The sequence below is a fragment of the Solanum verrucosum genome, unplaced genomic scaffold (genome assembly GCF_900185275.1).
Source record: "Solanum verrucosum unplaced genomic scaffold, falcon-dt-bn FXZP01000238.1, whole genome shotgun sequence".
Lineage (NCBI taxonomy): Eukaryota > Viridiplantae > Streptophyta > Magnoliopsida > Solanales > Solanaceae > Solanum > Solanum verrucosum.
In genome coordinates this window covers 163543-307721 of record NW_026020630.1, presented here as the reverse complement: position 1 = coordinate 307721, position 144179 = coordinate 163543, and the positions used below count along the sequence as shown (strand labels likewise).

Here is a 144179-nt window from a genome sequence, read left to right as displayed (position 1 = left end):
ATAAATATGAAATGTGAGTACCAGTTGAGGAGTGCCACTGCCTGTGGGTAATTCGGATTCATCCGTACTGTGGAATTGTACCTAGTCTGCAGTGACAACCCTGTATAACACATAAGTTGTTTATTGTTTTGTTATTATATAAAATTATGTTGGTAAGAAGTTGAGCGCATACGTACCTTGATAAGTAGAGATTCCTATACTTCTTCCGAGGATTACAAGCAGATCTGTCTCTGTTGCCATTTTTGAGGAAATTTCGTGTCCTTCTATTTCTCCAAAATCCTCCCATAGAGTGAAGAGGAACTGATTTTTCCTGAGAGTGTCAGAACATAAGGACAAAAGAGTAAGGACTATGATAATGCCTAGACGATAATTGATGATGTGAGTAGAGAAATGCAAAAAGTGGTTACTTATTCAAAATATTTGTAGAAAATGGGAAAGCAGAATGTCAAATGTTATACTTACTGATTGTCACAAAGGGTAATTTCTCGACACCTATGATGACTGCGACCGGCGTTTTTTTGAGGACCACAACGAAGAACGACTGCCAGTACATCTGCGTATATAATACATAATGAGATGTTGCAAGTCTTGTGCAGCAGTAAAGATGTGTATTTCAGTCTGATAACAACTAGTACGATCGATGTACCTATTTCAGCAGCAGAATCAACCACCAGATGAGAAATGCGGTCAAAGCTGGTGATATTCAGCTTGGTTGGCGGTGGAAGCGGCTTTTCAACTTCATTAGATGGTTTGATTTGTTCAATTACTGTTTCTTTGTCAAGAATCCAGTAAAATTGATGTATTGGCTTGCTGTATGAGGTTGGTGAGACATTTACTCTTGCAGTAGAGATGAGGTACGTATTGAAGAGTTTAAGTGTAGCTACATACTGCTCGATTTCATCAGTGTACATAACGACCCTAATTTGGCATTCCTGAAAGTAAGAGTTATAGAAAGTTGAGATTAACTAAGTTGAGAGGAGAAGAGCAATAGTGATAACATAAATTATACTAATGAGGTGACCTGTTCATCTTCCAAAATTAAATTTTGGAATGTACATTTCTTGTCAAGGCTTTCTCGGGGGCGTCCTATTTCGACAATTTGAACTTTGCAAATCCAATCTCGTGTTGCTGGTTCTATTTGGTCGATGTTCACTCTTAGTACCATGGTTGTAGGAAATATAGGTAACCAAATAGTAGTATTTGCAGGATAACATGAATATTAAGTCAAAGTAGTTGTGTTGTTGTGTTTTTATGAACAGGGCTGATTAAATTAGGGACATGCAACATTGTTTCATTTGTTTAGACAAAACGGAAAAATGAGTTGAATGAAAGCAACAGTGTGGAGTAAAATGGACCTTGTAGCTGCATAAATGAGCTTTTGATGTAGTAACAAAGCACTAACAAACTCTTGTAAAAGCAAGTTAGGACAAACACTGAAGCTAAAGTACAAACTCATAAAGGATGACATAGGATGTATCATACTATTTACTCTTGTTGCCATGTTGATCTGGTAACCATTTATGTGTTATTAGTTTTTTGTCAATGATGAGGTACAACTGTACAATTGTAGAATGTGAAAGTAGGAGATTGATAATTAGATACAAACAAAGCACCTACAACCAAAATGACCAAACAAAGTATACTACTTAAGAGTTGTACCTCTTACTATTGGGTCGTATGAGATATAAACTGTGGAAACATAATAAAGTTTGTATGTTCCAAAAAAAAAAAAACTGAAGAACAAATGAAAAGGAAAACAACTGTGTTGTCATAGTAGAAGTATAGTCATGTGTAAATCTGTTAGGGCCCTTTAGTGGAGCTCAATGAAGACATAAAATCATTTAGCAGACATTATTAATGTGCAAAGTACAATTGGACAAATCTTTTTTCACAGAAGATCTGTTACAGCGACAGAAAATGTTGCAGAATATGAAAAACTTTACTGAACCGAGTATGTGATGGCTTATGTATGACTTAGTATCATGGAAGATACAGTTTGTAGAAGAGACCTAATCTGTCACATTTATATACAAAGGCACCATTTAGTCTTACCAAAAATGTTTCCTATTTTTCATAGAAACTCAATTTTCATGTGACTATTTAAAATTTCAATAAAAAGAAACCAAAAAAAAATACAAAAGAAAATAGCTATGCTGTAGATATTTTGATCATGTTGGGCATGAAGTTAAAAGCAAACTGTTGGACCCATGGTATATCTATGAAAGATTGAATAGTATTGAAAGCATTAAATATGAGCCATCAAAGAATAAACTCATAAGGGAGGCTATTACTTTGGCTTTTACATTTGCAATATCAGTACAAATGTAATACCATAGTAATTGACGTGTAGCTAATAACTGTAATTTTTATTTTCTGTTTTGGTGAGAAGCAGAATCTGCAAGAAAAAATGAAAATGGGAAGAGGGAAAAGATGAAAAGGGAAGAAATAATACCTGAGAAAGGGAGCAAAAATTTATCTTGAGTGAAAGGCTAGTAAATTTATGTTGTATGAGTAATATATATATAAGGGTAATATTATATATTATTGTATATATATATATATATAAAAATATGTATTACCTTACCCTTATCCAATTTGTTATTTTTATTTATTTTAGAAATATAGAAAGTATAAAGGACAAAAAATTACATGTGTCTTGTTAGAAATTCATGGGGTTTTGGTTGCCAATGAAATGGTGCCAAAAAAGACAGAAAATCAGTACATTTGGTAGTAAAAAAAGAGACAAAATCATTACCTTTGACTACCTAATGTAATGATTTTGTTTGTTTTTTGGCATTATTTCATTGGCAACCAAAGTTGCATGAATTTTGAAGAAGACAGTTGTAGTTTAATCGTTCTTTCTAAATAACAAAAAAAATTATTTATCTATCTATCTATCTATTTATCTATCTATCTGTGTGTATATATATACTTTCTCTCTCTCTCTCTCTCTCTCTCTATATATATATATATAGACACTGTCACACACACATCAAACCATGTGTCATCTGGTTAGTATCGTAGCAAAAATAGTATAGGATTAGCATTTTGTTTCTACTGTAAAATTGAATGAAGGAACTGTTAGGCTAAAGGTAGATAATGCATTTCCCTAAAAGTAAAATACATTTGAATGCCTAATAAGTTGACAAGCACACAGAGATTACTACTGCCTTTGCTTTTTCTTTTACTACATGCGAAAGTTCAATGGTACTCCTTGTAGCTTTCTCCTAAAGTAAGGGAAATTCATTAATGTGTATTTCACATTATTAGGGACTTTAAATGTGAATGATTTGACCCTATATGATTACGGGCAGAATTAAGTATACTAAGTGGAACAAGCTCTGCCATTGAGATGTTGACGTAATAGGTAATGGTTTATTCTGAAGCAACAGAGTAGATGGCGGTGGAGTTATACTTTGACGGCCAGAGTTAGTCTTTGTAAAGTGGAGAGCAGCAAGATTTTGGGGAAGAGCATGTGTTTGAGCAGAGTATTCTAGCTGGCGTAGTGCCAAAAGAGCTACCCTTTTTCCAGTTGGTATTTAATGGTAAGAAATTGGGTTTCTCAGATTTTTGGCATTGTTTTTGGTAGTAGCTGTTTGTTCAGGTAGGATTGCATTCATTTTTCGTTTAGTGGTAGACAGCTGAGGGCAAGTATTTAGCGAAGTTCTTTTATTGAAGGTAATATCTTGGTGTTCAATTAGGGTCAGTCAAGACAGAATAACATAGTACAATGTAGACTGAAGAATACAGCAGAACAGTAACAAAGCAAAAAAAAATATAGAGCAGGAAAATGCAGAAACTTACGTTTGTCAGTCAGAAGTTTGTTCTCTATTTCACCAGCTGAAGAAGTGTGAGTTAGAAAATCCTACATAAGCAGTAGCAAGTATGCAGTGTATTAGTTAAAACTATGCAAAAGCGAAGATTCAAATGAAGACTGCATTCTTGAGACCACTCTAATTAACTACAAGGTCAAATGACAGGCTAGCAAGAGTAGAGCATATATTAAAAGGCACATATGTGGTGAAGGCGCAAATAGCAGCCGTGTGTGAGGGTGAAGCATATATGTGGTTAATACATTGGGTAAAGTTGTTGGATCTTCGGATAATTCCCAAAGTTAACTGTCTCTTTAGTGTAGAGCACTTGGAGAAAAAAGAGCGTCTTGTTCTTTCAGCTAAACTACTGTAGTTTATTCTGCAAATGAAAAAGTTGTTGTTTCCTGTTGAATTATCTTTCATTGACCTATTGAGTACATATTTGTTGTGGACATCAGCAATGTAGAAATCCCAGAAGGAGTAAGACATAGACTGGAGTTTTCCTCTAGTTTAACACGACATATATACTGCAAATCAGTACTAACTAAGGCAACTAACGAAAAAATTGACTGACATTTGCACATTAGTACAGGGAACTCCTACAGTATATTACATTGATTTGTTTAGAGGGCATTACCTTTATATCATATAACCCATTTAGGTATAATTACATTTGATAAGAGCCCTTTTGTTCCCACTGAAATGAATATAGAGTAGAAGAGAATGACTAAATATATAGTAAGATTTGCTTATGTAAAAGGACATGAACTTAGTAGGCAATTTTTTCACTTGTCAAAGAGAAACAAGTTGAGCTATGAGTTGAATGCCATAAATAAGAACAGAAATGTAAGAATAAGCGTCAGCAATCATCTGTACCTGCTTGCTCTGAATAGTGTCTTTTATTTTCTATGTTGGAAACATTGGTATTCAGTTGAGCAGAACCACCAGTAGAAGGCATGGGATGCAATGTCCGGACATCAGGAGAATTAAGTAGATTCATTTTTGTAGGAATGAAGTCTGTGCTACTACTGCCTGCAGCTACAGTGATGTCACCATGTTAATCGTAGACTTTGAAATGAAAAACAAAGGAATACAAACCACATCCACTGCGTGCAATTACCATATCAGTGTCTACCACATTCCTAGTTCGATAGAAATACTTAAGAGTTAGCTTTAGGTCTAAAGCGAAGCATGATTTTGCATTTTTTTTGGCATTATTTGATTGGCAACTAAAACAGCATGAATTTTGAAGAAGATAGTTGTAGTTTAATTGTTGTTTCTAAATAAGGAATTTTTTTTTTATCTATTTATCTATGTATGTATGTATATATATATGTATATATACTATATATATATATATATATATATATATATATATATATATATGTATATATATATACAGACACACACACACATATCAAATGGTGTGTCATCTGGTTAGTATGGTAGGAAAAATAGTATAGGATTAGCGTTTTCTTTTGACTGTAAAATTTAATGTAGGAACTGTTAGACTAAAGGTAGATAATGCATTTCCCTAAAAGTCAAATACATTTGAATGCCTAATAAGTTGACCAAAACACAAAGGTCAGTACTGCTGTATTGGTAAAATAAAAATAATGTAATTTAGATTCTTCATTTGCAATATATGTTCAGCAATGGATCTAAAAACATTTAGAAATTGCTGAAAGTATAAGTTGACTGAGTATTTACATTAGTGAATTCACTTTATTAAATATGTATATGTCTTATGCAGTGCTCCTTTAGTCGGAAGAAAGTTTGTAATATTAGTTGACAAATGTTTACAAGAAATAAAGCGTGAAAGGGAATTAGAAAAAAAATATAAAATTGTGATACCTGCTGCAGTATTGGTACTTCAACATCTACATTAGCGATGATGTGGCAGTTGATTGAAACAGTGCGTACAATGTCATTGTTGCAGTAGTTTGCTGATGTTGCTATAGCTTGTTATTATCTTGATGGTAAGAAGTTCAGTAAGCACATTGATCTTTGCTCCAAATTGAAAACGGCTGAAGTACAATGGAAGACAAAGTATGTGCTTTAGGATATATATATGTTTGTTTTGTCAAATTTAGGAAGAAGAAGAAGTTAAAAGCTACAATGAAAATAGGACAATGTATGGTCTAATTGACTGTGTTCTTTAAATATATATATGAACTCTCTCTTTTAACTGATGACATATGAAATACAGAAGAGTAGAGAAAGCTAGTGTTTACAATGAACATGTGTGCTATAGTCTTAAATTATAAGCAAAGTAAAAACTTCAAATATATAATATGACACTGTGCAAAAACTGAATGTAAGATTAGATATTATATACCTTTGAGTAAAGAATATTTTCAGTGTCTTTGCCTTTTTCTTTACTATATTCGAAACTTGAATGATAGTCCTTCTAGCTTTCTCCTATAGTAAGGGAAATTCATAAACGTGTATTTCACATTATTATGGACTTTAAATGTGAATGATTTGAGCTTATATGATTATGGGCAGAATTATGTATACTAAGTGGAACAAAAATGCTAAAGCTTTATATATATTTGAAAAGTAAATAAATTAAGTTGCAAGCAAATATAGAAGATTAATTTTTCACCAAAGTTGAACTATAAATTTAGACAGAATATGCCTAAGAGAAAAAAAGTATGTACCTTTGATGGAACTGACAGAGTTACTTAAGTTAGTGTTCAGACTCTAACTGCCCTGGTGGGACCATGTAGTCTATTAGTTAATTCATGACATTGTTGATATAAATAGTGGATCTTTCTGTGGCCTTGTTCTGCAGTAGAGCAGATCAGTAGGACTGCACGATGACATGTGCTTTGCTTCTGAATTTACAGTCATATGGATGGACAATGAACTGAGACAAAATGAAGGGCATTTATTCTGTACGTAGCAAGTTAGCATGAGAACTAAGGTTGTGACCAAACCACATGGAGCTAAAATGTACTTTCTACTAAGAAATTGACAATTCTAATCCCCAAATGTGTGAAGTTGGTACAATAATTTTAACAGGTTGAGAGAGCAATTGAAAAGGGTAGTTTGCATTTACTTTTCAATTAATGTTATGTGATACAAGCCAAACACTCTATGCTCTTCCACTAAGGTGAAGCTGCAATGAAGTATGGTTGATAAAGTTTGTTAAATGAACAATAATAAATTCTATAGAGAATGAAGACGTTTGGACTCTTCTGTTGATATAGTATGCAACATATACAAGCAAAATTTATCTTGGTCAAGTGACAAAAAAAGGATTGATATTGTGAAGACAGAACCAAAAGGATTGATATTCTCACTTGTCAAAGAGAAAGAAGTTGAGATATGGGTTGAATGGCACAATTAAGAACAGAAATGTAAGAATAAGCGTGAGAAATCATATGTACCTGGTTGTTCTGAATGACGTCTTTTATTTTGTAGGTTGGAAACATTGATATTTAGTTGAGCAGAACCACCAGCAGAAGGCATGGGATGTGATGTCTGGACATGAGGACAATTAACCAGATTAATTTTTGTAGAAATGAAGTCCGCGTTACCATTGGCTGCAGCTACAGTCATGTGAGCATGTTAACCGCAGACTTTAAAATGAAAAACAAAGGAATACAAACCGCATCCATTGCATGCAATTACGATATCAGTGTCTACCACATTCCCAATTCCACATAAATACTTAAAGAGTTAGGTTTAGGTCCAAAGCCAAGCAAAAATTACAACATGCATGCATAGATAAGTAAAGCTTAAGCATAGTAGAAAAACCATGAGTCGATAACTGTAACTCCCTAATTGAAATTTAAAATCATACAGAAATTGAGCACATAACTGTAAAAAAAAAGGTGAACAAGACAGATATAAGCATAATAATACCTTGATCTCTTCATTTACCACTGGCATTTGCATTTGCATTTGCAGTTGAATGAACTGATGGAGGCGCAGGTGGTGACAACTCCTTTTGTTGAAGATGTTCATTGGGAGCAGAAGCTTTAGTATTGACTTCTACAACATCATCATCCTTGGCTTCCAAATCTTCTAGCATTTTTTGGATCAGTGAGACATGCACAACACGATTTTTAGCAGCTTCTTTCTCCTAAAGTAATACTGTACTTTCAAACTGTTTGAACTTTTCCAAATACATGTTTAGTTTTGCCTCAACTTCAGCTTCTTCATTTTTTAGCTCCTGATTTTTCCTTTGCATATCCTTTAATCAATGGAGAATCGATTGAAGGATATGTAGAGGAAAAATGAGAAGGAAAAAAATGGAAAAGCTAAAGTTGAGGCAAAACTGAAGTTATATTTGGAAAAGTTGAAAGAGTTGGAAAGCAGAGTATCACTTCAGGAGGAAGAAGCTGCTAAAAATCGTGCTGTGGATGTCTGACTGATCCAAAAAATGGTAGAAGATTTGGAAGCAAAGGATGATGATGTTGTAGAAGTGAACAGTAAAGCTTTTGGTGCTGATGGAGATTTTTATTAAAGGGATCTCTGCTAAATGTGACTCAGTTTTTACAGATTCAAAATCTGTGTTAAGATTTTGAATTTTTGTCCACAGGTGTTTTTCGTGGTGTGTTAAAATTCCTTTAACCAGAGAGAACTCCTTATGATGAAAAGCTGATTTTAAATATGAAATCAGTTCCGGTATAGACGAAGGTTGCGAAATAGAGGATGAAACTATTGCTTTCAAATCATACGCCTTTCTTGACTTTCATGTGCTTGTGGTAAGCAAGTTAATCACCGGTTTTGTCTCAGTAGTCATGGTGTGAAGAGAGAAGAGAGTTGTTACTGTTTCGCAAGATGAACCGTGAGAGTGAACCTCTGGTGTTGTTAAAGAAGGCGTTTGCCAAACGGCTTAACCCTAAAAGCCCAAATTGAGTTAGGTGAAATACAAAAACATACCAAAGATGCAAAAAAGGGAAAAAATTCAAATTAAAGCAAGAGAGAAGATTAAGCAATGTCAAATATATTAATATTGGAAATGACCATATTAACAAAAATACCCTCCATCACAATGTCAGCTCATATGGTGAGAGATAAAGGTTGATTGACCAGGACATGGGCCATGTGATAGGGCAATAAAAGACACTTCATTTGAACATGATTATGTTAACACTTTAAGAGTGAATCAATTTTGTAGCTCAATTACTGTTTTCTATGTCTTGATATTGAAGAATTCAATGGTAAAAAATTGATTGGATTTGGAGAAAATACTGATCCATAAATCATATTGACATAGGTTAAAATAATTGTACCTTGTGGTTATTTAGAAGTGCCACTTCTAAAGGACTAACATAGCTTAAAATAATTGTACCTTGTGCTGAAAATGTGATGACACAAATAAGGACATTTTTGGTATTGTGAAGATTACTTTTGGTGAATTCATTGTAATAGAGACATATGTACTCTATTTGGTCAGACAACAAAATGACCACGGAATTTCTGTACCAGCTGATCATTTTCATTGTAGTTAAAGTCAATAATTAATGCGATGAAATATCCCCTATGTTTCATGGATAATATATTGATCCTATCCTACCATGCTAGCTGCTACTTCATTTTGTATTTAATATGGTTTACCTAAAATGATGTAAAAGTATTAAGGTACTATGTTTATTTTGCAGACATTTATTAGTTCATTCATACTTACTATTGTATGAAAGCTGGTACAGCTGTGCAGGCATGAGGAAAAAGCATCAAAATGAATGTATTGCAGCGAAAGTAAGTAAAATTTGCAGTACTATTATTAGCTGTCCTTTCTCGTTTTTGTCCTTGTCATCATTATAATCATGACGCCAAAAATGCCTGTCAGAATCTCTGTCTATATAATCCACTTTGCTGCCAGTTTAATGGAAGAGGAGAGAAAAATGAATGGTCCTTTTATAACTTAGTATGGACCTTGACTTACTGACTATAGTAGTGCTATAATGTCATACGAAAGTTAGAATCAACATTTTGGTAAAGAAAGCAGCTTTAACAACTTAGGGAAGAATATATTTTAATATAAAGTCAAGGAAGGTTCAGCTTGTTTGGTAGAATACAAAAATAATACAATTTTTTGTCGTAGTGAGATACTACAAGACATTTATAAAGTAGTTGTTACTATTAGGCATTTGATTCGAAAAGAAGATTACGTTATTTGTAGAAAGCTCCATTACTTGCAAGTCATCAAGACTGTGTGCATATTTTAGATTGAAAGAAGTAAATTAGTGAATAACAGACTATTTGTCATAACTTGAAGAAGTTCCACCGAATGTAGAAATAGAATTAATTGAAAAGAAAACTGTAACTCCGACTTTTTATAGAGAAAAGTTAATACATCAAATTGACCTATTGGATTCACATATCCAATAAAAATTAGTAGTTTGGAGCAAAAGTACGCAGCTGAAAAATCCTTAGTACTATAGAAGAGAAACAACAACTTGTTTTATTGCATAGTAAAAGCAGAAAGAAATGATTCAACAATTGTTCAATTGAGAAGCAGATGGGAAAAAAGAGTCTTTCAACAGATTTACACGCACAAATAGATAAGCTGAAAGAGAAGCAAGATGTGATGCATGTCCAAACTAAATATAGGCAATAACTGATATTTTGGCAGATGCAATGAAGAACAAAAAATAAGAAGAACAAAGACAAAAGAGAAAGAATAAAATTAAATGATGATGTGGGGGTACCTGTCCTCATCAACAATGTTGTGTTTTAAAGCTTAATGTTCAGATATAGATGAACTGAATGTAGTGTTCCTCCAATAGCAAAATTGTTCTTCAATTGCACGGTCACTTCTATGCCCAGCAGATCGTTGGAAGTATGAAAAAAAACCTACAGGAAAACACAATGGACCAAGGGCAAAACAAAGTTAGAGCATAGATGAAATAAACTCATGATAAAAATACATAAAGCGCAGAGAAATGTATAGTTCTAAAATTAGTCAAACGTCGAAATCATCAGATGTAAATAGAGGTGAAATTGAGAGCAAAGTAATATAAAGTATTAATTGTTACTTATCCTTAAAAAAACCAGCTAAAGTAAAATGATCTGAAGTTTAAGAATGTGTAGCATGAGGGTGGTTAGTTGTTACATTTGTTGCCTTTAAAAGTATCATGAGAATGCTTTTCGAATAATTTCGTCATAAACTACATTATATGTAGAATGATTATTTGTGTCCTCTACTGTAGGGGGGCGTATTAATATTTTTACGTTGTCTGAACATTTTGCTCGAGATAAAGCAACATAAAGTTATCCATGTGAAAAAACTGGTTCACGCAAATATATTCCAACAAAATCTAATGTTTGACCTTGAGCTTTGTTTATAGTCATAGCAAAACATAACCTTATTGGAAATTGTGTTCTTTTGAAGGGAACTGGTAGCTTTTCATCTTGTGATGCCAGTAATGGTATCTTTGGAATAAAAACATGTTTATTTTTAAAATCACCACTGGAAATAGTAGCACTGATAACATGTGACTTAAAATCATGACATATCAATCGTGTACCATTGCATAAACCTTCAGTAGGATTTAAGTTTCTTAATAATATAACTGGACAATTTTTTTTCAAAGTTATTCTATAAGGTGGTAAGTTAGCAGGATGTAAAGTGTGCAAGAAATCTTCAAATTGGCACTGATCATTTGGTTCTATTGTTTCATCAATAGCTATATAGACTGTAGCATCATCGGGAAATCTATGTATAAGCATGTCATTTATTTCATGAACAAAATCATTTTTTGTTGTCAAAATAATACGGGAAGTTATAAAAGATGGATTAGAATAGAATGTACGGAAATCAGGATAAGTTACATTAAACAAAAGATTCAAAGATTCTATTTCATGTGTAAAGGGAATGACAAAATTATTGGGAATTTCAATTTTGTTGCAGCTGTTAGTTTTTTCTTGTCCATTTCCAATTCTCATTAAATATGCACAAAATGCTGGATCTTTTTTTGCACGCATGTTTTCAGATAAGCACAATTTTTTGAGATGATTCCAAATATGGGAGTATAATAAACTTTGACCAATAAAGTCTTCTTTTTTCCCATTACGAACAACAGGAGGTGTTTGTCTAAAGTCTCCCCCAAAAACTACAACTTTTCCACCAAAAAGTGTTTTTGTATTCATAAGATCTTTTAAAAGTGTATCAAGAGCTTCAATGGTGTTTTTTTTGCCATTGAGACCTCATCCCAAACAATTAACTTTGAATCTTGAATTAGAGTCGCTAATGAACTTTGTTTACTAATATTGCAAGTGAAATTTTCATCGATGTCAATAGGAATTTTGAAACGTGAATGAGCTGTTCGTCCTCCTGGAAGTATTAAAGCTGCGACACCAGAACTTGCAGTTGCTAAAGCTATGCATCTTTTTGTTCTTATAGCAGCCAACAAAGCTCGATAAAGGAAAGTTTTTCCCGTTCCACCAGGACCATTAATGAAAAAAGCTCCTGATTTATTGGAATATACTCTTTCAAGAATTATGTCATATGCCCTTTTTTGTTCAACATTTAATTTGGCTTGTAGATGTATATCTTTTTCAGCGACTATTATATTTCTTTCGAAATATATTTCTTTTGCCTCATTAGTTGTTTTAGAAAAGCTAACATTTCCAAATATATCTTTAAATTCATTTATGTTATGTCCCATTGAAAGTAGAACTTCATTGATATGATTTAAAACTAACTGGTGGATATCTTTTTTTGTAATAGTTGAAATTATTTTAAAATCTTCTGACATAGAGTCTTCATATTCAGCATGCAAAAAGAAGGAAAATGTAAGTTTAAATATCCAAAACAACTTACTGAACAAACAAGCAAAGGAAAGAATTCATATCCTCTTTACAAAAGACCAAAAATGATCACACCAATCAAAGTTAGAGGACACAACATTGATAATTCTTGGATTGTCCCGTACAATCCATTTTTACTAAAGAAATTTGGTTGTCATATTAATGTTGAAATATGTTCTGACATTAAGGTTATCAAATACATTTACAAATATATTTGCAAAGGACATGACAAAATTGCATTCTTTGTACATAATAATGATACTAATGTAGAAATAGATGAAATCAAAGAATACCAATCTGCTAGATGGGTTTCTCCTTCGGAAGCCGCGTGGCGTCTGTTTGCTTTTTCAATAAGGACCATGGATCATGTGCTTGGTCACAAGTTTGTGTAGATGATGATCAATATGAGGATTAGGTAATTCAGCACATACAATTTTATCATATGATTGTGGTGTTAGCAATTTATATCCATCCATAAGTATAATGAGAAAATGGGCATGTGGAAGACCTCGTTTTTGAAACTCAATTGTATACATAAAAGCTGCAATCTTTCCAAATATGTTGGTTTTTTGAATATCTGTTTTAAGTTCTTCTACTTTTGCTCTGAATACTCTACTAACTAAATCAGGTATATTTTGAACTTCTTCCATTGGCTGTAAATGTTCTTGTATTTCAGGCCAACAAGGATTACAAGTCATCGTTAAAAATATGTCTGGTTTTCCAAAATGTTGTACCAAAGTAATGGCATCCATATATCTTCGATGCATATCTCGTGGGCCTCCTATGAAACTACCAGGAAGGAATTTTTGTCTACCAATATTGGAAGCATTTCTTTCTCCTTGCCTCAATAAATCAATAATTCCTTGAAAGGCTTCAACTCTAAATAGATCCTGATTAAATGAAACAAAATCTAATCTTTGTGTCTCAAGTTTGATATATTGGTCAACTATGTATTGTTGAAATACCCTTCCAGAATGTAAAGTTTCATTTGGTTCTTCATCTCTTATTTGAATTTTATAACAATAATATTCACGACAAGAAACAGTCTCTCTTTTTCTTAATCCTTTTGATAAAACTGTAGATTCAATGTGAAGGAGTGTATCAATAGAAGTCATGTTTTTTATACTTGGTAGTTGCTCAGATTCAAAAGAAATTTGGTTTTTGGAATAATTATATGTCTTGTTGAATTTTTTAATACCACAATGCCAACCATTTTGACCATGAGGAAACAAAAATGGATATTGTAATGGGTCATAACATCCATAATAGTAATTGACCAATTGGGTTTTGTTACTATGAGTGTAAATTCGAATATGTGGTGTGGGAATTTTATCATTTAATTGATCTTCAATCCAAATTGCGCCAACTTCAGATGCAGTTGGTAAGTTATATGTTCTTTGGTCTAAATTGGAACTTGAGTTTAGAGCAATGTAAAATTCAGATAAATTTGGAACAACTGTTAACGATCTAAGAAAAGTAGAATAAGGGTTAAGTTTGAGCATATCCATGAGTTTTGTAACAATTAGCTCATTAAGGTTATCTGATAATGTCATTCGATTTGTTAGCTCATTTTCATTATCATAGAAATATAATTGTAAATTTTTTGCTTTTCCTGTCGAGGGTATCAAATCATCACTGAAGTGATACATTTGTCCTTGGACCTTAAATGTATAGATGCCACGATTTCTCTTTGCTAATTCTCTATCATAACGTACTCCAAGTGAAGTGAAGGCAAACATATTATTGTAGGCTCTACTGTAAGTGCGAAAATGTTGAGATTCTTTGGAGTCACCCAAGAACAGATTTCGCAACTCAGTAGGCATCCTATGAGAAGTTAGTCTAATTGATCCATTATCACAACAAAAACCTGGTGATTCATATTGAAACCTTTTTGCTACGCAAAATTTGCAATTTGGAACTTTTTTTAAAAGGAAGTAATCTGTTAGCACTAAATTATCATTTTGTAGATTGATTTCTAACTTATTTCTACCTGTGCAAGGAAAAAAGAAATTATTTGTTATATATAAAGTGAAAAGAAGACATTGTTTTTAATGATTTTGGTAGAAAGAAGCATACCTTTATTTGCAGAATGTGTTGAAGGTAATTTGCTTGCGACATGACATGTAGCTGATGTTGATCCTAGTATGAGGAATAGAAATATTTAGAGATAGCTAGCTAATTATGAAAAATGAGCATAGTCAAAATAGTTGAGGTAATATTTTTGAACTGACCTAGTTCGAAGCTAGATAAGCAACTGACCATATGTTCTCCTCTAGTTGAAGTACCTGGTACGTTTGTAGTTAGTTGAAGTGTGTAACTATAGCTCTAGATATTTACACAAGAGATTTAACAGAAGGAAGAAAAGAATATGCTTAGCTAACCTTGTTGAGGAGATAATGAAGAAGAGGTAATTGTAAGAGCAGCAGCACTATTTGATTCATGAAGGATTTTTTGTCTTTTTGATTTAGCCCTTTTTTCTCGTAGCTGGGATAGAAGTAATTCTTTTCTCTCCGGTGACATTTGTGCATATCTAGTACGTCGAGATAAATTTCTATCAGAAGTTTGTGCCTGGGTAGGCACATTATCTCTTTTTTCTTCTATTCCTGTTTGAAGTAATTCATCATTTGATTAAATCATTTATAACCTAATCTAATGTGGGAAAAATACATAGAATTGAAGAAAAAAAAGGTTTGTGTTAGCATGAGCCCAATATGGACTAATGAGAAACATTATATAAGTATTACAACATTTGGATGGAAGTATGCGTAGAAAACCTGTTCAATTGATTTAATGAGTACTTGTTCTTACAATTAGTACAACATATGTTGTCTTTTAAGACATAAGATTGTACTTTACAACAAATGAAAAATAAGTTATGTAATAGAAGAGGTTTTGACAGTTTCAAGCTATCCATATAAACAACTTTATGTTGGTGCGACGGATGAATCTATTGTTATTATTGTGTTGGACAGTTTCGATCATTCAAAGAATGTAAAGGAAAAACATAACTTCATTAGGTTGTCTCCCACTATCACTAAAGCGACATAATTTTTGCAAATATTTTGCGGAAGTAAAAACTCTATATATTAGAAAATTCTCTGCAGAATAAAGAATATTCGCATGACGATTTACTATTAGTACTATAATAGACTGAAGATACCATATGGGAAATAAAGCAGACATATTGTATGCATTTGCAAATGACTTGTCACAATTTGAAAGCACCCAACTTTTATGCATATGTGCAAAGTCATTCTGTTTTTAAAATCCAGATAATCTTTGGCTGTTGCTATTGTCAAAGTTCCATCTATTTGACCGAGTGGAAATATGTACAGATAGCTAGGTAATTATGAAAAATGAATATAGACAAAATAGTTGAAGTAATATCTGTGAACTGACCTAGTTTGAAGGTAGATAAGCAAGTAACTATATGTTCTCTTCTAGTTGAAGTAGATGGTACATTTGTAGGTTTGGAAGCTGCAACTACAAAATAAGGAAAATAAATCTATTAAGAGTAGGTCAGTTGAAGTGTGTAACTATAGCTATAGATATTTAGTAGATAGTTTTGGTAGAAGGAAGATAAGAATATGCATAGCTAACCTTGTTGAGGAGATAATGAAGAAGTAGTAATTGTAAGAGCAGCAACACTATTTGATTGGTGAAGGGTTTTTTGTCTTTTTGATTCAACCCTTTTTGCTCTTAGTTGGGATAAAAATAATTGTTTTCTGTCCGGTGACATTTGTGCATATCTAGTACGTCGACGCAAATTTTTGTCTGAAGTTGTTTGTTGGGTAGGCACATTATCTGGATTTTCTTCCATTCCTGTTTGAAGTAATTCATGATTTGTAAAAAAAAATTAGAAGGTAACGTAATGTAGCAAATATACATAGAATTGACCAAAAAAAAACCCATGTGCCAGCATGAGCGTAATATGGACTAATGACAAACATCATATAAGCATTACAATATTTTGATGGAAGTATGCGTAGAAAACCTCTTCAGTTGATTTAATGAGTACTACTTCCTACAATGAATACATGATATATTGTCTTTGAAGACATAACATTGTATTTTACAATAAATGTAAGATAAGTTATTTAACAGAAGATGTTTTGACAGTTTGAATTGCGTTTGGTAGTTCAACAGGCATATGAAGAACTTTATGTTGCTGCGAAGGATGAATCTATTGGTAATATTGTGTTGGACAATTTTGATCATTGGAAGAATGGGAAGGGAAAACAGAACTTTGTTAGCTTGTCTTGCACCATGATTAAAGCAAGATAATTATTGCAAATATTTAATCATGTTTACATTTGGGAAAACAGAAGAAATTAGTTGATCACATGAGTTAAGTTAAACAGAAAGTAATATTGTATACCTAAGGAAATTGCTGAAAGCATATTTGCTATGTAATTATACATACATAGCACCATGATGTCAACACAAAATATAAGCTAGAGGACATTTTTCCCGAAGTAAAAACACCATGTACTGGAAAATTCAGTGTGAAATAAACAAGATTCTGAGCATGATTTAGTATTACCGCGAAAATAGACGGAAGAGACTATATGGCAAATAAGTCAAACATATTGTATGCATTTGCAAATCACTGGTGACCATTTGAAAGTACCCAACTTTTATTGATATGTGTAAAGTGATTGTGGGGGAAAAAAATAGGGATAACTTTAGGTGTTTGTACTGTCAAAGTTCCATCTTATCTCCATTTTCACGAAATAAAATCTAAATAAGAGGAGTTGCTAAAAGATTGGACGCACTTCGTACGGTGAAAGGTTGTTATAATATCACTTTGAGGTACAACAATATAAAGAGGTTTCATGAATGGTGGTTTCCTGAGGGAGCAGAAGCAAGTATTAAGATTATGAGTTTGGGGCAATATTTTTTACCAACAATTGCAGTAAATGTACAGAAAACATGTGGCTGTAAATCAAATCCATTGCTACAGCAATTTAAGAAGTTAAAATCTTAATGCATTCTTTCTCATAGCTACTTAAAACTAACTGAAAATAGGAGAGGGGAAATAAAGTACAGCTGATAGTACTGGCAAAGGCATTTCCTTTGCATTCTTAAGATGCAAAATTTTAACCAAACCTATAGTAATTGTAATAAGAAAAATAAAATGATATTTTGAAGAGAAAATGGTTCAAAAAAATCTGAGCAGAGGAAAGTGAAAAAGTGATGTAGTTAAGGGAAAAAAAGTGATATGTACAACTGATAAACTCATCAATATATGATCATCAGTTGACAGTATAGGATTAAAACTCATACTATCCAGCACAACCAATATGGAGTTGTTCTCACAGAAATACACATATTACTGTATAGGTTGCCTCTTTAAGTGAAAGCTTTTTACATGTTATAGCTCTTATCAAATAGAATGTAAGGAATGGTGTCTAATGATGTACTCTAAATTTTTGTCACCTCCATTTTCATTAGCCCTGTTGCAAGCAAGGCAAAAAAAAATCCATGTGCACTGAACCATATAAATTTAGAACAAAGTACTTTCATGTAGGGTTTCAAAGAGAATGCTAATTATGTCAATTTTGGCAAAGTTAAATGTAATGAGTTAAATATTGGGACGAAAGCTGACATTACGTACAGCTGGGAGAAACAGAGGTCCTAAACCTGTTGTATTCATTTGTAGAGGAAGGCAGGAAAAGTGGACACTGAAGTTACAACCAATTAACAAATAAAACTGTGTGTTCCCTTTAAAAGTGTGTTTTCATTTGCAGATGCATATATATACACATGACTATTTCACTACTATAAGTGTTCAATGTACAAAATTGTTTATCAAAGCTGTGAAAATGAAGCTACATCAGCAGAGTCAAAGTGATTCAACTACTGCGGAAATAAAAGAAAGCGAAACTATTATCAAAGAAATCTCCTTAGCTGCAGTGGTTCTTTTTGTTATTTAATTTTTTCGTTGTTATGTAAGTATAATATGTGAATGGATTTTAAAATTTGAAGATATTTAATTGTGAAAGAAGAAATGATAAGCGAATTATTGAATAACAAATAAATATCTGACTAACAAAAAAGAACAATAATTTTTTCGCTGTTATGTAAGTCCAAATTGTTTCTGACTATCCTGGAAAACAGAAAGTCGGACAAACTTTAAACAATAATTAACACACTCGAATGAAAAGTGATGTGCAAAGAGTGGAAACTAAATCAGTAAGAGAAGTAGTAAATTAGCAGAAGGGAAAAAGTACTATAATTTGGTGCTAGTACCATTAGGAGAGACTTTCCTACTGGAGTGAATACTACCAATGGGTGAGATAGCAATTCTGGCTGTATTTGAAATATTTTTGTTACAAGGAAAGTAAAATATGAGAGAATAGCTCGTGGGTGTATCAAATTGTATAGATCATGGAAGAAGACATATAAGATACCTGTGATCACGTGTGGGATGTCTGTGAATGTTGTGGAGTGGCTAGCCTGTATATAGAGGTTGCGTCAGTAGTTGAAGCAATCCCTGTAAGCTGGTGATAATGAAGAGGCTCCTGCAGACTCTGCAGGCTGTTGTGTATGAGTGGTATTTTTTTGTTTCAGTTGCAGGGAATCTACTGTGAAAGAGATTTAGTATTTAGGAATATTCAATTTGAGGGAATTCAACATGAATTAAGTTACAAGTACAGATGGAACAACTGAAATGAATAGTTAAATATATTGCCTGAAATATTTGCAGCAGGTAATGATTTGTAATAGCCACTGACAATTTGGAGTATGCTGAAAACCGGACAAGTGGCAAACACCAGTAACTAAATTAATAAGAGAAGTACTAAATTAGGAGTACAATTGAAGTACCAAAAATTAATCCTACTACCGTTATGCAAGAGTTTCCTACTGCAGTCAATAGTACAAATGTTGTTGTTACAGGTGAAGTAGAATATGAGAGAATACCTCCTGGGTGTATAAAGTCGCATAGATGATGGGAGAAAACATATAAGGTACCTGCGATCACGTCTGGGATGTCTCTGAATCTGGTGGAGTGGCTAGCCTGTATATACAGCTTGGGTCAGCATTAGAACCAATCCCTCTAAGGTGGTGATAATGAACAGGCTGCTGCAAACCCAGCAGGCTGTTCTGTATCACTGGTATTTCTATCGTTGAGTTGCAGCCAATTTCATGTGAAATAAAGTGAGTATTTAGGAATATTGAATTTCAGGAAATTCAATATGAAAGAAGTTACAAATACATATGGGACCAATGAAAAGAATCACTGAATATATTAGATGAAATATTGTCTTTCCTTTTGCTAATGAATGTGTTTGGACAAGTATTTAGGCAAAAGAAACCAAAGACATATACAAGCTATGAATACCGAACATGTGGGGATACAACATATGTGACAAATGACAGTATGTTTAACTAGGAAAATTGAGGTGGTATTGTTGCTATAATGTGAATGAACGAAGAGAAATATTCCATCCGAATAGTCTAACCTATCGATGGAATCAATTGAAGCGGCTAACATGAGAAGAACAATATAGACCAGGTAATACATTCCCATCCTGTTAAGCACAGCGAATATTGACACACAGTAAGTACAAAATATGTCACAATTTCATCTTCTATAATAGATTTTTGCAACAAACAATGTATGTACTTGTCCCAAATATTTCTCAAACATTTTATTTTCACATGCATCTCTCTGTCGACTTTATCTGTAAATATGCAGGTCGACTTTATCAACACAAATGTACCTTAATTAACAGAGGCTTTAACAATTATCAGCAGTGTGAACTACATATTGACAAATTTAATGTAAAATTGTTATGACCAAGTAGGGACTGTGGTGGTTCGATGGTGAAGACAGTGCAACAGACAAATCCATGCAATTATTGAGCAGAAGTTTGCAGGACATACATAGAGCATAATATGGCTTAATATGCTCCACAAAAGAGAAATTACGAATCGGAGAAAGAGGAAAACAGAAGACAAATTAAGAATGGGAAAAAGAGCAAATGATGGAGCAAACATGTAGATTTCACTTAAACCAAGAAGAAATACCTGCGCAGGTCGTCCGAAACAAAGAAAATCTTCACGAAAGCTTGACAGACAGATTTTAACTCTGTAGACAAACAGAAAACGCTAAGCAGCAGATGGATTCGCCATTGAAGAGGTGAGAAGTAGAAGGAAGAGTTGACAGAATACAGCGACTTTACCAAGGAGGACAGAAACTTAAAGCATGAAGAAGTAGCTGCGCAGCTCATCGGAAACAAACAGAGATCTTCACGAAAGCTTCAGAGAGATATTTAAAGTGTGTAGACAAACAGGAAAAAGTAAGGAGCAGACGGATTCGCCATTGAAGAGATCAAAAGTAGAAGGAAGAGTTGAGAGAATAGTGCGACTTTAGGAAGGAGGCGAGAAATTAGGGTTAGAATTTGGTGAAATATAGGAAGAAAGTTCTAGAGGAAGTGCCTTTATTTATTGATGTACAATTAGTACTACTATTAGTACAATGCAAAGATGCAGTGTTGGTCCTTTCTAAAATGTACAATTAGTACTGCAATTAGTACAATCAAATAATGCAGTGTTGGTCCTTTTTAAGTCTCATTTCTACATAAGGGTAATATATATATATATATATATTCATTTTTATCTACATATAAAAAAATAGTTTAAGTCATAAACATATATATTAGGGTACACTCAAAAAATTAAATATATGCATGAAGACTGAAGTAGACATTGAGTATACATAAAGTATACACTAATTATTCAACTTTGACCAACTCAAAATCTCTTCTAAACAATCTCAAATTTTAAATATCAAATCCTATTGATATTTTAAGTTTTTTAATATATAATTTGTCCAAAATGATTGAGGACAATCTTGACATTTTAATGTTTATTTCAAATATATATGTACTGCTTTAGTAGCAAACACGTGTCCAATAGGTGTCGTGACCATCTTTCTTCCTTCATTTTTCATTTTCACTAAAAATAATGTTTGAATTTTAAAAAAAAAAATATTTTAGTCAATCAAACAGGAGAAATTGGACTTCTCCGATCCATAAAGGTCGAGAGAGCGCATAGAGCAATGATCAATCTAAATCCTTCCAATTAGAACACTTACAATAGTATTCACATATTTGTTCGACAAAATTAATGGATCGATGTTCTTATATCATTTAAGATAGTTATCATCTTATGAGCTAACTTTTGAAACAGAAAGTAAAACACGATAATCACCTTATGAGCTAATCCAATGTTGGCTACTAGGTTATAGAGTTCACCCTTCAAATGTCTAGATCCATGCATTGGACGATGTTGCAGACTCAAATTGATTGAGGGAATGAATTATCGTTTATTCATATGATCTTAGAAAAAATTCACAATATGAACTAGCTTAGTTGTGAGCCCAAGGTCCATTTTCTTAAACACTAACAATATAGTTAGGTAAACACAACCTAATTTGTTTATTCATTTTTGTCATTTTATTTTCAACTGTAATTTATTATATTTGTGGTATATTACACCAACAGTTCTGTATTCTCATGATTTTTTCCATCTTATTTTCTAATAATCATGCTTCAAATTCTTCTTTTTCTTTCGAGACGAGTGTCTATCTGGAATAACCTCTCTATCCCATTAAGTATGTAGGGATAAGTGTCTGCGTACTTTCTGCACTCTCATACCCAATCTGCATCCTGTAGAGCCTCATTGATGTTCCTTGGTTCAATGGATGACATAAGGTTGAATATGCAACTAGATTTCTTGTCCTGGATCTAGTTTGAATTCCAGAGTCAAGTGGAGAGATGAGATTGTCTAATGGATGTGCGAATTGATGTTTCCATCCGGACTTTCTGATCAACTCTTCTTTGATTTCAGCATCATCAACTTCATGATTTTGAGATGGAACCTTCTGGGTAGTATCAGAGGGACCAGGTGCTCCTGTGAGATCTACAGCAATTTCCTTTGCAACCTGTTTGTTTCCAGGATTTAGGATATCCTTGTCTTCCCTTTCCTTGATTAGCTCCTCCATCTCATGGTCTTCCTTCATCACTCCTCCTTTGCGTTGAATTCGACAGGTTCACATAGATCCTTGTTGAGAACTTCCAAAGGTCTGGTAGTGCTTACACCTTTCTTTGCCTTGAAAGAGGATCTTGTTTGTTTGCCTTTTGCACAGGCGTCACAGACTTTGTCATTTGAGAACTTCAGCTTTGGTAGTCTGCGGACCAGGTCCCCTGCAACAAGCTTGTTAAGTAAAGAGGTACTTACATGACCCAGTCGTCTATGCCAAAGATTTGCATCATCAGTTTGAGCACTCAGACATGACAAGTTGTCTTCTTCAGTAGAATCAAGATCAACAACATACACATTCTTGACTCTTTTTGCAGACATTACAACTTTCTTAATTGCACAGTTTGTAACCACACACCCTTCAGATATGAACTTGACTTCATTTTTCCTTGTCGCAAATTTGATACACACTTTAGAGATTAAACTTCAGACCATCCACATAGTGTACACTGTCTATGGAATGATCTGGAGTTCTTCCTATCTTGCCAATACCAAGAATAAAACCTTTCTTTCCACCGCCAAATGACACACCACCACCTTGGTGTGCTTCCAAAGAGAGGAAGTTTAGAGTATTTCCAGTCATATGCCTTGAGCATCCACTATCCATGTACCAACATTGACTACTCCCTCTCTTCTGCACAAGAATCACTTATTAGACTTGGGAACCCACTTCAGACGGAGTTCTCAATAACTATCAAAAGGCTTAATAAGAAACCTTCATGTCCAGGGGGGCAAAGTGTTCTTACTGAAGCGATAACGAGGACCAGGTCCCTTGAGTTCCCTTTTATCATTGTTTTCAAATCTGACAAATTTCTCATGCTTTTCTTTTCCTTTTCTCAAAGTCTCACACTTTTCTTTTAGATGACCATTACGCCCACAGTGAGTGCACAACAGATTGTCAGATACAAACACATATTTGCTATGAGGATTATAAGGAGGTTCTATTGGTCTGCGTCCCAACCCTTTCTTTCCATTGAAACTATGATTAGACAGATTAGAGAGTATCTTAGAAGAGTTAGTCCATTTTAGAGAGTGACTTAACTCCTCCTTGACCTTACTCAGATCCTTTCTCAGTTGAGAATTTGTTTCAAGAGAAGCAACTAACTTGGACTCAAGGATTTTAAGCTTTTCTTCCAGTTCTTCCTCAAAGATGCTAAGCTTTCTCTTTCCACCTACTGAGGTACCAGGGTCCTCTTCAGGTATAATGTTGTACGTTTCTAGAGTCCCTATTCTTACACTCATTTCCACCTACTGAGGTACCTATTCTTCTAATGTCACAAATGGAAAAGTCTCAATCAAGGAAGCAACATCTATCATTTACAAATGACTTAAAAAGCATTAAAAATTACAATAATTATCAATTTAAAATATTTAAAAGCTATATAATAAAATAGGTTGACTCTCAGAATTGTATCAGACTCACATATATTGGGACAGAAAAAATAACACATATCATTTTAAAATTACCAAAAAAGTATTATAAATAATAATAATCAACAACTTAAAATATAGATATTTTAAAAGGGTTAATTTTGTAATTTTATCCATATCACATAAATTAGGACAATGCTACCAGTAATGTACGTTATTTCAAAGTTACATAAAAATATTATAAATCACAATAATTAATAACTTAAATTTTTTTAAAAAAACATATGAAAATTTGGATGACTCTCCAAATTTCATTTGTGTCACATAAATTGAGACAACAAAAATAATATCTATTGGGTCCATTTTAATTTATTTGTCTTGTTTTTTTTGTTTTTTTATATTTAAAATTGCGTAAAAATACTATAAATCATGATAATTGACAACATAAAATATGTTTTGAAAAAAATACAAAAAATTCCACTGATTCTTGAAGTGAATCTATCGTAAAAATACCATAAATCATGGTAATTGACAACATAAAACATTTCAAAAATGTTGTATGTGGTAGTCTTATTATGCCTTAAATAGCGTCAAAGAAAGTACAGGTTTGTGATAAAAAAAACTTATTCCTTTATCCACGCAAACAATCGCTTCAAAAGCTTGGTTATTAGCCCCAAAACATACAATTTATATTATTGGGCCTGTGCATAGCACGGGCAACATTATCTAGTACTAAAAATAAGAAGGTGTATAGTCAAACTTTGAAAGACAAAAATATTTCATACAAAGTTGTTAGGAATTTTTTATTTTTTTCTTTATAAAAACGCTTTATCTAATTCTTTTAAGAACGATTATGATTAAATGGATTAAATTTGTTAATTAGATAAAGTATTTTTATAAAATAAAAATTAGATAATTAAAGCGTTTATCATTTTTTTCCTTATTCTTTCTCTATAATTAGTGTGGTTAAATGTATTAAATTTGTTATCCTTTCTCTATAATTAGTGTAATTAAATGTATTGAACCTTTCCTCTCCCCCATGTCTGAGATCACTGACTTCTGAAAATTAACTTAAACAACTTTTCACCTTTTCATCTTATCCTCTATATATATATATTTCTTTACCAATTGCCTCTTGTTGATGTGAATCATTAGGCAATTTTCAGGTACTTTTTTTTCGTTTTAAAATATTAATATTTGTTTTGATCCTAATTATAATGATATTACTATTTTTTGTTTTGAAATATTAATATTTGTTTTGATCCTAATTAGAATGTTTTGAAATATTAATATTTGTTTTTATCCAAATTAGAATGATATTACTTTTTTTTGTTTTGATCCTAATTAGAATGATATTTTGTATCATAATTTTATCTTTACCATTTAGATGACTTTTTTTTTCAACTGTTTATAAATATCTGAATTTATGTGGAACAATTATTATACTCTTATTTTGTCATATTCTCCGCATTCTTGTGTTTACTTCTCTTTTTCTATGTCATTTTAATTTTCAATTTTTAATTGATAAGCTAAATTTATTTTCAGGTTATTCTTACATTAACAGTATGGAATAACATTTTTTTTATCCGCTTTATATTCTGTTGCGAACTATCACAATAATTTATATATATATATGTGTGTGTAATGACCCGGTATATTATTTTTGGAAATTTTGAATTATTCGTTTAACTTTAGTTAATTAGTTGATGGATAGTTGTAGATATTTGACTTAATCGATAGGTAATGGGCTAAAGTGATCATTTATTTAAGAACCTATACCACTTGATATATAGATATTAAAATAATTTAATAGAGTTTGTCTCTTTAAATTTATAATAATTATTATTCTTTAAAGAAATAAAAACTACCCTAAAAGATGTGTGGTCGCCGCGTCTGCAACGAAGAGGACGATCTCCAGGTAAGATACTTTGAGTAAATTTATTCCTAAAGTTATAACGATATCAATAGGAGGGCGAGTAGAATTCATGCGGTGGTCATATACTTAAGTAATGCTTCTGGTGTTTTCTTGATTTGGTCGTATGAATTTGCATAACAATTATGTCATGTATAATGACTATAATTATAATTAAAAATTGACCAATAATGGTGTTTGAATAATTAACCACATGAGAAATATTGTTCAGGTAACTAGTAGCTAAATCTTTAATATCCTATAACTAGGTATGTAATGAAATAGAAATTATTTTGTAGTTTGTTAATCGGGCGGAAAACAAAGGTGTGAATGATGATGTTGTACGTGTTTGGAAGAAGGATTTTATCTTTGCAACAAAAGAAAATATATTATTATTATAAGAGGTTAATGTATTGTTTCTCCTTATCCTTTTCAAATGAGTTATAATTCCTATCATTATATAATTATCATAGCTTTGATACAATATTATATGTAGTTAATTAGTCGGTGTATTGTGATATATAAAGATCATTACAATTATGTTATCTGGAGATATTGAGACTAAACCCCAGACTTGAAATTTGGAAAATATGAGAGTTGACATGTTAGCAAGATAATGAAATTGATTATAAATTTGAGTGAATTTTTGGGTCTAAGCTAGACATATACTAGTATGGATGTTGTTAGTTTTGAAATCCTTATTGTGACTATTTATTTGAATAGATTGTATTGATTTGGAAGCCCAAAGAAAGGGGAAGGCTCAAGTCCCGAAGTGATCGTTCTATTTTTTTGAGGCAAGTGGATTTCTAAACCCTTGTTAAGTGTATGGAATTCGTGTATTTCCTTGTAATATATGTTTGGGAATAATGAGACTTGGTGATGGGTTGACTTGTCCACATTGATTAATTCTAATGATGAAAAAGGGGTAATAAAAGGCAATGTGATTAATTGTTTATGTGTGATTGTGTTCTTTATTGAACCCGTATACTTGTGATAGCTGAGGTGATTACATTTCATATTGATATCTGATTGAGATCATCATCCCCTTTATTTGAAATTATATTGTGCACATGCATTGACATGAGATTGAGTATAAGTTGGGCACGTGGAGATCGTCCGTACTGGGGATGGTGAGATGTTAAGATTATAATTTGGGCACATGGAGATCGTCCGTGCGGAATTTGTTTGATTTATGATAGTGCGTTGAGATCGTCAGCACAGACACGTGGAGATCGTCCGTGTCAGTATATGGACCTCGCGAGTCCCCCATGGGTCATGAACTCTCGATGTATTTCCGAGGAGTATCATGTATATACGGTTGAGAGAGTACTTGGATTCTGAGGCATATCATTTCATGGTGTCATATTGCATTGCATCTCATGACATCCTTCATTCTTGATGATTATGTGTTTTATTGGTGGTTGGAAAGTACTTGATATTTGATTACCTCTTTTTGATGAACTTGATCTTGTGTGTTGCTGATATTTGTGTGTTTTTTTTTGTGGAAGTTGTGATTGATGAATATTGAGTTTGTTGTTGAGGATATGTAATTTGTTAAAGTGATTGTTGTTGAGCTGGGTGCTATGTAAACTATGAACTGTTAGGTTGGGTTGGTTTTATGCAGGTTGTAGTTGTGGAGGTTCGGTTGGGATGTAAGGAGTACCCGTATTCTATCCCCTTAGCTTGTGTTTAGAGGTTTACTTGATGAGTACCGTGTGGTTTGGTACTCACCCCTTGCTTCTACAATTTTTTTTGTAGGTTACGAGCCTGGATTTTGTGGTACTTTCCATTCTCTTATTTCCCGAGGCTTCTTGGAGATTTGTGAGGTAGCTGTTTGTGATCTCAGCAGACCTTCTTACTCCTATTTATGATCTCGTTCTATTCTAGGAACAAGGTCATTTGAGACTTGTGTTTTTCTTTTGAATCAATTGTGATACTTTAGAGGTTTGTATACGTGACAACCAGATTTTTGGGGTATTTTTGAATAAATTATGAAATTTCCGCATTTTATTGTAATAGGTGAGTGTTAGGCTGACTTGTTTTGGTGGATAAGATGAGTGTCATCGCGTCCATTTTTGGTCGTGACAATATATAGGTTGAATAGTCATTTAAATATTTAATTAAACACTAATCCTTTAATTGTTAGTATTAAAAAGTAAATTTGCCTATCTATTAATAATATTTCATTAAAATGAAACAAGAGAAAACAAATACAGTCTCACTCATTAGTTCATTCAATTCAATGTGGTGGAATTGCTTTTATATTCCACAATTATTCAACCTTTAGAATTTCTTTTAGTATTTTAGATTTGTAAAAAATTTCGATAATAAATATAAACTTTAAACTAATAGTATTTAGGAAGTCCAAGTGACTGGCATATCTATGTGATAAAAAAATCATTTACTTTTTCTTGCTCTTTTTGGATTTTCAATTATTTTAAAATTTATATGCTATGTACCATTCATATATATATATATATAAAGTTGAATCATCATTTAATTACCCCTATGTTAATTCAAAATATTATAAAATATTTAACTAATTAAATTGTAAATAATAATCATATTACTATATTACTATTATGATGATAAATACTACAAGTGAAAAGGTGTAAAATAAAAAAAAATAAAAGATTAAAATATCCATAAAGTATGTGTATTTATTTAGTACGTGAAAACTTGTATCTGATACTCTAACTAAACATTTTCCCCTTCTCTAAATTAATTTAAATAACTTAATTAATGTAGTAGTATTTGACTTTATGAAAATTTATGTGCATTTTGTATTTTATGCCGTTCATAAAAGTAATTATTACTTTCATGTATAGGAAAAATCAAAGAATTATATTTGAAGTCTTATTGCTATGATGTGGTTATTTTTTTTGTTCACTATAAATAATATGATAACACTATTTATTTAAATATCATTTGCCGTAATATTTTTCTCCCTTTTATTTACTTATTTATTATTTTTCTTTTTTTTCTTTGCTTTAAATATTCACCTTCATAATTCATATCTAATTACCTATTCAATTGATACTCTTAATATTCATAACTCTCATGTTTTTCATATTCATAACTTCAAATATTTAATTTAAAACTTTAAGATGTCTTTGATATTCCTCTACTTTTATCTATATAAATCATTCTTTTTATTTCATGAGAAGAATCCCTACCAAAGGTTATCCAATTTTTGTAAAGTTAAAGTAGTGAAGCACTTGAATCATTATTAAGGCTTTTGAATTTTGATTGGTTACGGGAGAAGGTATCATCAAGAACTTTACTCCTTATGTATTTCTTTTTACTAGATGTATTGTTATAATTAAAGTCTTAAGAAGGATATGAATGTTGTATTTGTTCTTATCAATTTAATTTTTTTGTATTCTTTATTGATTTATACTTCTTTAATTTAATCTTCTATGAAATTATGAGTTATAAGTCTATTTTTATTAGTGCTAAAATTACTAATTTATGACTTTTATATTCGTTTTTAAATGTACTTTTATAATATTTTCTTTCTTTTATTCTTTAATGATATGGTTTCTTTAAGTAGCTACATATATGTGTACTTATTGATATGGGAGCATAATAAGAGATTATTGAGGATAAATCATATAGATATATTCATATTATTTGAGGTGTATCTTAATTAGTTTTCCATATTTCTTGCTTGATGGTCAATGTACTATTCGATTATTATGAATTTTATTTAATGAATAAAATATAAATAGATAAAACTAATATTTTTAATTTCAACATTTTCTATATAATATTTCAACTTTATAATAACTGTATGAGACAAACGTGCAACGCACGTTTCCAAAAACTAGTATCTTAAAAGGTCACTCAACTATGAGAAATTATGAAAGAATTAAAGTCATCGAATTTTGTTTTGTATCAATAAGATCACCCAACTTAAAAATTTTATCTTCAAAAATCACTCAACTAAATTTATCATTAAAACAAATTTAGCATGACAATTATTTTTTTCTTATGCCATTTAATCATGAACCTACCAAAAAATATATTGTGACATAATATATATTTGAAATAACCACAAAAAATTACAAAAATAATATTTATACTTTGCTATGATTTCTAATCTTCTTCTTCTGAACCTCAACAACCTCTCTTAGAAGTACAAGATTGTCCAGCAGTTTTAATACCTTCAATTACAGCTTCGTCAACACCTTGAGCAGCCAGTACATTAGTTTTAATGCTATTACTGGTTCTGCATTTGGTTCCTTGTGAACAAAAAAAATAAAAAAAATAAAGAGCTTGGCAGAGAAAACGTTCAAATTGTGTTACTTTTAAAGTAAAATCATTGGTTGAGTTATGGTCGATTGATATGCCAAATTTAAATTTTGGTGATTATCATTTCACGTATCCAGGTAATAATCTCAGTCATTCGAAGGTTCATCAGTTGTAATATAATTTATTTTTTCATATCAAATTTATTTTAATGATTAATATAATTGAGTGATTTTTGAAAATGAAAGCCTTAAATTGAGTGTTTTTATTGATACATAACATAGTTCAATGACTTTTCTAGATAATTTCATATAATTGATTGACCTTTTAAGATATTAACTCTTAAACAAATAGATGAATAGAAACAAATCAAAAAAGGAAAAACCTTTAGAAAAAAATTAAAGAACAGGAACAAAACAAAAACACTCAATTTCTATAATTTAGCAGTTTGACATGGAGTAGTGTGTGGATTTTTAAGCCACAAAGATAATATGTCACAAATTAAAACAAAATGAGTGGCTTATTTAGTTTAACTCCATTCAAATGGCAGAAATATGATGGGTGTGTTTGGTATGAAGGAAAATGTTTTCCATGGAAAATATTTTCGTGGAAAACAAGTAGATTTTTTACTTAATTTTTCATGTTTGGTTGGTGAGTAGAAAATATTTTCCGAAAAATATTTTAGTATTTGATTTATGAATTAATTTTTTTTTGAAAAATATCTTTTATTTTTACTAGAGTAGAAAATAATTTTTGAAATTGAAAATATTTTTTAAAAACAAACTTAAAATATTTTTTTTTGGGGGGGGGGGGGGGGGGGGGGGCTGGCGGGGAGGGTGGGTCGAGGGTAAGGGTGAAAAAAAAATATTTGAAGTTGAAAATATTTTTTAAAAACAAACTCAAAAAAAATAAAAATTGGGGGATGGGGGGATCGAGGATCGGGGTGAAAAATAAAATTTTAAGGTTGAAAATATTTTTTAAAAATAAATTTAAATTATTATTTTTTGAAAGGGGTGGTAGGGGGGTTGATGGGGGCGAGGGTAGGGGGTGGGGGTAAAAAAATAAAAAAATTGAAATAAAAAATATTTTTTAAAAACAACTTTTAATATTTTTTTGGGGGGTTGTAGGGGTGAGGGTGGGATAAAAAAATTGAAGTTAAAAACATTTTTTAGAAACAAGCTTTAAATTATTATTTTTGGGAGGGTGGGTGGGGGGTCGAGGATAGGGGTGAAAAAATGAAATTTTGAAGTTGAAAATAATTTTTAAAAAACAAACTCAAATTTTTTTTGGGGGGGTGGGGTAGGGGGGATCGAGGATCGGGATGAAAAATAAAATTTTAAGGTTGAAAATATTTTTTAAATAAATTATTATTTTTTGAAAGGGGTGGTAGGGGGGTTGATGGGGGCGAGGGTAGGGGGTGGGGTAAAAAAATAAAAAATTGAAATTAAAAATATCTTTTAAAAACAACTTTTAATATTTTCTTGGGGGGTGGTAGGGGTGAGGGTGGGATAAAAAAATTGAAGTTAAAAACATTTTTTAGAAACAAGCTTTAAATTATTATTTTTTGGGGGTAGGTGGGGGGTCGAGGCTAGGGGTGAAAAAATGAAATTTTGAAGTTGAAAATAATTTTTAAAATAAACTCAAAAAAAAAATTTTGGGGTGGGGGGGATCGAGGATCGGGGTGAAAAAATAAAATTTTAAGGTTGAAAATATTTTTAAAAAATAAATTTAAATTATTATTTTTTGAAAGGGGTGGGGGAGATGGTAGGGGGGCTGATGGGGGCGAGGGTAGGGGGTGGGGGTAAAAAAATAAAAAATTGAAATTAAAAATATTTTTTAAAAACAACTTTTAATATTTTTTTGGGGGTGGTAGGGGTGCGGGTGGGGTAAAAAAATTGTAGTTAAAAACATTTTTTTTAGAAACAAGCTTTAAATTATTATTTTTGAGAGGGTGGTAGGGGGGTTGGTTTGAGAATAGGGACAAAATAAATTGATGTTTTTAAAAAAATTGTAATTTGAAGTTGAAAGAGAGTTTAAGAAAATATTTTCCTTAAGTTTGAAAGGAAAGTCATTTTCTTTAAATTTGAGGAAAATTGAAAAAATATTTCACACCCAATATGTATACTTTTCTTGAATAGGAATAGCGTGCATGATATATTGATATCAAGAATCAGAACATCATGAGATGACAAAGAGCAAGCTCTTACTCAATGCAACATCATGGCCATTCAAGGTTTTCTCCACGGAGTTTGTGAAGTGAGATTGAGATTTCTCAAAGTCGGTGTATTGTGAATCCTGCAAGCTTTGGCGAATGTAGACATGAGGTCACGAATTCTCTCGATCTGTATGTATAGTTGACTAAGCAAAAACTTGTAAGAATTTTCTTTTCTCTATTTGATTTTCATTCTCGAGTTCTCTTTTTAAAATTTGTAATAATTCACTTAAAAGTTCTCATTACAAGAATTGTAGAGAAAGACAAAGAAAATAAGAAACAAAAAATCTGGGCAATAAATAGAAGGAGCATATATACCTGAAGAGACGAAGATAAGTGAGAGAGTAATTTCTACAATGAATATAGTGTGAGAGAGTAATTTTGTGCAATTAATTGAAGTAGATAATTCTGGGTCGAGCTTGTCGCACTGGGCTTGCCTAGTGCGGGTTACTTCTCCTATGTGGTTTGCGAGCTATTGCATAGGAGTGGGGGTTTTACCCTGTGCACACCTAAAGGATAGCAACTGCGATTTCCCTTGTCATCAAAAAAAAATAATTCTGGACAATTTCTAGAATAAAGATCGTTGGAAGATACTTACAGAATTACCTATGCTGGTGTGTGGTACCCACTTGGAGTTAGCAATCAGATTCCAATTGACACGTGTACAACACTTTAAAGTTCAACTAAAATAGCTTGTTGTACAACTTTTACTGCAGTGGTCGTCCATGTGATGGCTTTTCTATATGAAAACTAGATAATTTAAGGCCCGTAATACAGGCCCAATAAAATTTCACATATTTTATTAGAAAATTACAAAATTTACAATTTAAGATATCATAATCCCCTCTCGGATACATCCTTATTTCCTATCAGATACATTTATCCCCTTTCGGATACATACATATCTCCTCTCGGATACATCCCTCCCATAGAGTAATATATCATTTGCAATGTATTGGAAAATGAAGGAATGTATTCGAAAACAATGAAAAATTTGAGATTTTTGTAATTGAGAAAACTTCCGAAATAGGATTTAATTAGCCTCCAAAGATATGAAATTTTTGTACTTTATACTATTTTTTTTCTTCAGTAAACAACTTCAATATATCACTTAATAATCTATTTCAAATGTTCATACGACATAAATGCGTCGTTTACAACCCAAATTGAGAAAGTTGAATTCTGAAAAATTCTATGCAGCAAGGAAATAGAGAATTGTGTTAGATTATGAGTTAAAACATATCGTGTTCGAGGAATATATAAAATGTTGATGTCTTTGAAAAAGTTCATCGATCTACATATATTTCACAAGTGGTATCTATTTTTCACTATGTTATTATCTTCTTCTTTTTTGTAATATTTGCACCATAAGCTTTGCATATGATAAAATACTAATCATTGATCAACCAATTCGTAAAGATCAATTCAAAGTATTTAAAATCTCTATTGGTTCAACTTTAGTATACTGTGTTTGTAGTTTGCTTTGTCGATGAATTTTGTGATACATTTTATTATTGTCTTCGATAAATAGAAATACTTCTATTTATTTTGATTTTAATATTGAAAGTACTAATCAAAATTGATTTCTAATTCCACAACAATAAAAACAAGCAGGAAAGTAACTTTATTTCTATATACAATAACAATTATCGTAATGTTATATTCTAAATATTGAAATTATTTCTAACTCCACACCAATAAAAATAATCATGAAAGCAATTTTTTTCTATATGCAATAACAATTATCATAATGTTATATTCTAAATTACATTAATTATTTTTTTTTGATACTACACTCTTAATATCATGCCGTAAAAGAAAACTTTAAATCTTACCCCCACAAAATAACCAATATACTTGTTTTTCTTTTTCAGGTTGTTTTTCCCTAATTTATTTATTTATTTAGTTTTTTTGTTCCTCTATATTTCTCAACAAAGTCCTTTTCTATTGACTTTGTATTTTGTCGTTCTTCTTTATTTTTTAACTACTCATTTTTCTTTAGTTTGTATTTTAATATTCCTTAGAATTTGAATGTTAAACTTTCTCCTTGTCAAATTTTCTCTGTTAAATAGTTTATTATATTATATTAAGAAAATATCCTTTATAGAAATGAAAAAATTATATTTTTTAATCTTTCGATGAATACATTATCAAATCATTAATTTCTTGACAGTCAAACATTGTTCATTCTTTTAGTCACGAAATTTGATATTTTCTTCAAATTAATTAAAAAATATTGATACGTCATTTTAAAGACTATTTCAATGATCAAGATATGAATTTAGTGGTCATATTATGTAACATAATATTAAAAATATGTTTACACAATATCCTTTAAAGTATTTTTAGGAACAAAATATTAACTATTCAAACACATTTTATTCTAAATTAGTTCAAAATTTTCTTTCTAAAATATGTCAAAACAAGCTTAGCATTTATTATTGTTTGTAAGAAGTTAACTAATAGAAATTCTTCATTTTAACAAAATTACAAAAATATCTTTATGGGCCCATAACAAAAGTAAAGACATACAATATAGAGCAACTTTCACATATAGCAAACACAAAATTCATATTTGTATGCTATAACAAAATTTGCATAATTGCGCTCCATAGCAAACATAAATATGTATATTTCGCTATACATATACAAAAGAAAGCAATTGTATAATCTGCTTTGGTATACATATACAAAAAGATCAATCGTATAAAGTGAGAGAGGCGAGTGAGCGAACGAGATCTGGGAGAGTGGCGAGCGAGATCTGGGAGAGGGGGGAGAGGGGAGAGAGGGGAACGAAAATATATGTATATATACAATTTTCAAGCATTTTATACATTTGCGTTTTTGTATAAAGTGAGAGAGGCAAGTGAGAGAGTGAGATCTGGGAGAGGAGAACGAAAATATATGTATATATACAATTTTCTCTCGCTTTATACAAACACAAACGCATTTTATACAATTTGTGTTTTTTGTATAAAGTGAGAGAGACGAGTAAGAGAGCGAGATCTGGAAGAGTGGCAAGCGAGATCTGAGAGAGGGGAGAGAGGGGAATGAAAATATATGTATATATACAATTTTCTCGCGCTTTATACAAACACAAACACACTTTATACACTTGTGTTTGTATAAAAAATGAGAGAGGCGAGGGAGAGAACGAGAGTGGCGAGCGAGATTCACCAGGAGAGAGGTGAAATAACAATAGTTTGCAATGAGGTACAATTAAATCAAACTATATTTATAGCATTTAATTTGAATTAATAGTTTGCTATTATATACAATTTTTCCTACAATATATGAATTCTTCTAGATTTTTATTTTGACCACTAATTACACAATTATTATTTTACCCTTAAATGATGTTAAAATTATTAAAATGCCATTGATCGGCCTTCTCATGGCACTTCTATATAATAGAAATGTTAATTGTCATAATAAAACAAAAATTATAAGATATAATTTACTTATAGTTGAAAATTACTTATGAAAAAATGGAGTACAAACTATACATTTAAATAAGTTATGTCATATACGTATTAGTGTAAAGAAATTTCACTCTATAAATTTATTTACTTATTATAATATGTAATTTATTTTATTATGAAAATTTACAAATTTGATGTTTTATGAAAAATTGGTATGAATATTTTTATGTGACCTCATAGTATGAAATTCTTTACTTTATGATATAGAAGAATATATATTACTTAAAATAAATTATAATATCCTAATATAAAAATGTGACTGAAAATATGGGTCCATATTAAATGTCATATCAGTAGGATACACATGGCATTTAGAAAAATATATTTGGTTGTACTTTCATTATAAATCTATTACCACTTTTTTGATGCCATAACATAGAAACAAACATTCTAGAATTTTTATGAAATGACAAATTTGCCCTTGGTCATCCTCAACTTGGCTCTTCTATATAATAGAAAAATTAGCAATTAAGTCATAATACTTAACATAATTAGTCAAAATAACAACACTTTAAAATATTATTTAAAATATCAGAATGACAATACTTTTATAAAATAATATGTATTCAGATTTTAGTATTTAAAATTAATTTTATTTATGGAAACAGTTCTATATTGGACCAAATTCTATACCTTAAAAAGAAAAAAAAATTAACCAATACCCAATAACCTTCTTTTAAAAAAAAAATAACCAAACTTATGAAATATACTAATTAATTAATAAGAAATATATTGGTAAATATGTAAATACGAAAATGATATTTTAGACTTGAGAAAAATAATTTTTTGTTTCTCCTTCTGTTTTTTTTTTAAAAATAGAATTTTTTAGCTTTTTCACAACAGAAAAACTGTTTCTGCTTCCATTTAAAAACATTTTTACTGATTTATCAAATACTTAATTTTTCAACAAAATAAGTGTTTTTATCCTCCCAACAGCAATGTCAAACAGGCTATAATTTAAAGTGCAGACTGAGGAGGTGAGGCTTATGTTAAATTATAATAATTAACATATTTACGGCAAAACAAGTTGAATTAAAATGTGAAAAGACTACAATTTTGCACAGTTACAGTTGCTTACCATAAATAGGAAAAAATAAAACAATCCTCCTCTTATCTAATTGAATACACAACTTAAACTACCATTTAACAGATTATTGTTTTATTTTTATGATGATTATTGAAATTGTATTATTTACTACTGAATATTGTAAATTAATTAGTTATTTTTAAAATATTTTGATTCAATGTAAGTTAAAAATGATAATCCAACTTTGCACTTAAAAGATTTTCGCTTTTAATAATACTAATCCTCGAACGTGTACTTGTGTTTGTACATGTGTACCATGTTAAATAGTATACATACTTTAAAGTTAAAAAATTATTGAATAAATTTTTAGCCCAAATAAAAATATATTTTTTAGTCTTCAAAAAATAACAACTCTTCAATGTGAAAAGATGGGTGTTTTTAATATAATATAAAATATAAATAAATATAGAGAATATACTAAATTGGCCATCGTATACTTTTAGTTGGGGCTATTATAATAATTTAGCATTCAAGTTAGAAAGTTGATGCCTCTAGAATAAAGTGAAGTATATATATATATACTAGATAGGGGTCCCGTGCCAGCACGGGGCCCAATATATGTTACTGTTTCTGTTTCAATTTATGTGGTACATATGAAATTTGAAGTTAATCAATTTTTTAGTATGTTTTTATATATTTTAAGTTGCTAATTATTTTTATTTAGAGTATGTTTTACGTAAATATATTATAAATCACAATAATTAACAAGTTAATATAAAAAAAACTTATAAAAAATTCATTGACTTTTGAAATTTTATTTGTATCACATAAATCAGGACAAAGCGAGTAATATATATGAAAATTACATAAAACGTACTATAACTCAAAATAATTAGCAACTTAAATTATCTATATATCTATATTTCTCCCAATTTATGCGCTATAGATGAAATTTTGAAAGTTAACAAAAACTTTTTATATGTTTTCAAATATTTTAAGCTATTAATTAAAGTATAAAAGAAAAAAAATTTAAAAAGGAAACATAAATGTCAGCAGGAGTTCAATCTATGTAATTTTTATGTTTTAATTATTGTAATACCGATTGAATTTGGAGAGGCAACTAAAATTTTTTAAAGAATTTTTTTTATAAATTTTAAGTTGTTAATTATTATAATTTATAATATTTTTATTAATTTTAAACCAATATATGTTTTTCTCTGTCTCAATTACATGCGACATATGGAATTTGGAGAGTCAACTAAAATTTTAAAATATGTTAAGTTGTTAATTATTATACCTTATAGTACTATTACGTGATTTTCAAATAAAATATGTAATTTTTTTATTTCAATTTATATGTCATTGATATAATTACATATATTAAGTAATGAAGAATTAATGTGTAAATTATGTGACACCTATGAATTTTGGAGTGTAAATCAAATTAGTTATATGATTTTAAAAAAATAAAGCGGTTAATTATTACAATTTATAATACTTTTTATATATTTTTTAAATGATATATATATATTTATGATATTGATATTAGTATTATAATAGATTAAATTTTATTATTTTTAAATTTATGATCTCAATTGTCAGCCTATGCCACATTATAAAATGTTCCAAAGTAGATATCAGATTTACAAAAATGTTGATGCCAGCTAAAGTAATAAAATAACATCTAAGGGCATGAACCTATATATGTATATATAAAGCTGAATATAGACAATTTGATGTGGCATCTCTCTATGACCAGTATTTCTATTCATCTTTTTTCTCCTTTTTTTGACATTTTATCTTTGTTTTGTATTTTTTATTTGTATTTTGTAAAAAAAATATTTATGTCATACCCGATTAATTATGCCCTTTATAACATCCATTACACTAATATAGATTTAAGTAAATGAAAATGGAAGATGAAAAGATAAAAACTATTCATTGTTTATAACTGTTTATAATTATTTAGCCTATATAAAAAATATATATATAGCTGAGCATTTGTACCAAATAAGAACAAATTTCTTCACTTTGGCTCTTCTTCTTCTGACGATGATGATCAATATATGGTATCAACTTCTGTCGCTAAGATGTCCATCAAATTTCTAGGTCATGCGACTTTTTTAACAAAGGAGAAAGAGAGAATATCTCATGATTCTTGTGAAGACATTGATGTAAAGAAAGAGATTATGTAACAAAAAATTCTTTTCAAAATAAAAGACTTTATGAAAAAATGTTTATTCCTCCTACAAGGAAAGAAAATTCATTGTGGTTGAGAAATTTATAAGAAGGTTGATTAGTGTTTCAAAGGGTAAGAAAAATTATTTGGAGAAAAAATAATTCTATTTATGGAATTCGTATCAAATTAGGAGGAGAACAAGCAAAAATTTATTTTGTGATTTGAAAAGAGAGAAAATTAGATATTATTTCTTTCAACCTCATTATTCTTCTAATTTCTTTCTTCTTTTATTTTGTTTTGATTTTTTGTATCTTTAATTAAATATTTCTTTCTTATTTATCTTTAATTAAAGTTTATATATATTTTCTTAAAAAAGAATTTAAAAAGATGATCATATTTAGTTCCTTTCCTCATCAATGCTATTAATCTCATAATTAGTGTTATTTCTATTATTTTCTTAATTACTTTTTTTTTCTTTCATTTAATTATTTATTTGAAGAAATTAGTTAATGTAACTTTATAAGAATTACACATGAATTTTTACATAATTGATTTGTTATTTTTAAAATTTTTGGATCATTCTTCATCTTAAAGTTTCTATCTATACGTAATAATAAAGCTAAAATAGAAAATGTGGGGGTGACACCTTCTTAGCAATAGATACTTATTTATTCTTATCAATGCTTCTGACATTTTTTGTTATTTTTTCCTTAAAATAATTGTTGCCTCGATTTTTAGTTTTAGTTTTATTTTTTTAGCATTTTGTAATTTTAAAAGACTGAAAAATTTATATTGAAAATTTACAAAATATAAAAAATGATTTATTTAACTCCTATCATCATCAATATTATTATTAATTTGTTTTACTTCTTTTCTTAATCTTCATTTCATCATTAATGTAATTGATATCATTTTCTTAGATATATATATATATATATATTTGTGACATTTCTTAGAAGTTAGGATTACTATTTATTTAATTTTTAAAAATTTTGAATTCTTTTGTCATACTAAATACAACATGTTTTATTATAATTACATTTAATATATTAATCAATATGTTGTACGAATGAAAAGAAAATTATCATTTCACAAAAACAAAGGTTAAAATATAATTTATTATGATTAAGGAAAGATAAAATTATTATTCCAATATCCATAACCATATATAATACATTAAAAATTAATTGAAAAGCTGTAAATGGAAAAGGAATCACCATTTAAGGAATCATTATTTTTAAATTTTTGGATCATTTCTTCTTCTAAAAGTTTCTATCCATATGTAACAATAAAGTTAAAATATAAAATGTAGTGACACCATTCTTAGTAATAGATACTTATTTATTTTTATCAATTTTTTCTGACAATTTTGGTTATATTTTTCTTTAAAATAATTATTACCTCGATTTATTTTTTTTAACATTTATTTTTAATTTTAAAAGATTGGAAATTTTATGTTAAAAATTTTAATAATAGAAAAAATGATTTATTTAACTTTTATCATCATCAATACTACTAATTTATTTGACGTTTTTTCTTAATCTTCATCTCATCATTAATGTTATTTATACAATTTTCTTAAATCACTTATTTTTTAACTCTTTTATATATATAAAGTTGGATATGTAAATGATGATGTGACATTTCTTAGAAGCTAAGATTACTATTTATCTAATTTCTCCAATTTTTGAGTTCTTTTGTCATACTAAATACAATATGTTTTATTATAATTACATTCAATATAGTAAACAATATGTTCTAGGAATTAAAACAAAATTATCATTTCAGAAAAATAAATGTTAAATTATAATTTTATTATGATTAAGGAAAGATAAAGATATTATTTCAATATCCCATAACCACATTCAATACATTAGAAATTAATTGGATATAACTGTAAATGGAAAATGAATCACCATTTAAGGAAAATAAATGTTTGCAATACCATAATAATTAAGGAGAGAGTAAGATATTATTTTAATATCCTAATTCGGAACTTTTAATCTACTACTCAATTAAAAAGAAAATGCATTTAATAACATTAAAAAGTTATTAGTTTATATTTTTTCTCATTGTACTAATTCAATTCAATCAAACTTAATTTTAAAGATAAAATAACAGCTTCATTTTAATTGTTATCAATATATTTCAAAAAATTATCGTGAAAAGGCTTTTCTTGCACCTTATTTTAATTTTCATATACTATTATTATTTTTTCTGTCATTTTTCAATGATTTTTTATTTGGATTTAAAATTTAATGTTTATTCTTAAAACTCTGATGGTACAAATTAAGGTGGAGTAGAATATAATAAATGATGATTCTTCTACTAAATAAGAAGATATAATGAAATTGAAAGGGTGAAACTTTTTTTTTTTTAAATGGATAGGAAATTCTATTAAGATATCATTACGTCATTATTCAATATATTTTGAATATAAATTTCATTTGCTGATGCATTTGTTTAGTACTCCTTCTGTCCCTAATTACTTGTTCACTTTTCTTTTTATAGTTGTCTCTAATTACTTGTCCATTTTGACAAATCAAGAAAGAACATTTTTTATGTTCATAGAAATCGAACTTGAAAAATTATGTTAAAAATGGAAAATAAAAAGTGAAATAAATTTAATTGAGAGTTATCCTTCGTCTGTCCCATTTTATGTGACACTTTTTATTTCTCGAGAATCAAATAGTTTAAGTTTGACCGTAAATTTGCGTATGATATCTTCAATTTTAAAAAAAAAATTGGAAAAATTAGATAAATAGTAATCTTAGCTTCTAAGAAATGTCACATCATTATTTACATATCCAACTTTTATATATATAAAAGAGTTAAAAAAGAAAAAATAAGTGATTTAAGAAAATTATATAAATAACATTAATGATGAGATGAAGATTATGAAAAACGTCAAATAAATTAGTAGTATTGATGATGATAAAAGTTAAATAAATCATTTTTTCTATTATTTAAATTTTTAACATAAAATTTCCAATCTTTTAAAATTAAAAATAAATATTAAAAATAAAAAGAGTAACAATAAAGTAGGCCGAACAAATGTTGGTACACCTCAACTCTCACTTCTAATAAGTAGTAATATAAAACTCCTTCCAATATTATTCACCACATATATTATTCATACATTACAATTCTGACATAAGTAGAGGTAGAAACAATAATGCACTTGATGACAACTGAAAAAGACAAACCACACACATACACTGTAAAGATAATTAAGGTTCTGGTTGAGCTATCTTTGTCGATTAATTGACGTCTAACATTGCATTCGCATGGTTACAAATGACTTCCCACGCCATGTCAATATGTTTATACTCAGTGAGAGGTGCAGCAATGGCGAAACGGATCATATAAACACCTCCAACCAAAGCATGAGTCATGTGTATATTACCACATGAATTAATTGACTCTAAAAGCTCCATGTTGAACTTGTTCACTTGTTTGTTTCCCAATGCTAATGGTGAAACCCTAAAACACACCATAGAGAAATTTCTAGGAGCCACAATTTCAAATCTTTCATCAATGGATACAAGTTGTTCAAAATGCTTAGCCATTTTGACATGACTTCTTATGAAATTTCTGAGATTGTCAATCCCATAGCTTCGTAACACAAGCCATAACTTTAACGCTCTGAATCTACGACTTAAAGAAAGTTGCCAGTCTTTGTAATCAACCACTTGTTCAGTATCAGTGGCTTTGTTTCTTAAGTATTCAGGCCTTGTTGACAAGGCATTTGTAAGAGCACTTGGATCTTTCACCCAAAGGCAACAACAATCCAAATTGGAGAATAACCATTTGTGCGCATTAAAGCTGAAAATTATAAAACATATATATATGTAACCTGCAGATTTTTAAACTTTTGTGAATACAGACATATAGCATTACGTACCTGAAAGAGTTTGCATTTTCAATACCGTCAAGAAAATGTTGAAATTCCGGGCAAATGCATGCACCTCCTGCATAGGCTGCATCGACATGTACCCAAATTCCATAGTCTTTTGTAATTTCACAAAGTAGCTTCAATGGATCAACGACAGTTGTTGAAGTAGTTCCGATAGTTGCACACATGAATAAGGGTATAAATCCAGATTTTATATCTTGTTCAATTGTTCTACTTAGTGATTTTGGGTCTAGAGCAAATTCAGTATCCTTTGTTGTTGGAATAATTCGAAAATTTTCAAGTTTAATCCCAGAAATCTTAACAGCCTTTTCGAAAGAAGAATGAGTTTGATCAGATGCATAAACTACTAGCTTCTCAATGTTCTCTCTTCCAACTTTTTCTAACATTTGCTCTCTTGCAGCAACAATAGTGCACAACATAGCTTCACAAGTTGTACCTGGCCGGTAGTAATTAAAATAAAATGTTAAAATTAAATATTTATATATATCGTTAAACAATTAATACTATACGTATGTATGTATGTACGTACCTTGTATAACACCTCCACCACCATGCCCACCAGAGAAAAGGTATGTCTTGGGAAGATTCATCATTTTCCCAAGCCAATCCATGACAATACTTTCTAGTTCAGTAGCAGCTGGTGATGCTATCCAACTAAAGCCAACTACATTAAGACCAGCACTTAACATTTCACCTACAATCCCAGCAGTGCTTGAAGTACAAGGGAAGTAAGCAAAGAAATTTGGACTTTGCCAATGTGTCAACCCAGGAAAAATATCCCTTTCCACATCTTCCAGTATCTTTTCTATTGGTTCAGGTTTATATGGCGCGGAGTCTGGTAATATTTTTTTAAGATAACCTGGTTCAACTTGACTACGAACAGGATATTTTTCGATATTTTGGAAGTAATCAGCAAGGAAATCAACCATCATATGGCCTTGCCTTCTAAACTCCTCTGGGTCTAAAAGTCTACTACTACTTGGGTTGATGGATAATTGACCATCAAATTCATGTTCTGGGTTGATTTTCATAGTACCCATGGTACAATAATTTGAGGAATATTTTTTGTATAATTGGAGATCTTAAACTTGGAATGAGTCTGAGAAAAATAATATGGCCTATATCTATAAATATATTTATGGAAATATGACGTGCATAACTCCAAAAAGATTTTATTAATATCTATCTTCACCTAATGAAATTTGTGATGGATGAGTGATCGGGTAGGTTGATTTAAAATACAAATATTTCAACACGTGATTTAAAGTTTAAGATAAGAAAGGAATGGTTGTTGACACTCAACTTTGACCCTCCACAATATAAATTAATCATTTGAGCTTCTCCAATTTTCAAATGATTTAAAAAATTTAGTTTTATAAAATTTTCAAGAAAATAAAATAAATATAGTTTGCAAGTTATCTTAAATAGTTTCGTCATTTTTTTTTATATAATTTTTAAATAATATGTATGTTTTATATAATTATATATATAATTAATGTATTTCATGAATATAAAAAATTGTCTCAAAAATATTGTATATTTTATTAGTGATGGTTATAATTTTGAGTCATTTAAATTTAATTGAGTTTATTATTTTATTTCGTTGAAATTAAGAGGCTCGATAGTTGGCCTATAGCTATAAATATATTTATGGAAATATGACGTGCATGTCTCCAAAAAGATTTTATTAATATCTATCTTCACCTAATGAAATTTGTGATGGATGAGTGATCGGGTAGGTTGATTTACAATACAAATATTTGCAACACGTGATTTAAAGCTTAAGATAAGAAAGGAATAGTGAAATAGGCCAACAACCACTGGAAAATTGGAGGTATTGTCTAATTATTAGAGCCGTCAATATGGGCTAGGCCTGTTGGACCGGCCTGGCCTAACTTGGGATTTAATAAGGTTGGGCTAAAAATTTTGGAGGCCCATTTAAGAAAAAAACTTTTTAGCCCGGCCTGAATAAGCCTGCTGATTGATGGGGCTTGAGAAATATAGGTAGGGCAGGCCCATGGGACGATAAAAATTAATTAAAAATATAATATAATATTAAAATTTAAAATTAAAGAGATCCAAACTCAAAATCTATTTAAAGTTTTTTAGAAAATCACTAAGTATAGAAGTTGCATCCACCATGAAAATGTCCAAACACTTGTTGCTACTCGAAACTGGTTACATGGTTTTTCTCAAACTGATAATATATTTTTGTGTACATTTAAATATTATAATTCTCAATTTAGTTATGTTTTAATATTTAACTAATTGAAACCGCATATAAATTACAGATGAAAATGAAGATGTTCAGACAATCTTCTCACAAGTTGATTCAGATATGCTTGATGAGGATGATCATGAAGTATTAGATACGCCATAGGTTTCATGAAGTGTTAGATATGCCATAAGTTTCATGATTTTGTAAGGAGCTTATTTTTTACTTTTTTATGGTTGGAATATTGTCATATTTTTTGTGTTTTATTGTGATCATTGCAAAACAATTAGATTAATATTTCTATTTAGATATTTATACTTTTACTTCATGAAAAAAAACTTAATAAATATTATAAAGATAATTTTATTTGTAGATTTAATTAACAAGTAGTAACATTAACATCATGTAATATTGTTTTGTCGATATTTATGATAATATTTTTAAATTATAATTTATAATTTAATTTAATAATTATAAAAAAATATATAACTTTTTAAAAAGTGGGCTGGCCCGACAAGCCTGTAGCCCACGTACTTATGGGTTGGGCCAATCATTTTCTAGCCCACACCAAAAATGGGCTAGCTTGGCCTGACCCGTAAAATGTCAAAGCCTGTATAGGTTAGTTAGCTCGGATGGGATGGGCTAGCCCATATTGACAGCTCTACTAATTATAATACATTGATCACGCTCCTCTCTATTTCTGTTTAATTTTCACACTACTAAAAAAACTGTCAAAAACGATGGATTGCGTTGCTTTTTTGGTCAAAATCGATGGGAAAGCAACGCAGTCAAGTTCGTCGCTTTTTGGGTCGACGCTTTTCAAAAAGTGACGGACAACGTAGCTAAAAAGCGACGGACTGCGTCGCTTCTTTTATAATTTCATTTATTTTTTATTTCCAATAAGCGACGCAGTCCGTCACTTTCTGGAAATTAATATTTTTAAAATCCCAGAAAAGCGACGGACTAAAGGACACTGTCCGTCGCTTTTCTGGAAATTTATATTTTAAAAATCCCAGAAAAACGACGAACTAAAGGACACTGTCCGTCGCTTTTCTGGAATTTAATTTTTTAAAATACCCAGAAAAGCATCGGACTAAAGGATATTTTCTGTCGCTTTTCTGAGTTTATTTGAAAAAAAAATAATGCAAAAAAGTGACGGACAAAACCACCCTGTCCGTCGCTTTTTTCTATAACTTTTTGACAGCAGAAACAGGCAGTTTCTGCTGCCCACCTGCAAATATAAACCAATCAATTCAATTCAATTCAATTCATATACAAACAGTCCAACAAACAATATAATGTAAACACACAACATATACAACATCAAACTTAAATCAATCTTCAAAAGTAAAGAAATCACAATACAAAAACTTATAAAGTGTTTCAAAATGTGTTTAAAAAAAGACCTAAACTAGGGAGTGGCATCTACAAAATCGTCCTCCTCCTCCTCAATGTCGTCGTCGGTGTCTTCGAGCGCCAAAGTAGTAGGTTGACGAGTGAGGTTCATCACCTGTTCTTTAATTTGCTAAATTGTCTCACTCATGCTTTGTTGTTCAGCTACTCTTCTCTGCTCCAACTCTACCAGTGTCGATGTAAGATGTGCTATTTGAACCGACATAGCAGCAATCTGAACACCGTCAAGTGCCTCGGCTTGACGTGACGATCCAATGCCTTCTAAGCCCGATTGGAGTCTTCTTACATTGCTTTGAGAGCCTCGACCATAGACTCTACCCTTGTGTGTCCCATCTACCACTTTCTCTGTCCAAATTTGGGTGGACAATTTAAGTGTCATTTCGACCGAACTATCCAGATTCTCAGCAACGTACTAATGAAACTCATTCTGCATATTAAATATAAAAATTGACATCAATATATATACATATCATAAATATATTCACTATTAATATATATTATTCATATTAAATAACTTACAAAAGTTCGTTCGGCCCTTTCCTTGATCCACACATCTGGATCCGATTCATTTTCTTTCTTCTTCACATGAGTCTTCTTGAAAACCTCCAGTTCAATGGGAGTGCGCCCCAATTCTTTTTCCTATAAATAAAAACTGAATTTATAACGATATATATATATATATGAATAAACTAATTATTTATTTAAAAGTTTGAATTAGAACTTACCATCTCTCTTGTAATTGTTCCAACTGTCTTTGCACCTCCGGTGTACAACGAGTCACCCTTAAGATTGCCTCTAGCCTTTTTGGTTTGTTCGGAAATTGCCTTAAACTTTTATGTGTTCCAATATATATGCACGCAAATCATCAAAAACATGAGGCAACATCCAACCCGAACGTTGATCAGAGTCCCAAACTTTCTTTAGCCAGCTAGCAGTCTCGTGGATGCCCTCCTCTCAAATGTGGTCGCAATGACCAAAGTGTACCTCGACTTCCAAGTACACATAGTCTGGAAAAAAATTGAATATCGTTAATTAGATCGATAGTAAAACATAAGTAAAGTATACTAAAATTATTAAACTTAACTAAAAAATATATACTTTAAATTCATTAAACATCGTCTGGAGTATATTGTTTGGAATCTCGCTCCAGGAGTGATAAGCATGTGTGTAAAGTCTTCTAACACAATCTTTTAAGGGAAAATTGTATATAATAACAAACTATTAATTCAAATTAAATGCTATAAATATAGTTTGATTTAATTGTACCTCATAGCAAACTGTTACTACTTCACCTCTCTCCTGGTGAATCTCGCTCGCCACTCTCATTCTCTCCCTCGCCTCTCTCATTTTTTATACAAACGCAAGTGTATAAAGTACGTTTGTGTTTGTATAAAGCGAGAGAAAATTATATATATACATATATTTTCGTTTCCCTCTCCCAGATCTAGCTCGCCACCTTCCCAGATCTCGCTCTCTCACTCGCCTCTCTCACTTTATACAAAAAATGAAAATTGTATAAAATGCGTTTGTGTTTGTATAAAGCGAGAAAAAATTGTATATGTACATATATTTTCGTTTCCCTCTCTCCCCTCTCCCAGATCTCGCTCGCCACTCTCCCAGATCTCGCTCTCTCACTCGCCTCTCTCACTTATCATTTTCTATGTTAAATCATTTTCCCAAAGAATTAGTCAAAAATTATTTTAGTCAAGTGGTAGGACAACCGCATGTTAGCGGCTACTTTAAGTGTTAATACCTTTTAGAGTAGAAATAAGAACTTCTTACCCATTTTCTCTAAATTTCTAAAGGTTTATCTGTTAAACCCTTTTTAAATTAAGTTTTATTAATTTCTTTAAAAAATTAAGTGGCGACTCTTTTCTAAGTATTCTTCTCAAATTATTTTATACTTAGAACATTTCAAAAAGTGATTTTTTAAAAGATAGGAAAATTACGGCATAACATATGTATCAAGTACATTTATATTGAACATGATAAACACTAATAGAAGATTCAATAACATATTAAAGTTATGTATCAATACCTTAAATATGAACATTATACATTACATAAAACAAAGGTTATTGTAGCAGTGATGTATCATATCAATGATAACACCAACAAAGACTAATGATAAATGCTATGATCATTTTATTATTGCACAAAATGCTAAACAAGTGTATTACGCTCCATATCCATTGCGTAGAGACAAAGTTGATTAGTGGGTTGTTATAAAAAGTAAGCCTGTGGGAATAATTGAAATTGATAATGTCTTAGATGTGGCGTATCAAAATGATGTTGCAATTGTTCAACAACAAGTTGATGTTGAATTGGAAACCACGATACAACATCCTCAACACATATTAGAAGAAGTATCTGATGATGAGATAATGAATGTTGAGGAAGAAATATCCGAGAATGAGGAAAATGAATCATTTTATGACGAAGAATGGGACGATAATGAAAATGAAACAACTGAGGAGGAAGAATGGGAGAATGATGGAATTGAAACAAGCGATGAGGAATAGTGTAGAATGTATATATAATATATGTAAGTTAATGTATTTTCCTAATTTTATTTAATTTATGATTTATATATATTATACATGTAAATTTGCATATAGATGTCATCAAGCGGTGACGGTGATATACATTGCGAGGATCTTGGAGTTAGCTAGACTAATAGGCTACCAAGAAGAAGTTAACTAGGAGACCCATAGATCCTGAGGATATTCCAGGATCTATTTCTTCTGCGCTAGAGCACATCAGTCATGATACTCATTTATTTGTTATTCTGTTTGGTACGGCAGATCCTCGACAATATTATCTTAATTACCGTTGATCAATCGGTGCTTTTTCTACTTCACAGGCATTGACTCCACTGCGCTACGAGGACCTACCTTTACAGGCTATTCATCGACCACGACCCTTATCGGCAGGTAGGATATCGGATGGTACTCCATCTACCACATGTACATCTCCTCAGTTATCTGCCATGAGGATTTGAGACTCTAGTAGCGAGCAGTCGGATGCTATGGTGGTACGCCTCCATTGACTCAGCGTTTTGTGCATCCTAGTGTATCACCTTCATCTATAGTTGCACCTAGTGCCACACCAGATGCTGCGATTCCTGCTCTAGCTCCTGGCCAGAAGGATAGACTTGGTAGAGTCATGATTGAGCTGGATGGATCATCGTAAGTTTGTTTTGTTATCTATTTTTTATTTTATTTTATTTATTTCTTATACTTGATTAACTTTGAGAAAATAATTAAATAAATGACATATTTTATATTATTTTATTCTTTAGAGAAAGGGATCCAAAATGGAACATTTGACTCGAAATACAAGTGATTAGAATATTAATAAAACTAGATTAATTAGAATTTATTTAATTTATTTTGAAATAATAATTAAACCAATTTAATAAATTAAAGCATGAAAATTATTTTAAATTAATTGACTAACCTTTTCGAGAAAATGACTAAGTAAGTATATTTTAAATTGATTGAAAAAGTTGACTAACATTTTCCAAGTTTATTTGAGAAAAATACTTAAACATAAAACATTTTAAAATGAGTAAAAACGTGATTTGAGTGAAAAGCGTTAAATAACAAATCTTTTTAAGAACAACGATTTAACTTAATTAAAGATATAAAATTTTATCGGTACTTGATTAATAAAATAAATGACCACAACACAAAAAGAATATTTAAAGCAAACCAACACTGAGAAAATAACTCATCTTTTGGGGAATCTAATTAAGTTAAATAAAATATATTATGGTTAGAGTTAAATTAAATAAGTCAAAGCATAATCAAAGCAATTAAAGAAGTAAAAGAGATGATGAAATTGGGCTCCTTCTTGGGCCAATTTCGCTGCAAATTTTAGTCTTAACCAAATTCCAGTTTTTGTATACATCAGTTGTATATCACTGTATATCGGCGTGTCTATCAGCTCTTTCCATGTATCTCCTGCTTCCGAACACCTGTATTTTACCTCATCTCTGTATTTTCGCATTTTTGGCCTGTGTTTGCTGCACCGAACTGGTATATCAGCGTATATTGCCGTACACAACATGTATACAACCCCTTTTTTGGGCTTTTTGAACATTTATGAACTAATTTCCAGCACTGTGCTTCGGTTTTATTTTCCCGGCTGACTCGAACAATGAAGAAAAAAGAATAAATTGAGCCTTTATGGCTCGACTCGAGAGTGCTAGGAGGAGAAGTCCACCATGGACTCGGAAGGGGTTTACTTACATGCACACAAAGAGAGGGAAAAGAATTAGAAAGAAAAAAAAGGTAAAACTTCTAATAAATATATGATCAAATAATTAACTCACAATGAAGATAAACACATAAATTATTTTAACAGATGAGAACACTAAGGGTGGTGATATTGTATTCAAAATGAGAGATAATTGTGGAAACTAATTAAGAATGGGATAAGCCATTAGAGAAAACTTCCTAACTAAACAAAAATACATAATCTCAATTAAAGAGATAAAACGAGATCAAAGGTGAACTAAACAAATTGATTATTATGCACAACTGCATAAGGTAAGAAGGCCACGGAGGAAAATTATCATTTTAAACACATCTAGATATAACTCTTACTATTAAACTTTAAGAACTTAACAACTATAAGGAACATTTCTAAGTTAATGGGCAAAATAAATAAATAAAATAATCCAACTCACTGCAAAACTAAACCAACTACACATTTTAAAAGCTCATGGCATCAGGTAGCATTCCAAAACAGTGAACGAAAGTATATGACAACTAACTTAAAGGACACGTGAAAGGATATAGAACACATTAAGGGAAGCAATAACGACTAATCTAATTTGAACTTGAGAGCCTATTTATTTATTGATTATTAGCAACATATCAAGACTACATTGACGTTAATAAACAAATCAACAAATTTGGGGCACTCACTAAACATGATCAATGCTACAAAATTGAAGTTGGATAACTTTAAAGGCTAGTAATCATCTACTCTTGCACAATAATAAAACCATCAAAATCTGGAAGTACAATACTTAACAGAGAAAACCAAGTGTTGAAGAAGAAGAAGCTGACGATTGGAACATGTCAAAGGAACAGGTCCAACGCAGCTGACTGACGTGTCTACAACAAGTGTTGATGAAGAAGGAAGTTGACGATTGGAACATGTCAAAGGAACAGGTCCAACGAAGTTGACTGATGTGTCTGCAGCAAGTGTTGATGAAGAAGGAAGTTGAAGATTGGAACATGTCAAAGGAACAGGTCCAACGAAGCTGACTGACGAGTTTACAACACTGTTGTAGAATTAGAGTCGCACTAGGATTAGACTACGTATATTAATTAGGATTATATTATGACTAGACTTATATTATGATTAGGATTATATTATGACTAGGATTAGATTATTTATAATTACATTATTATTATTATTATTATTATTATAGTAGTAATAGGTATTGTAGTAGGACTCTAAGTATAGTTAGCTTAGGACTCTACAATTCTCTCCCTATATAAGGAGGTTGTAACTCAACATTATTTTTATCAATACGATCATTGATTTCTCTAATCCTAGACGTGAGATTTCTACCTTTGACATGTTTCAATCGTCAACTTCATTCTTCATCAACACTTGTTGTAGACACGTCGGTCAGCTGCGTTGGACCTGTTCCTTTGACATGTTCCAATCGTCAGTTTCTTTTCTTCTTCAACACCAAGGTGGTAAAATCTTACACTTCAACTATTGAGCCTGTTTAATCACATCAAACAGATAGTCAAGACTTATCATGAAAGTAGACTTTATTTAACATGATCGAATAGAATGTAGATACTTGCTACGCTCACACGGTTAGGAAACAAAGTTTTCACGAAAAGGATTAGAGGCTTTAGCATCGAGGCTGTGGATCGTGGAAACAAACAGGTTATAATAACACTACGCCTTGAAGCCAAAAAAGAACAAAACAATAGCAAGACATGGACAACATTCTAGTATGTAAAAGCAGCAATTGGATTTAAATAGCATGAGATTGAGCTAATATTAATAAGAGTTTATTATAATGAATAAAAAGCGACAGAGGGGACAACCAAGGCTACGATTAAGCAGTGAAGAAATAGAACTTATACATTTAACACACTCAAAGTTGAAACCAATCGAACAGTGGATCGTCTCGAGCAAACTAAACAAGTTGAGCTAGCTTTATAGATACAAAATCGAGCCAACAAATATAATTTAAGGACTAACATACAATACTAAAGTGACTTCATTGATGCTTGAATCATGCTTACTGCTCAAAAACTCACAGGAAAACGGTACTAAAGCAAAGACTTAAAAGCGAAGGAACCTAACGTTCTTAATAACAAACTTCATACCAAGTATCGAACACATAGCACACCATATCGAACACAGAACGTAAGAGGAGGCGAAGTTACCTTCTTTGAAACAGCAAACTAAAAACAAAACGAGCCAAAAAGAGCAACGACTTCCTACTCCGGTTTAGACTCGAGCAATAGATAAGGAAATTTGAACCAACCTTTAATCAAAGCTTTTCTTGGAACTTAGAATAAGAAAATCGTTTCAAAATTTCTTAAGTATAAAACGACTATTGCCAAAGAACCAAACTCTAAAATCCGTTTTTAAGCTATTTTCGTATATGACCTCAAAATCCAATCATTTTCCCCATTTTTCTTTTTTTTTAATCACTGAGGGTAGAGGGTTATTTATAGGGAAAGTTGGGGTGATATAGGGGGGAAATCCGTTGAAAAATTCAAGCAAAAATTTGAATTTTTTCTTCTCTTTTCGAAGAAACAACGAGGGTTGTTGTGCAGGCCTGCGACTTCCACGGATAGGGGGGAGGGAAGGGGACGTGAGGTGATCGATTAGGCTACCAGGGTTATGGATTTTGCAGAGTAGTTGGACGAGATTTCTGGGTTCTCCGCGATTTTCACTGAGGAAGAAGACGCATGAAGATGACGAATGCAGGGGAGGTCGGGTTTGCTGCATTGTATTGTTACTGGTTTTGTTGGAAAAGGAATTGGGTTTTTTGGTGTTGTTATTGGATGGGCTGATTGTATTGAACGGTTTTGGGCTTGGTATTAAAAAGAATTGGGCTCAGATTTGGTCTGGAAATTGGATGGAAATGGGTTTTGAAAAGTAATTCAAGAATGTGGTCTATTTAACTTAAGAAATTAACCACGTGAATTGCAAATTCGATCAAATTGAGACTATTGGTTGAAATCGGCCAAAATTAAAATAAAATGAATTAATATAATTAATTAACAAACTTCTTAATTTTAATGAAAAATAAAATAATTAATGTAATTGTAAACTAAAACTCAAAAATATAAACTATAAATTAGCTAAACTAATTAACAAGTATTTAAGTAAAACTAAAATCTTTTTGAGACAATTTTTAAATATTAATAAAATATACTAAATATATACGAAATTATATAGGCTTTACAAAAATGACAAAATTACTTAAAATGACTTGGAAAATATTTTGAATTTTATAAAGTCAATTATTTCAAATCGTTTGGAATTTAAGAAGCTCAATGATTAACATATATTATGGAGGGTCAAAATTGGGTGTCAACAACATAAACTTTGTGTTATGTATCACACACACAAAAAAGAAGCTAATTTGGAACAATTACATGTATAATGTATTTTATAATTTTTAATTATATTATTTCTCAAACAAAATAAGATACATAAATAATAATGTATCATGTACTAATGTTTTAGTTATGATACGTAAATTCGAATTTATACTAAATGTATCTGATACATAACAATTACTAAACAATGATGTATCGATCTCAAACCTAAAATCTAATGGGCAACACTTTCTTATTTAAAATAGTATAAATACAACACTTATTAATTTAAATTGAAAGGATCTTCATGATGTATCTTCTCAAATTTTTGATAATTTTGAATCAAAATTGAAAGGATCTTCAATGAACTAGGAGAATAATTTTGAAACTCAAAATTTTCAATAATTTTGAATCAAAATTGAAAGGATTTTCAATGAACTGGGAGAAGAATTTTGAATCTCAAAATTTTCGACAATCTTGAATCAAAATCGAAAGGATATTCGATGAACTTGAAGATTCACCAAAGAAATTGTTTGCCTAAGAACAATTCCATCACTTTTGTATCATTCATAACTCACCTCGCTTATCCAAAATTTCGACAAAAGTTTTTATGAAACAGAGAGAACGACGAACAAGAAAAAGAAATTTATTTTTTGGTTAGTTACACTATATGATTGATTTGGAATGGAATAGCGCAATTTATGGGATCTTAATTTGATTTTTAGCTTTTTTTTTCCTTAATTAGTATAACAGATGGATACTACGAAATCTTAATTTTTGATTTTTCAGCTTTTTTTTTCCTTAACAAGTTCAACATATTGATACATAACGTATCAATAATAATGTATCCGGATCCTTAATTATATATTCGAAATGCCTAAAAACATGGAATTTGTATAATTAGAAAAATAATAGGAATAGAAAATAATTTAGATTTTACACTATGAAATTTATGTAAGATATACATTTAAATGGGGCTTAGTAATTCTTGATCATAACACAATAGAAGCCGCTTGACACTAAATTGCTCGACGATAGTATGAGGACAACCCAATTTGCATCAGGTAAAAACCCTTAACCTCGTTTGAACATTTGTACTCATGAATATATAAGGTTATATTATCATCATAAGGCTGCCTGAATTGTGAAAAAAAGGATAAATATATTAATATTATATTATTGATTTGAAAGAGGATAAAATTGATTGCAGGGTTCTTGTCTTGAGAATAATTAAGGTATAATGATTAGCTAATGATAGTGTAATGATGAGTAGAGAATTGTGAGGTGATAGAATATTGAATTATTGGCTTGCAAATTGATTTCTCGGTATGCATTAGTTCGAAACCTACTTTCTGTTTTAAATTTTATTCTTTTAATTATCACAGCGTAATCTAAGGTTTAATAAATTGGTATAGGTAATTAAATATTAGGTGTATTGTATTTTATAAATGCCATTAGGTTTATGATATTTGGAGGAATTAAAACTTAACCCTAGGTTTGAATTTGGAAAATATGAGAGTTAACAAATTAATTGGCCTCAAAATTTAGGAACTTAATTATAGATTTGGGTGAGTTTTTGGGTCTAGGTTAGACATATAGTAACATGAGTGTCTACAAACTCGTTTACTTACAAAGTATGCATACTTGATAGATTGGAAACGTTCGGAGGCATTAAAGAAAGGAAAAACATTGGTGAATTAGCTTGTTGACTTCAGTTCTTCAGTGGGGGTAAGTTATGGTTTATTCTATGTGATAGAGAGACTCTTAATAGTGATTAATATTCATCGAGTGATACTGTGAAATTTTCTATGTACTTGATTGTTGTGGTTTGAATAATTCATGTGTTGTTTGTGATTGGTCTAAAATCTCAAGACCGCGAAATCTATAATCTTGAATTTATGATGCCTTGAATAAAGAAGACTTGATGAAATATTGTTAATGAAGTGTAAAGTGATGATAAAGAATAAGAAATTAACGGTATTATTGGATCGAGTGTCACGTTCTGATACGATATATTTGGATCGAGTGCCACGAGTCGCCACGATATATTTGGACCGGGTGTCACGTTCCGACACGATATTATTGGATCGGGTGTCACGTTCCGGCACGATAACATTAAAGGAAAACATATTAAATTAAGTTAATGTACTCAATCTCAAAGAACTCATTTTTCAAAAGATCATGGTATGGAGGCATGAGTCCTTGTGTATGTTCTTGATATTGTGGATTGCTTATATACTTGTTTCCGTATTGTTGTGACTTGTTCGCGTTGTTTGTTGTTTGTTGTTTGCCACTTGCTAAGTGCTATAGTTGATTTTATGCTATTAGTTATTGCATATTAGTTTCTATTTTGGGTTGGCCGATGATATCTACTCAGTACATGCATGTTGACATGCACCCCTACTTGTGTTTCTCTTTGTTTTCTCTTGCGGAGTGTAGCAAGTGTACCGATAGCTCTGACCCGCCTTCAGCTCTAGCCAGTCTCCAGAACATCAGATTTCAGGGTGAGCTATTCCTTCTAGCTCGTGTTAGATTCTCTCGGTCATGTCATGATGTCCTTAGTTTCCGGACATAAACTATTTTATATATTTATTCTGGTGTCGTTAATACTCTTAGACTTGATGTTTTGAGAGTAAATGTCCTTGATGTGATGACTTTTAAAATTTGAGAAACGATATTTAATAAACTTTAGTGGATTTGTGTTTCTTATATTAATAAGATTTGATGATGGTTTGTATTTCGTAAGTTGAACAAAAAATATAAGTTGGGGTTGAATTTGTTAGTTCGTCCACCTAGAAGGTTAGTCTGTGAGCCACTCACGACTCGTTCTGGATCGTGACAAAATAAAAACGATACGTTAAGAAAATAAATACTTAGCATGGTTCAATCACCTTGACCAACATCATCGATCTCCATAAACCACACAACTAGGCATAAGTAAATCCGCCACCTCCCAAACCCCACCTTGAAGAAATCAAGTAAAATAAAATAAAAAAGAACAGTTGTAAACTCTTAAAGATATTCACAATTTAAAAGCACATGCAAGTGTGCATGTTCTCTATATGTAGACAAGCACAAGGTGGCAAGTATTATTAGTGGTTCGGCATATAGATTTATTAGTTTACCCTTCAGGTGGAGTTGATATTACTTTAATTACCTATCGCCCCAAGGAAAGAGCATCCAACCTCCGTGCAAATCCTCCGGCGTCCATTCTCCACACAATATCGCAAGGCAGAATCAACGAGTTTTTCTCCTTCCCGCATCTGACAACCCGAACCCGGCAAGTGAACGCCGCCGTGGATTTGCTCTCCGGAAGCCGTACATCATCTTTCATCACGAGCCAAACAACCACTTATTCCCCTGCCTTATACGCCTTGTTGGCCCACCTAACTCTGTTTAAACCGTCTGATATGAAACCTGGACAGCTCCAGGTTTATCAGTTTCTCCTCATCCGTTAACCCATACCTTTACCCATGACCCCACTACTCGTACTGGCTGAGGAAACATCACTCCTCCTCCGTACCCCTGCAACTGACCATTATTATTATGGTTATCATTATTATTCCCTTGGTTACCACCAAAACTTCAATACATTGAATATACACTCTAATCATGTTTCATTAGTTTCCAGTAATATACTCGATGGTCTCAGCTTTGATTGTTGGTCTCCACAATATCATCACAAAACAATGTATGAGAAGCTTTACATCACCTTCAAAATGCAAATACACACCGATCAACTTCAAGTTACACATCAATAATAACATAATTCCACAAGGATAAATAAAACATTTTTATAAACTCGAGTAATGATCTAATTTGGGAGAGAAGGGGTCAGCTATTTTGCTAGAATAATACAAAATTTTGTCATAATCAAGTATTGCAAGGCATAAACTACTTATTACTATTAGGCATTTTGATTTGAAAGTAAGATCAAGTTGTTTCCTGAATGCTTCTTTACCTGCAAATCATCAAAACTTTGAATTAAAATAAGTAAATTACTGAATAACGATAATTCCATAAGTGCTCAACTATTTTACTATCATTATAACACCACCAGCTACCCATATGAAGGTTGTGGTAGCATGATGTACTACAACCTTTGCAAGGTCTTCCCAATGCCTGGTGGACCATATATAGAGCAACACACCATGGGAAGAATTTAAAACAAAAATTAGAAAAAAATGACAGAGAATAAGAGATCGAGCAAGAGGAATTCATATATCATGTATGGACATACCCAATGCAAGCATAATCTTAAGGTTTAAAGGTTGACTTGTCTTAACCAAACCATCTTGGAAATTGGGGACTTAAATGAAAATAAGGCTATTAATAGGATAATCATGTATGATGCTAGAATTACAATAATTATGCTTTAATCTGATCAATACGATTAGAAAAAGTAAGTCTTAGCGACATGCATTAGGCCATGCTAACCATTAAATCATAGAGTTCACAGGCAAGATGCATCACCATCACTGGTAGAGAGAGTTGCATAAGAACAGCGGCATATGTTCGGAAATAACTCCAACTCCTTTTACGAAGGAACAATTAATAGTAATATAGTCCCAAAGTAAGAATATCCTTAAGTGAATGAAACTTTTTTGCTATAAAAATAAATCCCAGTATCATAGACAAGATGTTCACACTCCCAACAAATTTTACCTAGCACAAGCAACTATACTTCATAAACTTCATGTTGTTTACACTTCCATCTTTGCAATATTTAACTCTCACAATGTACAAATCTAGAATCTTATTGTTTACATGCATTTGACAACAAAGTTCTTTAAGTTGTGCAAAATTTAATGATGTCACTTGGTTACAAAATGACACATTCTTTACATTTATAAGAGCTTCATACTGTTTACATGACATTATTGTTGTAAAGACAATTTTTCATATCTCATCTATTTATGAGCTACTTTCAAAATAAAAATAAAAATAGTAATCTATGTATTAAATAGATATTATTGCATATTTTCAAATGTAACGCAACTACAGTCTTGTGATTAGTTTCTCTATCTTATTCTTTTCTAAAGAAGTACGACAGAAGTATTGGAGATCGTTTCTTCATTTAGCTCACCTCATTCTTCCTTGTCACAGTGTATCTAGAATAGGAAATTATCTACAATTCATCGATATGAAATCTCACAAAATACAAACACACACTATACATTTATTTTTTAAGAATGGGTGAATTTGTTAAATATAAGAAATGGAAAAATTGAATGTCAACTTAAAAGCATGAAAAAATATGGACAAATTTGACATTCAATTTTTCCATTTCTTATACTATGCTTTTAAGTTGACATTCAATTGTCTAGTAATAGTGTACGCAACTCATTGTTGTTCAACATGTACTCTTTGTCTATATACAATAATACTAAAGCCCTACTATAGTACCAAGAATACTTTTAGATGCTCCGCTTTCATGATACATAGGCAAAATGTTCAGGTTTCATCGGAATAAAAAATATGATACTTGGTTTAGTAATTATCTTCTGAAGATCTAATCACCCACCTTCTGATAAAAAGTATCCTATCATGTCATATATCATATGAACTATCTCTAGCTTGCACCTTTATTTTCGTCAAGTCAACCACTATTAAATTCGACAATTTAATCATGATAACTTTAATGACTAAAGATCCAAAGTACGATGAAGACTAAAGTTTGAGGGAAGGCGCAAGGAAATAGGGGAAAACTTAAAAAGGGATGCCGACACTGGCTCGTTGCTTATAAAATCAATTAGATTTTAGTCCTGTGGTTTGTGAAAAATTTGTTTCGCTTGGCATTTAAATATTAGATCCATTGGAGCAGTTCAACCTGGAGGAAAGTTACTGTCTATCAAAGTATTAAAGCAATAACTGACGTAATATTATTCTTGGGAGAAATCTGAATGTCTGGGGAGTTGGAAGATATGAAAGAATATTCATAGCGTTGTCCAATTGCAGTGTTCGAGCCACCTTACACTAACCTAGACAATGAACCAGCATAAGTATCTGGTAGCTCTACTCACCAACTTTAAGCAAATAAGGGAAAAAATACCTATAGTGTTTTGATCTAGCTCCACTGGAATTTGAACCTTCCAAAAGCACTTTAATCAAAAGTGCAGAGTCCGAGCATTTTAGGATAAAAATGCTGCCAAAGACATGCCAATAGAATTGTAAAATACCTTTTATTCATCCACTTCAAAGAAAAATTGGATATTTCTATAAAAAAAAAATATACAACACAAACGTTTCAATGAGATATATCCATAATTGAATATGCAGTGTCAAATCGTCAACCTAAACACAAGTCAATCAAATTTTGAGTTATACCTGTAAATCAACAACACTTAAAACTCAATTTCCACTAAAATCACAAATTTAACTTCACACTTTCAGGCTTCAGCTATCAGACTACAATATTGTCATTGGTGAAAGAAAAACAATTCTTGACAAAAACTAAAATCATATGTAAGTAGTCATTAACACTAACAAGTCTAAAAACAATAAATTGATGGATCCAAAGTAAAAAGGATTGTACCTTTTGAGGAATGAATTCGATTAGAGAAAGTAAAAGTCAGAAGTGGTCGAGCCAGTCCCTATATATTCAAAACTCAAGAGGTATAGAAACTATATTTTCTTAACCATTTGGAATTGGTGTTACTCAAGCAGTAATAAAGATTTCGCATCTCAAAAAATAGGACAAACAAGTTTGGTTTGCGAATCTTTATAGTTGGCCAAGAGGGTACAAAAACAACATAAACAAATCAAATTGCCTTTCAATATAAACCTAAAAATCGTTAAAAAGGTTGTCTTTGTAAAAGTTTTGTCAAATTCGTTAATAATATCTTCAAGAAAGTTTCGATCTTTGTTTTTTTTCACCAAGATTTATTGTAGTAGAAATAGAGTAGTGGTAGAAGGGTAGTAAGCTAAAGCGGGGAAAAAGAATAAATAATGACTAAAGAAAAAAGGAATTTTAAAGATTAAAATGGAATAGCAAAGAGACAAAGAAGACAAAAAGGGAACAACTAAGCTTGACCCTTTCAGATTCTAAATGGATCCCAATTGTGTCCCTCAAATTATACTATTTTCCATTAGTCCAACTTCATAGTGATTTAGTTCTAAGCTAAAATTCCTTATTTTTATGAGTTTGGGAGAAGTCAATTGAGTTAATAAAGTACAGTCTTTGATCATGATGACTGCAAAACTATAGAAGGTAAAGGTACAACCTTTAACCAAACATTAATTGTGTACACAACTTGCTTTTTCTATTTCTTATTTTTTGGCCGTGAATTCCACGTCGCCTTGAGCTTGAGATCTCTAGGTTTGATTCATCAATGTCGGTATCTCAGTCACAAATTAATGTTGTCCTCAAAATACCTCATAGTTTTTACTCAACTATATCCGTAGTATCAAGATTTTGATCACTCAATTGTTCTTATGGATCTCAATATGTTTGGCTAACTACGACGGAGTAGAGTCATTCTAAGTAGAATCCCTTCTTACGATATGTCAAATAGAGGGGATCAGTCATGTAATAGAATCCCTTTGCTGTGGTTACCACGTTCTATCATGGAATTTAGGGTCTCGGGGAGGAACAATGAGCCTATTGTGATGATTAATACGGGTACCATGGTACCTCCTAAGCTCAATCTTCATTCCCCATGAATCTTGGCAAAGAAATAGTTCAAGACATCGGCTCCAAGTATACCAATTATGGTGGACAGTTGAAAACCAATGTTGAGTGGTCCTATGTACTTCTATGGAGCCATTTCAGATAGGTATAGTGGAACAAACTCCAATTCAATGAAAAAAAACAATGTTAATCACCATGCAACAAAAATATCTAGCTTAACTGAAACTAAATGAAGAAAAAGACAAATAGTTAGTCCTCTATTTCAATTTTTTTAGTGTCTTATTGTCATTGTTTTTGCTCTAATTAAAAGAGAATGTATCTTTCTTTCTACATAGGATAACTCTCTAATTTTAACATTCTACCTAACATGTTTAATATGTCAAGATTAAGATAGTATTTTGATACATTATACACATCTTTAATTTAAAATGTATGTTCAACTGCAACAGTTTGTTGGACTTGTAGTATGCAGATCAGAAATTTGTCAAATCAGTAGATCTCAAACTTGGCCAAATGAAACAATTGAGGCAGTTGAACAATATGTTGAACCAAAATTCAGATTTTTTGTTGCTTAAATAAAAATAAGCACAGAATGCTCTGAAGTTAATCGAGCTAGCATCTTTCTTCTAAACTCTTCATCTGACATCCAAGATTGCTTCTCCTTTATGAAATAGCATCTTACTATTTCAGAAAAAATGCACACAAAGAAATAATTACAGAAAGGGGTCTAGCCAAAGTTAATTACCTCTAACACGAGTGGCGTTGGATACTTGAGAAAATCTGGATCTTCTTGTCCATAAACTCCCTACACATCTTCAAAGTTGTAGAACTATTTGAATGAGATTTACTAAAGCAGAAAACTAAGGAGCAAAGATTTTGCGCATTACCGGTGGAATATATCAACTTTAAGTGGAAAAAAATTTCATCCCTGAGACTTAAATTGCAGCAGACTTTCACTAAAAAATATTAGTAATAACTTGATAGAAGCATATCTCATTCAGCAGAATGAAGTTTTGGCTAAGAAATAATAAAATAAAATAAAAGAGTACCTAAATGGCGATACCCACCTGAGAAGAAGATGAAAAAGCATTCTTCCAGAACTATTTGTCTTCTTCTCTTTAACTTTCTACTATGATCGTTCCATTCTTCAGAGAGTAATAAAAGAGAAAATGGATTTTACAAGTTGAATGTATGTACCACCTAGTAAAGAAAACTTGAATCTTCGATACAGGGATGAAAATTTTGCTGATTAATTCGAGTGGGTGTTTCAAAGTATGGTTGATAAGCTATTTGAGAAACTTCTCCTGAATTTTGAAAGCTTATCAAATCATTTGGTTTGGAGATCGAAGTAGGAGAGACAGAAAGGGAGAGTTAAAGAAAAGTGAAGAATCATCGAGAAACAGAGTAATTGAAGAAAGAACATGTGGAAAATACGAAAATAGCCTTGGTTTTGTTCTAAATAACAAAAATAGACCTATGTCCAACTTTGGCTACACAATGTACCATCAAACTATGTTGTGGTCGTCATGCTTTTTTTTTTTTTTTGGTTGTCGTCATGTTCTTCATGTTTCTATATAATAGAAATATATATATATATATATATATATATATATATATTACTAATTACTAGTTATTAATAAATGCAAACAACCCTAGGTGGGGACGAGATTATTAACGTGTCTACTTCGGCTAACAAGGTTATTTTTGACATTTTAGGCCTAGGTATGGTCTTGGTTGATTTTTTGGAGGTTTCGAGCTTAATTAGCCTTTTAGGTATTGTGTTAGTTTCTTGTGACTTTCATGGATGTCAGATCAAGGAGACCTCGGATTCGTGTTTTGACGGTTCCATTAAATTCAGAATGTCGAGTGTAGTCGATTTTCACATGTGGTTTATGTCTACGAAGCTCTAAACGAATCTTGAGGGTCCTTTTGCTGATTATTATGTAATTGTGTTGGTTGGTTTTTTGGTACCTGGTGTGCCTTGTGATCGTGAGAGGTTGATCACTTTCGTGAAGGACAAGTCCAGGAGGCCTAACCTTCGAGATCGTGACCTTCGCGAATGTAACACTTCGAAAATTTCTAAGCTAAGATCTGAATCATTCTATAATACCTCGCAACTCTACTCTTAAGATTTGAATCGTTCGTGTAATACCTCGAACTTTGAAAAGGTCTAAAGAGGGCAAACAAACAAGTCCACGAACTAAAATGGACCATGGACCCTTCACGGAACCCTAAGCGGTCCGTTTAAGGGTCCATGACCCGTTTATGGCAAGGTGGCCAACTGTCCAAAGGCTGCCAAGGTGGGGGTCACCTGGACGGGCGGCACGTGGTGGCTTGTTCAGTCTGTTTAGGGGTCCATACAAGTCACCTATCAACTTTAAAGTTTTGTGTCAACTTCAGACAATCATATCTCTTAGCATATAATATATTAGATAGCACATAACCTATAAAATTAAAGGTCCTTAGGTCCTTTTTCCAAGGCCATTAAGTTTTCTCCATTTCGAGTTCGGAGTAAAAAGTTATGCTTGTTTTAGTAAGGCACTATCAGTCAGATGAATGTTTAGCGAAGGTGATATATGAGTGTATTTAGGTAGTGTTTTTCCATATTGTAGGCTAATATATTTAGGAAAGAGGTTAGAAGAGGAAGTGAAAAGTTGGGAATGAAATGTGTATTTGTTTTAACTAGCGGGTAAATGTAATTTAGGGTGGGTATAGTTAATTTGAATCGGCTATAGTTAATTTGTGTCGAGTGTAGTTAATTTGGGTTGGGTATAATTAAAAATGGGTGGGTTTGTAAATTAATTTAAGTAATTAAATTGTAAACAATAGATGGACACCACTCAGCACGTATTTTAAAAAAATTAATTGAATTATTTAAATTACAATTCGCTATAAAAGTTATCAATATTGGACCTAAATGTGGATGACAGAGGTATTTGGGAGCCAATAGGTGGATGACAAGGGTATTTTGAGAGTCAATAGGTGGATGGAGGGTAGTTTTATACTATTTCCAATAGTTCGATGGTATTTTAGGCCTTATTCCGCTAATATATTAAGTAATAATTTAACTTCAAACTATCAATTTAACCTTTAAAGGCTTGTTATTCAACATTATAACATGACTCATATACAAGGTGTATGTGAATCTATTTGTGAGATTATTTACACCCAACACATATATATGACTTATTTTAGACCATGAATTTTAAAAGTTTTTTTTAATTTCTTAAACTCCACACATAGTCAAACACTTTTATATAAATTATTGTAATAAGGCATAAGTATCTCTTGAACTATACCAAAAATCTCAACAACACATGTAAATTTAACTAGGGTCCTATTATCCTCTCCCTCCCCAAAAAAAATCTATTTTAAAATGAAATAAATACACCTTAAATGATGATGTGACATAAAAGGTGTGCACACCACAAATTATAATTATAACTATGCCTCAATCCCAAACTATTCCCTATGAAAAGAACAAACACAACCTAAAATATTATTTGTTTTGTGAGAACTGTGCCTACCACAAACTTTCTGCTAGCCATGGCTGTAGACTGCAGTAATGAAATGCAAGCATTGAGTAAACATTAAAAAAAATGCCTTAATTTTAGTGAAATTTCACATCTTTCATTGCGGTTATAATCTTCTCAATTTTTGCACAAAATTGCATGCTATAAATAAAAACTTATTGTAGTTTACGAGATGGGAGTGACTTTCATGCCAGACAAGATGAGAGACGCGAGACTAAATAGTTAGGACCTTATGAAAAGGAGGTGTGTGGATGTGTCAATAAAAAAATGACTATTAAGATTAGTACAACTTCAACTTATTGAGGATATGATCGGGTGTTGTGACTCTTCATGTGTGAGAAGGCATGGGGGCTAACCTCTTCTCTGTTTCTCCTTATTAGTAATATTATTTAGGAATCACATAGTTTCTTTGTCCTTCAGAATTTATTACTATTTGTTGCTCATTTGTTTCATATCCCAATGATTTTCTCCTTCTTATTTTCTATTAATCATGCTTTGAATTCTTTTTCTTTTGAGACAAGTGTCTATCTGGAAAGAACAATAGAAATACAGATCACTTTTCGGAGAGAATTCTAATAATTTTAGATCAAGTTACATCACTTACATTAACACAACAAACAATAAGCTACATTATTTCTTAAGGACCAAATTGCATTCTATATATTTATGAAGTCAGATAAAAGCAATATTTTGATAAAACTGGTTTTAGTGATCTCTGTTCCTTTGGATATTGTTTTGCCAGTTTGAAAGAGTTTATTTCTTTATATTATTAATCAATATCAATCAAATACAACTAGATTGTTTGAGTCGACTATATGAATAATCATCCACGCCCATGCAATTTGAACCCATGCAATAAGGTACAGAAAAGTAGGAAATTTCATCAAATACAAAAGTAGATTTCGTTTTACTAACAATCATAACTAAAATTCAATGAAACATCAGCTTCACATAATGCATAATGCGTGATTCATAAAGTTTAACTAAATTCCTAATTTAATCACTATTTACTGATACTAAATTCAAACCAAAATCAAACATATCAAAAAAAGATTTTTTTTGAAATTCATCAAAACATCAGCTTCGCAATTCATAATTCAATTGTTTAACTAAATTCCTAAATTAATTACTATTTACTGATACTAAATTCTACTCAAAATCAAACAGCTCAAACAAAGTTTTTTTTTTTTTTTTTATCAATAAAAACAGTTACTAGTAATCATAACTGAAATTCAATGAAACATCAGCTTCACAATTCGTAATGCGTAATCCATAAAGTTTAGCTAAATTCCTAAATTAATCACTATTTACTGATACTAAATTCAAACAAAAATCAAACAGATCAAATAAAGAATTTATCTTTTTATCAAAAAAAAAAAAATTACTACCAATTGTAACTGAAATTCATCGAAACATCAGCTTCGCAATTCGTAATTCAAAATGTTTAACTAAATTCCAAAATTAATCGCTATTTACTGATATTAAATTCTATCCAAAATCAAACAGCTCAAACAAAAATTTCTTTTTGAAAAAAAAGACAGTTAATAGCAATCATAACTGAAATTCATTCATACATCAGCTCCGCAAAGCGCAATTCAGAAAGCTTAACTAAACTCCTAAATTAATCACTACTTACTGATACTAAATTACATCCAAGATCAAACAAAAATTTCATTTAAACAAAAAAAACAATTACTAGCAATTAGGGGTGTCAAAAATGAACCCAAACATAGATAACCCGCCCAACCCGTCCAGAATTTTAAGGGTTGGGCTCAAGAAAATTTGAATTGAGTTCAATCTCAACCCATTTTAAGAGAATCCTCAATTGAGCTCAATTCAATCTCTAATTTCAACCCGTTTTAAAACTCTTTACTAAGATATGTTCCTATATTAAAGGTATGAATTATTATCTATTTAACATCTTTTAGGATTTATCTATCCATTTGTTACTTTTTTTAAAAAAAATCTTGAACTGAAATTCGAATTGTGATTATAAAAATTAAATATCACTATGTTAAAATTATTGAGATTAATAGGATCAAATTGGGCAGGTCAAGACCCAACCCGTTTTTTAGCCCATTTGAACCAACCAATTTAAGCCCAAAGTAAACTTGGGCGGGTCAAGACCCAACCCGATTTCTATTTCAACTCATTTTAATATGAGCAACTTTCACATATAGCAAATATAAAAATCAAATTTATGTTTGCTATGGAGCATCAAATTGTATAATTCGTTGGCTCCTCTTCAGATTTGTATAATTTCGCTGGCAGACAATTTGTATAAATTGTTGTCAGCCTCTTGTTTGTATAAATCGTTGGCAGCCTCTTAATTCAATTTTATGCGTTTATATATCTGCATAAAATTTGAATTTGTATGCAATTGAATCGAAATAAAACGTTTGTATATCAAATCTCTCTCTCACTTTATACAAACATAAATTATACATTGTATTTTGTATAATTTGTGTTTGTATAAAGCGAGAAAGAGAGAAAGGCAAAAGAGAACTGGGTAGGAGAATATTTGTATTGTATATAAGTGTATAAGACGAAGATATATGTATTCACATGTGTATATATAATTTTCTCTCGCTTTATACAAACAGAAACACAATTTATACATTTCTGTTTTTATAAAGCGAGAGAGGCGAGGGAGAGACTGGCGGGCGAGAGAGGGAGAGTGGCGAGCGAGAATTTCAAGGAGAGAGGCGACTGGTAACAGTTTGTTACGGGGTACAATTAAATCAAATTGTAGTTATAGTATTTAATTTGAATTAATAGTTTGTCATTATATATAATTTTCCCTTTTAATATCTCCAATTTCAACTCAATCCACCTTTTTGACACCCCCTACTAGCAATCATAACAAAAAAATTCATCGAAATATCAGCTCCGCAAATCGCAATTCAGAAAGTTTAACCAAATTCCTAAATCGATTAGTATTTACTGATAGCACCAAATCCTATCCAAAATCAAACAGATCAAAATAAAAAAAATTAATTATTTAAAAATAAAAAAAAAACAGTAAGACGAAGAAATAAACCAAAATAGAAGAAGAATAAAGGAAGATCAAGAGGTTTACCAGTCAGAACAATAGCTTTGACATTATTTCTCATGAGCTGCCTCATTCCATTTCTCCTTTAACCCAGCGAAAACTACAACCAAATTAAAACTCAAAATCAAAATTCCGCTTCAACAAAACAAATCAAAATTCCGTTTCGATGAATTTTAAGCTTGCTCTGAATAGCAAGAGCATTCACCGGCGGATTGACAAATGTGATAACCGCAACGCCGTCGTTCCCAACCTCCATCGTCACTTTTGCTTTCGCCATTTTCAACGAAAATTATTAATCTTAGCTCAAAAATTTGGGAATTGAATGAAGAAAATTGAATTTATATAGGAATTCGATTGAATGAATCTACTGTACATTTTAACCAACATGAGTTGTGGTGCATTGGGAGTGCTTCACCCTTAATCATATGTTTCGAGTTTGAGCCTTCGGTATGGAGAAAATCTTGTTGGGAGCAGCGCCACCCCCGAATAGGCCCTGCAGTGCGCAATTTGAATTCAATTGGAGCTTCAATGTGGACTTCGGACATCCGATGGAAAACCAAAAAAAAATATTGTTATGTTGTTGTGTATATGAACTCTTATTAGCACATAAGTTCGGAATTATATGAAATATGTACTCGTCCTTTACCTAACTCCCAACATAAATAGACAAGGAAAAAGGGACAAATATACCCTCGAACTTTCGAAAATAATATGTCAATACTCTCCGTCATACTTTTCGTCCATTAATGTCCTCGTCGTCCAATAATCAGTGCACATTTACCCCTCCCACTAACAGAAGACTCATTTTGTACACGTGGCACAATCCTACGCCTAAATTCCAATTGACTAAATATTTAACTCAAATTTTAAATACCCATTTAACAACCCCCCCCCCCCCCACATTACCCATTTAACAACTATCTACAAACCTAAAGAAAACCCATGTACCCGCTATTCAAGGGTAGACTCAAAGGTCGAGGAAATTTTGGTTATGGATGGCAAAAAATTCATCCATTAATTCCAAAAATAAATAGAGCTCACAGATTTGAATAAACTTACTGAAACATAATGTGTTTTGTAAAGTAAAATGTTTTTTTCTTAACAAGTTTTGATAGTAAATAAAGTAAAATAACATCTAGATTTAGTTTAAATTTACAGAGGATGATCTAATTCAAATAGAAGGCCATTTATCTCCGAATTGATTTTTTTTATTGACAACTTAAGGGGGTAAAAGAGGGCTAAAAAATATTCAGCATTCATGTCCATATCAAACACAATATTCTTCCCAATATGCTTGCCTCCGAAGTCTGATTTGTCAAATATTTTTTTACAATAAGAAAATATTGCGTAAAATAGTTAAATCCAGTGTTTTCTCTTTTGTTTAAAGAGTATATGAAAAGATAAAAGAAGAAAAAGGGGGGGTGAGAGGGTGGGGAGACGGCGATGACCTGCGAGGAAGAAGAGAAGATAAAGTAAATGGGCCTTTTTCTTTAGGTTGTAGATAGTTTGTTAAATGGGTAATGGGGAGGGTTAAACGGGTATTTGAAATTTGGGTTAAATATTTGGTCAACCTGAGTTGAGGTGTAAGATTGAACCACGTGTACAAAATGAGTCGTCCGTTAGTGGGAGGGGTAAATGTGCACTGATTATTGGACGGCGAGGGCATTAATGGACAAGAAGTATGACGAAAGGAGTTGATATATCATTTTCGAAAGTTCGGAGGTATATTTGTCCCTTTTCCCGATATACAATTTTGTTCATAGGGATGACAACGGGTCAAATTTGACTTTGTGATATGAGAAATTTTGTCAAGTTTTTGAGCTACAAGTGTTAGGTTTTTGTAATAATAATAAATAATAATATCAACTAACTAAAGCAAATTATGCGGGGTGAATTTATGTAGGACGGATTCATGCGAATCATGGCGGACTAAAAGTTTTGTGGGTTTACACATATTTGCTTTACAACAGTTTCGCTCTATAAGCCATCTCATGTTCACGAAAAAAGGTAGGATTTAAATTTTGTGGTCTACACCTACCTTATACATCAAATATTATGTCTTTATTGTTAAAACTAAGGGGAGTTTGTGTATTGACAATGTGAAAAATATAAGGAAAATGATTCAAATATGTCATCGAACTTTCAGAAAAGGTTCATCCATGCCATTATTTTTTAACTTCAATTATGCAATGTTTTACACGTGGTCAATTATGACTTGGTCACATCATTAGTTAGATCATTTTTTTAAAGGCCAAAACTCTAAAAGTCATCTGTGTAATTAAAAAAAAAAACACCCATATTAAAAAACGCATACATTGTTGGAATACATGGTATCAAAGTCACAGATGTTCTTGTTCTTGGATCAGAGTAGATCATCACCTTATGAGCTAACCCAATGTTGGCCCCTAGGTTATATAGTCCGCCCTCCCACTATTCAGGCTTGTGCGCCAGAGGATTTTACAGACTCAAATTGGTTGAGGGAATGGATTACTGTCTTATTTATATAGAGAATTCTTACCTCATAAGCTAGCTTAGTTGCGAGCCCAATGTCCTTTTCTTAAACACTAATAACATGATTAGGTGTATGTATGACCATGGGGTTGACGCTCGAGGAGGCAACAACAATAATTATAATTATGCCTCAATCCCAAACTATTCGAGATGAAAACAGTAAACACAATATAATATATCCTAGGTAATCTCAAACTAATATAATCTGACTTTAGAGAATTGTACCTACCACAAACTTTTTGCTAGCCAAGGCTGTAGACCGAAGTAATGAAATGAAACCTTTGAGTAAACATTACAAAGGTGCCTCAACTTTAGGAAATTTCACATCTTTCATTGTTGTCATAACCTTTTACTTCTTACACAAATTTGAGCGCTACAAATTATGACTCAAGGGTAGTTTACTCGAGGGGAATGACCTCCGAGGCGGACAAGATAAGAGAGATGAGATTGAGATGGTTCAAATTATGTAAAGATGAGGTGTGTGGATATGTCAGTAATTAAGAAGGTGTTTAAGGTGGTTGTAATAAAAGTTAGGAGGGGTAGGTGTAGGCCGAAGAAGAATTGGGGGAAGGTGATTAGATAGAACATACAACAACTTCAGCTTACTGAGGACATGACCCTCGATAGTAAGATATGGAGGTCGAAGATTAGGGTAGAAGATTAGTAGGTAACCGGGTGTTGTCACACTTTATGTGGGAGAGGCAGGGGCTAACCTTTCTGTTTCTCCTTATTACTAATATTTTTTAGGAATCACATAGTTTCTTTGTTCTTCATTGTTTATTACTATTTGTTGCTCCATTGGCTTTGTATTTTGTTTTTGCTGTCTTATTTTTTTATAATCGTGTTTTTGAGCCGAAGGACTATCGGAAACAATCTCTCTAACCCCACAAAGGTAGGAGTAAGGTTTCCCACAAAGGTAGGAGTAAGGTTTGTGAATATCCTACCCTTCTCATACCCTACTTGTGTGATTGCACCGATTATGTTGTTATTGTTGTTGTTGGTAGTTTACAATGACTTATTAGTAGCTCTAGTTCCTTTATCTCCCATCTTCAACCAATATCCTACACAATAACATTGCTCAGAAAAGCATATACTGCCATTTCTCATCACTTCATTACTAGAACTGACTTTCCTGAAAGAGTTGCTTCTAAGTCCAGAAATTCAAGCCTACTCTATCATCAACCAATGAGGCAGACTTTAGGAGAAAAATTCGACAAACATTTCTCAGGGATCAAACTCGGAAAAATTGGCAGCATTAACTTGTATTCAAGCTAAATAAACAGCGCGAAAGAGTAACCAAGCATCCTTTCTAAAGGATGGCCCGGCTAAGTGGACTGCAGAAAGTATCATGTTGGACTCATATGAATTATGTCATCTATACCAAACAAATAGATATCTTCTCTGACTCAAAGAAAACACCAAAGAAAACCATGTACAACAATATGGTTTATTCAATATAGTTACATCAACAAGACTGGATCTTACCAAATTTCAGGTCAACTATTTGAACATGTCGAAGATAACCAACATCATCGGTTGCTACATGTCTATCGATACTTTAACATGTTGAACACTTCAAAGGGAAAGCTTTAAACAACAGCTGCATTTGCTGAACTCCTAAGGCAATGAAGTTAAAGACAAATAAAGTATTCCAAGAAAAGGGAAACAAAGACATATTTAGCTGAGCATCAGTTACTTTCATCGGTAAAAGCTCTTCTAGTATTACTATTCTGTCAAAATAAACATAAATTGCCTCGAGTCATGCTCAAGTACACGCACGATCTGGTAAGGTAATACGAGCAATAAAACTATTATAAGATCCTCAAAACAGATAATGTAAACGATTTATACCTAAAAAACAGAACCTAAATCATCCACACAAGGACGTTATAGTCTGATCTTCAGGTTTCACCTCTCAATGTCATCCTACCTAAGGATAATACGAAGTAAACTCAACCCTGAGACTCATTCTTCTTAGCACCATTCTCCCCTTCTCTTTCCTCCAACAATCTTCCAGCCTCCTCATCAGCAGCCTGTGAAGCCTTCTTCTGTGCTTCATTCGCCTTAAGAGCCTGCAATTTGGCGTGGTTGTAATACGCCACACCTAAGAAAGCCAATCCATATCCAACCAAATTCACAGGAGTGACAGTGTCCTTAATCACGGACCACGAAAAGGCAATCAACAACCAATCCTTAACCACACCAGCAACATTCATAGTCAAAGCAGATGTCTTCCCCACAAGCAAAAACACAGCAAGATTCAGAGCAAACGCGCAGAACGAATTAGTACCAAAGATCACCCAATCAAAATGGAAACTAGATGTATCCTTCAACAATGGATATTCCACAAAAATCCATGGAATGAACAAGAAAACCAAACAGCAAGGCGCAACGTAATACAACGAAGTAATCGGATTAAGCGTAATACCCTTTGATGTCAACAGTATCTGAATCATAACCAATCTTGTAGCCTCAAAAGCTACAGCACCTAACTGTAACATAACACCCCATGTATCAAATTTAGCTTCTCCATAAGCAGCAATAGCAACCCCAATCGAAATCGACACCATATTCCCCATTGTATCAGATTTAAATGTATCTTTCTTAAGCATAACCCCAATTGAATACACAGCAACAGGCATCAAAGCTTTAAGCATTTGAATAAAAGAGACAGACAGATAAATATAAGCAGAATTCGATAACCATAGTGAAAATGCATAAAGCAAACCAATGGGTACCACAGATTTGCAATAAAGATCCATTGTCATTGTCACAGGCTCAACAACTTTAAACACACGAACAAGAAGATAAGCCAATGAAGAACAAAAAGCCATATGAATAATTGTTAGTGAAATTGGGTAAGGCCAATTGTACAACTTACGATCCAAGATATACTTGTTGTACACAATCACAGTAAAAGAAAGGAAGATCCAAATTGCAACATAAGTGTATGAAAGCAAGATTTTTTTCACAACCCCTTCACTCAAGTTTCCACCTTTTCCCATTTTTTCAACTCAACAACTCAAAATCAAGCAAAATCAAGAAACACCCACAATTCTTTTTGGATCAATGAAATGGGAATTTGGGGGAAAAAGAGAGAAATTTAGGAGGAGAAAGAGGAGGCGTTACAGGACAAAGAAGGAAGAGTGGAGAGAGTTTATATGCTTATGTGTAAGATTGTTAAGGAAGGTGAAACTGAATCTCATTTTGTTTCTTTGACTTGGTAATTAATTCATTCTTGATTATATTAATACTATATACTAAAAAAAAAACAATTTAATTTTTTGGCACTAAAATTTGGATTTAGTCATGTTTTAGGGGTAATATTGTAATAGTATATTGGTTGAGAAAACCAAGTTTATTTTTTGGGTCAAATTGATTAAATGGCTAGGACCAATATTTTGTCTGATGTTCGATATTTATATTAAAATAGATTTTTAATAGGAAAAGTCTCATGTTGAAAGAGGTAAAGTGTTTCGTGGTAAAGTGATTTTATACGCCTACTCGAATTTGAGAAGAAAAAATAATTCCCTATTTAATTTCAAAATTAGTGTTTGCTTGTAAATTTAAAAAACTCAAATATGTCATCGAATTTTGGAAAAAAGACTCAGTTATGTCATTTTTTGTTCGAGAAAAACGTTTATCCATGTCATTATTTGTTAACTCAAAACAGTTTCGATTTTGCAAAATTATATTTTTGCACATGGTCAATTAAGATCAGGTCTTATTTTTTTTAAAAAAAAGAAGGAAAAAACTCAAATATGCTATCGAACTTTGAGAAATGACTCATCTATGTCGTTTATCAAATGTTCGACTGATATGTGTTTCAGTCAATAAATAATGGCATGGACAAGTCTTTTCTCAAATGAAAATGACACAGATAAGCCGAACTTTTAACCGATTATATATATGAACTTTTTTAAAAAAATTGATAGCATATTTAAGTCTTTTCGTTAAATTCATTTTGGAGTTGAATTTCCATTTTGAAAAAGTGCTTCAACGGACCATTCACGTGTATACCCCTATTTTGAGGTAGTTTTTAATTTTTGTCCTTCAAATTAGTAACTTTTTTTTATTTTCTAGCACTTAGAATAATTAAAAATGATTGGAAATATTTGCTGATATTAAAAAAAATAAAAAATCAGAAGGCACAAGTTATATTTTACAAGACAAAAGAAATTCGCAAAGAATAACTTAGTTATTAAGACATAAATTTAATTTCAAAATAGTATGCCTTACGAAATTCATAATCCACGAGGCATAATTTACTTTCTCAAAACTTACGCCAATAGAGACATAAATTCTATTTCACCGCTAATTCTGTTTAGGATAAATTATTATGAAATTATGTTAACTCTGTATAATTTAGCACTATATTAGTGACAATTTTGTAACTAATTTTATAATGTGTGGCCACTTTAGATTTGAATTAATGCATGGATTAATAATTTTCTAAAAAGAAATATATCTTTATTATAGTACAATGTTTGTACTCATTACTGTAAAGAATTTGTGAATGCAATTAATAATAATATGGACCACTAACTTACAAATTTATATCCTAATTCTGATATCAAATCTTAGTTGCTTCTAGGAGTACTTGTAACAATTATAGTTCCAAGTTTGGCATGGGCAACTAACCATGTTAGACTTTTTCGCGAATCGAGAGTTTTAATAGACGAATAAATTATTTTCACTAATTTTTTTATTTATTTACAACACAATAACTGAAAAGTTTGCTAAGACGGAATGAATTGTGTAATAAATAAATGCGCAAGTTAATAAATTGTTGAATTTGAATCTTTATAATTTTATTTGGTGTTTATTTTCTATTTATCATTTATGTTTATGGGTATAGTATCAAATGGAAAGAATAAATGAATTATTACTCAAAAAAGGTGAAATGCTTATTTCATTTTGATAATGCAAACTCATTAAGTAAAAGTTAACTATAGTAAAGTGAGAAAGTTCTTTTTTTGTCAATCTCACAAAATAATTAAACGAATAATAAAAGTTTGGCAAAATAGTTCAAACTTATGCTCCACATAATCTCCTTTTATATTGCAATTTTGTCAATTTATAAAAAATCAAAGTGATAATCAAATTTTAGCTTAATACACAAAACAATTTTTTTTTGCATTTTCTAGGATGAAAAGAGAGGAAAAAAAGTCAAAGAAAACAAATTATGTCAGGAGTATCTAACATAAATCTATGTGAGAGAGTTGTTCAAATGGTAAATACCTTTATCTTCAATTTTGAGGTTGTGAATTCGAGTCATCCATCTCCATCTCCAATTTTAAGGTTGTGGGTTCAAGTCATCAAAGGAGCATCAAGGGTGGGAGTCATCCTAGGGAGGGGTTAAAAGAATACATAATTTATGTCGAAAAATTCCACATTGGGGTGATTCTGTATCTAGCGGACTTTGACTTCAATCTCGAGACCTATGGTAAGGAACGAAGGAGTACTTACAACTCTATCAAATGTCTAACAATGTGGAATTTTTCAACGCAAATCCAAATTTTAATGAAAATATTGAATATTGAGTGAAAAACAAAAATAAATTTATTTATTTATTCTATTAGTATTAGTTTGCAAGAGGAAGAAAAGTGCTCATAAGTCATGGAGTAATATAGATATAATATGACGCCACAATAATTGCAAGAAAGATTACAATATAAGCAAAGTTAATACTTGGAATACGAGATAGTATTAATTGGTATGTAATATGTATATATTTTTAAAAAAAAATTGAAAAAGGCGGTTGGCATGATATGTTTATTTATACTAGATGAGTGTCGCCCGTGCTAAGCACGGGCCCAACATTTTAGGCCAAGTAATACTAATATTTTGCACCAGCAATGGTGTTGTCATTAGGTCAGGACTTGACTTTTAGTTCCTTGTTTGTTTGCTATAATAAATGTCTAAAATCGTAGACAACATAAAAGCATAGGCATTCTTTTTAACATAAGACAACAATCTTTAAAATTACACGTGCCCAACTCTTCCCATAAAATTTATTGCAACCATAGCTTCATGAACATACTTCATAGGTAAGAACCAGTAACCCCATCACCACCATTTGTATACATCTAAGTGAGAATTAACTTTGAAATTCACACAAAATAAAAGGAGCACAAACAATGTGTTTGTCTACATTTTGCCCCTAGAAAAATGAATACATTTATCACTTGTGTCTATCATCCATCATTCAAACCTGAAACAATAAACCTATTAGCCTGAATAACTTCATCAGTAGTACTTCAAAAGTGTTATTCCAAAAACAAATAAAAGACAAATTTTAAAAAAAGAAAACTTTAAATTGCCAAACTACCCTGGCTACAAGCAAGCATGTTGAAACTTGAGAAGTTATTCAAAATTCTATATTATTTTTAAAAATATTTTAAGTTATTAATTAGTGTGATTTATAATTTTTTAAGCGATTTTGAAGTAATATATATTATTTCGTTCTCCTAATTTATGCGGCATAGATATAATTTCAAAGATTAATCATTTTTATGTCTTTTAAATATTTTAAATTGTTAATTATTGTAATTTGTAGTACCTTTTACGTAATTTTTAAATAATTTTTTTTACTTCTCATGTCCCAATTTATGTGGTATTGATATAATTTCGAAAGTTAGCCAATTTTGTTCACGTCTTTTAAATTTCGAAGTTATTAATTATTGTGATTTATATACTTTTTACATCATTGTCAAATAATATATGTCATTTCCTCTAACCTATTTTATGTGTCACACATAGAATTTTGGAAGTCAAATGATTTTTTTATATTAATTTTAAATATTTTAACTTATTAATTATTGTGATTTAAAGTATTATTACTGTAATTTTCAATTATATAACAGGCTAAAAAAGAAATGTAAGACAAAATTAAAAGGAAAAAAATGTAGAATTAATGGTCAATTAATGTGATGCAAATGAAATTTGAAGAGGCAGCTAAGTGTTGTATATATTATTTTTTTAAAATTAAGTTGTTAATTATTGTGACTTATAGTACTATTGTGCTTTTAACATCATTTTTATAAATAACATATGTTTCTTCTTTTATCTTAATTTATGTGGCACAATAGAATTTAGAGAGTTAATCATTTTTTATATGATTTTTCAATATTTGAATTCAATAATTACAATAATTATAGTACTTTTTATATAAACTTTAAATAATAAATGTTATTTCTTCTATCCTAATTTATGTGATAGTAATATAATTTTGAGTGTCGATAATTTTTTAATACTATTTTTAAATATTAGTAATGAACAAGCAGTAGATTTTTCAAGAGTCAATATTTTGTTACACGGGACCTACTATATGTTAATTTTTGTGTCTTAATTTATGTTATATCATGTAACTTGAGAAGTTATCGAAATTTTTATATGATTTTAAAAATATTTTAAATTGTTAATTATCGTAATTTATACTTGTTTTATTACTCTCTTTGTTTCAATTTATGTGGCATATATAGGATTTAAAAAATAAACCTTTTTATGTTTTTTAAACATATTAAATTGTTAATTTTTGTAATTTATAGTATCTTCTTAACATAATTTTCAAAAAATATATGTTACTTCTCATGTTTCAATTTATGTGGCATTGATAGATTTCTTGGAGTCAAGTGATTTTTTTATATGTATTTTTTTTAAATTGTTAATTATTATGATTTATAGTATTTTTTACGTCAATTTCGAATAGTATATGTTTGTCATCTAACTCATTTTTTTTGTAGCACCAATAGAGTGTCAAGAGTCAATCGAATTTTCTTTTACATAGCTTTTAAATATTTATATTGTTAATTATTATTTATAGTATTATTTATACAATTTTTTAAATTTATAATCAACAGAAAGAACAATATTAGAGAAATAAATTTAATACAAAGAAAATATTAAATAGTAAAGAAAAATATTACTATTACCACTTTACTACATATATGTAGTAAAATAATATATTTTAATCTTAATAAAATTATTTATAGCTACATAAATATTTATCACTTGTTTTAGATCATAAATTTTAATTTTTTTTTCTTTCTTAAACTCTGTGTCAAATTAAAATAACTTATATAATATATAAAATAGAGGGGAGGGATAATATTAAGTGTAATATTTTAAGTACAAAAACACTTAAAAGGCTAAAGGTACCGTGTTAGAAAATGTGAGAGACCAAAATAAGGAAGAACTTGTCAAATAAAATTTTAATGGACCCCACTTTATTGGATGACTCTATTTAAAAAGTTGCATAAAGAGCGCGTGTAGTAAACATCTAAGTAAGGACCACACTTTGTAAAAACACAGATAAAAAAAAGAGTAAAAAAGCACATGGCGCGTAGTAATTAAGTATCAGATGGGGTCCATAAGTCAGAATATAAGTACATTTTGAGAAAGGACGAATAAATAAATACATACATATGTGTTGAGTTTTTTGTCCAATAGAGCAATAAAATAATCATGATAGTAGCTGGTACAAGTCAATTACAACGATTATTTTTGGTAATACCTAATTTACCCCTTGATCGGCAAGCAGCAATGCCCTTGCATAATAACATAATTACTAATTTGCCCTTGGTCGTCCTAGTCGTCTTCACTCTTCTATATAATAGAAATTTTAATAAAACTGTTAGTTTTGATACAATTTTAATCTAGGCATGTAGTCTCATGTAAATTGAAGTTCTTTCCCAATAAATAAATAATATTAAAATTTAAATTGTTGTAAATTCAATTGTCGATAACAAAATAAAAAAGGTGTGATAAAAAATGTACTCTATAAAATATCTCACAATTTATGAAAACTATTAAAACTTGCTTATTTAGGCTCTCTTTTTCAATTACCGATGCTAAAAACAATGATAAAAATAAGTGACCCAAGGGGCGGTTGAGTCAGCAACTAATTTTTACGGAATAAGAAGAAAGGATGTTATTGAATCTTGTTGTTGAAGGACATTTTAGCAGTTAGACGTTTTTTTACTGCTCTCTCAATAGAGTCTTCTTTCCAACCTTCAGAGTTGATGAAATAGACAGTTAACAAGCTTATTAATCTAACTCAAACTTAATACACATCAATCGCACTTCACCTTATGATGTTATTAAGTGAGCAAAACATAATATTCATAAACAAGGTATGAATAAATCATGAGGTGTCACATTAGTATCTTAATTTTCTTTTTATAATTAAATGTCCGTGACTATGTAGTATAAGTTTTCGAATACATATAACTCTACAAATATTTATTGATTCAAAAGGTCAATAACAGTAATAACTAGTTATTCTTTAATATAATGCTTTCACGCGGTATAAATAATTTATTCACGTAGAATATAAATCTCTTTTTCACAAAATTTATAATAATTTTTTAATATAAAATATTAACTTATAAATAAAATTTTATATTTAACAAAATAAATGAAATCATAATTTGGAACAAAAGGAGTATCGATCACTTATGAATAAAGTTTTAAACTTATGAGTTACAAATTCTAGGCAAATGTCTACTCAAGGTAACAATTAAAATGAAACAAAAGGAGTATCCATCAAAACTATTATACAAACATATTATATATTTATAAAAAATACTCTGTACAAGTAAGTTTTTTTCCCCTAAAAAAATTGGTTAAAATTAGTTTAAAATACAGTGTGTCCTTCACTCAAGTTCCCTTGTTTTTTTTGCTTAAAAACCAAAAAAAAAAAAAAAAAAAAGGCTCAGACAAAATTTACCAACATTTTTTTTTATTTAAAAAAAGTAATAAATACACTTATTATCCAGACACATCCATCTTGATAAATTTCAAATGAAGTGTTCTCTCCTATTCCTTTAGGAGATTCATGACCCCCAAAAGAGATTGCAATTTTAGAACCTTGAAAAATGAATATAATCAAATGCAACTTTCATCTTCAATTTTAACTAATAAATTCCAAATAAAGTAAAACTATTTGAATGATTGGACCCCTTCATCCTTACTAAAAAGTTTTTAATTCAAGTCATGATAACAAAAATCTTTTAGATAAAGAGCTTTTTTTTTCTTCTTAAAAACGAATTATTCTTGATCAAAGTCTGAATTAGTCGGACTCATAAATATTGAATACAATTTATACAAATAAAGCTTTTCCGTCTATTTGCTTAAATTTTTGTCTTTATTTTTAAAAAAGTGTACAAATATAATTCTTAAAAAAGTTAATTATCCAAACAACAATAAAATGATAGACTCAAATTTATAATCTATAAAATTTATAAATAAAATACAAAAATAATAAAACGAAGATCATTTACTAATTACTATTGGAAAGTAGATTTTTTTAAAATTTTTGGTAAGGTAGAAGAATAGAAAGAGTACACTTGGCTAGTTATTTGTTGCACTTTGAGTAATTGGAGAGACTTTGGAGGAAGTGAATTTAACGTGCAACTCCACATGTATAACGTGACTTGAAGTAATAAAGCTAAATTTTGTTTTGTTTTTCACTCGATGTTTTATATTTATATTACGTTTGTTTAAAATTGAATCGGAAATTATATGGCTTATTTGTAAGGCTGACGTTTATGATATTTTTTTTCTGTACATATGAACTTACTTTCGAGACTTTGATAACGATGGAGAAATCTTAATTATCCCACAATAACTATTTTTTCTTTCATACTTCTATTTGTTTCTTTTAACTTGTCCCTTTTTGACAAATCAAGGAAAAAAAAATTGTTTTACTTATTATACCCTCAATTTATGAGTTCTTGTTTTTGAAAAAGGGAGAACCTATTTAATGAGTAAATTGATTTCGGAATTCTATTAATTAATAGAGATAAAATGGTAAACTCATTATGTCAATTATTATTTTCTTAATAGGCGTGTCAAATAAAAAATAGACAAATAAATATGGACAAAAGGAATACAATATTAGTGCACAATTTGTTGGGCTTTATTGGTAACCTTTGCTTCTTCTTTTATATTACTTCCTCCGTGTAATTTTACTTGTATCAAAATTAAAAATAAATATTCATATTTTAGCTTTTAAAATTAAAATTTTTAGAGATAATTTATTATTTTATACAAAACATTAATTAATATGTGAATTTTTTTTATAAATACTAATATTAATAATAATATATTTCATCTTTTATAAATAAAAGTCTAAAAAGGGTGGTGGTAATCCCAACAACCAAAGAAATTAGCTATGTTTATGACCTTTAATTGGTGTCATTTTAATTGTGCATTGAATAATTTGTGTTACAAAATTGAAGAAGAGGGAGTTGAATATAAGTCAAAAATCATAAATGAAGGCACCATTCTTTCTTTTTAATAATAATAATAAAAAAATATCCCAAATTATTATAAATTTAAAGTCATGGCGTAAATGAGGGTCCTAGAATTGATTACATCATTTACATGTACATCAACATCATAAACTACCCTTTCACTAAAACTTCCCATCCGATACGTTTTAAAATAATTGTCACATTTTATTTTTAAGGTGAATTTAATTAATTTTTAAAATTAAATTAAATTATAAAAATTACAAAAAAAAAAAAAACCATGACGGTCAAGTTTTTGTTAAAAGTGATTACTCATATTATGTTACATTATATCTATTTTTATAATAATAATTCAATATAACAATTAAAACAACATTATTATAGAAAAAATTTAATGCTACTCAAACCCAACAATATTATTACTTTCACGCATATTATACGTCCCAAATTTTTTTAAAAAGAAGATAATCACCAACACTAGATTTAACTTTATTATTACTTCTCTTTAATCTTTCAATAAAAATAAATATACCAAAATTCACCTTCAAACCTCTCACTAAAATAATTTTGTTATGGAAGTGCTAAATGGCCATAAAATTTGGTCAAAAAATTTAAAAAACTATAATATTTTTTTATTTTAAAATAAACTGATCTTTTTTCATTTTTAGTTAAAAAATATTAAAGTTAAAAGGGTAAAAATATTTTAAAAAATAAAATAACATAGATAAAATATCATTCTGGCCAAATTCCTGGTCAAAAGGATTTTTCCATTTTGTTATTCTTTTTCCACCATTCTTGGAGCTTTCACTAAATTCAAGTCACATTACTACTGGACTCATTTAGATATTTCACTCCCAACAAAAAATTTCTATTCTATAGAAAAATGATTTCTTGAACTAGAATATATTAAGAACATGATCATAGAATAATAATCTTTCCTTTAGAAAGAGATATCTAAATCTCAAACTCGAAACTGGTATTACTAAAATAACTTCTTATTCTATAGAAAAATAATTTCTTGAACTAGAATATATTAAGAACATGATCATAGAATAATATCTTTCCCTTAGAAAGAGAGATCTAAAACTCAAACTCGAAACTGGTATTACTAAAATAACTTCTTATTCTATAGAAAAATAATTTCTTGAACTAGAATATATTAAGAACATGATCATAGAATAATATCTTTCCCTTAGAAAGAGAGAGATTATTCCTTTCATTACAATTGTGTTGGTGGTGGGGTCCACCAACTCCATTAATCACCATGTTTAGAGAATTAAACAAGATTTGTTATACAACAAAAATCCCTTTTTACAACTTTCTATGAACAGTGACAAAATATTTTTTCAAGTGAAAAGCAAGAACAACAAAGGTCAAGAATGGTAGTACTAATACTATTTTCAAAGAACAATATAGAATCTTGACATAGCAGATCAAGAAAATGGAACTTACCATAAAGAAAACTAAATGGATGGTTCCTTTAGCTTTTGCCCTTTTAATCTCTTTTTTCTTAATCATTTTCACTCTTTCAACTAAAACCCCATTTCAGAAATCATCCATTAAAGCTAAAGTTCCAATCTTTGTTGAATCTAAACTACACATACCTTCTACTAGACCTATTTCAACAATACCCAAATTGGCATATTTGATTTCTGGTTCAAGTGGAGATGGGGAGAGCTTAAAGAGGACATTAAAGGCTTTGTACCATCCATTGAACCAGTATGTTGTACATTTAGACCTTGAAGCACCAGCTGATGAGAGATTAGAGTTAGTGAACTTTGTAAAAAGGGAACCTTTATTTGTTGAAGTTGGGAATGTGAGAGTAGTGGTGAGATCTAATTTGGTTACTTATAGAGGACCTACTATGGTTAGTAATACACTTCATGCTGCTGCTATTTTGCTTAAGGAAGGTGGTGAGTGGGATTGGTTCATTAATCTTAGTGCTTCTGATTATCCTTTGGTGACACAAGATGGTATGTAGTTAAAAACTAGTTCTTGTAATCTTTTTGATCTATCTTTTCCCTTTTCTGTGTGTTTGCTAGTGAGTATCCTTTTCGGAGCTAGTTGGGACCAGGGGTGGAGTAGGTAGAGCTGAGGGGGTTCAGAACCCTTCAGTGGAAAATTGTACTATTTATACATGGTTAAAATTATCTTATATATATCTTTTTCATGTGTTTACTTCATTTGTTTAATATTTCAATCTTACTTTCATTTGCTTGAGATTCTTGGTATTCAGATTGAATAAATGTGGTGCTTGCTTGCTATTGCTTCCTTTCTTTTATTTTTAACACAGACAATGCCAACTAGAGTTGGTGAACTTTGTAGGGTAACTTTGTTTGTTGAAGTTGAAATTGTGAGAGTAGTGGTGAGATCTGATTTGGTTACTTATAGAGGACCTACTATGGTTAGTAATGCACTTCATGCTGCTGGTATTTTGCTTAAGGGAGGTGGTGAGTGGGAATGGTTCGTTAATCTTAGTGCTTTATGTAGTTAAAAACTATTTTTTGGAATCTGTTTATTATATCTTTGCCCTTTTCTGTGTGTTTGCTAGTGAGTATCCTTTTCTGGACTAGTTGGGAGCATTTGCTTAATATTTGAATATCACTTTCATTTGCTGAGATTCTTGGTTTTCGAATTGAATAACTGCGGTATTTGCTTGCTATTGCTGCCTTTCTTTTATGTTTAATGATAGGCGACCCAACTAGTTTTCTTCAGTATAGATGCTTCCATTATAAGTGGTAGTGAGAATTATGGTGACAGTTATTCTTGGCCATTTGTGGTGGTGAAAGTTGAAATAGTAGTGAAAAAGAGGATTCCAGTCGATGAAGTGGCATGAAGTGCAGTAAGCCAGTAATTTAACTATAAGAGAATTGAGACTTACTAGTTGTTATTGCTCTTACTTCAGCCCAGGTACTCGTCAAGACTCGTTTTAGTTTGAAACAATACTTGTAGGTTTGTGTAAATATAAGTGTGGGAATTAAGATAATCCTTATTTTCCTTAAATAACAAATCTTTGAGTAATCAAATAAGATGAGCAGCCAAAATAAAATGTGATGGACACAAAATTTCATGTAGCCACCGGCTAGTTTTGAATTGAGGTGTGTTGAAACACCAACAAGGTGTACTTGATTGATACATTGATTGAATTCCTTTACAATAAATTAGTAACTTTTTTGGATCCACACTTGACATTGATCCGAAGTTGTTTTAAGCAGCTCACATTTTATACAAGTACAGGAACTGGTTCATTGAGGAAAGACTTGTATATTCGTGTAAATATAAATGTGAGATTTTAGAGAATCTTAATTTGCCTTAGAAATAACGTTTGTTTTATTAGAACGAAATGAGCCCAAATAGAATGTAATGGATACAAAAAAGAATTAACCTTAACAACCGTCCAACCAACCGGTTAAACTAAAATAGCCGAATGTAAAGTATATGTATTCCATTTATAAGTATGCGTAGAACTGTGTATATTCTATGTATACCAGTTTGGAAATGTAAACGGTGAATTGGGTGGCTATTTGTGTACAGATCAACTAGAAGAATTAACCTAAATAGACCCTACAAAATATCCATGTATCCACCCAGCTAGTTTGAAGTTGAGGTGTACTTGATTGCTAACTGGTTGATTCCTTTTTGCGTGTGTGCTTGGGGGAGCGGAGGTGCCTTTGTGTGCAGGGGATTGTTGTGGAACACTCTTAGCATTATTCTTATGCTACTCCTATCACCTGACAAGTAAATTACTTGTTGGATCCAAACTGGACATTGCTTCGTAATTCTTCTAAGAGCCCAATGTAATATTAGTGCAGACCAGCTCATTGATTACCGTCTTTCTAATGAACCTGTGCATTGATTTTGTGTTTGACAGATTTACTTCATACTTTTTCGACCGTGCCAAGAGAACTTAATTTTATTGAGCATACAAGTGACATTGGATGGAAGGAGTATGTGGAGCTTTTCATTTGATCAATCAACCTATTTTTGATGAGATTTAGTATGTCTAGCTTACTAAAATGTTATATTTCTGTTTGTAGATACCACAGAGCCAGGCCTGTAATAATTGATTCAGGGTTGTACAGCCTGAATAAATCAGATCTTTTCTGGATCCCGCAGAAAAGGAGTATGCCAACAGCATTTAAACTATTCACAGGTGAGAATTTTGTGCATTTGTGTCTATGCAAAAGGAGGCAATCGAGCTCTTTTGGCTGCTTTGTTGGCTTGCTTTCTTGTTGCCATTCTCAGCTTTCAAAGCCGTATTAACTTGTCTAAAGCCTCTATAAAGCACCTCTATATTGTTCTTTTTTTTGGGTTGGTTTTAGGCCTGTTTTCAGCCAATTCTTCCGTAAGATCTTCGTGAGTTAGTCATGTGTATTTGGATTTCAAATCTGCTTGAATTAACAACTTAGTATCAAATACACTTAATGAATTTTCCTTTGCATCCTTTCAGCTTTATGCAATGAAAATATATTTGGAATTTCCTCACGGGTGACTGTCTCTTCCGTTCCTTAACTTCAGGTAGAGTTCATGCATAGCCAGAGGCATGTTCTCAAGAAGATTACACGAAAGTATAGATGTTAGGGACAAATATTGGGGTCTTGGGTGTGGAGGAAATGGTTGGTTTGGAAACAACAACGTAAAATTTTAAGTGCTAGGAATATCACACAAATGACTTTCTTGAAGGGGCCTTTAGTATGAGAAAACTCTTTCAAATGACCCTTCATTGGTCATCCCCGATGTGGTCTATGAATAAATATTGTAGAGTGGCTGCACACTTTGATACCAAGAGTTCTTAAAAAGAGTTAAAACTACAAAACCAGGTGCACCTTATCTTCCTACTACTGCCTGAGAATCAGCTGTCCTTTTTAATTGTCCACTTATGCAATTAAACTGTTGTTTTCGCTTAGTTCAAGTATGATTCCCCATACTACAATACGATCTCTTAACACATTTTATTGTGAACTATGTTCTGTTATAACATAAAACATGATTGTTTGACTGTCTGAGTCGTCAAATCATATGAAACTGGAAAAGATATCAGACTGGACCTGATTACACAAGCTTTTGGAAAAACTCTCAAATGTTTGCCCCTATTTCCTTGTACTTGGGATCCTTCTCAAGGGATTTTGAGAATGCCTTCTGCAAAACAGAAAGATGAAAGCAAAGACATTTCAAACTACCATTTTTGTTTCGTGTTGAATATCAAAATGAATACTTTATTAATGCGGTAGTCATAGACTAACTCATTTCAAGCAAGCACTATTCTATTGCACTTGCATAAGGTTTCTTACTTTGAATAAGTTGCCGTAGGTCGAGTTCTCTCTTTTTTGCTCCTGTATGATCACCGTTTCTATTCTGCACTGTGGTCATATGTTTATGAAATTGGCAAATATAATTTTTTGCTAGTATACAATCAAATATCAATATCCATAACATACCAAAGATTTTGAAAATGTGATGTTATCGCTTTTCCTCAGGCTCTGCTTGGACGATGCTCTCTCGCCCCTTTATGGAGTACCTTTTATGGGGATGGGATAACCTCCCAAGGATAGTCTTAATGTACTACGCCAACTTCCTTTCAACGCCTGAAGGATATTTCCACACTGTCATATGCAATGCAGAAGAGTTCCGGAACACTACAGTGAATCACGACCTTCATTTCATATCCTGGGATAGCCCTCCAAAGCAACATCCACATGTTCTAACTCTTAAGGATTACAAGAACATGGTCGACAGCAATGCATCATTCGCCAGAAAATTCCGCAGGAATGAACCAGTGCTTGACAAGATTGATTCTGAGCTCTTGGGGCGCAAAGTCGATGGTTTTGTTCCTGGTAGTTGGTTTGATGGTGGGGATGCAAACTCTACCATCTCACAGTATATTCTAAGAAACATAACTTCACTGAGACCTGGACCAGGTGCACAGAGAATGAAAAGTCTTATTTCTAGTTTGTTGTCTGATAAAGATTTTGGCTCAAAGCACTGCATCTAGTTCTTGACTGGTTGCAATTCAGCAATTCGCGTGCGATAATGGAAATCTCTCGGTTGAATAACGGATCAGTTGATCGTTGCTTACTTCCCTCGAACAATGTTATAAATGGGGAATGGAGCAGCTATACTTATATACTTGCTATAAGGTTAAGAAAGGAGTAGAAATGTATGGTTTATAGGTGTATTTTTTCTTCTTCTTTTGAGCAATTGCCTGTAATTTTTTGTTGGCCAAATGGCTGATGGGATGTTACTATTAGTGAATGAGGCACATTCTTGTAAGACATGATTGAGTCTATAATATAATACATTCAAGATTTTAAACAAGAGTTCACAATTATTCTTCTAAATGCTCAATATCTATTTTGATAGGAGATAGTATCTCGTGAAATTAGTTGAGGTTTAGTTGATGTGTGCCTGACTCAGACACCTTTCAGTATGTTTTAACATTTATATCTCAAGTACTTTACCATTCTCAAAAAAAAAAAAAAACATTTATACCTCAAGTAGAATGTGTATAGTAACAAAATACTTAAAGTAACCTTGGTTTGGTTATTTGATCTTGAAACCTCATAGTGTTCTTCCTACTTCACCTCTAATTACTCGAGTGAAATAGACCCTACATGATGTCACAAGTTAAAATTTTATTTAATTATATCAAATTTCAATCAATAATTTTACATCAAAACTAATTATGTAGTTATTATTCCAATATTTTTAGTCACTACTAATAATCCAATATATAGGTTAAATTAACATATTAGGGAAGGCAGTGGAAGAGAAAGAAAGTAGTTGCGATTGCTTGAAAAAAATTAGTTGAATTATCAAGTGGGATAAAAGGATTGAGTGTACAAGCGGTAGCTGCGATTGCTTGAAAAAAATCAGTTGAATATGCCGCTCGATGATCGGATGCGCAATCTTTCAGCTTCAGGGGCTTGATCAGGATTTGAGGATGCTCCTTGGCTCTTTTGCTTCTTTCGAAGATCACGTCGAATCGCTCTCTCATACTCCTCATAGGTCAACCTTGGTACCACAAAGGCCGTCGCCATTGGTAGATAATCAAATGAATTATTTAAAAATTGAACTATAAATACTATATTATCTGGTTCATTTTACATGAACCTATTTAATTAAGCATGATTCTTTTTTTTTTTTAAATAATTTTTTTAAAATTTATGATCATAAATTAATCATTTATATGTGTACAATAAAAATTATTTTACTACTGACAATGCAAAAAGTTCACAATTAAATTCTTGATTTCACCTTATATGACTTTTCGTTCAATTCTTTTGAATTCATTGGATCCTTTTCCGCCTTCGGACCAATTTTCAAATATATATGTTTTTTAAATATACTAATAAAATAATTCCCGTACACCAATTTTCATTTTACTTTTTTTTATTCTACAATACAAAAACCCTAAACTAGGGCTTTTCTTCCCGCCTTCTTCCTCACCTCTCACTGTATCAGTTCCGGTGAACAGAGCTGAAGAGTACGTACAGATTCTGGTGAACGGAGCTGAAGAGTACGTACAGATTCTGGTGAACGGAGCTGAAAAATACGCACAGATTCCGGTGAGTGGAGCTGAAAGCTGAGAGTAACAGAGAAACAATGGTGTCCCCGAAGATTTTACTATCTCTAATTGAATCTACTGTATTGGGACCCACACCTCCTACGCCATCGGAGAGGATTGAGCTGCTTCACGCCATTCGTCACTCTCTTCCATCTTTCCAGTCACTACTTTCCTATCCGGTAAACTTCTATTCGTTTTATTTGGTAGGTCAGTGTAGCTATTGAAGTGAATAAGGAAAAAAACGAGTTTTAAGCTCAAAAAATGGATATCTCAATTATATAAGAATGTGTGGGATATAAAGAACAAATTAACTTTAGTTTGAGTTTGATTATTTATTGTTGAAATTTAGTAAAGTCCTTATTCATAAGAAAAAAAAAGGGTGGTCTCTAATATTGATGAATGGATATAGAGGATTCGTATAGCCTAGCTGACCTAATTAGGTTTGGCTTAGGGATCAGTTAATTGAATGATTGATTGAATTATGCAGTTATTATTGAATTCCTTTTTTAAATTGTAGAAATGTTTTTTTTTCTGAATATACAAGCATGTATATCAATGCGTTAGGAGGTAATTGTTTGTGTCTATTGATCAATGAATTTCATTTTCTTGGAATGGTTGGTTTGTTGGTTGATTTTGCTTTAAGAAAGTAATATGAGCCTGTGAAATGTTTTGGCCAAAATGAGAATTCTTTGCATTGTCTTTTTTTTTCCTTTCAAAATGTGGAAAAATTATTGTGAAAGAATGATGTTATCAATGACCAAGCTCACTTTTTTCCCCTTAATATGTAGCCCCCAAGCCCTCGGACCGAGTTCAAGTCCAGTCCAAAGAAGTGAGACTTCCAGATTCTGGCCCAATTTCACTGGATGATCAGGATGTTCAAATTGTGAGTTCCATCCCATGCTGTATTCTTGTTATACCCTGTGTAACTTAATTCATGATCTTTTTTCAAAGGATTCTTTTTTCATTACTATCAAAGCATCATAATCCCTTGGAAACTAGAATTGGATTTCATAATCTTGTTCACACTAATCGATCTACTTAAGAACGGTTATGCAATATCAAGTCCCTAAACTTTGGGTGCTGTAGCTCAATATGAGCTTGAAATCTCTCTCTGTGCAATAATTATGTCCTTTTACCAAATGTTACTGCACAATATTTGAGTATGACTGTTATAGCGGGGTAGTTTTTCAAAGAATGTACCACGATAATGAATGCCACAATTGTTACAGGTAGAATGCTGTTATAGAGAAGTAAAATAAAACATGAAAGTTCGGATCTGGAGAAAATAAGGATGTTATAATGAAATGCTGTTATAACGAGGTTTGATTGTACTCCATTGGGTAGATGTCAACTGGACTTATTTTATTTTCTTGATTAGTTAATAATCTCCGCCTAAAAACTAGCCATCACCTCTTTACAACCTAAACTTGACCCTTCTGCTAAGAGAAAACATTATTCTACTAAATGCTGGGAAAGAAAATGGACAAAAAATTGCATATCATTGTGAATGATGGCCTCACGTGCTAAAAATTGTGTGGCAAACATACAGTGCCATGTTAGCAAAATGTGTCTTACAGACACAAATTTAATTTGAGTTTAGGTGTTCAATAGGAACAACTCATAGTTCAAGTGTCTAAATGAAATTCTGGCAAGTTCAAGGGGCAGCATATGTATTCAGCCAATATCTTGTAATGATAAAATACATATACCTAAATTGTGACTTCACCCTATTTTTTTAGTTAAAAATCATTGTATCTCTCTCGAATTTCTTTATTAATTTTGGTCAAAGTACCCAAAATTGATTGACCATATTTGGTACGGGTCCCACACACCTACAACCTTAGGTGGTGAACTATACCTGTGGATATATAAGTAATGTTACCTTTCTCAAAAAAAAAAAAAAGGTGGTGAAGGTTGCAGAAACTATTAGATGTGGCTGACAAGATATTCCATTGTGCCGAGATGTGAAGTGCATGTGCTCCAAGCAGTGCTGGGACTTATTCCTAGGTATTTGTGGTATTCCTTGGATGATGCCTAATAGCATCCGGGGTTTGTTAGAGTGCTGGCAGGGACACAAATTCCAAAAGGATCTGAAACAAATATGGTTCATTTTTTCTCTCTGCATCTTTTGGACTGTATGGTCGGAGAGGAATAGAGCTTGTATTGGAGGACAAAAAAGTCATATTAATAGGATTACGAACACCTATTTGCACAGTCTTTTCTTTTTTTCTGGTGTAACAGTAGGCATATTGATGGTATAGTGCAGTTCATGATTTTTCTAGAAATTTTAGGAGGAACGAAGTAGTTGCATGGTTGTCATAGATCAGTATATTTTGGTCTTTCTAGAGTCTTTGTACTTTTGTATTTTCATTAATAGTACCTTTACCATCTGAGCACATTAAGCCGATGCACTGGATGATATTGAGAATGAAGGAAGCACGGTCATGTGCACAAAAATTGAAATAGAGTTGACATGTCTGCTCCCTCTGATTCCCAATGATTTAGGGGCATGAGTTGAGACTCACATCCATAATTATCTATTAATGTCATTTTCAAAAAAAAAAAGAATACCTTTACCGTTTCAGGACAAAAAACTCTTCATTCGCCTTGCCTGACCACATCTTGGCCCAATTGCAATCTCTAGTGTAAAGTAAAGTCAATGTAGGAATTAGAGGAATTCAAGCAAGATTTACGAATGCAACTGTTGGATGTTGTGAGTGGAGAAATATAAGTGGAAGAGGAAGACAAGAATCACCTCGAATGAACTAAACAAATAATTGTGACATGTGTGGGATGTAGCAAGTATCTTGTCGAATTAGTCGAGGTGCATATAAGTCGGCATGGACACCACAGTAATAAAAAAATTGTGTTCACATACATAATGGTGGAATTTAAATGTTCTATATCTACTTTGTCTTTGAATTGAACGCCTCATTTTATCTTTATGTGCATATTGTAAATATTTCTCTTTCACATTTGTTTTGGTGTTGCAAACCATTTGCATTGTCTAATTTGTTTTGTGATATTTAGGCCCTAAAGTTGAGTGATGATCTACATCTTAATGAAGTAGACTCTGTTCGGTTGCTTGTTTCTGCCAATCAAGAGGTAGGTCATTTTCTTTATTTGTTTGTGTTGTAGAATTTTTGGAATTTCTTATGTAATCAGTTTTTGCTCATTACAAAGAGTACTATACAGTTTACTCCTCTTTGATATTCGAAAATTTGCCTTGTCTGCCCTTCTGAACATTGTTTTTGTCGCCTCTAGCCCCTGCCCTTATTGGGATAAAGGTAGTCTCTTTGACCCATGTGCAATGTGATCATAGCCTTGATAAGCTTCTTTCTAGCCCCACCAACAGTTGCACTTGCACATAGGTTTGATTTTTCTGCCTCCTTATGTCTTTGTTTGTTTGGAGGAAGCCTCCACAGAGATGTCTCACCTCCCTAAACAGTTTGCTCGACCGAAGGTGTAGCAGAGTAGCCTCATTTTCACAGCTCTAGGTTGTTGACTGACTTGATGCAACTGTCAATTCGGTAGTCGGGACAAACAATCCTATAACAGGGACTTCCATCATTCTCCCGCTTTTCCACTTCAACTATTTTTTTCCGTTGATCTGGATAGGAACTAAAAAAATGATACATAGGCTATAGGTTATTCATGTCTCTCTGCTTGATGCTGGCCAAGAGTTCCCACTTAGCTTTAACCCACTTTTCTATTTCAATGAGATTTAACTGTAATGACCAATCAAGAGATTCTTTTTTGGAGATTCTTGAGATCGCGTCGGCATATATCAAATTCTTCCTCTCCCTGCACATATGAACTTTTGATCTTTTGGCTATTGGAATATCATTGGGGCTTGGATGTAATTTTTAGAAATATGGCATTACAAGCAACTCTCTTTTTTCAAATTTCTCAGTTGGCTCACAAATCTGCTCATCTAGTGTTGAGTCCTAGGTCTGGTCTGATCCAATCCGGACGCTCTGTCCCTTACTTTTTATTTTGATCAACTTAACAAGATTTCATTCATCAAAAGGGTCAAATCGGTCATAACAAGAGGTATACCAAAAGGTAAAGAACCTACAAAACGATATGGTTCTCTACAAAAGATACCCAATCCTCTATACAACCAGGAACTGCATGGGTGCAAAAACATAATAAGAGATTGGAGACTACTCCTCAACTGACCAAAACTCATTTTTCTGATGATAAGGGAACCTGCAGCTGCTACCCTTTGGATGTGCACTAGGTAAACCCCGCTCCAGTGTAATAACACGCAATCACACAGGAGAGGTAAACTACACCAGACAAACCTTGTGCGTTGAGCTTGACCGAGAAGGCATGCAGAGATTTTTGAACCTTAGACCCCTTATTTGAGACATCTCCTGCTCAACCAACTCGGCCACCCTTGTGGGTTTCAACTGACCAAAACTCATTTCTATCCATTTAAATACTCTCCCGTTTCTCTCTCTCCAAACAATCCACATCAAAGCCAGGGGAGCAACATTCTAGGCCCTGCTTTTTCTTTTTCTTCTTACAGCTTTCCTGCAACAACAAGTCCTTTACAGATCTAGGCATCACCCATGACGTACCTTCTGCCCTTCCTTTATGTAGCTTCCACTCTTACACAACTGCCAAAAGAGTTGAGGTTCTGTATCTAATATCAACTGATATTCATAAAATTAAGGTGTTCTGTTCTGGTGCTGGTAGATTTACCTTCTTTGATGTATTGCTATCACAACCCCATCGGAGGGTTGCACTATCGAGACATTCTGCTCACTAAGCTGGTAGATTTCAAGCCATGATGTGACAACTCAATAATCTTAAGCTCTTCAAAGAATGAAGTTTCTTTCTCTCTAGACATCTCCGACTTAAATACATTTAGTTTCAGGAGTTGAATTTGGGTTTCAATCACCACCTATAAGTTCTTTTCAATACAAAAGTTGTCTTATAACAATTTGTTTTCATGACCAGTTTTCACTCTCTTTCTAATTATTGATGCATGCAGTGGGGATTATTGGGACGTGAGCCATTAGAGATATTCCGCCTCGCAGCTGGACTGTGGTATACAGAGAGAAGAGATCTTATAACAGCACTTTACACACTGTTGAGGGTATACTTCATTCTTAGTTTCTAGGGATAGAGAAATTTATCTCTTGTTAGCTGCCTGTTAGATATGACTAAAGTTATTTTGCAGGCTGTTGTCCTTGACCAAGGACTTGAACCTGATCTTGTGGCAGATATTCAGAGATTTTTGGACGATCTCATTAATGCTGGAGTTAGAAAGCGGTTAATCTCACTCATAAAGGTTGTTAGATTAACTTAATTGTCTTTCATGTCTATCCCTTTTTAGTTACATCTGTTCATTTTTGACCATCTTTATTGACAGAGCTTAGATAGACAGTTTTTTTGTTGGAAGAGTGTTTTGTGTGTGTAGGTTTTCTGCCAAGTCAACTGTTGTTCAAATTTTTCACTAGTATGTCCACAAGTACAAACAAAGTCATATTTTTTATGTGAAGTATCTTCCAGTGTCATCTAAATTAAATTTCAGGTTATTTCAAAACCCTAGGACGGTTGTCCTCCCGATGATACTGAGAATGTTCCTTCAGTGCACGTGATCATGTGAAACATGAGTTCATAAATTTGTTCGTTGTTCATTTGACAGAAGTGAGGTGAATGAATATATGCTGATGGTTTCTTGATATTATATGTTGAGTATACTTTTAGGAACTCAATCGAGAAGAGCCATCTGGTTTGGGTGGGCCTAACTGTGAACGCTATATTCTTGATTCAAGAGGAGCTTTGGTGGAAAGGAGAGCTGTTGTTTCCAGGGAAAGGCTCATTCTGGCTCATTGCCTTGTCCTTTCTGTTTTGGTTGTGCGTGCAAGTAAGTTATGAATGGTTATATTTTGATCTTATCCGTGTTCACTTCCAACTTTTTTTAGTCATAGAAGTTGTTTCTATTAGGACATACTTATAGTAGCATTATTCTTTTTATTTTTGATTGCGTGGGCTAGTAAGTTATGAGTGGCTTTAGTTCACTCCCGATAAGGATATGCTTATCTTTTCTTCGTTTTATTTGGGCTTGCATGGTTTCAGGGAAAGATGTCGCCAGAGATGATTTCCCAGTAAATCCTATAATGGACCACTGGGAGGGTTATTCATTCTAATATTTTCTTTTAGTTCTTGACAATGTTTGATACATATTGTTTGTGCATAACCAAGAGTTATTTTCATGTTTAAGAGGCCTGGTACAGCAAGCACTTAGCTAATCTGCTTTGTCACATCGTTTTAGAAGACTGCATGATCATAATATTAGACATCAGTTATATGTTTCTGAAGTTATGGGCTGTATGCTCATAAATATTAGTTAAATGTTTTTGAAGTTGTGTACGTTAGAGTTCCATCATTCCTTATCTGCTATATCTGTTTGTCTGGCCTTATTTTTCTGCATATGACTCCAACATTGAAGTCAAAACATCCTCAGTGTGCTCTTGCACTGTAGAAGAGACTGTACTCATTTGATTCTTATATTAATATTGTGGTTCTTCTCTTTCCATTTGTCTTAAGCCTTGGGGGCAGAGTTAATCAATACTTGTGCTGATGGGAGGTAGCAGGTGCTTAATGCAATAGTCGAGGTGCCTGCAATTTGGTCTGGCTACCACAATTATAAAGATGTTGTGGTTTCCCCCAATATGATTCTCTGCACGACTTTGTCCCCCTGAATGGGTGTACTTTTAATGAAGCTTCTAATGTGCTTTGTACAACACAAAATGAGCAATGTTCGTTAGCCAGTGTTTGAAGTTTCCAGTGTAGTCCGGAATAGCATATATGCCTGGACTGCTCCACATCTCGTTTATTCTCTTTAAAAGCAGTTTGGTATTTGTGTATTTATGTATCTCTTTTACCACTGAAAAAGTAATTATCCTTTTCTCTTTGTAGGCCCTAAAGATGTGAAGGACGTCTTTTCTGCTCTAAAGGATAGTGCAGCAGGGCTTAGTGGTAGCACCGACACTTTAAGCCATCAGGTTTTCACAGTTTTTGACCATGGCTCTTTCAAGCTTAATGATAAATTTATTGATCACGAATTCAGAAGTAGTGGCTTGGCTGGGAAGTTAAATCATCGAATGTTAGGCATTTAATAGATGGTTCTTTTGAAGCTGTATCCTTTCACATAAGAACCTTGTAACTTCTCCAAGTGCATCGTCATTTGTTGACTGTCTTGATATATATATCAAACTACGTGAATTTCATATTTTCATTATACGCCAGAGTTGGATTTTAAAGCTCAGCCTCTGTCTCCATATACCATCTCAACTCTTGTACCAGAATTGGATTTTAAAGCTCAGCCTCAGTCTCTATATACCACCTCAATTTTTTGTTCCTTTTAAGAGTTCCAGTCTTTTGATTTTCTAGAATTATCAGATCTAGATTTTCTTTACATTCTCCTTTTCTTTTTCAAATGCCGAATAGAGGACAGAGTGAAAGTATTTTCTATCTTGAACTGCATGGCATGTACCCTCTAGCTATCCCTTTTTCTTGTTCTTTAGTATTTTGCTCTATACTTCTATATCTGATCCTCCTTTGAAAAAACTGCAGATAACATATAGTCTTCTATTCTCCCTTGTGGTGGCTCTCATATCAGATGCATTGAGTGCAGTACCTGATAAAACATCAGTCTTGTCTCGTGATGCGTCCTTTAGGCAAGAATTTCAGGAATCTGTAAGCAGACAACCATCTTTAAATGTTTGGCAAGCAGTGGTTTGTCATTTTCAAAACCTTCTATTACTTTTTTAGGTAATGGTCGCTGGGAATGATCTTGTTGTTGAGGGCTATTTTGATTGCTTAAGGAGTGCGTGGGTTGTACATCTTATGTTAATACATGACGGGGTTGATACAAAAGATACATCAGCAAGTGCTTCATCAAATAATGATATAAGGAACATATATTCATGCTTGGAAGTTATATTCTCCAACAATGTCTTCTTGTCTTGGCTGAATAAGATCCTCCTAACTCCTGCATATCAGGTGAGAATTGACTTGTCTCTGATTAAGCAACTACTGATGGTTTATCTTAGCAATTCTCCTTGCCCCTCTTATTATTATTCTGGTCTAACATGACATGTGATCTCCCCTCCCACCCCCCCAAACACACACACACAATAATGAAACTCAATTTTCTTGTTGCAATTTTGGAGGATCCGACATTGGTGCGGCTTCATTTTTGGAGAGTCCGAGCATCATAGATTTGACCAAACTCTGAGATTCTGCGATATCCCAATTGCAAGTTCCTCTTAAACCACAAATTCCTGATGGACTTCTACCCCTTGCAAACAAGACTGACATCTCCTTTTGGCATGAAATTCTTACATGTTTGGGTATATGATTCTCAAGATGCTATTCCCACAGCCACTTATGTACCAAGAATTCACCCTACTCCCATTACTCAACCCCCCCCACCCACCCCACACACACACACAGAGGGAAGTGAAACACTTCTAGTCCTCCATCTCCCTTCCAAACAGTGTGCATATGGTGGTCAGTGTGGAGAGAGAGAGAGAAATGGGAGATGCTTTGAAGACAAATCAAAGCCCATCCATGTTGTGAAAGGGAACTGCCTATCCACACTTTTTTTTTGGTGCAAGGGAAACTGTATAGAGGAAATAGATCTTGTAGATCTCATAGGCTCTCTGTAATCTAGATTTTAGTTTTTCTTCCCCTTGTAACACTTGGAGGTAGCCAGCATTTCTTAATGCTGAGGAATATAACAGTACCATTTATAAAAAATCCCTTTAGATTTATAATCCCAAATCTACACCAACACTTTGATGTGGTATTAGTCTCCCAATTTACCATGTGAAACTTCGTCTACCCGCTTGAACCATGCCATAGAAAATCTCTCAATCTCTCAAGTTTCTTCAACTTCCTCGTAAATCTGACTGGAGCATGTACCAACAATGTGAAATATGTGGAAATACTCGATGATAGCGTATCTTGGTTAACACATTCTTTCCACTTTGGATAGGCACCTCTTTTGCCAACTACATGCCTCTTTTCTACCCTTTTTATCTCCAGATTCCAAGCTGCTTGGTCTTTATTAGATGTTTCTAGCGGTAAATCAAGATACGTTGTAGGAAAAGACCCAACCTTACAATTTAATACCTGTGTTAGGAGCTATATATTTTCTACCAAGCTGACTGGGATGATCACACATTTTCTAAGATTGATCTTTAGGTTTGGCACCACCTGGAATCATGTCATCACTTGTCTCAAGTAAGTCAATTGAGCATTGTCAGCATCACATAACACTAAAGTATCATCTGCAAACAAAAGGTATGGCACCCTCACAGTACATCGTCAAGCGACTGTTGGAGAAAACATCCTGAAGTAGCCTCCTGCTACACTCTATGCATCATCCTGCTCAATGCTTCCATCAGCCCGTGACTAGAATGAAAAACATAGGGGAAATCGAGTCGCCCAGACTCACACACCGAAAAATCTACACGGATTACCATTCATGAGTACTTGGCCGTTGAGATGCAAAACTTGATCCATTTCCTCCATCTTGCACCAAAACCCGTCTTCAATATAATGAAGTTAAGAAACTCACTGTCACAATGATCATAAGGCTCTTCAAGATCTAGTTTGCACTAAATCCGTGGTTCTCCTTACTTTCTTCTCGAATCAAACCACTTCATTGGCAGCTAGTGGCTAGTGCTGTATCTAGAATATGTTTGCCTTCCACAAAAACATTTTGCAAAGTAGATACTATCTCATACAAGACCTTCTTTAATCTATTAGAAAGTACCTTAAATGTAATGTTATGTGGCCCATATGGAGAGATAACCAGGATAGCTTTTCAAGGAGTAGAAAGTGCTTTGTACACTTGAGGAGTAACCTCTTATCACCTATTTCTTTTTGGTGCACCTACGAGGTGCCTAATAAGCATAGAATATTGGATGTTAGTTGTAGAAAATCATATATTTTTGTTAAGTTTTCACTTTTAGAATCCTACTAGCCTACACACTTTTTTTGCCCTACATTAATAAAATTATTACTTAATAAAAAAAATAGGCAAAAGATCCCATCACTTAAACATCCTGTTTTCTGCATAATGTATTGATTATTGGTTGCTGGCCTACTACCCCTCTTTTAGGTAATTTTGCTGTTATTTCTTTTTTGTACATTGTCTCGTGATGATTCACCTTCCTTATGATATTTTACTCTTGTAGTTGTTGTGGATAATTGGCATATTTCTTGAGTTGTGTAACAGATGCATGGTCCTGGTAGCATATTATGCTTGTTGGTTTGACCCTATTTTCGTTGTCTAGTCCTTCCATTTTGTAATTATCTCAGGTTTCTTTTCTATCTCTCATGGGCAGAATGATGATGAGGATATGATCTACATGTACAATGCCTATTTGCACAAGATGATAACGTGCCTTTTGTCTCATCCATTGGCCAAGGACAAGGTTTGTTTAGTTTTTTTTGTTCAATATTCTAGTTTCTTTTGAGGGAAATGATTGAAATTGCCTCTAAAAAAGAAGTTATGCTTGTTATTTCCACCCAATTGTGTAGTTCTTTTCTTTCTAAGGCACATGCAATTAGTGGAGTCTGAGTCCTGCTTTGCTTGCTGTCCAGCCCCACCCTGCTGGGATTTGGTACACTGCCATATGAGTTCATGTCCTATAAAGCGAATGCGTAAATTTAGACATTCACTAAATTGTATTTATGTGGTGTGTAGAAGCCCATGTATAGTTGGATTCTCTTTATTGCTGAATAATGAGTGTATGTTCCCCAAGTATCCCTATGATAAAATGCCATCCTTGCTTCCTCTATCACGTGTGCTATTAGGTATTGAGAGAGATAAGAGAGCTATTGATGAAGTAGAGAAAGATTTTGTGCACTTTAGGAGTAGCCTCTTTGTGGGACTACACTGGGTATGTTATTGTTGAGGAGTAGCCTCTTATCCCTTGTATCCTTTTGGTGCATTGCATGGTTGTGCTTTTTGTTGTTCTATTCAATATGTACTCGCTTGAATTTTTCGAAGGAATTTCTTTAATTGGATTTTTTTTTTTTTGAATGAGCTATGGAATTGAGATTATTGTTCATTGTTTGCATAAATTTTTTAGATGGTGAACATACGATCGTGAATATAGGCTGTGTCTTGTTGGTTTGTTGGAAAGAAACTTTAAATTCTAGTAAGGTTTTTTCGTATCAAGTGATCTTCTTTTGAGATTATTTTTTGGTGAGGGTTTAGGCTTGTCTGTGAAACTTCTGTAAATACCAAGTGGGAACATAAAGATTGGTGCCTTCTTCATTTCCATTTAATTACTCACTTACTTTTTTATTACAGGTTAAAGAAGCAAAAGAGAAGGCTATGACAACACTTAGTCCGTACCGCTTGTCTACTTCACATGATTATACTGTGGAGGGAATTGGGCATTTTCAAAAGGCCACTGAACCTGCACCACAAACTTTTGTCTCTCTCTTGGAGTTTGTGAGTGAAATTTACCAGGTTAGTGCCTTTTCCTGCTGATTTTGGAGTTCCTAGGGCATTATTACTACGAATAGGTATGAACGGTGATACCAAATAGATTTTGTATTTCAACACAAAAGCTCTTGAATATGGAAAACAACTCAAAACAATCTTTCCATTAAGAAAATACTAGTTCATCTTGAATAATCATCAATAAAACTGACAGAAATAACGAAATCATAACGTTGAAGTAACTCTATGAGGACCCCAAATATCAGAATGAACTAAGGAGAAAAAGAGTCTTCACTATATATAGTTAGTTAACTTCACTAAGAGTGTGCTAAGTATGTATACAGCTAAGTTGTCTTTTCCCAGTTTTATTTATCATTTTACTTTGACTTACTTGTTTGTGATCTTTTATCAGAAAGAACCTGAGCTGCTGTCTGGTAATGATGTTTTGTGGACTTTTGTCAACTTCGCCGGAGAGGATCACACTAACTTTCAGACACTTGTAGCATTTTTGAGAATGCTGAGTACCTTGGTATGTAAGTCTGGCTGTATCGCCAACTTGGTAATGTTTCATCTCTTCTAATGATAAGCAAGCGGTAACTAAGTTTTGTGATTGTCATGCATTGAATCCAGGCATCTAGTGCTGAAGGTGCTTCCAAAGTTTTTGAGTTACTTCAGGGAAAGACATTCCGTTCTATCGGATGGAGCACTTTATTTGATTGTATATCAATTTATGAGGAGAAGTTCAAACAAGCCCTGCAAAGTCCTGGGGCAGTTCTGCCAGAGATACAGGAAGGAGATGCCAAAGCACTCGTTGCTTACTTGAATGTTCTGCAAAGGGTGAGTGGTATAAGTGTCCTGCCTCATTTCTATCTATGATCTTTACATTTACTTTATAGACTAGAATGCTATTTTGTTAAGACGTTATCTCATCTATTTTTTATTTTGTGGAGCTTTGTATGGGAACATATCTTCATAGTTATTGTTAAAGTGTGTGACCATCTCATCTAAAAGCTTAAGCTTTTAGAGAGAGCACACTTTTATTAGTTAATTATATCCTCAATATGCCCCCTCACGCGGGGGCCCTTTTTTTCACGGGTCAATCACGTGGAATTTCTTGTTTAATTTGGGTGGCGGTCAGATTCGATCCTAGGACCTGTGCCTGCTCCAATACCAGGTTGAAGAGTGTGACCATCTCATCTAAAAGCTTAAGTTTTTAGAGAGAGCACACTTTTATTAGTTAATTATATTCTCAACAGCTATATATTCATAATTACCTAGGTTTAGTTGACACTCTCCCTGTGTTTTGGATAAACTGCAATGCTGGTGGGTTATCATAGAGAATTGGATAACATAATAGGCTTCATATTTCTCCCAGTTTGTGTTGTATTGTCTTGTTCATGAAAGATTATATGAGGACCTTTGTGTCTGGTTAGGAATTTCTAGGATGCCAAAGCTTTTTTAATCTGATTTTCAATGACAATGTTCTCTGACTTGTGGTTTCTCTTCATTGCTTCACCATCCGCCCCACCTCTCCCCCCCAACCAAAGGAAAAAAGGCCTCTCTGCTGTTCCCTGTTTGCACATGGATTGAAATCCGTTTGTCACATCTTAGTAAACTTGAGTTTCCAGGGTCAACATTTTCTTTTTCCTGTTACTTAAAGAAGTAAAGATATTCCATTAGTTTTCAGCTCCAAGAAAGTAATTATGAAAGTGCACATGAGCATTACAGGAAAAGATATTACATTAGCTTTCAGTACCAAGAAGGTGCTTATCTGAAAAATACATATTTTCTTTTCAGTTGTAGTCCAAACTGACAATGCCTAATCTATATCATTTATAATCACATGTTTACACCAATTAAACAAAATCCAGAAAGTACTTAAGCTGATTTACTGGTCTCATTCACCAATAAAACACCTGTTGTTCTCTTCCTGTAACACCCATAGCATACAAAAGGGTGGCAGCATAGCATATATTCGTTTTGCTTTTCTGCGCCATTACCCCTTTCTGTCTGTGAAATGTTTGAGTTAAAATCTTAGGTTTAAGCACTTAAAAGATCACAAGTATAGGAAATAATTCCGCATCTTTTGCATAACCAAGAAATCTTCTGTATTCAGCTTTGGAACCTGGTGATAATGGGTTCATCCTTCTACCTTTCTCCACTTAGATATAAGACATGGTTCGCCAACCAACATTCAAGAATAAGTTCATTAGTTCAATATCTCCCTTTCTACTGGACAACAAAGGCAATGATGATTTACACATCCAGTCTAACCTGACATAAGAATTATCTTTTGAAAAGCCAATCTTAAAAAAGTTACCAGTGTGATACTTTTTTTTTGCTTAAAACAATCCACCCAAAGCAAGCTAGCCATGGAATGCTCTTGTTTTTCCAAATGAAGCTTCATGGCCATATTTCACAGTTGGCAGAGTAATTTTGCTTTTTGATAAGATAATTAATTTTATCAATGATGGGATTATGCCAAGGCAGAGGACAAGGTTGTGTATTCAGATTTAACTTTAGTAAATTCCTTCACCATGTTTTGTCCATGATAGAGCATCTCTGCACTTATCAATTTCTTCTTTTCCTGCTTACCTAATAACTTAAATAGACACTCTGTTTCCATTCTTTCCAGAGGCTCACAAGAATGGTAATTCAGCTTTGCCTTCTCTACATTGACCCACATTTGCATCAGATTGTACAGCCAAACTCTCTCTCTCTCTCTCTCTATATATATATATATTGTGTGTGTGGGTGGGTGGGGGGGATTTATCTTTCAAGGGACTACTCTGAACAAGCATTCATCCAGACTTTTACCTTATAGACACTCCAGTGCCAAACTTTTTATGAGTTTGGTTATCTGGATTCTGGCCATTTTCTTTGTATGCAACATTATGTGTATATTTTGTACTTCTACTAAGCACTATAATAAACTATTGATAAATATGAATCATTTTGTATGGAAGTGCTTTTCTTGTCTCAAGTTATGAATAGAGATATCTTTCAATATCTGATTTTGAACCATTTTCAGGACATCATAGAGGAAATTCTGTCTACATATGCTTTTCTGCTCCAGTGAGCAGATATAACAGGCTTGATATATTTATTGTGTGCTGCAGGTTGTCGAAAATGCTAATCCCATAGAATGGAAGAATTGGTTCCCTGATATTGAACCATTGTTCAAACTCCTTGGTTATGAAAATGTCCCTCCTTATCTTAAGGTAAGTCCTCTGTTTTTCATGTGACTCTTCGTTTAGTTGCTATTTCAATTTCATGGTTAGATCCTGCCACTGAGTTCTGCAACTATTTTTTTTTTGCACCTGTGATTATTAGGGTGCATTGAGAAATGCCATAGCTACTTTTGTGCAAGTATCACCAGTTCTGAAAGATACAACTTGGAGGTATTTAGAGCAATATGATCTACCAGTAGTTGTTGGGAACACAACACAATCCTTGACAACACAGGTCGGTGGTGTCCGTGTTATTTACTCTACGTTGCAAGCTATTTGATTCTCTTCTATATATAATAAAGTGATAATTATTTAATATAATTGGGGAAGTCCTGCATACATATGGTTGAGCTGTTCGATTAAGAGCTCGATTTAGATGATCTCTGTTGGCGGGTGATGTTGGAATGGGTGGGTTGGGCGAAAATAAAGGAAAAGATAAAACCATCAAATTTCTGGACTGAAGTTTGCAATTTTGTTTTTTATAATACGGCGACAGTTTTTCATGGTCTAATGCATTGGGATTTGCCTTCCCAAGAAATTGTCTTATTCTCTCCCATCTTCCCTCTACTTCATCTATTTTTGTAGGGGAACTATCTCATCCAAAACTTTTTTCATGCAGGTTTATGACATGCGATTTGAGCTGAATGAAATAGAAGCTAGAAGGGAGCAATACCCTTCAACTATATCATTCATTAACTTGTTGAATACACTTATTGCCACGGAAAAGGATGTTAGTGATAGAGGGCATAGGTATTGGGCTTTTTGTGATTGCACATACCATATCATCGTTACTAGTTAATATTCTTTGACAATTGTATTGGTGCTCATTCTGAGCTACACCTTTGCAGATTCATTGGCATCTTTAAATTCATTTATGATCATGTCTTTGGACCATTCCCGCAGAGAGCTTATGCCGATCCTTGTGAGAAGTGGCAACTTGTCATAGCTTGCCTGAAACATTTCCAGATGCAAGTCTTATCTCAATATTCTCTATGATGCTCTCTAGATTTTTATCTTTTTCCCTCTTGGGCCTTGTTTGTGAGGGGTTTGATCATTGCTTGTATATTTATGAAAGAAGTTGCTAACTTTAATGTCCAATAATATTGTTTGCAGGATGTTGAGTATGTATAGTATCAGAGATGAGGATATTGATAGTGTTGTGGACCAATCTCAGCTGTCAGAAACAGGTCAATCTGCTCTGCTGCAGATGCAGCTGCCTGTAATAGAGTTGTTGAAAGTATTAATTCCTCAAACTATTCTGTTATTTAGTGTGTCTTCGTCCAGTTGATGCTATCTAATTTTGTTTTAACTTTTAAATCTTTCTTTTTAAACTTTTCATATCTTATACACTCTCCAATCCAATATATGTAGCACTGTTTGAATGGGCACTAAGTCTCATGAGGGTGAATCCATTGGGACTTGAGATTCATAACCTGCAAAAGTAGTGATTTGTCTCTAGTTTCTTTTTGGTGTACCTGAGGTCCCTATTTGTATAGAGGATTGGATCTCTTTTGTTGAGAACCATATTTTGATGTAGGTTTTCTTCTTTTGGTATTTGGCTTGTATACGAGGTTTCCATCAATTATTAATAAAATTATTTACCTTGTCACAAAAAGAAAGAAATAAGCCATAAATATTTGTGGGAAGAAATCGTCTCATCAAGGGTAAAACAGTAAGTGAAAAACTTAAATTGTTTCTAAAGTTAGAAAAGGTGTTCTTTTTGGGACAATTTAAAAAGGAAACTGTGCTACATAAAATGTGACGGTGGGAATAAGTATTTGCTAGTATTGCTATGCATTAAGTTACTATTGCCATACTTATTGTTGGCAACTCAGTTATGTAAAGTCTTTTTGCTGTTATGCAGGATTTTATGAGTGGTAAAACTGTGTTCCGGAATATCATGAGTATTCTTTCACCAGGAGTCAATTACCTAATTTCTGAAAGAACAAGTCAAATTTATGGGCAACTTCTGGAACAAGCTGTCCTCCTTTCTCTGGAAATTGTAAATCTCGTATTGGAGAAAGATTTAGCTGTGTCTGAGTATTGGCGTCCTTTGTATCAGGTAAGAATCTAAAACTTCATCTCGAGTTTCCTGCTTTTTCTTTTCAATAGCCTAAGCTCCACTGGAAGAAGCTGCTAACTTGAATGAATATAACCTCTTGCTAAATTTTTTGTAATCACTGTTTGCAGATTACACCCTATTACCACTTGTAAAGTGTCATAATGGTTATTTATTTTCCAATTAGTTAAAACGATCTTAGCTTAGATGCTTTGACTTTGCCTTGGTATATGTAGTGATTCAATAATTGCCAATAGAAACATTGTTAAATGTTTAATTTCTCGAGTAAGTTACAGGTGTTTCAGGGAAGAACAAAAGTGAAATATTCTTATAGATGGAGAGTAGTGACATTAAGCGAATCAAAGTTACTGCAATTAATATTCTTTAACTGATTCTGCTTTGTTCCATGTGAGCATGTTTACACACTACTCAAACTTAATATGATTTGGTTGTAGTTGTTTGACTGCATGTTGTTGCCTTTCCCTTTGATGTCAGCTCATTGTCTAACTTCTGCTTCTTGTCTATGCAGCCTTTAGATGTCATTCTCTCACAAGATCAGATCCAAGTTGTGGCTTTATTAGAGTATGTTAGATATGATTTGCAGCCCCGTATTCAACAATCATCTATCAAAATAATGAACATCCTCAGGTAATCCTTTCATCCTCTTTTTTTTTTTTTCATTTCTACTCCCTTTGCCGCAAATCTTTGTGATTCTCCAAGTCCTGATTGTTCAGACAACATGATTAAATGTGTTGATTGAAGCTCCACTCCTTTGTGTCTCACTATTTCTTTTACCTATTCAAATAAGGGCATTTACCTTTTACAATACTTCTTTTAACCTTTATGGTACCATTTTTGATCTTCTTGATGCCATCAATGAAGCTACTTATTTCATAAAAGAAGGGCATTTACCTTTTACAGTTTTCCACATCTTCTCTTCCTTCTAATTAGTTTTTTATGGATAGCACAAACTATTCTAGTGCAACCTAAATAAGAAATGTGGCATCATATTAAGTATTAAGAAAGGATTGCATTGTGTCATGTTATCGCACCAATTTCTAATATTGATGATGCTTTTACGTGGATGGCAGTTCTCGCATGGTCGGGCTTGTTCAGTTGCTCTTAAAATCCAATGCTGCAGGGTGCTTGGTTGAGGATTATGCTGCCTGCTTAGAGTTGCGATCTGAAGAATGTCAAATTATAGAGGATTGCCGTGAAGATTCAGGTGTTCTCATACTACAAGTAAGTACTTGTTTCTAAGACCATAAGAATTGGACGATAGGAGATTTACTCTCTAGCAATATGTCTTGATCCCATATTCTTTAGCCATGTTTCACTGGAAGGATAGGAATGGCAGAGAAGGATGTTTAATTGAAAACTTTGAACGAGGTGGAATCTGTCTTCTTTATTAGGTGGTATTGTACTGTGTAATTGTAAGTTGTAAAGTTAATCCACTTAGACACTGTGCTATTAGGGGAACATGAACCTTCTAGTTTAACTTAAAAAAAAAAGAACTTCCAATTACATTTTAAGAAGGTACTGCATTTCTATATGCAAATAATATAAGTTACTTGAGAAATCTATAAGTAAACACAATTGATAGCATCAATTGCCCAGAACTTGCTATAGTAATTGCATACGTTGCTAGAATAGAACTCCTAAACTCTTTATGAACAAGATATAATTAGAAATAGTAATACTGTGTGTGCCCTTGGAATGTCAAGATAAGTGCCTGCCTGCTATGATGTATTGTGAATTTCCCTAGTTAACTTTATAACTGGTTTCTGCTTTCAATTTCACATATTTATGCATTCATGTTTGTAACGTGTACATTTAATTTTCCTTACTAAATGTTACACCGTGTTTTCCTTATTCATGAGTTCCTTAAGTTCTGACCCCTGATTTATATATTAGGCTTCCCTATTTCTTGTTTATTAATTTGAAGTTCTCTCTCTCTTTTTTTTTTTTTGAAACGGGTAACTTAGTTCTCTCTCCTTTTTTCCGATAAGAATTTGAAGTTCTCTTTTTTCTCTTTAGGCAATCATAGTCTGTAGGTTCCTGAACTTGGGACATTAAGAAGAAATTAAGTTGTACCTTTTCCCAAAACTTCTGTTTCATCAAATGAGTTTGCCTAATCTCTTTGATTGGAAAAGGGATGTTCTTACTTAGGCGTCGGTGTAGCATGCTGCTATAGTCAAATACAGATGTATTTCTTCACTTACTTTTGTGCAATACGGCTTCGTATGTAGAAGCCATGTTTGATCTTTTGAGCACATAACATGACATGTAATGGTGCTAATTGTACATTCTTACCAGCATTAACTTGATGCTGACATTAATAAATTCATCCTTTTCTGATAATTTCTTTGGTGATGTTTTTTACTTATCAGAGAATGGATTTGGTCAAAGCTGGTGCTCTTTTCCTCTTAAATGTTGGTTACAATCATTGACTGATCTCTGGTTCTACAATTGCAGCTGCTTATTGATAATATTAGCCGGCCTGCCCCTAATATCACACATCTATTACTCAAATTTGATGTCGATGGTGCTGTTGAGAGGACCGTGCTTCAGCCAAAATTTCACTATAGGTTTTATTTCAATTGATATATGTTATTTTAACTTCTGTGCTCCTTTGTTTTACTCAGGGAATTGAAATTTGTTCTTTCTAACTGCAGTTGCTTGAAGATCATTCTTGATGTGTTGGAAAAACTTCTGAAACCTGACATCAATGCTTTGCTCCATGAATTTGCATTTCAGGTTTGAGTGGTTTGATCATTGTATTGGGGTGTATATTCTTGTTTATTTGCCTTTTCATGTGAAAAGAGATTGTCTATTGACTTTAAGCTGCTGAGGCTGTCAGTCTATGTTCTTGGAAACTGCTATAAATCTTTGTACTTTTGGCGAGCTTATAATTGATTACTATATGCAGCTTCTTTATGAGTTATGTACCGATCCCCTGACTTGTAATCCTATGATGGATTTGTTGAGCACCAAAAAGTATTGGTTCTTTGTACAGGTGCGACTGTGTAGATTGAAATTATTTCTGTATATTACTTGCACATTTTTAAAAAAAAAATTCTCCCTCTTGATCAATATTTGTCTCAATTATTATTTAAATTTATCTTTACAGCATCTGGATTTAATTGGCATTGCTCCACTTCCCAAAAGAAATAGTAGTCAGGCACTTCGTATCAGTTCCCTTCATCAGGTCTGTTTTTGAGCTAGTGGTTCGTTTGTTCCTCTAATTATCTAGGTGAATTTGCTTCAAATATTTCTCCAATTTTGCTTACTTGATCTCATTAATTGGTTTCACATGTCCCTTATTTCTTCAGAGAGCATGGCTGTTGAAGCTGCTAACAATAGAATTGCATGCGGCTGATATGTCTAGTTCCACTCATCGAGAAGCTTGTCAAAGTATTCTATCTCAACTATTTGGAGAGGGAAATTTCGAACATGATGTTGATCTCGGAGTATCTTCTCCCTATAGTCAAATCAGTCCTGGAGTGAACGGAGCCAGAATGATTTGTAAATCTAAGGTAAAGTTATTACCGCTCACTGTTTCTTGAGTATTCAGGAATATGATTACATCCTCTAGTTTTTGCACTGATTCTCATTGTTATTAATGACACATTCCAAACATTTTATTTCATGCTTTTGTTTCCTGTATTTGCCGTGCCCTCTTGTCCCTCTCTCTGGCCATCTTTTACTATCACTTCTCAACATTTTATTTAACAAGTCAACAAGTTATTTGCCTTTTGTTTATATGAAGTCAAGCATTTGCTCAAACTCATTGAAACTCTCTAGTCTGAACTCTTATGTTTTCTTCTATTTTCATATTTATCTTGCTCTTAACATTTCTTTCACTTAAGCGGTGACATTACCCAGATTGTTCCTGCCATAATCCGTAATCTACGTTCAATGTGTTCTTAACTTCTACCCCACCTCCATTATGATTTTTTTTAAATAAAGTTAACATTTTATAAACAGAGAGATACACCAATAGTGTATTTCAGTAGTAATTACATCAGGAGTATAGAATAATGACCAAAAGAAACCATTACCTACAATCCTCCTAAATTCTCCAAAGAAGAAGTAATGTCCACCTCTTTGGGGAGGACGTGATTACACCAAAAATAAAAGAGTACTAGACAGTTCAACTTCCAACATTGGAAAGGGTTGCTCTTGTTTTCAAAGCATCTCAGGTTCCTTTCCTTACAAAATATCCGCCAGATGCATGCAGGGATCTTCCATCTCTCCTTATGACATGATTTGTTGCCTTCTTTGTTCCAACTTGCTAGAACTTCTGATGTGTCTCTTGGCATAACCCAACTAATACCTCTAAAATTAAAAGAACATCTGCCACAGTTTCTGTCACCCTGCAGTGTATGAAGAGATGGTTTGTTGTCTCTATTTCAATTTCACAAAACAAGCATCTGGATCATAACTGTCTACCCCACCTCCATTATGTATATCTTGATCATTTTCCGCTTCTTCGTCTGCACAGTTATGAGATATCTCCCAAACCACTTAGAGCAACCTTCCCTAAAGTTTCTCCCTTTTGTTGTTGATTCCCTCTTTTAGTCTGTAGAAGGTGTCATGTATAAGTTTCTCCCAAACCTGTGCATCTAATAAGAACTTTTGCTTCTATCGAAATATTTCTAATGCTTCTGCGGCTGCTATTTCAAACCTCTTGGTGGTTGTTTGCTTTGCAGACAATTTTTTTTTTTTTTGACAAGGTTGAAGTTGTATTGATCAGCAACATGCTGGAGATTCTGTTCTATTCCTTCTTCTTTACCCCAAAAATAAAAGGTTGTCATACACAACCATTTGACCTTCTCTAAAGGATTAGCCTTGTTTTCAAAGCACATACTGTTTCTCTCCTTCCAACATATACATGATGGTATATACTCCACCATTTTTCCTGAGTCCCCCCCCCCGGGCGCTGATCCAACAACTGTGTAAGTCTGCTGTGTGTTCGGGTATGGTCCACTCTGTTTGTGTTAGACCCAAAAATAAGTTCCATAATAATGTTGTCACTCTGCAGTGGAGGAACAAATGATTATTAGTTTCCTCAGTTTCATTACAGAGAGAGCACCAAGAGAACGGACATAATTATTTTGGGATTATAATACATGATTAATAATTGTTGGATTGTGTACTTATGATTTGTTTCGTTCAATGGAATAATATGGATATATATGTATAATCCATGTTAGTTTGATTTTGAACTGGATAAACTTAGATATATTTGTTTTCTAATGTTAACCTTGACCATCATAATATATCATTTGAGAAGGGCTTGCAGAAGGGTGATTTGTCATGTGATTTGTTTTATCCACGTCTGGCTAATCCATGATTGTTATTCTACATTGGGTGTTGTATGAAAGCTTAAGCTGTTCAGAAACGAACACTTCTATTTACATAATTATGTCTTTAACATGTTCCCTCCTATGGGGCATGATTCTCTTTCATGAGCCAATTACATGAATTTTTTTTGGGTTTTAATAGTGGGTGGCAATGACCTTGACCCAGAATCTCTGCATTTTCTGGTACCATGTTGAAATGTCTTGCAACCGCATCTGAAACATCAAACAGTTAGAAAGAGCACACTTCTATTTATTTATGTCTTCAATATTGAAAGTGAATATTCAACCAAACAAAAGTATAAAACGTATCAAACTTAATACTGGTATTATTTTGTAATCCTGGTAACCAAATGAGCCCTTATTGTGGTAATCCTTTCTTGTCACTTGTGTTTTCTTCATAACTTTTTCAATTTATTTTAAATATTTTTTTGGATTAGATCCTTTTTTTTTTTTTTTTTTTTTTTAGGATAAGTAAGATAAGTATCTTCTATTTTCATTATTAAAGAAAGTAAGAACAACTTCCATTGCATTTATGTATAGGTATTGGAGTTGCTTGAAGTTGTCCAGTTCAAATCTCCTGATACTGTGTTGAAATCTTCACAAGCAGTTTCAAGCGCGAAGTATGGGTTTCTGGTAGGAACCTTGTTAGGTTTGGAGCAGTTTTTCCTTGCTATTATTTTTGAGGGAGTAGTCTTTTCATTCTCTGGCATTCTGCAGGCTGAAGATATACTTATCAATCCTGCTACTTCTGAAAAAGGTGGTGTTTATTACTACTCAGAACGTGGAGACCGTTTAATTGATCTAGCTGCATTTCGTGACAAATTATGGCAGGTACAGTATTTCTTTGCAATCCAGTTTTTCCTTTCTTTTGTCCCTTGTTTTATTTATAAGATCCCTTTAGCCACGTGAGATTGTTTTTATCCATTGGAGGTGCTGCATAACCTTTCTTTTAAAATTTTATCCTTCTTTCAGAAATACAACTTGTTTAATCCCCAGCATAGCTCCTTCAATACTGAAGTTGAGCTAAATGAAGTCCGAGATACAATCCAACAGCTGTTACGATGGGGTTGGAAATACAACAAAAATCTTGAAGAACAAGCAGCTCAGCTTCATATGTTAACTGGCTGGTCTCAAATTGTTGAGGTCACATTTCTTTTCCTTCGTCACTTGGTTCTCAATTCGTCGGTATGCTTTGCTGTAAGTGAGTGTGTTGGGCTAACATATTCTGTTATGCAATTTTTCTTCTAGGTTTCTGCCTCCAGCAAAATATCCTCTCTTCCCAACCGTTCTGAAATATTATTTCAGTGAGTGACCATTTTCGTTTTTTTTCTTTCTGTTTTGTTGCTAATCTGTGATCCCGTCTCACTTTTTCTTCTATGCCTAGGTTGCTTGATGCCTCTCTTGGTGCTTCTGGTTCTCCTGACTGCTCATTGAAGATGGCACTGATACTGACACAGGTTGTCCATTTCTCATCTTCTTAGTTTGTTGAAGTGGTGACATCATGTATTGCAGTTACCTCGGTTATTATTCTTATTTTGCTTAAGATATTTGTGTAGGTTGGTGTCACATGCATGGCCAAACTACGTGATGAAAGATTCTTATGCCCTAGTGGTTTAAACTCTGATACTGTCACTTGTCTTGACATCATGATGACAAAACAATTATCTAATGGAGCATGCCATTCTATTCTATTCAAGCTTATACTGGCGATTCTTAGAAACGAATCATCAGAAGCATTGAGGAGGCGGTATGATGCTTCATATTTGATTAATCTATTCCTTTAGCTTTGCTGCAGTGAAAAGGAAGTCTCTGACTTTGTTGTTTGTTTCTTGACTACAGCCAATATGCCTTGCTCCTTAGCTATATCCAGTACTGTCAACATATGCTTGATCCTGATCTTCCAACCACAGTAATGCAATTATTGACAATGGATGAACAGGAAAATGATGATCTGGATCTTGAAAAGGTTTTAAAATCTTCGTGGGGAAACTTCCCATTGGACCTCCCTATTGTTGTATTCTTACTGGATCAATTTAACACAATGATGTAGAGAGTTGTTATTTCATTCTCTCATTCTGTTCTATCTTAAACTTGAACAGATTGTCAAAGATCAGACTGAAATGGCACATGCAAATTTTTCAATAATAAGGAAGGAGGCTCAATCACTTCTAGATCTGGTGGGTAGCACATTTGAGATTGAATTCTTAATTTTGTTTGTTGTTTCTTCTGATGCTGATCTATATCGGGGATTGGGACCGGTAATGTGAACAAGCTCATATAGCCGGATTTAACTTCTCTCACTCATCTGCACAAGTTATTTTATTTAACGTATACCATTATTACTCTATTTCTCTACTTCCTGTGTTTATTGTTGAAGTGTGTGGCTATCTCATCTAAAAGCTAAAACTGTTAGAGAGAGCACACTTTTTATTATTTAATTATATTCTCAACACGTCTTTTTACGTGTGGGCCTGATTCTTTTTCATGGGCCAAGCATGTGAAATTTGTTTTTGATATGGGTGGCGGTGAGATTCGATCTTAGGACCTCTATTTGCTCTGAAAAGCGACAAAAAGCGCGAAGCGAGGCGAGGCGCAAGCACTACGCTTTTATGCTTTGAAGCGGGCGCTGCTAAAAAAGTGAGCGCTTCTGTAGGCGAAGCGAGAAGTGCGCTTAAAGCAAAGGCGACAAAAAGCGCGCTTAAGTGCTGTTAGGTTTTTATTTTGAACTTCTGTTAATACACTTGTCTGCTGCAACTCAAACACTTCCCTCTTCTTCTTCTGTGACTCAAACACATCTCAACATTTGTTGCTGCAACTCAAACGATAAGTTCTTCCTCTCTTTTCTTCGTCTTCTCTGGACTCTCTTTTAGGCTTTCAACGACTACTTCTAGGGTTTTCTTTCCGCTGTTATGCCCTGTTTTTTTACTTATTTTGGTTTTGCTGTTTGCATTTGCTTAATATGTTATGATTTCACGGATTATTCATTATCTTTTATTTACTTTTTAATTTAAGAATTGAAAGATATGCTTAATATGTTATTTCTATTGAGTTCTTGGTTATTTAAGTATGCATATTTAATATTTTTTATTTTTGTACTGAATAACGCTTTAGTAGAAAAGAGCGTGCGCTTCGCTTCACGCTTCGGTGAAGCAAGCGCTCGTCACTTTTTTCTGCTTTCTCGCTCTCCAAAACACTGTCTGATACCAAGTTGCAGTGTCTACCATCTCATCTAAAAACTCAAGTTATTAGAGAGTACACACTTTTATTAGTTAATTGTATTCTCAACACACCTCCTAATGTTAAATTAGGTTTTGGGCCTAACTCACACCCCAAAAGTTAAGCTCAAATGGAGAAGGATTGTCCAAGCCTTATAAGGGGTCTACCCATATCATTAACCACCAATGTGAGACTTTTGTCATTCTTTAACATCCCACCTCACACCCGGTGCTTAGCATCTAGTGCGTGGGAAATTTAAATTTCGGGGGTCCAACATTGGGTGAGATGGTCTTGCCTCCTACCAGGTTGAAGTGTGTGACTATCTCATCTAAAAAGTTAAGATGTTAAAGAGAGCATTCTTTTGTTAATTAATTATATTCTCAACAATTATCAAATTCATCTACTTTGTACTCGATCAAACTTTAAAAATTGATTTCCTGTTCCTTTTCCTCTGTGTCTAACACATTATGGCTCCATATTTTCCTTTTGCATTTTGAAGTGTATATGTATCACAATTGAGTTCTTCCTGCGCTAGCTTACCATGCTTTTTTGTTTTATTCTAAAAACAGATCATAAAAGATGCAACCCATGGCAGTGAATCTGGAAAGACTATCTCGCTCTATGTTTTGGATGCTTTAATTTGCATTGATCATGAAAAGTTTTTCTTGAGTCAACTGCAAAGCAGAGGCTTTTTAAGGTCTTGCCTTATGAACATCAATAACTTTTCTCAGGTACTTGATACATTACCCCCCATAATATCTCTGTTGATATCTGGCTTTCTTGCCTTTACTTCCTGTTGTAGCATCTGATCTCTTCTCCTCTAAATTTTTTTTAGGGTGTACAATCTCTTCAACTAAATTTCATGCTTCCATTATTTCTTCTAGTTTCACATTTATGCCTGCCAACATTTTTCTCTGTCAACTATTTATTAGCAACTTGTAATAATCAGTACTTATAGTAGGTTCACTCTGAGTATCCTTGCTATTTCATGTATATACTCTGTATTCGCTTCCATGGCTGTGGATCATATTTTAAACTGAAATGTAATTCACTGATATATAGTTCTACTCTTTTTAATCATTGTGTTTTTTTGATTTTGTTTTTTCATTCAAGCCCACATTTAAGTTGTGCGTTGTGCTTAAAGCTCTAATAGACCTAGAGCGCTTTTTAGAGCTTTTCACCTTTGACAAGGCTGAAGCATATGAGTATTTGGTATTACCTTCAGTAGATATGTCAACCACACAAATAAAAAGGTTGTGTTTCTTTTGATGTTGATAATGCTTTACCTTTATTTTGGATCTTTATTAAAAGAACTTTGCATTTTTTTGGTTGTGTAAGTGAGTCTTTGTTTGCGAAGTGCGCTAATGGGTAAAAAGATGTAAACAAAGGAAAATCAATGATAATGTCAGAGTTCATGCGGCCTCATTAGGGGGTGTATTTCTCCTTTGGAATGTGTATTAACTTTCCAATCTGATGGAAACCCTCTCCATGCATTCATTTGCATGCAATATGTTGTGTAGTTTCTTTTTTTAATATACTTTTCATGTGTTTAAAAAGTTCGATTGGCATCTCCCATCAGGATGGTGGCCAATCATGATTATGTTAGAGCTCATGTGGCCTCATTAGGGGGTGTATTTCTCCTTTGAAATGCGTATTAACTTTCCAATCTGATGGAAACCCTCTCCATGCATTAATTTGCATGCAATACGTTGTTTAGTTTTTATTTTTTTAAATCTACTTCTCGTGGGTTTTAATAGTTCGATTGGCATCTCCCATCAGGATGGTGGGCTCTCTTTAGAGTCAATGCAGCGTGTCTGCACTCTTGAAGCGGAGCTTGCTCTTCTTCTGAGAATTAGCCACAAGTATGGTAAATCTGGGGCCCAGGTGCTTTTTTCAATGGGTGCATATGAGCACATATCTGCCTGTAAGGCACTGAATATGCAATTGAAGGTATTTTTTCTTCTCTTCATGTGATTTAGTTTGCAATATTCCCTTTGATTAAATTGTTACAATCTTTTACCAGGGAAGCTACCGGCGCATGGATGGCAAATTTGGAAGAGAACTGTCAGTTGATGTTGATAAACAGCGAATGATAATAGCTCCAATCTTGAGATTGGTGTTTTCACTTACTTCATTGGTTGATGCATCTGAATTTTTTGAGGTGTGCTTCGTTTCTTCATTAAAATGCAGTATAATGTTGTAAAGACATGTAAAAGTATCAAAAACTTAGACTTTACAATGAAATATTTTTAATTTCAAAAAGAATGTTGTAAAGACATGTAAAAATATTTCATTTTAAAGTCAAAAGTTTTTTATAGCGTATGGTGCTTAAAATTCTTGTTCTCTGACAAATAATCTTTTGTAGAAAGAAACAATGAGTTATCCTTAATGGTTGTTTCAACTAATTATGTAGTTATAGAATATGAAATATCTGAATGCACTTCTGGCAATTTGGCACTTATGCAAGAGGTTTACCATATTTTAAAAGAGTACTCTTTCTCTCGCGATCTGTCATTTTAATTACGTGGGTGACTAGCAGGTTAAAAATAAAGTTGTGCGTGAAGTCATTGAATTTGTAAGAAGTCATCAATTACTTTTTGATCAAATCCTCCGAGAAGATCTTTCAGATGCAGATGACTTGACAATGGAACAAATAAATCTGGTTGTTGGCATACTTACAAAGGTACATATGCGTACAGTTTGTTTGGCATACTGTCTTGTAGGTGGATTTCAATTCCATTAATGGTTATATTACTGATGATATTTTAGCCATTTAAATTGCCACTTGCTAGTCTTGCCTCTATAACTAACACTTTTTCTCAACTAACTTTTTAACTGTATTTCTGTGTAGATTTGGCCATATGAAGAGACCGATGAATATGGTTTTGTTCAAGGGATTTTTGTGATGATGCGTTTTCTTTTCTCTCGTGAGCCAGACTCTTTTATTACAAACCAATCCATGCATTTTCAGGAGGTAATAAGAATTTTCAGGTTTAGCTTGATTGTGTATTATTGAGGCAAGATGTATATAGTGGTGAAGCTTGTATAGTCATAGACCTTCTCAGTTTTGTTTCCTTTTGTATGTATTATCAGGAACAGCGGAAGGCAGAAATGAATGCATCTCGTCTTTGCTTTAGCCTGAGTTCTTATCTCTGTTTTCTTGTTACGAAGAAGTCTTTAAGATTGCCGGTACATCAAAATTGACTTGTTTAATTATTTTCCTGCTTATTAACTTTTAAATTAACGGTTAGGCATGGAATGCTTATGTCCTTTTCTCTTGCTGGTGCCTTGATAAAATTTTTTGGCACGTGTCACAATTTTGTTCACTCTATTTGGATCAGGTCTCAGATGGTCGAATGGACTATCGCACTTCTGCTGGTCAGCAACAGCCAACCTTGAATTTACTTGGTTTTCTTCTCAACTCGCTGACTACAGCATTGGAAAGAGCTACTGAGGACAGATATTTACTGCTTAGCAAGGTGAAAGATATGTGTTTTGGCTACTGAATAAAGAATTAATATTTGATTATCTGAGCTCTAAATCTCTTCATTATCCCAGATTCAAGACATAAATGAACTATCAAGACAGGAAGTGGATGAAATCATCAATATGTGTGTTCCCAAGGGTTGTATTTCGTCGTCCGAGAACATTCAGAAAAGGTATATGTAGCTTCATGTAATACAATTCCAGGAGAGTTTTGCTCGTCTAGTTATGAGATGTCAGATTTAGATTATTAAAACTCAACATAGTAGCTGGAGGGTGGCGGGTCGTAGCCACATATAGTAAAGGTTGGGTGGTCAGTTGAACACCCTTCGTCGAAAATTTATAGTGTATGTAGTTAGTAACCTTCCTATTAGTACAACTCCATCTGTCCAAATCATGTTTTCTGGTCATCTCCTTTTTGATTGCTGATACAAACGACAGTTTATTTGCAACCATCCCAAGTGGCAGTGATGACCACACCTAAAGAATAACACTACTACAACTGTTTTACTCAAGTAATTACTTGTATCCAGACATAATGTCTCCCTGAAATTTCTTTAATATCCAAGGCACAAAAATAGATCCGGTTTGGTGGTCAAATCATAGGAAGTACACTCAATTTTTATTTCATTAATCTTTAATGCAATATGTGGATTTTGTTGACCATCACATAAATGATGTATAGTCATATGCTTAATCTTGCAATTGTTATGCTGACTGGATGATCTACATTGCTTAGAGGTTAGTGATTATCATGCTTTAAATCCCTTTAGTATGCTAATCTGACTAATTTTCTGATTGGTTATATTCCAGGAGATATGTCGCAATGTTGGAGATGTGCCAGATTGTTGGAGATAGGAATCAACTTATGACACTATTGCTTTTACTAGCGGAAAACGTGATGAATATTATCCTTGTTCATTTTCAGGACAGGTACGATATTTATGACACTTCTCTTTCGTTCATGGCTATGCAAATTCTGCTTGGTTTAACTTCTACTGGACATTGCAGTTCTTTTGAATGTGGCACCAAACCCTACTCAAAAGACGACTTGAATTTGCTATGTGGAAAGTTAATTTCAGCTTTGGAGAGGCTTGAATTACTAAGCGAGGTATGCTAACAGTAACTCTTATCTTATGAAATAGTCGTAAGTAAGTCTTTAAGATTACCAATCCTCTCTAAGGGTGTGTTTGATTGGTCAAAATGTTTTGGAAAACATTTTCTTTAGGAAAACAGGTATCTTAAAAATGAGGAAATGACTTCCCTAATAGTAATTGGGAACCAAACTCCATTGGCCCTTGGGATTACTTTTTTACAACATACCCAGTAGTCGCACAAGTGGGCTCTTGGGAGGGTGAGGAGTATGCAGATCCTGCCCCTACCTTTTTTTTTTTTGGGGGGGGGGGGGGGGGGTAGGGAGGCTGAGGCTGTTTGTAATGGGAATTTTCGATTATAAAAAAAAAAAAAACTTGTAATATTTCTCTTGTTCGGCCATGTTTTGCATTATGTAAATTTTTGATACCTGCATGACCAATGCTTGTTATATTTCTCCTTTTCTGTAATTTTGGGATTTAACATTTCATTTTAATATTTTTCTTGTTTGCAGGATAAAACAGGTCATGACCTTAAAGTGTTTCGAAGATTAGCTAGTTCTCTGAAAGAAATATCGATTCAGAAGTCACCTGTTTGACTGGCCATCTCCCTCTTTTGTTCTTTCCTAAGTATAGGGGGTATGAAGAATTTGGTTGAGTTGTAATGTAATTGTATATTATCTTTTATATAGTGCTTGTCCTATATTTTTTTAATCCTCCAATCTGTTGTACATATTGTATATCATACTACGGCCTCTATTGGGCAATTTAGCTATTCCCATTTCTGAGTTTTTTTTTTGGGATCGTATTATTGTGTATTTACTGTTCAGAATGTTTTATTGTGCGTATTTGTAGTATTTTGTCATGACCTTGTTATTTTTTTCCGAATTGCATTGAACTATTTTTTCTTGAGCTGAGGGAATATCAAAATTAATCTCTCTACCTTCAAGGTAGAGGTAAGCTATGTGTAGACTCTATCCTTTTCCGACCCCATTTTATGGGATTGCATTGGGTGTGTTGTTGAATTCTGAATGTTATAATCCATCAGAACTACTATTGGTTAAATAGACGGCAGAAAAAACTTGTTTCTTCATGACCATTAAGTTTAATTATTGGACGTGATAAACCATTAGTCTAATACATCTATGAATTGGAATCCACTTATAAGACGGATAATCAAGACTTTATATATGGTCCTTGATCCTTTATGCATATCGCTTTGTGTAATCTCAACATTCTATGTGCATTTCTAAGTAAGACTTTTCAGTAACTTTGTTTTACTAAGTTCAATATTAGTTGAAATTAGTCATCTTTTATCTCTTTCAATGTAACAACAATCATATTGGGTTCATGGTAGTATTTACCTCTTATAAATTTGCAATAATGTTCAAGTATTATTGCATGGAAATATTTACCTATACACAATTGCCTCTCAACATGGCTTGGAGCCTGAGAATATGATGGCTGGCCATGAAAATAAATTTGAGATCAAATTGCTGGAGGAGCAAGAGAAGTAGTAGTTGTCTCAATTGTACTTGGTAGTCATTGATGACATATGGACTACAAAAGCTTGGGTTGATATGAAAAACTGTTTCCCGGACTGTAACAATGGGGAGTTGAATACTCCTGACAACTCGGAATATGGAGGTGTGAATTTGCTAGCTCAGGTAAGCCTCCTTATCAAATGTGCCTCATGAATTTTGATCAAAGTTGTAGTTTATTGTATGGAAAACCGTTTTCCCCCTGAATTTGAACAACTTGGAAACATTGGTGGTTTTCACCAATGTTGTTTGCATACTTTTATACTTCAGCTTCCATATTAACTAAACTCGAGGACCTTAGATTAACATATTATGCCTGCATTGGCGAGGAGTGGAAAGTAGTTGATGAAGGATTTCCTCACTGCCTGCATTTGGTACTGGAGAGCCAGTTCTGATCACTTTCCGTGCCTTGAACGACTATTTCTTAAAAGTTGCAGGAATAATTCAGATTCAATGCAGCTATAATGCCTTAGATTCAAATTTTGGCTTAGCCTCTGCCATTTGCCAACCGTGCTTTGTTGTGTGAATAACCAGAAAAATAGAAACTAAATGACCAAGCTTGGGTAACTTCTGTGCTGATTTCTTGGCCAACACGGGCTTTAGCAGAAAAAATACTGCAAGTTCTTTTTCCTCCAATTTTAACTCTGCACACATTGATAAGCAGTCGAAGAAGATGGCTTTAATTTTCCTTAACTAAAAAGTTTATCTCTTTTGTTGGAAGTTTATTGATATTTCAAACAAAATTTACACTAAGAATATTGTCGATTTTTCGTGGATATTTTTTCGACTATTTGAATTAGCAAGTGTGAAACTAAAACTAGAGTTGGACTTCCAGCTGGTTGATAGAAAGTAGAGCAGAATACTGGACCAAGCTGGAAATGTGGTGGAAGTTAACTTGTCTCAGGAAATAATTAAAAGAAAGATTTTTGCACTTTCTGTTTTCATACTGAGCCATTCTGCTTCTTCTCTGTGCAGAAACTCCCTATTTTTATCACACATAAGAGAGAAAAAGCAAAATCATGTTCAAGAAACTCAAAATTCAAAAAAGGAGTACTAAGTGGTCACCAGCCTACCAATGTCTTGCAGTCTTCTAAAGTCAAGACCACTTATAATGTGAAGAAAACTATTTCCCTTCCATAGCAAACACACCTTAAAAGAGTGTCCTTTGCTCTCTTTGTTTGTTTCTAAAAAAAAATTCCCAACAGCAAGTGACATGGCTTATGCTGCTATTACTTCTCTTATGAGTACCATACAACAATCAATGGAATTAAGTGGATGTAATTTGCAATCATCCTATGAAAAGCTTGAATCCTTGAGAGCTATTATGGAGAAATCCTGCACGATAACGGGTGATCTTGAGGCATTAACAAGCTTGGAAGCTGAAATTGCAGAGGTTGCCTACAGCACAGAAGATATGATTGAATCGGAATCAAGAAAAGTTTCCTTAGTAAAAACCTCGGTTACACGAAGAATAGATTTTTGGGAACTTTGTTTCTCCCTGAAACAAGCAGTAGAACACATTGGTTCCACAATGAACAAGTGGAAGGAAATGCAGAACAAGTACAACAATATCAAAGACCTCAAAGTACAAAACATGTCCCTTGGCGATGTATCTCGACTTGCTGTAGAGACTGAGAATGTGATGGTTGGCCATGAAAATGAATTCGAGATGATGCAGGATCAGTATAAAAGATGGACTGTGGAGGGATTTTTGAAGGTAGAAAAGACGAAAACCATTGAAGAAGTGGCGGAAACATGTCTAAAAGATCTTATAGATAGAAGTTTAATTTTCATTCACCATTTCACTTTTGATGGAAAAATCAAGAGTTGTGGAATGCATGATGTGACACGTGAACTCTGCTTGAGAGAAGCTCGAAACATGAATTTTGTGAATGTTATCAAAAGGAAGAATGATCGAAATCCATGTGCTCAATTCATAAACTTTTCCTCCAATAGTAGAGGTCGGATCAGTATTAATGATGCCAGTACTGAAGAAATAGTTAGTGTCATAATAGTGAGGCCCGTTCTGTTTTCATTTTTCATAGACACCTTAGGCCAGATTTGTTGTGTTTCAAGCTAGTTAGAGTACTGGATATTGCCTCGTTGACGTGTCTTACTTTTCCGAGTTGGATACTTAACTTAACGCACTTAAGATACCTAGCTTTGAGTCTTTATCTACAGGTTTGGGTTAATCCCTCATCAGTAGACATTCCTCCATCAATAGCTAGCCTACATTATCTGCAAACTTTTATACTTAAGCTTTCGAATCCTGAGGCCTCGCAAAATGATCATTTCATATTACCATCAGAAATTTTGACAATGCCTCTATTGAGTCACCTCTGTTTGGACTGGAATTACTTGTGTTATCTTGAGCCTACAGAGAAAAGTTTGGTTTTGAAGAATTTGCAATGTCTGTTCGGGTGGAATCCTCGTTATTGTACTTCTTCTGTCTTTAGACTGATGCCCAATTTAAAAAAGTTGTACATTTGTGGAGTACACCAGGACTACAAATGTAGAAGCAATGACAGTGTCTTTCAAGATCTTTGCTACTTGGATCAGCTCCAAGAATTGAAATTTCAGATAAAAAAGGTGTACAAAAAAAAAACAGATAGTTCGCCGAGTTGGTCATCCAGGTAGGGGAATATTGAAGAGGTTTCCACCTTTGATCCTACCTCCTCCAGATGCTTTTCCCCAAAACCTTAAGAAGTTAGCTTTTGCGGTGGAAGGATTTGAGCATTATTAGTAAGTTGCCCAATCTCGAGGCACTTAAACTATCATATGATGCCTGCAAAGGCAAGGAATGGGAAGTAGTTGGGGAAGGTTTTCCTCATTTGAAGTTCTTGATACTAAAACGATTGGAGAGCTAGTAGTGATCACTTCCCATGCCTTCAACGCCTATTCGTCAAATCATGCTGGTGTTTGGATTCAATACCTCAAGATTTTTCAGAAATAACTGCACTTGAGCTAATTGATATAAGCAGTTGTACAGAACCTGTTGGAATTTCCACCAAGCAGATTCAACAGGACATTGAAGACAACTACGGAGCATATGTCGAAGTCCGTATCAGTTAGACCTCTAAGACATTTCTGTTTCAACTGAAAATATGTCTTACTGATATGGAACTCAACAAATTTTGCATAATTGTCTCCAATATCCTGTTGAATCTGCTTGGCAGAATTGTCACAACATAGTTTGAACAGCTGCTTATATTCAATATATGAGATAAGTAACATCTTGTGAATATCTGTAACAAACTTTTCTGCTTTTTTCCTGTTTGTAGCCAATGATATTGCTCCTACAGTAAATCAAAACATGAATAATTTGATTGAATTGAAATTTGAATGGTTTATTCAGAAGAACAAGAGTCAATTAGGACTTCTGAGATTTGTATAAGATCACTAGCATGAAGTGATCCTCTATGCTTCATACCTCCCTATAGCGTGAATCGTCTCTTAAATATTTCACTGAAAAGAAAAAAGGAACAAGATGGCTACTCAAAAGGCGAACGTCTCAGTATCAAGAACTTCAAGCTAGAAAACCTTAATCAACTACTTCTCACTCCAAATTATAAAACGGTCATCTAGACATCTTCAAACATTTGAGATTTGGTGGGGACGAGTTGAAGTGTCTAGACGTGCATTCTCAAAATTGGAGTGTTTAGTTGTCAGTTGAGCTCAAGTTAAAGGTGTCTATCTATTATGCCTAAAAAAAATATACAAGACTGACACTACAAAAGCTTGAGTTAAAAAATAAGTTAAAAAAATGGTGTGGCTTCACGTACTGCTCTCTCAACTCCCCACGGAGAGTTCCATAAATATTTTGCAAGAAAATTATCTGGAAGTCATATCACCAAAAAATTCATGGTTTAACACACAAAAAAAATAGAGAAAATTGCCTAGTTTTTGTAAAATGGCTCCTAAATGCCTAAAATATGTGCAAAAAATGGGCAGGCTTCACGTACTGCTCCTCCAACTCTCTCCAGAGGGATCCTTTAAAGGTTTTACAAGAAATCGCCCGAAGGCATATCTTCAAAATATTCATGGGCTAACTGAGAAAATCGTCAAATTCCTGTATAATGGCATCTAAATGCCCAAAATATGTGCAAAAAGTGATGAGGTTTCACGTACTGCTCCCTAACTCCCTACAGAAGATTCTATAAAGGTTTTGAAAAAAAAAAAACATCAGAAATCATATCACCAAAATATTTGTGAATTAAAACACACGAAAAATCAAGAAAATCACCTAATTCGTGTAAAATGGCTTTTAAATTCCAAAAATATGTGTAAAAATGGTAAAGCTTCACGTACTGCTCCCCCAACTCCCTACAAAGAGTTATATAAATATTTTATAAAAAATCGTTCGAAAACCATATTGCCAAATTATTTATGGGATACACGAAAAACAAAGAAAATCGCCTCATTCAGGTAAAATGGCTCCTAAGTGCCACCAAAAGATTGATATGTCGTCACTAAAAGATAGAATTAGTGGCAAGTTCGGTCGCCACCAAAAGATTAAAGATAGAATTAGTGGCAAGTTTTGTCGCCACCAAAGGATTAATATGTCGTCACTAAAAGACAACAGTGGCAAGTTTTGTCGCCACTAAAAGATTGATATGTTGCCACTAAAGACAGAATTAGTGGCAAGTTTTGTCGCCGCCAAAAGATTAATATGTTGCCACTAAAAGATTGATATGTCGCCACTAAAAGACAGAATTAGCAGCAAGTTTTGTCGTCACTAAAAGATTGACATTTATTTCTTTCAATGCAACAACAATCATACTGGGTTCGTGGTAGTATTTACCTCTTATGGATATGCAATAATGTTGAAGTATTATTACATGAAAGTATTTACATATACGCCAGTGCTTACGAACATGGCTTGGTGCCTGAGAATATGATGGTTGGCCATGAAAATGAATTTGAGATCAAATTGCTGGAGGAGCAAAAGAAGTAGTAGTTGTCTCAATTGTAGGGATGGAGGGAGTTGAGAAGACAACTTTGGCTAACAAAATCTACACTGATTCATTCATTATGTCTTGCTTTGACATTTGTGCAAAAGGTATTGTTTCACAAGAGTACTATTGTGTGACAAATGTACTTCTAAGCCTTCTTTCTTCAATGAACAACAAGATGACGGACAACTACATATGGACTACAAAAGCTTAGGTTGATATTAAAAAAATGTTTCTCGGACTGTAACAATGGGAGTTGAATACTCCTGACAACTCGGAATATGGAGGTGGCTGAATTTGCTTGGTCAGGTAAGCCTCCTTATCAAATTCACCTCAGGAATTTTGATCAAAGTTGTAGTTTATTGTATGAAAAGGTTTTTATGAAAAACCGTTTCCCCCCTGAATTTGAACAACTAGGAAACATTGGTTTTCGCCAATGTTGTTGGCATACTTTTATACTTCAGCTTCCATATTAACTAAAAGATTTATATGTCGCCACTAAAAGATAGAATTAGTGGCAAGTTTCGCCGCCAACAAAAGATTAAAGACAGAATTAGTGGCAAGTTTTGTCGCCACCAAAAGATAAATATGTCGCCACTAAAAGACATAATTAGTGGCAAGTTTTGTTGCCACCAAAAGATAAATATGTCGCCACTAAAAGACAGAATTAGTCAAGTCTTGTCGCCACCAAGAGATTAATATGTCGCCACTAAGAGATTGAAGTAGTGGCAAGTTATGTCGCCACTAAAGATTAATATGTCACCACCAAAAAATTGATATGTCACCACTAAAAGATTGAATTAGTGGCAAGTTTTATCGCCACTAAAAGATTTATATGTCTCCAAGAAAAGATTGATTAGTGGCAAGTTTTGTTGCCACCAAAAGATTAAATACTTTCTTTAAAGAGAATCTTTGACCTCATCCCCCACCCCCCACCCCTACACCCAAAAAAAATAAAAAATCAGCCAAACATAGTTTAAGTACATAGTTGTTCTAACCCAAAAAAAAAAAAAGTTCCTAATTTATTTGTCTCCATAGCTTCATAGAGCTATTCGTACTAGTTCTACCAAAAATAAATAAATCTTAATAATCTACCTACTTTCGCAGCTTTATAGGCAAATAAAAGAGGAATAGCTAGTCAAAACAATGCCAACATATTTAATGTTATCTTACGAGTGTTGTTTGAAAAAAATAGAATGAACGCGAACCATATCCTTAACTTATATAGGTAGAGAGATTATTTTACGATAAGACCCTAAACTCTAGACATATATATTTCAACTTAGAAAATTATCTTTAATTATTTTTAGCAAATGAAAAGCGATATTTATCACCTCATCAAATTTTTCAAGAGTCAAAGTGAATGCAAGAGCCATATTTATGTGATCATCAGAAAAACTTACTAACATCCCATACTTCTCACATTGTGATCCAAAATATGGACCAATGTTATATTTCATTAATGGTGTATCATTTTTCAGCGTCGTGATGTTACGTAAAAGAAATTCAAAACTTTAACCATATTGGGATAGAAAACGATACAATTTATTCAAATATTGCACTCATTAAAACAATACAGTACAACAAAATACTCTATATTATGAGTACCAACATTCCACAAAAAAAAAAACTACTACAAAGTTTTATTTAAACTGGAAATGAACTTTTTTTTCTCTCTTCTTTTTTTGGGAACATCAAATTTTTGTCATGAGCTTTTTACTTTTTCTGAGACTTGAGTTCTTCCACTCTTTTTTCAGTATCCTTCAATGCTTTCCCATATATGCTTATCATCTGCCAAAAAATAAAAAAAATAAAAAAAATTATTTGAAAAAATGTGTTACCAAGTTCATAATATATTTCATTTTTTAATTCAAAAGATATGGTAGTACTTTTATGAAACTAATATGCATCATAACAAATTATCTAGTTGAAAAAATAGAATGAACGCAGACTTTGTCCTTAACTGATTATTTTCCAATAAGACTCTTGACTCTAGGCATATTTCAACTCAAAAAATCATATTTAATTATTTCTAACAAATGAGAAGTGATATTTATTACCTCATCAAGTTCTTCAAGACTCAAGGTGAATGGAGGAGCCATATTTACGTGATCACCAGAAAAACTTACCAACATCCCATGCTTCTCACATTGTGATCCAAAATATGTACCAACACCTTAATTAAGCAAAAAATAATTAATTAATTAATTAATTTATAAAATAGAAATGAACATTGAATTTAATTTAACTCGAACATTAAAAATAAAAGGAAGAAACGTACCCCATTCTAGTGGAAAAGGATCATTAGCAGATTTGTTATCAACAAACTCCGTAGAAAGTACCAAACCAGTTCCCCTTATCTTTTAAAAAAAAAAAAGAAGGAAAAAGAGTGAATAAAACTTCGAGTTTAAAATTTTATGCATTAATAGTATAAAAGAATTTATACTAAAAATCACTTAAAATGAGTGGCAAAGCATGTTCTTACCTAAGGGAGTCAATTCATGACCCTTTTTCGCTGATAAATTATATTATGTAGATAGATTAATTTCTTTTATTTATATATATACTTCATATTAAATAAATTATAATTTTTCTAATGAAAATTTTGATTTCAATAATGTATAAACTTTAAAAGTCAATTACAGATAATACTATTCAATAGCATTTGATGATAAGTGGTAACACAAAATAAATAGTAAATAAGTTGCTATAACGATAATAATAAACAAAAATCATGATAATATCGACGTATATAACTTAAATATATATAAGAAAAGTAAGTACCTCCCCAATTATGGGACTGTCGATAAATGCTTTCAAACCTTCTTGAAACTTTGGTGATAATTTGTTCACTACCTCAGTAATATTTTTTTCCCTGAAAAAATTAAACTTAAATATTTTTAGTGTATCGAAGATATAAAAAAATATTTGACAAATTAAATCAAAGGTACATACTTATAAATCTTTAGTGCTTCCAATGCAACGGCACACGCAACAGGGTGTCCAGAATAAGTAAATCCATGGCAAAAAACACCTAATTGTAGAAAAAATTATTAAAATATAAATAAATGAATACAAAAAAAATATAATAATTACTAATAAAAATATTCAATCATATTGATATTATATGCTCACCAAGTTGATTGCTTTGAGCACTTATGACCTTGGAAATTTCTTCGCTTACAAGCACAGCACCAATTGGTATATATCCACCAGAAAGAGCCTAAAATCATAGTTAAAATAGATAAATAATTAAGAATTCACAACCTGAAGTGATGTGATTGTGTAAATATTATATATATATATATATATCATTAGTGCACGTATTTTAAACTCTTCTAATTAGAGTTTAAATTTATACAGTAATAATGTAAATAAATTTAGTTCAGTTGGCAAAGAGTTAAATAGAAAAATTCAGAATATAAGTTCATACAAGTACAAGGGCATCAGATCATTTCGTAATAATTTTGCATTACCTTTGCTATAGAGACAAGATCAGGTTTAATGTTGTACTTATCACAGCCAAACATTGTCCCAAGTCTTCCAAATCCACATATCACCTCATCCGCGATGAAAAGAATGTCATATTTCTTTAAGACAGCTTGAATCTAAAAAAATAAAGTAGAAACAAGTTAAATTTTTTTTAGTTAAAATGAATATTAAATGATTAAAAATGTTCTTATAATTATTTACGAAAATATAATGTATGAAGTATTTTGCAAGAAAAAAAAAAACAATTGAGAAAAATGAGACGGGAAGGGAGTTAGAATTTTAATTTGGGTATATACATTCAAAAAATACCATAAATATTAGGGACAAAATAATATTTGAAAGTGTCAAATCAAATACACTTACAAGGGGCTATCAATTACTCTTTCCGTCTCAATTTATATGATTCTTTTTTTATATTTTAAAAAGTGACATTTTCTTATGTTTAGTAATATTGCAACGTTAAATGTCTATCTTATCATTACTGTGATGTATAGTAGCCACATATATCTATAACTTATTTTTCATCACAAATTTATGTCTAATAGAATATTATTATATAAATTGAGACGAATGAAACAATAAACCACACCTTCTCAAAATAGGTTTCCGGAGGAATTATGACACCTGCTCCTCCCATGACTGGTTCCGCAATGAAAGCAGCAACCTAGGTGAATACACAAATATACGCGATCATTAAATAAGATTAAATATATGTCAATATTTTTTTTATGCTTCGATTTTATTATTATTTTTAATATTTGTACTGTTGGTATTATTTTCTTCAATATTTTTACTATAACTTTTTGCTCTTGCATTTCTTTTTCAAACTATTTTCTAAAAAAATATTTTTCTTGAATTAAAGATCTATCGAAAACAGTCAGATATGCAATGAAAAAAATTGATAAGAAGTGATAAAAGTAGATAGAAATTACTGTTTCAGGACCCTCTTTGAGTATAAGATTTTCCAAATTATTTGCCAACCTAGTTGAGTACTCCTCTTCTGTCTCATCTGGCATACATATTTCATTTTAGTAAAATGCATAGTTATTAATAAAAACATATAATATAGGATCAATATAAGAGAGAATAAATAATAATAATAATAATCTACCTGGCAAGTGATTGTTCCAATAATGAGGGCAATCAGTGTGAAGAATATATGGAGGTGGCAAATCAAATTTTAGATGTAGTGAAGGAAGCCTGCAAAATAAAATGGATAGAATTGGGTTAAATTTGAACGGTTTAAAATAAATACTATAATTTAATATGTTTAGATGGGATTTAAAAAACAGAAATATAAAAATATAATGCAGTCAAAATTTAACAGTGACATAATCAGAATTGTCATTAAGGGGTTCAAAAAACAGAAATATAAAAATATAATGCAGTCACGTGCTGAAAATTTAATAGTGACATAATCAGAATTGTCATTAAGGGGTTCAAAATCTGAAAAAGTAAACATATTAACTAATCGAAAGGAATCCGACATCTACTATATATACATAAAATTAATTTTAACCATGTATACATAGTATAGTTTTCATCAAATGGGATATAAATGAACCCCCTGACTATAAGCTAGCTCCGCCCTAGTTCCTATGTGGTTAGGCTACTCTTCTTCTCTCAATTTACTTTATATATAATAGTGTATTTTTGTACCCAAGGGCTCCAGTCAACACTTTTATTCTCCCCCGCCCCCCAACCCTCAACTACTATCACTATCATCCACCACCACTGATCCTCCTATAACGGAGATAAATTGAGTTACAATGTTTTAAGTAATGGATCATAATCTAACTTGTTCAACTTATATCAAATTTTATTTTAATAATTTATAAGAATGAACTCTTAATAATTGTGTCAAACATTATTGGAGTCTTTTTTCTTTTATTATTTATACTTATAATTTATTTAATTATTAAATAATACCTTTCCCCTTATTCTGGTTATATGAGTATAATATATCATGCTTGGAAAAATAATATTTTTTAACAAAAAATTTCATGAATCAACTTAGATTACATATTTAGCTAACTTATAACTTTTTTTTATTTTATCTTTAAACAATATTAAAATGATCATGACATATTTAAAACTATAAATTAAAAATAAATATACATAAAAGACTATCAAATTTATATTTAAGCAAGTATCGTCATATAAAATAAAATGAATAGCGTATTACCCAGAGAGACCGGCAGTCATATAAGTTGAACCATGGTATCTGTTTGAAGGTGATATATATGAAGAATATTGTGTCAGCCAAAGTAAAAATAAATAAAAAAAATGAAATATTTTTTTTTAATAAAAAATCAACTTTTTCCAAAAAAAAAAAAAAGCTTACGCATTTTTTCGAGAAATAATTTTCTTTTTGTTTGGTCTCCCAATGGCATTGTTGTAATACCACACCAACTTCACCTACAAATAATTGACATGTAAAGGTCAAATGTTAATTATTTAATATCCTTGAAAACTTCTCCATAAAAATATTTATACAATCAAACAGCGTAAATAATGAATCCACTTTATTGAAAAATTATATTATAGTGTGAAATAAATAGAATTATATTATAGTGACATTTATAGATCTTTCTAAAATTTTGTTGTCAAAATTCTTATTTGAGTACACTACACTTCAATCAAATCGTTTAAAAAATACTTATAAATAATTTTATGTAATAATGATGATTAACAAAATAGAATAAACAATACACATATAGTACTATAATATATTACATTACACTTGAATGGATAATAATTTAAAATAAATAATAAATAACATGTTATAACAGATTAAATTAAATTTATAAAATAAGAAGAAAAAAAACATTAACAGAACCTGAGTGTCATTAGCTTCTGATCCACTATTTGTGAAAAAAACTTTTCCCATCTTATTTGCAGTAAACATATTTATGAGCTCCTTTGCAAGATCCTGTATTTGTTTTTAAAATAAAATTAATTAATCAGTCACATCTACTCCTTCTGTCCTAAAATAATTATTACATTTTATTTCTCGAGAATCAAATTAATCAATTTTTGTAATTAAATTGGATTATATTGTCTTAAAATGTCTATTGAAATTGATATAATTTGATTCTCGACAAACAAAATAAATATTTATGGGATGGAAGGAGTAATATTAATAAATTAATAGCCAAATTTAGAAGTATTGAACTAAGAATTTTGCTAATATATACCAAAGAAGGTTTTGTGGAACGATTCCAAAATGAATGGTAAAATGCCAATTTATTGAGTTGTTTATTTGCAGCTTCAATAAGACGAGGCTCACTTCCCCCTACAATAATGCAGATTCGTATCACGTAAGATTTATTATAAAAAAATTCTTTATTTCAGAGCTCAAATTCGAAATATTTAATTAAAAACAGAAAATTTTTATTCATCGCACGCTATACTCTTTTGTGATGAAAGTCATCTTTTGATCATATAAAAATATATTTTAATAATATAAAAAATAATATCTATACTATCAATACATAACTTAATCCAATCAAGAATTTCACAAAATCCCAAAGAAATTTTTTATAATAATCAATGATGGCTTTCAACATGAGGCAATCAAAGTAAAAATATTTGGCATGAAGAAAATATTTATAAATAAATAAATAAATCATTTTTTAGCAATCAAATTAAACATTAATTAAAAAGAGAAAAATGAATTTTTTTACTTATATGTTTCTCTTACTCTAATTAAAATAATTTCTAAATTTTATAAAATATTGGATATTGAGGTAAAATTTCTCCCATCAAACACACCATAAATGTAGCTGTCAAACTATTTATTGGGTTGGTCCATCCATGAAGCATGGGTCCTAATTAAAGAAGAAAATAGTAAATTTCATAATTAACTACACTCTACCTGCAATACAATAAATAAAGGATTTAGCGATAATTATTTAGCGATAATAATATAATTATCGTTCTATTATATTTAGCGGCAATAATAAATATGAATATTTATAATTAACACTTTACATAAATACCATTAAAAATCAACGACTCTCGATGTAATGACATTAATTTTTTTCAGTATTCACTATTAGAAAATAAGAGACTACTGACAGAACAAAATTTAGTAGCTAAACAACAAAAATCCCCAATTAATCCAATTTAGTCACGGTCCTTACAAATTTCAAGAATATTCAATTAGTTAAGAGCCTTTTAACAATGGATTAGATAGAGACTACATACAAATTTCGTAGTTAATTTCATATTCTTTTTAGTTGTGATTGATGTTAAATACTATTTCTGCTGCAATAAAAATTGTCATTAAATATCTCTTTTGTTGTGGCGAGAATTAAAACACTACAGTAACAAAAGAGAACTGGTGGAATTAAATCAAATGAAAGACAAAATTAGCCAATAAAATCAAATAATGCAATAATTAAGGATTGTAATTAAATACCTAACACTGTGCACCATAAACCAGATAAAGAATCAAGGTACTTCTTTCCATTTACGTCATAGACATAAGAACCCTATAACAAATTACACAAATGTTAAAAGCATAGTAATATCTTAAAAGTTTCTCAAAAGTTAAAAATAACCAACAAATCTTAAGTTAAAAAATATTTTTATTTTCAAAATAATAAATAATTAAGAGATAAGGCATAAATAACCTCTGAATTATGATCAAAATTTCAGCAACACACCTTAATTTAATTAGGGCCCTATTAAATTAACGTGTGTCATTGAATTTTCGATCATAATTCAGGAGCTACTTATGCCTCAGGTAACCAAAACAAATTTTTATACAAACAATGCATATAACTTAAAACTTGTAATAAAAAGAAAACTCAAAATCTAACCTCCGCTCTATCTATAACTAAAGGTCCCATATCAATCATCCATGCCGCAGTAAAAGGTGCCAACATATCATGTCCCATAAATCTGTAAATTAAACGTGTACATAATTTGTTAACTAGATATATTAGTAAAATTACAAAAATAAAAAATAAAAAATCGTAGTAAAGTAATTGAACTTTATCCAGTACAACAGCAATATTATGAAATTTTATCATAATAAATATTTGTTTTCCTCAATTTAGAATGACTTGAGTACTTTACCCATTAGTAGTCTTGGCCATTCCTTCAAGCTTTCTTGAAAATCTATGAGGAGAAAGAACAAGAGAGAAAGATGAAGCAAGAAATGAAATATACAGAGAGAAAGAGAGGGTAAATGTATATATATATATAAGGAAAAAGTTGTGAATTATGGGCCATTGTTTAATAAACTTATATTAAGATATATTATGTCCTTTTTGAGTTTCACATCATCTGAATTATTGAGACTTGAGAGTGTAACATCTTTGTTTTTTTATGGTTGTTACTCATTGTATTGTATTATATTGTTAGTTTAAATACAATATTTATTTTGATTATTACTTAAATTCAATTATATTGTATTGTTTAAACTCAGATTTAGATAAGAGATAAGTGTCAAAAACACATCTAAACTGCACTCTTTTTTTTAGTTTCATACCTAAATTATTGGGACTGTGAGTTTCGTACCTAAACTATCACTTATTAGTTTGAAAAACACATCTCTCTTTTTTATAACACTCACATCATGGTGTGTGTAATACATTTTCTCTTTTACTTTAAAAAATTGTCACATCATACTCCACATGGACAAAACATTTCATCTTGAAAAAAATTAAATAAATTATTAATATTAGTTAAAATTAAAGATTAAAAAATAAAATAAATTTTCTTACCCACACCATCACTTCCTCACCGTAACCACTCCTCCCTCCGCCTCATTTTTTTAGTTTTTTTTCTCTTATTTTAAATTTTTTTATAAAATTATATAATTTTTTTTTGCTTCATCCCCCTGCTCAAATACTAATTTAGATATTATTTTGTTTTTTTAAAAGAAAAATTCTACCCACTCCACCTAGTCCTCCGCTTTCAATTTTTTTCTCGTTTTGTGTTAGATATATCCATATCGAAAATATATTTTACTTGCTGCCGCAAGACTATTTTTATTAATGTTAATTCGGTACATGAAAAAAATTCCTAAAAATATATGTACATATCTAACATAGAACGGAAAAATGTAAAAATAAATAAATAAATTAGGAGCGGATAGTTTAGGTGTGAAACTCAAATAAAAGGGATAGTTTAGGTGTGCTTTTGAAACTTATTTCTTTAGATAATGACGAAAAGATCTATTTTATGTAACGACTGATTTGGTGTGATCACTTCGTTACCTTAATATTTTCTTCTAATTTTGTCTTTATTTATTATTTAATAATCATAATTCATCTTTTATCATATCATTTTACAATAGCTCTATCCAATACCATACTTTTATTGTAGGTTTATCATTCAAATTATGAATGTGTAACATTAAGTTACGATGGAGAACAATATAATCTATTCAAAAATTATATTCCTTAAAATAATATATTACAATCCATTATAAAACAACGTAACAATTATCCAAATTAAATTTCCTATATAAACTTCAGTCAATAGTTAGCGAGACACAACAAATTAAGTATATTTATTTTTCCTTAGGGAACACATTGGGCCTAGAAAATTGTGTGCAAAGAATATTGGGAAAATGATATGAAAAATACTCTAACTTTGGCCGAAATTGTTGTTACGATACCAAACTTTATGGAGGACCTTTTACCCTCTGCACTATTTGATAGTGTATTGTAAAAGTATATATGTGCCCACGTGGACACATTACTATTTAAAATGATGCAATATTTATGATGTCCACGTGGGCACATATATACCTTTAAAATATACTATTAAATAGTGCATGGGGGTAAAAGGTCATTTCCAAAGTTCGGTATTGTTATAGCAATTTCGATCAAAGTTCGGATATATTTCAGACTTTTTTCCCAAAAATATTTGAAGCATAAGCACATATTACCTCTGTCTCATCATATTAATAATTAATTATCCGCATCACTAAAAATAGTTACCTCAACTTTTTTTTTTCCTCCCTAGGAGCTCCCACCCCTTTTGGTCCCTTGGTGACTCGAGCTCGCAACCTTCGGGTTGAAAGTGAGGAGTGCTTACCATCCGAGCAACTCGTTACCTCAACTTTCTTATATATAAAAATGAATAAAATAAAGATAGAACTAATTATAATTTTTTTATTTTACCATTATAATTATTAAATTTTGAAAATGTAAGCAAATTTGTACGTTCTAAAAAAATTTCTCAAGAGATAAATTAGTAAAATCATTCTTCTATTTAAATATATTTAAAGAAATATGTAAAACAAAAAGTATTCAATTAATATAAAAGGAAAAAAGGCTCAAATTTGTCATTGAACTTTGTGAAAAATTTATCAATTTCATCAATTAAAAGTTTGGCTCGTCTGTGTCTTTTCTGTTTGAGAAGAGATTTATTCATGTCATGATTTGTTAATTGAAATGACATAGATAAGCAAAAACTTTTAACGAATGATATAAATGAGCTTTTTCTCAAAGTTCGATAGCATACTTGAGCCTTTCACATTTAAAAATGATTTAATTAATGATGTGGTCGAATCATAATTGACCACATGTAAAAATATTTTTGCAAAACCGAAATTACTTTCAGTTAACAAATAATGGCATGGATGAGCTTTTTCTCAAACGGTAATATCATAAATGAATCAAACTCTTAACGAATGACATAGATGAGTATTTTATCAAAATTCGATATTATACTTGATCTTTTTCCCAATATAAAAAGAACAAGGAAACATTTCGTATTCACAAATAGTTGAGAGAAGGATCGCAATTCAAGGTCGTAACGTAGATAGTCTATCATATGCAAATATTACTAGCTAATTTCACGATCCAAATACATCTGATTATTTCATTAAAAAAATATTAGTTTTAGAAAAAAACGTAATGCATAAATCTGTAATGGCAGTTGAGCTAGTGAAATAGGTAATATTCTATAAGGTAGGAATTGATTCTTTCTGGTCATACCTTCTCAATCGATCTCATTGCACCAAATATACCAAGTGCGACTTATACATTTCATCTATAATTTGTGATTTATTACATAAAAAAAGTTTATTCAGTATACACCCAAAAAATAGCAACGGTTGATTTATCTGTGATTTTTTAAACTTAGGGCATTAAGTTGATTTTTCTTGAATCTCAACATAGCGCAGGATCATTTTGCGGAAAAAATATTTTAAAGAAAAATAAAGTAAACTATCATGTATATTCAAATTTGAGATTTTTGCTTTTTAAGAAAAATGCTTAAATATGTCATCAAACTTAAAGTAAAGACTTATTTATACCATTTGTTAAAAGTTTGGTTCATTTATACTATTTTCGATTGAGAAGATGTTCATCCATGTCATTGTTTGTTAACTGAAATGACATAGATGAGTCAAACTTTTAATAGATGTCATATATATGTTTTTTCTCAAAGTTCGATGGCATATTTAACCCTTTTCACTTTTAAAAAATAATTTAATTAATGACGTGGCAGAATCGTAATTGACCACTTTTAAAAAATGATTTTGCAAGATCAAAATATTTTAAGTTTATAAATAATGACATGAATGAGTCTTTTCTCAAACAAAAATGACATAAATGATCCAAACTTTTAACGTATGACATAGATAAGTCTTTTCTCAAAATTTAATGGCACATTTAGAGCCCATTTGGGTTGACTAAAAAAAGTAGTTTTTAAGTAAAAAATAAAAAACCAAACTGAAATGACTTTTAAGTCAAAAAATAAAAAGTAAGGGGAGTTCTACTTTTAGTTTTAAACTTATTTTAAGTCATTTTTTGTCTTGCCAAACATTTCGTGACTTATTTTAAGTCATTTTTGACTTATTTTAAGTTATTTTTTTATATTTGTCAAACCGTTCCAAAAGTCAAACTGACTTAAAAGTAGATTTGACCAATTTTTAAGTCAATTCAAACGAGCTTTTATTTTAAGTTATTTTTAACCTTACCAAACACTTTCTAACTTATTTTAAGTCATTTTAAAACTTATTTTAAGTTATTTCTATATTTACCAAACACTTTCAAAAATAAAAAAAACTAACTTAAAAATATATTTTAACAACTTTTAAGCCAATCAAAATACAATTTTATTCACAATCTCACTATAGTTCTAAATATATTGATGGATTCATTGGAGGACAATATTGAGGGGCACTGTTGTCATTTTTCTTGCACAATAACTATGAGAAACTATTTTATTATTACTTTCTCCGTTTCTAATTATTTGTCCACTTTCGAATTGATAAATCTCTTAAGAAAATAATAATTGACATAGTGAGTTAACTAGTTATCCCTATTAGTGGATGAATTAAAATTTTTATAATTTTTAAGAAATTTTATATTTTTAAAAATTAATTTAACTAAAGATATAATATATAAAAAATTGTGTGTTTTCTTGATTTGTCAAAATAAAGAAGTAAAAAAGAAAACTGAAGAAGTAATTTTGACAGAGGAGTATTAAATTAATTAAGAAATATTATTTAATTCAATCTACTTTTTGTGGACAGAAAATTTAGTGGCACAATTCTTTAACGTCCAAAAATTGCTAAAATGTAGGCAGGCAATTGTCTCTTTCAATAATACTCTAGATATTTGTGCCAATATATTTCATTATTTTGGTCTCTGATACAAATGGAATTTAAAGAATCAATTAACTTTTTATATTTATCTTTAAAATATATATTTAAAGTATAATTGTTTTGTGTTTTCCACATCATTTTTAAATAATGTATGCTATTTTCGTTTCAATTTACATAAATACTCATAAATATTTTTAGTTGTTAGTTTGTTATGAATTCTGAATTTTTAATGTCATTTTCAAATAATACTTGTTACTTCTTCTTTTTCAATATAAATGATACATACATATGGACTTAGAGAGTCAATCAAAATATTTACAATTGCTAAATATTGTGGTTTATAATATCTGTTACGTAACTTTTAATAGTATATATTATTCCATCTGTTCATATTCATATGACACTAATAACATTTTAAGAGTCAATTAAATATTTTTTAAAAATTGTATCTCTAATATATATTGTAGCTAAATTATAATAAATGGAGTAATTAAATTTAAAAAGAATAATTTACCACAAAATAGACAAAGTGAAAGAAATTTTAAAAAAATATTGTGAGGCACAAATAAAGAGAAGGAAATATAAATTACTCAGATGGGGTCCATTCTTTAAAAGGCAGTTGGGTAATAAAAAGAAAATTGGAAAAAAATGACAGAGAGAGTATTCATGTACAATGTTGTTTCAGCATAATATTAAGAAAATTCCCATATTGCCCCTGTTAGGGAAGCAGACATGTTGACGATGCTAGAAAAGTAGTTGTTTGTCAACTATCATACAAAAAACAAATATAAAAAATTAATTGATTCTTCAAATTTCATTTATATCATATAAATTGAAATTAAAATAATATAAATTTGAAATTAAAATAATAATATATATTGGAGTCGTACTGATATGAACACCATTATCCAGTAACTTGAGAAGGATGAGGGGCTCTCTAATTACCAATTTCTCCCTAATATATTGGTGGTGGACATTTTAAAAGGATGATGTAATTCAATCAACACCCAATTATATGAAAAACAATTTTGTCATTTTGTTGAATCTACCTAATAGAACGCCAAAATTTAAGGGGAAAAAAAAGGTGTTGGTAGGCGAGGAAGAAGAGTGTAGTGCTAACGGACGATTCAATAGAATTGGAGGCCTTAAACAAATTAATTAGAGGCGTAAAATATATCTAAATTAAAAAAGTTTATTTATGTTATTAGTTAAAAGTTTAACTTATTTATGTTTCTTTTTATTTGAGAAAAAAACTAATTAATGTCATTATTTATTAACTGAAATTACATAGATGAGTCAAATTTTTAATAGATGATATACATGAGTCTTTTCTTAATTCGATGACATATTTAAATCTTTTTTGTTTTAAAAAATGACTTAATTAATAAGGTGGCTTAATCATAATTGACCACGTGTAATAAATAGTTTTGCAAAACCAAAATTATTTTTTGTTAACAAATAATGGCATGGATGAGCCTTTTCTCAAACGAAAAGGGCATAAATGAGTCAAACTTTTAACGAATGACGTAGATAAATCTTTTATCAAAATTTAATGACATATTTGAGCATTTTCCCTTATTTAATTACCATATGTTGCAAGTTTGCAACTTTAATTTCATATATATTAATTATTAACTAACTAGTTAACGGCAAGTGTGTATCGCGTTAATTGATAGTAATAAGTATATATAAAAAGATTAATTATTATGTTTACTTTATATTATTAAATACAACATTTTAAAGAAAATAACATAGAATTTTTAAGATAATAAAGACATTTTGCTATTTACCACTTAAATTTTTCTCATCAATAAGTTAAAATAATTGAAGAGAATTTCTTTGGTTGGGTCCCAACTCCCAAGATCAATAGTATGGAGTTTTATTCATGTATGCACACACCTTGTTTCTTTCTATATATAAAAAAAGATTCTTTCTATATATAAAAAAAGATATATAGTAAAGTAATAATAACAACAATTATATTCAATCATGTTTGGTTGAATTTGCATATTCTAAGCAAAAACACACAACACATGCAATTTTCAGTCCGTTGGTTATGTCTAGGGGGGTGGGGGGTTAATTTACGGATACACATGTGCAAAACACATATACTAAATTAGGAGTAATAGTAATGACCTGGTTATCAAATATTAAACTGATAAAAATATAAATTTTGATATAACCTTTCTTTTTTTGACAAGTCTATAAATTTTGATAAGATCAAACCTTTATAATATGACGACAGTATATAAATATGCTATGATTGGTATCGTTGACTACTAGAGCAAATTTCAATGATATCATAAAAGTATGTGCATAACTATAATGTGACGACATTATGAATGTCACGGTCCAAAAATGGATGTGATGACACTTGTCTATACCCTCGAAGACAAGTCAGCTTCAAACCAACGAAAAGAAAGAAATGTGGAAAGTAAAACAAGAACAAGATAAAAGCGGAAACTTATTCATTCTATAATAACCCCAAAACTTGATTGTCACGTGTACAAGTCATTAATACATAAAGTGTAGAAATGAAAAATAATTACAAGTCTCAATGTCTTTGATTCTCGAATAGAACAAAGCATAAAATACAAGCAAGAGAATCCACCGCAATGACAAACAACTACCTCTCAAAAACACTTTGACAAGTCTCGTAAATAGGAGAAGAAGAAGAGCAATCACACGGTACCAGACTCGTAACCTACACAAGTGTAGAAGCAATGAGTGAGTACCAACCAACACGGTACTCAACAAGTAAACAATAAACAAGGCAAACTAGCTAGAAATCGAATACTTATTTCATCCTAATGGAACCTCCTCAAACTACAACCTGCATAGTAATCAACTCAACCTAAGAATTTCACAATACACATTTCACAAGGCTTAACCACATAGTTCAATAGTCTCAGTTCTACAACCAACATGTATTAAGTATGTCAATCACAAGTAATAAGTAGATCAATCATAACTAACAAATAGATCAATCACAAATATCAAAATGCATCAAGTCACAATAATTAACTTTTGCCAGAACCATTTCCCTTCGGCACAATATCACTAGCTGAAATCATTTTCCTTCGGCTTTATATCATATCACTAGCTGGAACTATTTCTCTTCGGGTTTATATCATACCACTAGTCAAAACCATTTCCCATCGACTTTATATCACATCACTTGTCCGAAGTGTTTTCCTTCGGCACATTATCACTAGCTAAAACCATTTTCCTTCGGATTTATATCACATCACTTGCCAAAATCATTTCCCTTCAACACATTATCACTATTGGAACCATTTTCCTTCGATTTTATATCACATCACTTTCCGAAATCATTTCTCTCCGACTTTATATTACATCACTTGCCGAAATCATTTTTCTTCGGCATAATATCACATGTCTCATCACGATGCTCAATAACAACAATGCAATTAAGCAACTTCACACCATAAAAGAGAGACAACAATTCAAGCGATTCAAGTTCACATTAATGTCATCAAAGCATTTGGTCAATCAATCAAATAGGGCTCACAACAAGGCAAATCAATAGCATTATGATCAACACGTAGCCTTTTTATTAATCCTCTTTTTATTCATTAAGGTTAATCAAGTGGAACATGAACCCATCACCTCATTCCCATTACTCCCCAACACACAATGAAAGGAAATACACGATTCTACTAGATTTACAAGGTTTAGGAGATAACTTGTCTCAATTCAATCAAATAGTTCCTCCAAGAGTTGAGATTTTTCCTTCCGAACAACTTCCAAAGCCACCCAATCTAATTCAATCAAGTAATCATAATAAGATTTTGGAAATAATAATAATCATATCATACTCTTTGAAGAATGAGTCATTCAGCTCAAAACTTCAATTCTGAAAATGAGGTTTGGATATGAAAATCTCTATTTGAAAACATTACCCAAGGAATTTGGAACTCATTGGTGAAAATTATTTCGAAAAAAGGCTTAAATTCAGTTCACAATCACCATTTTTGTTTAGGACTCAAGTTCTTGAAAAACCTTATCATTTGTCAATCAAAATCTTAAGTTTTGATGTTAAAATTCATAAATAATCAAAGAGAAATGAAGTTTTAGGGTCACAAAAGCTTACCCAAATGATTTAGCTTAAGAAATTTCTTCAAAATCGCCTCGAAGGATTTTACAAAGCTCAAAATGAAAAATGGGGCTTAAGCCCCAAAATTTCTGCTCAAAGCCCCTCTTAGATGTTGCAAAAGCGGACTCAGGCTCGCTTAAGTGGAAATCGCTAAGGTTCAGTTCGCTTTTGCGAAGTTCGCTTAAGCGAATAAGTCTCCACAAAATCGAAGCCTGCAAACACCAACAAAACACAACCAAACACAAATCAACTAATGGACCCTCGAGATTCGTTCGAAACCGCATACAAACAAATCATATATGAAATTTGGCTAAATTCGATGTTTCGAACACAATGGAATTATCAAAATATGAATCCTAGTTCTCATTGACCCGACATTCGTGAAAGTCACAAGAAACTAGCATAACGCCTAATAAAGCCAAATCAAGCTCGGAACCTCTGAAAATTCAACCAAGACCTCACTTAGGCCTAAAATCATCCTGTAAATCCAATAGAACTCTCGGAATTACAATTCGAGCATTTGAACCCCACATGTTGATCAAAGTCAACTCAAAAGCTAAAATTTCACAAATTTCCAACTTAGGAACTCAAATCTTCAAAAAGATTTCGAATCTAAAATCAATAATCTCATAGACCAAATACTACACTTCGAGACTGATAGAATCAACAAAATTTTCTTTCGATACTCGAAACTTCAAATGACACCAAAAATCACTACTTAAACAACTTTAGCCTTTCAAACTCATAACTTACAAAAAAAAGCACATTTTTTACTCAAAATTCGAACTCAACTTTCACAATTCAAAAAAAAAATAACTCGG

At 32.0% G+C, this 144179-nt stretch overlaps 6 protein-coding genes, 1 non-coding gene and 1 pseudogene across 8 annotated transcripts in view; 4 read left to right on the top strand and 4 right to left on the bottom strand.

The window, feature by feature from the left end:
* Window positions 1–1165, bottom strand: part of LOC125811562 (replication protein A 70 kDa DNA-binding subunit B-like) — a 2234-nt gene extending 1069 nt beyond the window's left edge. The window contains exons 1-5 of the mRNA XM_049491067.1: window positions 1022–1165; window positions 647–932; window positions 463–553; window positions 177–310; window positions 22–100 (exon numbers count right to left, since the gene is read on the bottom strand). Coding sequence (XP_049347024.1) covers window positions 22–100; window positions 177–310; window positions 463–553; window positions 647–932; window positions 1022–1165 — 734 coding nt within the window. The remainder of the gene's footprint in view (window positions 1–21; window positions 101–176; window positions 311–462; window positions 554–646; window positions 933–1021) is intronic.
* A 41068-nt stretch (window positions 1166–42233) lies between these two features.
* On the bottom strand, window positions 42234–44079 carry LOC125811711 (phenylacetaldehyde synthase-like). Its single transcript, XM_049491243.1, has 3 exons — window positions 43511–44079; window positions 42970–43417; window positions 42234–42890 (listed from the first exon to the last, which is right to left on the bottom strand). Exons 1-3 carry the CDS (start codon window positions 44019–44021, stop codon window positions 42326–42328), a joined length of 1524 nt encoding a protein of 507 aa, XP_049347200.1. The 5' UTR covers window positions 44022–44079; the 3' UTR covers window positions 42234–42325.
* Window positions 44080–72615: 28536 nt separating this feature from the next.
* On the bottom strand, window positions 72616–74140 carry LOC125811646 (probable sugar phosphate/phosphate translocator At4g32390). Its single transcript, XM_049491170.1, has one exon. The coding sequence runs from the start codon at window positions 73933–73935 to the stop codon at window positions 72883–72885; it is 1053 nt and encodes a 350-aa protein (XP_049347127.1). The 5' UTR covers window positions 73936–74140; the 3' UTR covers window positions 72616–72882.
* Window positions 74141–83475: 9335 nt separating this feature from the next.
* Window positions 83476–88500, top strand: LOC125811679 (beta-glucuronosyltransferase GlcAT14B-like). 2 transcript variants are annotated; one of them, XM_049491205.1, is made up of 4 exons: window positions 83476–84158; window positions 86057–86132; window positions 86223–86338; window positions 87663–88500. In XM_049491205.1, the coding sequence occupies exons 1-4, from the start codon at window positions 83627–83629 to the stop codon at window positions 88175–88177; spliced, it is 1239 nt and encodes a 412-aa protein (XP_049347162.1). In that variant the 5' UTR covers window positions 83476–83626; the 3' UTR covers window positions 88178–88500. The 2 variants fall into 2 exon arrangements, with proteins under 2 accessions (XP_049347162.1, XP_049347163.1); XM_049491206.1 differs by lacking the exon at window positions 83476–84158 and adding an exon at window positions 84467–84635.
* A 1233-nt stretch (window positions 88501–89733) lies between these two features.
* Window positions 89734–120476, top strand: LOC125811845 (nuclear pore complex protein NUP205). Its single transcript, XM_049491395.1, has 45 exons — window positions 89734–89928; window positions 90534–90632; window positions 92780–92854; window positions 94752–94856; window positions 94941–95051; window positions 95471–95630; window positions 96686–96771; window positions 97343–97465; window positions 97541–97771; window positions 100126–100215; window positions 101100–101261; window positions 101647–101763; window positions 101865–102071; window positions 104354–104455; window positions 104568–104699; window positions 105084–105214; window positions 105313–105432; window positions 105578–105701; window positions 106329–106526; window positions 107053–107171; window positions 107615–107765; window positions 108999–109111; window positions 109199–109280; window positions 109453–109539; window positions 109654–109731; window positions 109856–110059; window positions 112430–112522; window positions 112607–112720; window positions 112862–113032; window positions 113138–113193; window positions 113274–113346; window positions 113446–113636; window positions 113729–113855; window positions 113989–114066; window positions 115675–115836; window positions 116885–117055; window positions 117129–117266; window positions 117645–117788; window positions 117957–118079; window positions 118199–118294; window positions 118447–118584; window positions 118664–118764; window positions 119402–119521; window positions 119600–119699; window positions 120195–120476. The coding sequence occupies exons 1-45, from the start codon at window positions 89788–89790 to the stop codon at window positions 120276–120278; spliced, it is 5628 nt and encodes a 1875-aa protein (XP_049347352.1). The 5' UTR covers window positions 89734–89787; the 3' UTR covers window positions 120279–120476.
* Window positions 92175–92278, top strand: LOC125812003 (small nucleolar RNA snoR100). The gene has a single exon (XR_007441953.1). It is a non-coding gene; the product is annotated as a small nucleolar RNA snoR100 (small nucleolar RNA).
* Window positions 120477–122433: 1957 nt separating the features above from the next.
* Window positions 122434–124614, top strand: LOC125811844 (putative late blight resistance protein homolog R1C-3; annotated as a pseudogene).
* A 3269-nt stretch (window positions 124615–127883) lies between these two features.
* On the bottom strand, window positions 127884–134574 carry LOC125811438 (gamma aminobutyrate transaminase 2). Its single transcript, XM_049490928.1, has 16 exons — window positions 134491–134574; window positions 134088–134160; window positions 132862–132959; window positions 132504–132596; window positions 132009–132082; window positions 131850–131888; window positions 130776–130864; window positions 130597–130673; window positions 130254–130328; window positions 129649–129780; window positions 129308–129395; window positions 129128–129206; window positions 128957–129047; window positions 128454–128532; window positions 128233–128348; window positions 127884–127963 (listed from the first exon to the last, which is right to left on the bottom strand). Exons 1-16 carry the CDS (start codon window positions 134566–134568, stop codon window positions 127889–127891), a joined length of 1356 nt encoding a protein of 451 aa, XP_049346885.1. The 5' UTR covers window positions 134569–134574; the 3' UTR covers window positions 127884–127888.
* Between the last annotated feature and the right edge of the window lie 9605 nt (window positions 134575–144179).

Coding starts and splice junctions, on each gene's coding strand:
- LOC125811711 (XM_049491243.1), bottom strand. CDS start 44,021: ATGGGTACTATGAAAATCAACCCAGAACATGAATTTGATGGTCAATTA. Junction 43,418..43,510: donor TGGTGGAGGTGTTATACAAG/GTACGTACATAC, acceptor ACTACCGGCCAG/GTACAACTTGTGAAGCTATG. Junction 42,891..42,969: donor GAAAATGCAAACTCTTTCAG/GTACGTAATGCT, acceptor TATAATTTTCAG/CTTTAATGCGCACAAATGGT.
- LOC125811646 (XM_049491170.1), bottom strand. CDS start 73,935: ATGGGAAAAGGTGGAAACTTGAGTGAAGGGGTTGTGAAAAAAATCTTG.
- LOC125811679 (XM_049491205.1), top strand. CDS start 83,627: ATGGAACTTACCATAAAGAAAACTAAATGGATGGTTCCTTTAGCTTTT. Junction 84,159..86,056: donor TCCTTTGGTGACACAAGATG/GTATGTAGTTAA, acceptor TGTGTTTGACAG/ATTTACTTCATACTTTTTCG. Junction 86,133..86,222: donor AGTGACATTGGATGGAAGGA/GTATGTGGAGCT, acceptor TTCTGTTTGTAG/ATACCACAGAGCCAGGCCTG.
- LOC125811845 (XM_049491395.1), top strand. CDS start 89,788: ATGGTGTCCCCGAAGATTTTACTATCTCTAATTGAATCTACTGTATTG. Junction 89,929..90,533: donor AGTCACTACTTTCCTATCCG/GTAAACTTCTAT, acceptor TCCCCTTAATAT/GTAGCCCCCAAGCCCTCGGA. Junction 94,857..94,940: donor CACTTTACACACTGTTGAGG/GTATACTTCATT, acceptor GTTATTTTGCAG/GCTGTTGTCCTTGACCAAGG.
- LOC125811438 (XM_049490928.1), bottom strand. CDS start 134,568: ATGGGACATGATATGTTGGCACCTTTTACTGCGGCATGGATGATTGAT. Junction 132,960..134,087: donor TTTATGGTGCACAGTGTTAG/GTATTTAATTAC, acceptor GCATTATTGTAG/GGGGAAGTGAGCCTCGTCTT. Junction 131,889..132,008: donor ATTATTTCTCGAAAAAATGC/GTAAGCTTTTTT, acceptor ACCTTCAAACAG/ATACCATGGTTCAACTTATA.